Source organism: Pristiophorus japonicus, chromosome 13, assembly GCF_044704955.1.
Source record: "Pristiophorus japonicus isolate sPriJap1 chromosome 13, sPriJap1.hap1, whole genome shotgun sequence".
Lineage (NCBI taxonomy): Eukaryota > Metazoa > Chordata > Chondrichthyes > Pristiophoridae > Pristiophorus > Pristiophorus japonicus.
The window spans coordinates 49,277,400-49,421,578 of NC_091989.1; the positions used below are offsets into that span (position 1 = coordinate 49,277,400).

General features: G+C 42.9%; 1 protein-coding gene across 1 annotated transcript; it reads right to left on the reverse strand.

Moving 5' to 3' along the window:
• Positions 1-19,295: 19,295 nt before the first annotated feature.
• Positions 19,296-120,110, reverse strand: LOC139278551 (cAMP-dependent protein kinase type II-beta regulatory subunit-like). Its single transcript, XM_070897435.1, has 11 exons — positions 119,571-120,110; positions 92,569-92,604; positions 54,589-54,641; positions 52,669-52,752; positions 42,829-42,935; positions 38,226-38,379; positions 30,788-30,889; positions 30,307-30,381; positions 26,017-26,082; positions 24,141-24,273; positions 19,296-20,845 (listed from the first exon to the last, which is right to left on the reverse strand). The coding sequence occupies exons 1-11, from the start codon at positions 119,839-119,841 to the stop codon at positions 20,712-20,714; spliced, it is 1,215 nt and encodes a 404-aa protein (XP_070753536.1). The 5' UTR covers positions 119,842-120,110; the 3' UTR covers positions 19,296-20,711.
• Between the last annotated feature and the right edge of the window lie 24,069 nt (positions 120,111-144,179).

Sequence of the window (144,179 nt, forward strand, 5' to 3'; positions counted from 1 at the left end):
GTAGTAATCTCCAGATTACTCCCGGTGCCACGAGCTAGTGAGTACAGAAATAAGAGGATAGAGCAGATGGTGCAGGAGGGAGGGCTTTAGATTCCTGAGGCATTGGGACTGCTTCTGGGGGAGGTTTGACCTGTACAAGCCAGACGGATTGCACCTCAACAGACCAGAGACCAATATCCTCGTTGGGGGGGGGGGGGGGGGGGGATTTGCTAATGCTGTTGGGGAGGGTTTGGACTAGCTTGGCAGGGGAATGGGAACCCGAGAATAGATTCAGTAGGGAGGGGAGTAAAGCTGGAATTGGAAAGCAAAAACGTAGAAAGTGAATTTGAAGGACAGAGGAAACCAGGGCTAGAAAGTAATCAACAAGCAGGTCTGGCTGCACTAAATGGTATATACTTCAATGCAGGGAGTATAGTGAATCAGGCAGATGAGCTGAGAGTATGATATAGCTATTACAGAGACATGGCTAAAGGAGGGGCAGGTATGGAAGCTCAACATTCTGGGTTACAGGATCTTGAGATGGGATAGAGAGGGGGGGGGGGGGCTCATGGTATTGATTAAAGAAACTATTACAGCTGTGAGGAGGGTTGATATGTTAGAGGGATCATCAAACAAGGCCATATGGGTTGAATTGAAAAACAAAAAAGGGGTGATCACACTGCTGGGAATGTACTATGGAGCCTCCAAACAGTGAGAGGGAGATAGAAGAGCACACATGTTGGCAAATTTCTGAAGTGCAAAAACTATAGGGCAGTAATAGTAGGGGATTTCAACTATCCTAATATTAACTGGGACAAAATTAGTGTGAAGGGTATAGAGGGTGCGGAATTCCTAAAATGCATCCAAAAGAACTTTTTTTGCCAGTATGTGGCAAGCCCAACATGGGAGGGAGCGGATCTGGATTCATTTTTAGAGAATGAAGCTGGGCAGGTGGAAGGGGTATCAGTCGGAGAGCATTTAGGGACTAGTGACCATAATTCAGTCAGATTTAAGGTAGTTATGGAAAAGGACAAGGATAGACCAGGAATAAAAGTTCTAAATTGGGGAAAAGCCAACTTTGCTAAGCTGAGAAGTGATTTGACCATAGTGGACTGGAAACAACTCCTTGCAGTGGGAGGCGTTCAAGGAGGAGATCCATAGGGTTCAGGCCAAATATGTGCCCTTAACGAAAAAGGGAGGGACTAACAAATCTAGAACTCCCTGGATGTCGAGGGACATACAGGGTAGGATAAAGATAAAAAGGGAGGCTTATGACCGATAACCGAGGGCTAAATACTGCAGAATCTCTAGAGGAGTATAGAAAGTCGAAGGGTGAAATTAAAAAGATTAGGAAAGCAAAGAGAAAGCATAAAAAATTCTTGCCAAGTAAATCAAGAAAAACCCAAAGATGTTTTATAAATATATTAAGAGCAAGAGGATAACTAAAGAAAGGGTAGGGCCTATTAGAGACCACGAGGGTCATCATAGGCAGTCCCTCGGAATCAAGAAAGACTTGCTTCCACTCTAAAAATAAGTCCTTTGGTGGCTGAACAGTCCAATACAAGAACCACAGTCCCTGTCACAGGTGGGACAGACAGTCGTTGAGGGTAAGGGTGGGTGGGACAAGTTTGCCGCACGTTTTTCCGCTGCCTGCGCTTGATTTCTGCATGCTCTCGGTGATGAGACTAGAGGTGCTCAGCGCCCTCCCGGATGCACTTCCTCCACATAGGGCGGTCTTTGGCCAGGGACTCCCAGGTGTCAGTGGGGATGTCGCACTTTATCAGGGAGGCTTTGAGGGTGTCCGTGCAACGTTTCCCCTGCCTACCTTTGGCCCGTTTGCCGTGAAGAAGTTCCGAGTAGAGCGCTTGCTTTGGGAGTCTCGTGTCTGGCATGTGAAAAATGTGGCCTGCCCAGCGGAGCTGATCAAGTGTGGTCAGTGCTTCAATGCTGGGGATGTTGGCCTGGTCAAGAACGCCAACGTTGGTGCATCTGTCCTCCTAGGGGCTTTGTAGGATCTTGCGGAGACATCGTTGGTGGTATTTCCCCAGCGACTTGAGGTGTCTACTGTACGTGGTCCATGTCTCTGAGCCATACAGGAGGGCGGATATTACTACAGTCCTGTAGACCATGAGCTTGGTGGCAGGTTTGAGGGCCTGGTCTTCAAACACTCTTTTCCTCAGGCAGCCGAAGGCTGCACTGATGCACATGCGGTGGTCATTGCACACCGGCTATCACACGAGCTTAGCTGAGCAAGGTCTTGGTCCAGTGGCAAGGGGGTCCAAGATGACTGGAGACCAGGCACTCCTATATGGGCCGAGTTGCCTATGGCGAGATGTTGGCCGCAAGCTCAGCGCTGAGTAAGCGCCCTTGATAGTAGGTGGTCCGAGGCTTGGTTGGGGGCAGGCATTGGGTGGGACAGTGGGCCACTGGAGTTCAGAGTGGGAGGTCAGGGTGGTCACAGCCATGGTCAGACCATGAGGGTAATCTGTGTGTGGAGGCGGAAGATGTGGGTATAGTTCTTAATGAATACTTTGCGCCTGTTTTCACAAAAGAGAGGGGCGATGCAGACACTAATATCGAGGAGAAGTAGTGTGAAATATTAGATGAAATAAACATAGTGAGAGAAGAGATATTAAGGGGTTTAGCAGCTTAAGTGGCTAAATCCCCAGGCTGCTAAGTGAAGTAAAAAAGGAAATAGCATAGGCTTTGGCGATCATTTTCCAATCCTCTCTGGCTTCAGGTATGGAGCCAGAGGACTGCCAATGTGGCACCTTTTTTTAAAGAAGGGAGAAAGGGATAGACTGAGTAAATACAGGCCAGCCAGCCTAACCTCAGTGGTGGGAAAATTATTGGAAAAAATCTTGAAGGACAAGATAAATCTTCACTTAGAAAGACACGGATTAATCAAGGTCAGCACAGATTTGTTAAGGGAAGGTCGTGTCTGACTAACTTGATTTAATTTTTTGAGGAGGTAACCAGGAGGGTCGATGAAGGCAAAGCGTATGATGTAGTGTTTATGGATTTTAGCAAAGCTTTTGATAAGGTCCCACATGGCAGACTGGTCACAAAAGTAAAAGCCCATGGAAACCAGGGCAAAGAGGATAGTTGGATTCAAAATTAGCTTAGAGGCAGGAAGCAAAGGGTAATGGTTGATGGGTGTTTTTGTGACTGGAAGGATGTTTCCAGTGGGTTGCACAGAGCTCAGAACTAGGTCCCTTGCTTTTTGTGACGGACATCAATGATCTCGACTTGAATATAGGGGTATGATTAAGAAGTTTGCAAATGATACTAAAATCGGCTATGTGATAATGAAGAAGAAAGCAGAAAGCTGTGGACTGCAGGAAGATATCAATCAACTAATCAGGTGGGCAGAACAGTGGCAAATGGAATTGAATCCAGAGAAGTGTGAGGTAATGCATTTTGGGAGGGCTAACAAGGAAAGGGAATACACATTAAATGGCAGGATACTGAGAAGCGTAGAGGAACAAAGGGACCTTGGAGTGCATGTCCACAGATCCCTGAAAGTAGCAGGCCAAGTAGATAAGGTGGTTAAGAAGGCATACGGAATGCTTGCCTTTATTAGCCGAGGCATAGAATGTAAGAACAGGGCGGGTTATGCTTGAACTGTAGTTAGGCCACAGCTGGATTACTGCGTGCAGTTCTGGTAACTGCATTACAGGAATGATATGATTGCACTGGAGAGGGTACAGAGGAGATTTATGAGGATGTTGCTGGGAGTGGAGAATCTAAGGTATGAGGATGGATTAAATAGGCTGGATTTGTTTTCATTGGAACAGGAGGCTGAGGAGAGACCTCATTGAGGTGTATAAAATTATGAGGGGCCTAGATATAGTGGATAGAAAGAGCCTATTTCCCTGAGCAGAGGGGTCAACAACCAGGGGGCATAAATTTAAAGTAATTGGTAGAAGGTTTATAGGGGATTTGAGGGGAAATTTCTTCACACAGCAGGTTGTAGGGGTCTGGAACTCACTGCCTGAAAGGGTAGTAAAGGTAGGAACCCTCACCACGTTTAAAGAGTACTTGAATGTGCACCTGAAATGCCGTAACCTGCAGGGTTACGGACCGAGAGCTGGAAAATGGGATTAGGCTGGATAGCCTCTTGCTGGCTGGCATGGGCATAATGGGCCGAAAAGCCTTCCTTTCGTGCTGTAAACTTCGATGATACAGAAATTTTGATTTAATTTGAATTTGTGAAAGATGATGGAGGGGAGGTCAGTGGAGAGGTCATTTAAGAAGACAGAGGGGATTTTTGAGGGTTTTGGCAGCGGAGGTACAGAGGCAAGAGATGCAAATGATCAAAATTGAGCCAGACATCAAGGTTGGTCTCGTTGCAACAGGCAGCTCGGGAGTTTGATGGAAGCAGTGTCAGAAGCGTGTAGATGCCGAAAGGAACTGAAAGTGATTCAGTTTTATTAGTGAGCTGGAGGAAATTTTGACTTATCTAAGACATTCCCGAGATAGTACTTGAGTTAATGTTGGAGGCAGGGAGTTAGCATTGGGTTTCATCGACATTCATGTGACAGCTGTGTTTGTGGATGATGTTTCCAATGGATAAAATGTTGATGATTAATGGGGGCCTAAGGGTACAAGCCTGAGGCACACCACAATTAGCCCTGCTAACACAGAAGGAGCTACTGTTCAGAGAATATTTGCTACATTGAGGGAGATGGTACTGAATCAGGAGAGAAAGATCTGTAAATATCTGTAAAGAGAAGCAATGGATCTGAATGGGGCCTGGTGCATTATACAGCAGGAAGGGCAGAAAGTGAAAATAAGAATATGGAGGTAGGGAAACATACAACTAGGCCTGTGTCAGTCAGATACTGCCTTGAGACTTGCTTGTTCTGTGCCGATAAAACCTCAGTTCACTTTCTATGACATTTAAATAAATTTCCATCCAGGAAGGTGGAACCAGTGCAAATTTTACTGATGCACAAAACTGCCTGCCAGAACATATAACCTCCATCTTTAGAATGATTTTCATGACATTTTGGTGTTCATAATATCGGAGGTAGGTTAAGATTTTCCCTACTTACCTCATTTTTGCCACTCTCAGCAAGTTCTCTAGTTACAAAACTACACTAGGTATTTACATTTACCCTGTATAAAATGCTGTAACACTTAACAATTCAGCAAATCAATTTCACAGTAGGGTGCAGTGAATGGCAGACTGGACTTGTGGCAGTGGTGAGAAAATCAACACAAGGGAAAAACCTACTTGACCTTGTCCTCACCAATCTACTTGTCACAGTTGCATCTATCCATGACAGTACTGGTAGGAGTGACCACCGCACAGTCCTTGTGGAGACTAAGTCCCGTCTTCACACTGAGCATACCTCTCCATCGAGTTGTGTGGCACTACCACTACTAAATGGGATAGATTTAGAACAGATCGAAGCAGCTCAACTGAGCATCCATGAGGCTCTATGGGCCATTAGCAGCAGCACATTTGTATTTCACCACAACCTGTAACCTTGTGGCCCAGATATCCACCACTCCACCATTACCATCAAGCCAGGCAGCCAACCCTAGTTCATGGAGGAGTGTATAGGGCCGCACAAGGCATACCTGAAAATGAGGTGCTAATTTGGTGAAGCTACAACACAGGACTACATGCATGTTAAACAGCGGAAGCGACAGAGCTAAGCGATCTCAAAACCAACGGATCAGATCAAAGCTCTGCAGTCCTGCCGCATCCAGCAGTGAATGGTGGTGGACAATTAAACAACTAACAGGAAGAGGAGGCTCCATGAACATCTCCATCTTCATGCAAGTGCAAAAGACAAGGCTGAAGCATTCGCAACCATCTTCAGCCAGAAGAAGCAAGTGAGTGATCCATCTCTGCCTCCTTCTTAGGTCCCCACCTTCACAGATGCCAGTCTTCATCCAATTTGATTCACTTCAGGTAATCGAGAAACAGCTGAGCTATAAGAATATGGGCTTATGAGGGTATTTTGAGTGATTAGGCATTGCAAGAGTTAAATGACCCTAAGCTGTTATCTAAAACTACTGGTCTGCAAAAAGACACTGCTTTGGACTGACTTCTCATAGGTGCAGTATCACAAGTGGCCTTGATACTGCAAAAAATAATGATGATTGCTAGAAGAGAGGAAAAGAACAGGGTAAGCCGTAGAGCTGTCTACAGTCTTATCACTTTCTATGTCTGGAAATGTGCAATATTTTGTAAGTTGTTGGAATATAATCAAAGTAATTTGATTTTACTCTTTTTCACCATTGAGCTTTGCTGGAGTGCAGTTTAATATTGAGATTGTTAGTCTATAGGTTTGTTACTTGAGATTTATTTCTCATGTTAGAATTAGAGCAATGAATGTGACTCTAATCTAGGTTTTATTACAGTTAGAACTTGTGTTGTCCTCAAGTTCCTGAGTTGCATCATCAACCATGAAAACAAACAAAAAAAAGCTTGTGCTAAGGCTAAACAGCAGATGAGGGAAGGTCCAAGGCCTGTGCCTGAACACAGAACTTGCTGTGCCTATTATTAGATGGATTTCTCAGCAGTTCTGTTTTTTGGGGTATATCCTGTTGGGTTTGGTCCTTCTCGGTATAGAAGGGCCAGAATGGACAATAGACAGGTGTAGACAAGTAGAAAGCATGAGGAAAGGACAATAACCATTAATATAATTCTCAATTGTAATCTTCTGCTCAACTAAGGTGCATATTAAGTATCACTTATTCTTAAATAAAAATCATAACTGTTACCAATATAGAGTCAGCTTCGAACTATTGAACAGACCGTCCAAAGGGACATCAAAATTATTCACTGGCTGCAGCAGAGGCCCAGCTGTAGTACTGAAGACTTGTGCTCCAGAACTAGCCACATTTCTAGCCAAGCTGTTCCAGTATGTTGCAACACTGGCATCTAGCCGACAATGTGGAAGATTGCCCACGTACGTCCTGTTCACAAAAAGCAGCACAAATCCAATCCCATCAGTCCACTCGCAATCATCAGCATCGTGACAGAAGGTGTTGTCGACAGCACTATCAAGTGGCACTTACCAATAACCTGTTCGCCGATGCGCAATTTGGGTTCCACCAGGACTCAGCTCCAGACCTCATTACAGCCTTGGTCCAAATATGGACAAAATTTCAGAGGTGAGGTGAGTGACTGCCCTTGACATAAAGGTAGCATTTGACCAAGTGTGGCATCAAGGAGCCCTAGTAAAATTGAAGTCAGTGGGATCTGGGGGATAAACTTTCCACTGGCTGCAGTCTTACCTAGCACAAACATAGTTGTTGCTTTTAATGGCCAATCATCTCAACCCCATGACATCAATGCAGAAATTCCTCAGGGTGTCCTATGCCAAACCATCTTCAGCTGCTTCATCAATGACATTCCCACTATCATAAGGTCAGAAATGGGGATGTTCCTTTATAGATTGCATAGTGTTCAGTTCCATTCGCAATTCCTCAGATAATGAAGCAGTCCATGCCCACACACAGCAAGACCTGGGCAACATCCAGGCTTGGGCTGATTTGTGGCGTGAATTTTACTTGCCAGACAATGACCATCTCCAACAAGAAAGAGTCTAACCACCTCCCCTTGATATTCAACAGCATTACCATTGTCAAATCCCACACTATTAACATCCTGTGGGTTCACCATTGACCAGAAACTTAACTCGACTAGTCACATAATTACCATGACTGCAAGAGCAAGTCAGAGGCTGGGTATTCTGTGGTGAGCGACTCACCTGCCTCCCCAAAGCCTTTCCAACATCTACAAGGAACAGTGATGGAACACACTCCACTTGCCTGGATGAGTACTGCTCCAACAATACTCAAGCAGCTCGACACCATCCAGGACAAAGCAGCCCACTTGATTGGCACCCCATCCACCACCTTAAACTCCCTTCACCACCGGCGCACTGTGGCTGCAGTGTGCACCATCCACAAGATGCACTGCATCAACTTGCCAAGGCTGTTTTGACATCTCCCAAACCTACAACTTCTACCACCTAGAAGGGCAATGGCAGCAGGTGCATGGGAACATCACTAACTCAAGGCTCCCCCTCTAAGTCACATCCCATTCTGACTTAGAAATATATCGCTGTTCCTTCATCGCTGCTGATGCACGTCACGGACTGCAGCGGTTCAAAAGGGCAGCTCACCACCACCTTCTCAAGGGCAACTAAAAATGGGCAATTAATTGCCAGCGACGCTCACATGCTGTGAATGAATAAATTTAAAATAAATTTGAAAGCTGAAATCGGACAATGAAGCAATGAATTAGCTCTCAGCACTGTACAGGCTCACACTGAATGCTACCTACCAAGCAAAGTGATACAATAAAAATGAATAAATTGATAAATAAGGTTCATATTTACAGCACTGAAGTGTCCGCCTCAAATCCTGGAGTTGGACTTAAACCAAAACCATCTGATGGGGTATGAAAAAACTACCAACTACTCCAAGCTAACAATTAATCTGTTTTAAATAAATGGATTAATCCCTGCATTAAAATAGTTTGCAAGGGAATATTGTATGAATGCAATAAGCATTTGCTACTTCTACTATGAACAGTTAATTATAGGCTCAAAGTGTATATGTATGTGTAAGAAAGCTACTGCAAAATTTTATATGCGCCCTCCACATGTTAAGCTTAAGTATATTGCTTCATATGATTAGTAGATAATCATCATGATGCTTTCATCTGCATGCTCAGTTTTTGCTTTCTAAGACCATTTAAGTTTGTCTATTCTGCTACAGTAGAGATGGTAGAAGGACAAATTATTTTATTTTACAAAACAAGAGATCTCCCATGGCACAACCTATGACATGGATCAAGAGATGCAAGGGGACTCGGGGCATGCTTCAGGAAACATGAAGCGTATTTTTAACATAAGCTTGAACAGAGTGGCACTTCACTGAACACGGAGGTCATACTGGGTGTGGTTAAAACAACCGCTCTATTTTGTGACAAAGTTTCATGGACCACAGGCCAATGCAGCTAGCTGAAAGAGTAAAATTTAGAAAATTGAAATTTTCAAGGAACCCAAATTCATATATACATAAATGTACATTTCTGACCAATATTACATCATCAGCTAAAGCTTGTCACAGCTCCATGTTTTAACCAACTGTTTTAAACACTAATATTTTGTTTTACAATTGCCGTTTCCTGTCTGGTTGGAAGTATCAAATACAATGTTTTCAACAAAAATAATACAAATTATTCAGAGATTATTGACTACCCCATCTGTTTAGGCTTCCTTTTTTGTGAAAATGAAAAGTATAAAACATGAAAATTTGTCCCATCTTTCCAAAATATATTCATAACCATACTTGATGAATCTGCTTAAATGTGTTTAAAATCAGGACTTTATTAGCAACTTCCTTCCAAACTTGTACAGCAATTGTCACTCCTAAAACATACATTTTTTTTCTCGTTTGGAACACAAATGCAGCTGATTGAACCATGCCTAGACATTGGAAAATATATAAACAAACAGTAACGTTTCATTTGTCACATATTCTAAGAGGTTCAGAAGATTAGGAGGGAAGACCAACCTAAATAAAGCAAACTGCAAAAAACTTCCGACGTAGGCAAAACTTATATGAATTACCAAGAGGACATGGGTAATTTTATACAGATGTTTAATGATTTTATGAATTATGCATTTTTTCTGTTATAAAATTTGTTAGTACTATATTCCTCAGGTTACCAAAGATGGGAAAAGATTTGGACAAAGTATTTTAATCAATTTCATCTGTTGCCCTTTTTTATTGGTAAGCATGGTGACTACCAAATCATGATTGGTAGCTTTTGTTCTGCTTGTGACTTGATTATGTTCTGTACCCATTCAATAGTGATTTATGAAAATTATATTTAAGCCAGTCAATTGTTAGTGTAACATACACATTCGAATCTGTCACTGAGGTTTTGAATATGCAATGCTTTTAGGTATTACAGATGTACACTCGAAACATGTTTTTTCTCTTACGAGCAAATCTTCTATCACGTTGCTCATGAAGAATCCGAAATTTCACTGTTGCAATTTTGGCGGAGAGGAGGAAAAAGAAAATGCTGGGTTGTGGAAATAGGGGTGGGGGTGTATTCACATATCCAGTGAAAGAATTTGGAAATAAATTCCTATGACTTCTGCCGAGGAACAATATTGGATCCTGGAAAATAAGTTACTGGCCCGAAATCCCGGTTTCTTCTTCCCGCGGGCGTTCGACTAAAAATAGGAGAAAAGATGCGCACTTACCTTTTGGACGAACGCTTACCAGAGATTCCGGACTCGAGGCCTCCTCTTCTTATGCAACGGAGCGCGTTCACGTTGGGACGTCCATGGGAGTCACGTGGGCATGGACACCCAATCACGGTAAAGTATTTTCTCACTCATAGTCCGAAACTCCTATTACTATGAATGAGAAACACCCGCAACACTACATAATTTTTTTTTTTTAAAAACACTTCCCATAAATACATTATAGAAATTAAAGTTGATAGAAATGTTTTGAAAAAAAATTATTTGCTGATTTTTAAACAAGTTTTAATTATGGTTTAAAATAAAATTACCTGAGTGGGCAGGGAATTTTAAAACATAAATATGTATTTTAAAATGTTATTTTTATATATTTTTGATAAGTTTTAAAACTCTTACACTGGTAAAAGTAGGCTATGCGCCTGCTTTTACCAGGCGCAAGAGTTTTAAGGACATTCGCAAATAGCGCAATCTCTGCCTTGGGAATGTCCTTCTCTCTGAGATTCATGCGATCTGTCAAGCTAAAACTTGACAGATCGGAAAAGCCGGTTTTCGGCACATGCGCATTGTGTGCCCAAAACCAGCTTTTGCGATGCTGCCCTAGACCCGGGGACGGTGGAATTTCAGGGTCAATGTTTCCTCTTAAGAAATAAATAGCACATTCTTATGTAAAAATCAATGTTTTCACATTCATAGTATACATAAATTAAAGCCTAGGTACTGTATTCAACCCCTCAGTTAATCACCGAAAATTCATGCAGTAGCCTGTTTTGAAATTATTTGTAAAAACAAACTGTTATATTATTATAGCCGTAAGTTCGAAGCTACAAGCGTCTAGATGTTGAATTAAGAATCGCACATTTGAGATTTTTCAAATTGCGTTTAAGGTAGTTCAGATAGTGACATACTTGTAATTGCAGGCAGGTGTCATAAGAACATAAGAAATAGGAGTAGGCCATTTGGCCCCTCGAGCCTGCTCCGCCATTTAATAAGATCATGACTGATCTGATCATGGTCTCAGCTCCACTTCCCCGTCCGCTCCCCATAACCCTTTATTCCCTTATCGCTCAAAAATCAGTCGTATCTCTGCCTTAAATATATTCAATGACCCAGCCTCCACAGCTCTCTTGGGCAGAGAATTCCATAGATTTACAACCCTGAGGAGAAATTCCTCATCTCCGTTTTAAATGGGCGGCCCCTTATTCTGAGACTATGCCCCTCAGTTTGAGTTTCCCCCATAAGTGGAAATATCCTCTCTGCATCCATCTTGTCGAGACCCCTCATTATCTTATATGTTTTAATAAGATCACCTCTCATTCTTCTGAACTCCAATGAGTATAGGCCCAACCTATCTTCATAAGTCAACCCCCTCATCTCTGGAATCAACCTAGTGAATCTTCTCTGAACAGCCTCCAATGCAAGTATATCCTTCCTTAAATACGGAGACCAAACCTGTACGCAGTTCTCTTGATGTGGCCTTACCAATACCCTGCACAGTTGTAGCAGGACTTCTCTGCTTTTATACTCCACCCCCCCTTGCAATAAAGGCCAACATTCCATTTGCCTTCCTGATTACTTGTTGTACCTGCAAACTAACTTTTTGTGTTTCATGCACAAGGACACACAGTTCCCTCTGTGCTGCAGCACTTTGCAATTTTTCTCCATTTCAATTATAATTTGCTTTTCTATTATTTCTGCCAAAGTGGATAACCTCACATTTTCCCACATTCTACTCCATCTGCCAAATTTTTGCCCTCTCACTGAGCCAGTCTATATCCCTTTGCAGATTTCTTATGTCCTCCTCACAATTTGCTCTCCCACCCATCTTTGTATCATCAGCAAACTTGTCGACAGTACACTCGGTCCCTTCATCCAAATCAATATAGATTGTAAATAGTTGAGGCCCCAGCTCCGATTCGTGTCATTGGTAATTCCCTTCAGCCGACAGCTGTGACAAAAGCATCAACTCCAAGCCCAGATTTTTGAGACTGAAGTCTGTAAATAAAAAATATGAAAGCTACCCAGATGCAAAATACAATTTAATAGATAAAATTAATTATAGGCTGCAATTTTTCATTTATATTTTTATTATGTTAGAAATCTTATTTTGGATATGAGCTTGAGGAAAATAAATGGTAGATGAAAGGATTTTGAAAAGAATATTTTGATTGGTTCAGTTTGTGCTTTTCTTTATTGATAAATTTTATTATTCCCCAAATCATCGAGATTAGCTTTGTTGCAGCCAAAAGAATGTAAAACATTTTTTGATGTTCTGGTTTGTTTTTTTCGTAGGTTTTATTTGGTGCTCACGTTTGACTTGTTGGTGCTTTGCTCACTTTGGGTTTAAATATTCCATTACTTTTGGATTCAGATTTGAGCAACCAAAAAGTACGACATATAAAACACAAGATAGCAGACAGGACATCAGGAAAGACTTGATGGAGGTCTTTAAAATTATGAATAGGTAAGATCTGGAGTGAAAGTTTCCACTTGTGGGAGAATCCAAAACTAGGGGCCATAAATACAAGATAGTTACTCATAAATCCAACAATGAAATAAGGAGATATTTCTTTAGTCAGAGTGGTTAAAATGTGAAACTCATTACCACAAGCAGTGATTGAGGCAAATTGCTTAGATGCATTTAGAATGAAACTAGAAACGTACATGAGAAAAGGGAATAGAAAAATATGCTGAAAGCCAGAGATGAGACAGGTGGGAATGGGAGGAGACTTGTGTGGAGTATAAACACCAGCGGAGACAAGTTGGGCTGAATGGCCGGTTTCTGTGCTGTATGTTCTTCGTAATTGGATTGCCCCTGAATAGAAGATTGTACAATCTTGACCAGTGAAAGTGAGTATTTCACAATTGGTTTCCTGAAAAATAATTAGTGTTTCCCTTACTACAAACAAGTCTTTTGCAAGCCCAGGCTTTGGAGTGAGATAAAAGCCTCCAAAGGACACACAAACTTCATGTCCCAGTTTAACCACAATAGTGAAATAATTAGTGTTAAAAACCTTATTTTGAACCCTAATCATTGGAGCTTGAGGAACAATGTTGATGTAATATTTTGAACAATTTTTATTTTGTTTCTTTTATTAGTAGATTTTTAGCACTGCTTAACATAGCTTCAGACATCTAATTTGTTGTGGTTCAAAGGATTATGCATTTTTTGACCCAGGTAATTTAATTGGTTGTTTCTGCATTTTATTGGTAGAAGTTTGTGACTGGAGTTGATTTGACTCATGAATATGAAATTTAAGCTGGTCAAGAAACTTTCACACAAGTGTGACGCTGGAAGTATAATGAAATGACATGCTAATGTACCATTTCTAATGCATTACCAGCAGATCTTCCATACTTTTGCACATGGTGAGTTTGAGGTGTCATACCATTGTAATGCACAATGTACGCAGTTGGGGTGGTTCAGTCTTAGCCCAGTAATGTGGCAAAAGATACCCGATGGTCAGAAATGCAGTGGGACGGGCTTAGTCAGGACCAGGATACAGCAGTAAGGGCAAGCAACAAACACTTTTAAAACACAAGATTCTGAGGGGGATTGAAAGGGTAGATGCCGAGAGATTATTTCCCCTGGCTGGAGAGTTTAGAACGAGGGGGCAAAATCCCAGGCTAAGTGATCAGCCATTTAAGTGAGATGAGGAGGAATTTTTTCTGAGGGTTGGGGATCTTTGGAATTTCCTACCCCAAAGGGCTGTGGATAGAGTCGTTGAGTATATTTAAGGCTGAGATAGATAAGATTTTTGGACTCTTGGGGAATCAATGGATACAGCGATTGGACAGGAAAGTGGAGTAGAGGTCGAAGATCAGCCATTATTCTTCTACTCATATGTTTTAAACATCAGCCTCATGCCTTGGTAAAATTTATGATATGTTTGCAGTGTTTCTTAACCCAAGGTTTGTTGGAACAGCAAAGAACAGTTGACATCTTCTCAGGTCAGAGTTTAATTGGGCAGGGAACTGTAGAGTTCTAAACATGCCAGTTTCCAGGTTGCAGCTGATGAGCACATAGCATTAACATTACTACTACAGGCATCATAGGGTAACAACCAAAATGAATTTGCTTTTATACACATTTCTTGACCTCAGGACTTCCCAAAGTGCTTTACAGCCAATTAAATACTTGAATTATAGTAAACATGACAGCCAATTTGTTCACATCAAGGTCCCACAAAAGGCAATGAAAAATGACCAGGTTATCTGTTTGAGGGATAAATGCTGGCCAGGACACCCTGCTGCTCTTCGAATAATGCCATGGGATCTTTTATGTCCACCTGAGGTGGCAAATAGCGGCTCGGATTGTCACATCCAAAAGACGGCACCTCCAACAGTGCAGCATGCCCTTAGTACTGCACTAAAAAGATTATGTACTCACATCTCTGGAGTGGGACTTGAACCCACAACCTTCTGATTCAGGCAAGAGTGCTACCAGAAAATTAAATCCACACCACTTTTATACATTTTGTGGCTAGCAAGACAAGCAAAAGGAATAAAAAGTACCATTATAAGCTGCACAATTGGAGAAGTGTTTGTCTCAGAGTAGTACAATACCTCTCTCAACAGAATCTGGATGTGGGAGAGCGATTGTTGGATTGAAAATCCAAGTCACTTTTTCCTATTTCAATTAAAAATATTTTGGTTATGAAGCACAAGTGCTAAATATTATCCAGAATCCATTAATTATTAAAAACAAAATTTCAGCACTACCCCAGGAACCTTCTCAATGCATCACTAATTTTAACATTTGGATTTTCCAGTCAGACTTTCATGTACTTAATCTCGATCCCTCCAATATAAATGAAGGAATGTTATATACTGACTGCTTAAGGTATAAAGTCTGCATACCGACTAGTTTTCAACAGATCAAGGCCACTTCTTGAGTCATCAGCTTTTAGAAGCTGTGGGCCAATATTTACTCATTTTCTAATTTGGCATTATTGAGGTGTATATTATATATGGCACCCTCCCAACAAATATTGGGACAGAGTAAAAGTAGCTATTTTATGCTATACCAGGCCCAGAAAGGCTGAATACTGAGCAACAAAATTAAGTTTCTATTACCCAGCATAACTGCAATTGACCAAAGAATAAAATAAGCTTTTACACCTAACTGTAAAAGATATTAATTTTTATGTTAGCACACATGACAGTTACAAATGTAAAACAATCTTCAATTGGTCTCATCTCTGTATATATAGTGCCATGGGAGATTGCCTAAGTTGCCTAGTCTTCACAAAAGCTTTTGGCAAAGTCTGAAATTTAGAACCTGTTGCAATAGTCCTCTGACCTCAAGTTTATAAATAGCTATAATTACCTGGATCTACTTATTCAAAGCCGGTTAGCAGCTAAACATCAGATTACCCATGAGAGATCCATTATCTATCTCAATATAGATATCTATTTATACATTTGAAATTGCTCGAGGTCAAGCTGTCACTGAGTAAAGAGTGATCTTGGGAAAGGGCTCCATTGACTTTTATGCCTCCTAATAGCAGGAAGAGTGTTTTTCTTCCCCCCACCCCCGCCCCCAAAAAAAACTAACAATCCACTACTAGTTCATACCAGAGCAAGAATATAAAATGCCTTATAAGTGGCTATTGAAGCCAATTCCATTACAATTAGAGCTAAAAAGAAAATTAAGATTTAAGGAAAAATCAGGAAAATGGGACTAGTCACTAGCTTCAGCACATCAACACATAAACTTCAAAAATAGTAAAAACTACAAAGGATGTATAAATGATACATATTATTGAAGATCCATTTGGTCACTATTTTGCTTGAAACACAAAACTAAACATAATACAAAAAGATTAAGGTTGCTTATCCAATGGCATGTTGCATTAGAAATGTTTCTCTTTCATTGGAGGCCTGAGAGAAGCTTGATCTTTGAGTTTTTCCAACTTCCCATGCCCAGTCAGCTGAATAAACTCCAGGTTGCAGGCTACAGTTCCCAGCAATCCCATTTTTTTTTTTTAAAAAGTGATGGGGATACTGGGTACACATACAGGGCCAAGTTTCCACATGATTCGCGCCTGATTTTTTAGGAGCAACTGGTGGAGAACGGACTATTTTAGAAATCGCAATTCTCCACATTTTTTTTTCTGCAGTTCTAGTCAGGTAGAACAGTTCTAGTTTAGAACAGAATTTTTTCTTCAAAAGGGGGCTTGTCCGGCCACTGACGCCTGATTTGAAAGTTTCCACAGTGAAAATGTACTCTAAACTAAAGTAGAATGGAGCCAGTGAAGATTTTTGGAGAAATGAAAAAACCTGTTCTACACATTAAAAAATCAGGCGCAGGTTACAAATTAGGCGTCCAGAACGAGGTGGGGGGGAGGGGAGGGGAAGGGAACTCATTAAATTCGACAATAAATCCTTATTTATACTTCTACAAATATTATACAAATAAATCCAACCTGAATAAACATTTATAAGCCACGAAAAGATTAAATTAACCATCTTCCTACCTGTGTGAAAGTGCTTCAGCCAGGGAGAATTCTGCAGCCGTTCGTGCCGCTGAGCAGGAGGGGGTGGGGAGGGAGGGGGGGAGAGAGGGAGAGAGAGAGAGAGAGGAGGGAGGGGGAGAGAGAGGGGAGGGAGGGAGAGAGGGGAGGGAGGAGAGAGAGAGGAGAGAGGGAGGGAGGGAGGGAGAGGGGTGGGGCGTCGGGTCGGGGAACAGGAGCGCGGGTCGGGTCAGTGGGGTGGGGGGGGAGCGGGTGTCGGGTCGTTGCGGGGGGGGGGGTTGGTATCTGGTCGGAGGGGGGGGAGCGGGTGCCGGGTCTGGTCGGAAGGGGGGGGGGGGGGGGAGCGAGTTTCGGGTCTGGTCAGGCGGGGAGCAGGAGCTGGCCGTGGGAGGAGCCCCAGTGAGGCCATTGGGCCAGGGTGCTTCGGGCCCCTCCCACACAATTCGGCGCCTGGAGCTACTGCACTTGCGTGCCGACTGTAGCGCGCATGTGCAGAGGTCCCGGCACTGTTTTCAGCGCCGGGACCTGGCTCCGCCCCCCCACAGCTCGTGCTGACTGCGCCAAGGGCCAGAGGACCTGTAAGTAGGTGCAGACAACCGAGGATTTTTTTAGGCGCCGTTTTAGGCGCGAAAAACGGGCGCCCAGCTTGGAGGGGCGCCCGTTTTTTTTCTTGTGGAAACTTGGGGCCCATAGAATGCGAGGACTTGCTGTTTGTAAGCCTCATCCCCACCTGTGCATAAAGAATTACTGAGGACTATAAACACAAAAGGGAAAAAAAATAAGCAGTGACTTGCTTTTTTTTGTATAAAACATCAAGAAGGTAAAATAAAAACTCTTACTTTAAAAACAACTTTTTAAGCAAAAACTATATATAATCACAAGATGATCTGCAACTACAAGACGGTGGAGCATAAATACATCCAAGGAGAAAAGTCATTGAGCAAGGTTGGTTCAGAATGATTCAGAGCAGGTCTTGATATTTTGTATTGTAAACCAATGGTTACACCTGGCACATTTCTTTTATGTTTATCTCTGCCTTCAAAACCAAGAAAAGAAAAGGATAAATTTTGGAAAGTTCTGGAAGGACTACCATTATTCAAGTTTGGAGGAAGATTGTGAATCAAAGTCTTGCTTTAAACATGTTGAATTTTCTGGTGTTGTGAAGTATCATTAGAGATATTTGATGCAGAAGGATTGGGTACATTTAGATAGCAGCTACCAGTCTGAGACAGTTCAAGCATCCACCAGACAAGGCAGCACCTAGTTTACACAAACTTCAATTCTTTTATTTAGACGTGTTTATACACGTGCAGAATTCCACTCCCAGTAGTTAAATTAAACATGAAGCAGCTGCATCCACATTATGGGACAAACTGAAGACCTTCTCTCCAGGGGATTTCACAATGCTCCTCTCGAGTCAGGTGAGGGCTCAACACTGGATTTACACTCCCACTTTCGCGGTGTACCGATGCCAGCATTGTGTAAACACACACAAAGGTGTCACTCTGGTATTTTCTAAGAATGTCACATTTTCCAGTCATTGCTAATAAAAACTCAAGCCCCTAAAATATATGGGGTACAAACTTAGCAGTTACATTGGGATTGGATATGCTGCTGACCCTGCTGAAGCTCACTGGGTCAGGGGAGAAGTTTCCAGGAGCAAGACTTCAGTGCCAGTTGAAGGGGGGCGGGGGAAGCATCTGCAGAATCCCCACCCAAAAGATGCAAGAAGCATTGCTGGAAACTGACCAACCCAGGAGGGTAAGCCAAGCAAGTGCTGAGTCTTCCTGGAATACTGTGGACTTGCTGGTCCTGTGTCAGGGCTGCTTTGAGTTTTTTTTAAATTTCCCCCCACTCCTAGCAATCTTTTGAGGTCCAGGCCATGATCCCAACTTTGATACCCCTTCTCCCCAAGCAGGAAGCTGGTACATCGCATCTCACTTAACGTACTGGCCTTCAAACTCACACCAGGTCCCACAGATGCCAGGGACACAGGAACTCCCAACGTAGGAGGTTCCACCCCTGACAAGGCTACATGAAGCTCCATTCCAAGTCTGGGAGCAGGTGAATCCAGGCTCAGACTGAGTTTGCAGCAATTCCACCAGTCTCCCACTGGAGTTATGGCAGGAGTTAGCCAGAATGGCCTAGCAACTTGGGGTTCCCAGTTCCTAACCAGGTGGTCAGTGAAGTTAGAGCTGCATCCTGTATTAGAGAGGTTTATTCAAGAGTGATATCTGCTGAAATTGGTCATTCCAAACCTAAGACTACCTATGAACACCACCACAGGAATCTATAGTTTACCAAATTTTCTTTCCCTCAGTAACTCTCAATAGGGAAATGGATTGTGTTTGCAACCATACAATGACTTTAATGAAGTCTATATTGGTCACAAGACTTGGTAATGAACATTGAAATTATAAAAAGGATCAATTTAAAATTTACAATCAAAGGGGATTAACCATTATATGCTGTAATGTCTTTAGAATGGTAAATGCTTGTAACAGATAAACCCTTTTAATTAATATTTACTGATACTACACACTATCCACTGTTCAATAAACATCTACAAGAATTTCTTAAATAAGTCCATATTTTATTAGATGCATAAATGTCTTCTAAAAATGTTTAGTTGTACTCAATAAAACACAAGAGTGCCAAAGGTTTTTTAAAAAAAGACTATAATTCTGGTAGAGTACAACATTATTACATGTAACTTGATCGAATAATTAGCCCTAGTAAACAGTCTTCAGCATTCGGCTACTTTTTAAATGTGCAATTTTGTGATCAGTGTTAAATCTGACAAAATATTCTGAATAAATGGACTGCAATTAATTAATCTAAAGATAAAAGTAAAGGCCCATGTAGATGCTTTCTACAAACAGCTATTATAAAACATTACTTGTATTGTGATGAACTATATAATTACACTGAATTTGGTTTCTACTTTGGATTAGAATAAAAGAGTCACAATGTGCACAGCACAATGGCAAACGTTTTTAGAATTCCACCACTTCCCCTCCCATGCAGTGGCAAAGGCTGGCATTCAAACTCAAGGCCACAGATCAAATAGGTTAACAGTTCTGAATCAAGACAATTGGGTCAGCTGTACTGGTAATTACTTGCATGTTCCACAGCAGAAAGGAATCAAATTAATTATCACCTCAATGGGACTTCTACCACAAAATTAGATTCAAAGCACGTCACCTATTTACCTATCTTTCCAGCAAGTCCTGCATACAAAGGTGGGAGAACTTCAAAAAGCAGGGAAAAAGTAAATGAGTTAACAGACTTTTCTATAAAACTAAGTTTAGGAATAAATAGACATTTTTTTAAATTATATCTCACCATGCACATTTTTCTTTGGTGAAACATGTCCTCATTTTTCATTTTTGGAATTTTCATTGTGATGATTTATGACAAAATTCAAACAAAAACTATAAACAGTGTTCACAAAATAATCAAAATACTTTGGCATGAAAATTAAACTTAAAATGAAAAGATGCAGATTTTCATACCAAATACAATTAAATTCTCTCAATTCTGATATATATGTCCTGTATATTTATTGAGACATCTCAATGCAACCAGGACCCAATGTCAAATAAGGTTTAGTAACTAACTTACATTCTTAAGTTAGATGCACGGTGTGCAGGATCAACACCTTTAAAGTCAAACGTTCGTATCCTTTCTTGGTCACTGCAGACCCTTTGCTCAGCAATTATTTTGTTGAATAAACATTTTCAGATATTGACAATCACATTTAACAATTTTAGTCAAATATTTATCTATTATTTAGTTATGTGTGTTTCAGAAAATTGGTACATAAAGGCTACAATCTAGGTTATCACTATACTGCAATGGTGTTTCTTCTATTTTTGGTTAGAAAATACGTAAACAGGATAGCTACAAAAATGATTTGCTTCTATACAATTCAAATGCACTTTTCAGTGGGGAAACCACTGGTTCCACAGTGATGCATCATGATGACTTCCTTGATTTTTCTTGTTCATACACTTGGATCAGTGAGATCCATATTTGTTCCAAAAAGGTCCACGAGTTGCTCCTCATAATTTGCAATGTTTCGCTTCATAATATCCATACAAGGACCAAGCAGTCGCTCAAAGGCTTGCACATCCATAACTGCAAAAAGATGTAAAAGATAAATTGGCAAATACAAAAATGCAAGAATTTATTCTAAATTAAAAAGACGTCGGTGCTGACATTGTGTCTATTTGATCTTGTATGCAAACCAAAATGTGATACACTACTCATTCCATTTAGGTTTTAGACCACAGCCCAAATTAAAATAGTTACATTCCAGTCATTAGTATTTTAGAGAATGCATTAAAAACATACCTCCTGAAATTAGTACACACTAGTACACTTAACATGCTACACAACAGCATGTTAAAAAGTAGAATATCCCCTGTAATTTTCCACATTGTGATTGGATTATTAAGCTTTAAAAAGAGAAGTTACCAAAGGAGAAAGACCAAAATAAATGGGGGTAGAAAGAACACAAAAATTAATCTCCCACCATTTTTGTGCATCAGTTTGTGGCTGATTTTTTAAAAAAGTTATGTCCTTTGCACCCCTTCCCATCATTCCACCCCACAATTTGAGTATAAAACCCAGTATATGTACCTTAAAGGCAAGAAAATCATACATTTAAAAAAAAAGCATTGCATTTTTTTCTTTCCTCCTCAAAGAACTGTATATGGTTACATCGGTGCTGGCAGCTCTCCAATGTCTTGCCAAGTGGTCCTTCTCCAAATGAGCCCAGATAGTTGAGTCTTGGCAGGCTATTTTTCCAGAGAAGGCATCTCAACTGAACCCTAACCTATCTGCATCTGAAATCCATATGCATGCATGCTCCCTGGCTGATTATTTTCCTGTTCAACACAGGATTGCTGACATTGATTGCAGCCAAGAGGGAGCTTTTTCATTCTGACATTCAACACTTCAATCTGTATCCACTTCTCACTGGGGGGTGGGGGTGGTGAGAGACAGTAGAGGGGAAATATCATCTTTATTATCTCAACTGGAGGTTTTCATAACCAATTAGATCGATTAGCGTTAGGACTAGAGACCATAAGAAAGATATACTACATTATGCATCCATTTAGTTTTAAAACAGTTTTAAATTGAGTTAGTAGCATTTGCAAATTGCAGTTGTTGAAGTATTTGTTTAGGTTGCTCCCGCAGAAGCTTGTGTGGAGAATAAAACCAGCATGGACTTGTTGGGCTGAATGACCTTTTCAGTCTTGTAAACGCTATGCAAGCTGATTAAACACAGCTGTTAAAAATGTAATTTCCCCTCTATGGTCATGCCCAACTGCTATCCCAAATGACCAATTACTTTCTTCAAGACAAGTTAGCCACTTTGAGATAAATAGGGTGGTTCCCTGCTGTGACTGCAATAACTGCTTTTATTTAGACTTTTCTGACCATTGCAGTAGACCTTACGACTCCTCAAGTCTACTCCGCCATTCAATACCATGGCTGATCTTCTACCTCAACTCCACTTTCCTGCCCTATCCCCATGTCCCTAGATTCCCCTAGTGCCAAAAAAAATCTATCGATCTCCATCTTGAATATACTCAACAACTGAGCATCTACATTTCTCAGGGGTAGAGAATTTCCAAAGAATCCCAATGTTCTGAGTGAAGAAGTTTCTCATCTCAATTCGAAATGGCTGACCCCTTCTTTTGAGACGATGCCCCCCTAGTTCTAGACTCTTGCCGTCAAGCCCTCTTAAAAAAAAATGTTTCAATGGGATCACTTTTCATATTCTTCTAAACTCCGGAGAATATAGGCCCATTCTATTCAATCTCTCTTCATAGGACGGCCCTCTCCCAAGAATTGCAACGGGTTGGAAGCAAAATTGGAAGTGGGATTTGGGTGATAATGAGTTTCACTTAATCTACACTGAAATTCCCATCTGGGCAGATGGTGCCAAATTACATTCCATAATTTTACAATTTGTTTATAACACTCTTGGTAGAAGCCCCATTCTCATCATGCAGAAACCAGAGACAGTCTACACCATCTAGATCATAGCCATCAACATGTTTGGGGAAATGTGAGGAGTGAAATTCATGATCAGCAGGAATGGAATAAATTATAAACCCCAGACTGGAAATAGCCAGTCAGATCCAAAAATTTAGCTTCCAGAGCCAACTGCTTCAAACCACATCTTCATGCACTTTTTAAAACAACTGCCATATGCAATGATGATTTCCAGTAAAATTCATTTTGGCAGGATCGAGAGAGCAACATGTGTTTTGAGGTTTAAAAAGAGGGAATGTTTGAAGTGTACAGCATCCAACAATGGATTGATGTTTCAGTATACCCCATAGAAACATAGAAATTTACAGCGCAGAAGGAAGCCATTTCGGCCCATCGTGTCTGCGCCGGCTGACAAAGAGCCGCACGGAGACTTCGTCAGCAGCCCTAAAGGTTACATACAAACCCATGAACTGCTTCACACCAATGCTGGAGTTGTAGTAAAAGTGCATCCTCTTTGCAATTTAAGATACAATTTTTTTTTTTACATACAGGAAGACAGTAAAATATCTTATATTAGAACCAATGATTAAACCATGAAATTAGCAAAGCAAACTGCTCATGTCCTTATAGTCATAATCACCAAACCTATTGCCATTTGAGCAAAATACATAGAACTTACAACACAGAAACACACCTATGCCAATGCCAGTGTTTATACTCCACAAATGCCTCCACCCACCCCAATTCATCCAGGTTACATGTATTCTATGAACTTTCAAGTCTCATTGAAATTCTGTTAACAACATTCACTTAAACTAGAATTAATTTAATATAAATAGTATTTAAAGGAATTACATTTTCACCTCCCTTATCCAGCACCCTTGGGACCTGGCCTGTGCTGAATGAGGGATTTTGCCTGATGAGGAGAGGTCATCAGACGGTGGTGGCCCCCGAAGAGTCGGCACGGGCTAAAGAGCCAGGGGCCGCCCAAAGAGTCGGGGGGGGGGGGGGAAATAGTTGGTGCAGCCTGAGCATATCCAAGGACAGGACCCACCGGCCCGACCCCCCCACTCATCCCGAGGGAGCGCTGTGGGGAGGAGTGGCCGGCCAGAGGACTGTGGTTGCATGAGTTCCAGCAGGGCGACGAGGAGGAGGCAGCCGATAACCCCAACATTGGGGAGAAAGATTACATTGGTGAGTACCCTGTACGAATTCTTTTTTTACTATATGTTCCGAGACCAGGGAAGGAAGGATTTTGACCGGCAGCATTCTGCGCTTGCCTCACCCGGCGGCCGGGAATAGTGCCGTACCAAGGGTTGGTGCCGGATAAGGGAGTCCTGGATAAGAGAGGTTCAACTTGTACCAGGAAACCATGAGATTTTCCCAACCCATTTTTAAAATGCTCCTTAAACTGTGAAAGATTTACCGAGACATTTCACATTTCCTACAGCATATGCAGAAGCTGCACGTGGCTGATTTGCTACCAAAGCAAGTTCTCCAAAATATTGTCCTCTTGAACAGCGAGCTATTTCCACTCCACCATCTGCATCAGGTTTAGCCTATATTTAATGAAACCGAAAAGGAAATGATTTCTCAACGCATGAATTCCATATATAAATACATTTTAAGAAAACAAAAATAGAAAATGCTGGAAATACTCCAAGTCAGGCAGCATCTGTGGAGAGAACAGGGGAGTTAACATTTAGGTTGTGGAACCTTCAGGAGTTGAGTTTTGGCAAAAGGTCCATGCCCGAAACCTAAATGCCTCCGTTCTCGCCACAGATGCTGTCCAACTTGCTCAGTGTTTGCAACATTTTCTGTTTTAAAATTTCCACCATCTGCACTTTTTGCTTCGAAGAGCAATGAAGCTTGTTCAAAGCAGAATGGAGAAGATAAAAAAAAAATGACTTGCTGATATTAGCATACCCAATGCTTTGTTATAACATTCCTCCATCCACTATTTTAACAGACATCAATCAGTTTATTTTAAATGTCTCCATTAAAATTGCGCACAGAAACAGGTCATACCAATGCATTAAACATTTATCCGCTAATATCAGGAACAGTCATAAATCAATTCATTGTTTTTGTTGTAACTAATTTACTTTGAAATCTATCAAGCACTAATCCTGAAGTCTCAACTTTGCTGAATTGAAAAGTGTAGTACTTATACCAGTATCATAATCCAAGTGAATCTCAGAACTGTATCTGCAATTCCACCAATGTTAAGTCTAATTGATCCAGTTCTTGTTTTGTATTACATGCTTACTGAGCAACATATTAGGTCACTCACTATCATCTCAATTTTCATGGTTTTAAATACACCACACAAGTTAAAATAGGTTTTTAAATTATGTTAGCATTTTGTTTACAATTAAAAATCACATTTTTAAACTGCGGGTTTTCATTCGATGTTGTTTTTCAATGTTGCTTCTTGATCAGTTTTAGAAGTGTTTTGAGGTTATCGTGCCCGTTTTTTCACATTCGTCCTGAATCCCCAGACTACACACATTTTTTTTACTTTGCTTATAGAAAGGTCCTCTACCATTTATCCCACTTTAAAACATGTTCTGTAAATGTACAGCCCTGCATAGAAATGTTAAAATATCTTGTCACCAACTAAATTCAATTTAAAAACAGGTGATGCCAAAATTGGCCAACAGTGAGTGATCCTGTCAGTTGTTCTATAAACATCAGGAACAAACATCTTAATTGCATTTCTCAGATTTAAGACAGAGCGTTTAGTAATGGGATAATGAAGGTAGCTACATACATGGTATTGGATAGGCAGTGTGAATTACAAATATGCAACTGTTTTAGGATCAGCATGCTTAAGTGATGAAGTCTTCCGTGCACTATATGTTCCTTGATCATGTGTTAACTTACATTCAAAAATATTAGCAAGGGTTCTTTCATTAGTCAAGTCTGTGACAACTTAAAGTTTGTTTGGATGAAGCAACCTTTTATTTTTTTGAGGGGGGGGGGGGGGGGGAAGAACCCAGGCTGCAGAAGTGGTTCAAGTGGGAATGTTAACTGATTTGGGTTCAAAGATGGTTGCAAAGTGGAAAAATAAGAATGTAGGAACAGAAAGTGCTTCTCCATTTAACTCACCCAATCATCCAGGTTTCTGATAATTTTCATGTGAATAGGATTAACATTGGAATATAGTGCAGAGACGCTATGGTTTTCAATGAGGCATTACACATTAGTCTGTAATATATATTTTAATTATTCACATACACATTTATGTGCGATTAGTAATTTAATTTGTCTTTCTAAAAAGACTGAGTAATTGCATTTACCTTGCGCTTCATAGTTATCCGGACCTCTCCAGATTCTACAATATAAAAACAATCAGCTTTGTCTCCCTGAAGGATGAAAAATTACTAGTTAAATTTATGAATAATGATAGAAGAATTAAAAAATTTTTTTTTGATAAGTGTTCAAAATTAGATAGTACCAAGTTATCTGTCCACTGGAAACTTACCTCGACACCTTGATAGTATTAGTATAGAGCAATGATCTTTGGAATATTAACAAAAAAGATAGATTCAGAGTTTAACTCCAAAATAAATTATGCTTGGCTTTTCCCTTGGATGAAAGTCCATCAGTCTCACCTTTGTTCTGAGAAGCAGAAAAAAACTAGCAAGAAAGGAAAACCTCCCAATCTATTCAAACATCCTGGTAGCTGTACATGATCAGGTCTGTGAGCTGACTGTTCCATATACTGTGGATTCTATCAAGAATTTTTGTTGGGAGGGGGGGAAATGGTGGAAAAGAAATGAATTAGAGAAGCAGTTAGAAGACCTCAATTGATATCTCTGCACAGAAAGGTGACCAATGATGTGCTGGTAACTGCGCTAACTAACGCTGCAAAAGGGAAAGTGGACAAGACCCCTGAATTTCAAATATTGTTACTAGGCCGCACAGCATAGAAGGAAGCACAACTCTACTACTGCCTGCTATTCTCGGCTGCATATTATCTCTTTCCCCCAAAAAGGCCAGCAAGAGTTTGGCTGGCAGACAGCTGTTGGTAACGACCAGCTCCAAGCAAAACCATTTGTCTAAAGATAGCAGGATTACTTCTCAACATCACTGGGACCAATGACACCACCTTGGCCAAACTGCACGTTGAAGTTTCCCACAACAATTGATTTGTCTGCTATCAAATTATCCAGGTCACTGAAATGGTTCCTCTGCATCGTTGGCGGTTTGGCGCGTCTATTTCAGTGGTAGTCTCAGTTGTCAGAAGTTCTGCTGGTCCATGAAGTCAATATCAAATTCTATTTTTTTCTCTATTGCCAGTTTTATATCTGCAATGTAAAGGGTGTTCTATCAGCCACAGTTAGCTGCCCCTACAGCGGACAGACGGGTAGTGTTTAGAACACCTCGCCACATGGTTCTACTTAATTATCCAAAATGCTGCCAAACAATGCCAAGGTTCCAGATATTCCATATGCAATTTGGCAGCTGCAGCTCTGTTACCAGACCTGCTGCTCACTCATCGGCACAAGACATTGATCTCCTCCTCCTCCTCCAAGAAAAATACCTATGTGAGTGGATTTAAATCCAATTTTGTTAATTCTGTGCTATTTCTTCACTACCGTCACTAAATTCAGATTAAAAAAGCAAACCAAAGAAAGATGGGTGGTAAACAGATTGCTGAACATGATCAACAAAATAGCCAAACAATTTTTGCCCTCCACTGGACACTGCTGCAGTTATGGTCCGTGGGGGGAGGGGCCACCTCACCTAGCAGCTCGAAATGTCAGCCCCCTGTGCAGGAGATTTTTAATGTACAATACACTATTATTAATAATGAACAACAAATCTCCCATGGCATTGCACAGAGAGTAGAGACCAATTGGAGTCCTGGGGCATTGCTGGCACAGTATAGCTGTGCTGCCCTGCTAAACATTAGGAGGCTTAAAAAGTAATTTGTAGTGTCAAATTGTGTGAAGTTTCAGGGTGATAAGGCACTACAAGGCTCATTACACAATCCTGGAAAGAGAGCACGCCAGGATAGGTTGCATCAGCCCGACATCATGTGCATGGGAAATATGAATCGGAGTTCACCAGATTCTGCGAGGCCAGCTCATTGAACTAATAACTGTGTTCAATTTGCATTTTCAAAAGCACAGAGAGCACTATGAATGAAAAAGTGTTGGAGTCAAGAGAGTGACATATCTTAAATGGCTGCTGCTCTATTTTAAAACTGGTGTTTGATGTAACTGTGTGAACAGCTAGAATAGAAGATCAAGAGTTGGTGGGCAGAACTGGCCCCCTTTGATGATGAAACATTGGATGTTGCATGAAGAGAGATACAAGAGGACATTCATATATGGAACCATGGGGAACTCCCCATTGCAATTGTATTGATCCTGAATTCAGTGTTGGCATACTCTGAGTACGCTGTCATACCACCTTTGAAATTGACCGCGAGTTCAGGGCTTCCGCTGACTAAATTCCGACGATGCATCAGCTTCACTGCATGTTTCACCCACCCGTTGAAATTATCGTTCTGGTGAAAAGTGGGCTAATTGCCCACTTACTGCACATTAGTTACCCTGAGAATTTTACAGCTGGTGCAAACAGGCACAGGAGCTTGTTGCACAGTGCAAGGGGGGGGGGGGGGGGGGGGAAAGAGAATGAGAGAATTGTATTAATTTTGAGCTAGGTTTATGCTACAGCCCATAAAAAGCATTCTATTTGAGTTTCATGGTTCCTATCCAGAGGCCAGAAACATTAACTATCTGCTAAAGTGCACTGAAGTATTAGCTATGCATTTAGGTTAAATTGTGCATATCAAAATAGCTTAAATTTACTGTGTTAGGTAAAATTTCAGACTTGTTCATCTTACGAGATCTTTTATTTAAAATGAGATTGTTTTTTTTAAAAAGTCAGCAATTCAAAAGCCGAAGCCTGACATCAAATCGTTTAATATATCAAAACAAATACGAATCGAAGAAAAATGTTGAAGCACACATTTGGATAGTGTAGTGGGAATACTATGTTTCCTGATTGGCTAAGAGTCAGGAAGTGAAAGGAGCACTGCCCCACATGATCCTAGGTTTGCATACGCACAATGGTGCGTCCCTGGGATTCGTGAACTACGCTACACACAACTTAACAGCGTCTGAAAGCAACTTCACGAGGCAAGTGAGGATTTCGTTTGGATGTCAGCGGCGTACTCCTTAGCGACGCAGCCGTCCATGAATTGAGGGCTGTTGTCTCTTCCCACCCACAGTTGGAGACAAACATGAGAGAGGACAAGAAGAGGGGAAAAAAAGACAGCTGGAGGGGCAGGGGATGAGAATGCAGGAGGTGGTGGAGTAAGAGAGTAGTACAATGTGTATGAATTGCAGTCATGTACGCTAATGGCTTTATTACACAGAACCCAACATAAACTAAATTGACCTGAAATTGGGCCTGCACAGCTCAACTAGTAGTTTTAGCAGTGGGACACTAAATTACTGCATTCACTATCATGCTTAAATTATCGTGGAATCATAGAATGACACACGCAGAAGGAGGTCATTCAGCCATCGAGCCTGTGCCAGTTCTTTGATAGAGCTATCCAATTAATCCCATTCCCCTGCTCTTTTCCCATAGCCCTGTGTTTTTTTTCCCCCATCAAGTATTTTTCGAATTCTCTTTTGAATATTACTATTGAACCTAGTTCCACAATCTTTCAGACAGTGCATTCCAGATCACAACATAGAAAATAGGTGCAGGAGTAGGCCATTCGGCCCTTCGAGCCTGCACCACCATTCAATAAAATCATGGTTGATCATCACTTCAGTACCCCTTTCCTGCTTGCTGTGTAAACAAAAAAAAGTTACTTCATGTCCCTCTGGTTCTTTTGCCAATTATCTTAAATCTCTGTACTCTGTTTACCAACCCTTCTGCCATTGCAAACAGTTTCTCCTTATTTACTCCCATTCATGATTTTGAACACCTCTATCAAATCTCCTCTTAACCTTCTCTATTCTAAGGTACCATTTAGTAAATCTCTTCTGCACCCTCTCCAAGATCTTGACATCCTTCCTCAAGTGTGGTGCCCAGACTGGAACCAGCTGAGGTCTAACTAGTGTTGTATAAGGTTTAGCATAACTTCCTTGCTTTTGTACTCTCTTCCTCTGTTAATAAAGCAAGGGTCTCATAAGCTTTTTTTCTAAACAACCCCCACAACTTGTCCTGCCACCTTCAACGATGTGTACATACACTCCCAGGTCTCTGCTCTAGCACTCACCTTTAAAATTGTACCATTTAGTTCACATTACCTCTCCTCATTCTTCCTACGAAAATGCATCACTTCACACTTCTATTAAATTTAATCTGCCATGTTCTAGATTAGATATTTCATCATAAATGATACACAAATCTCAATCCTAGGTCAAAATGCTTTAACCACTGAAAATTCAATACTGTTAACCATAATTTAAGCAAATACATTTTATACAGTTAAAGCTTTTTTTTTATTTTACCATGCCGATGTTTGAGAGTTCTATTTGTTACACCCATTGCGGACATCTTTAAGAGTCAAACTAAATACAACAGAACGAGAAGGGAAAAAAATGAAGATTCTGCACCTGAGCAATTATGCGTTCTCCATCTTTGTATATTTTGGTTCCAAATACATCAACTACTTTCATTCTTTCTCCTAACTTGAGAAACAGAAACATTTGAAAATAATTTTCTGTTATCAGTTGCAGCACTCCACACAACTATGAATAAGGCTGGCCTATTGCCAGTCACATATTTGCAATAGATTTAAGTTATAACATCCTTGGAGTTTGTGCATAAATATTTTCTATATTACTCATTAAATCAGCTCCAGGTACTTGTCTACATCAAGAAATACAGAACAAAAATATAACGCTGGGGATTCCAGATTTCTTAACCGTAGCAATTTGCACACATTATAAATATGGTACATTTACACTGTTATACGTAGTTTTAAACATACAAGGACAGAACACAAATGTAGGTTCAATATAGTATCCAAACAAAGCTAATTATTTACACAACATTGAATCAGAATTTGCATAAACACAAATGCACCGTACTTACTTCTAGTGATTTTAGAAGTGGCAGTGACTTGACAAATTCTTCATACAATCTCCGTTTTCTGGCATTGTTTTTGACAATAATTCTACGAAAAGTTGCCCTATCCTAGAAAAATGGTAGCCAGTTATTAATTTATACAACCAACATTAAAATTACAGAACTGTTTTTTCAGTTTTATAAATTTGCAAATTCTACTTTTATAACATGATCAAATTTCAACAGAAAATAAAATTGTAAAATATAATTTACCAATACACCAGTTAGAAATATAAATAAATCGACTAAATACCTTGACTATTCAATTTTTTATCATTCCCCTTTCCAAGGTCTTTCCAAACATCTGTCTGCAATGCTCAAATTAGCCACAAGATGGTGCACAACAGTATCTCGGGGTAGCCTACTGCTTATTTCCCTCCAGGTGGAAAAAGTGTCTCGAGTCGCTAGGGTTTAAATTGAATATTGTATAGTTGCCACCCAGTTCGATAGTCACCTCTCCCAAAATTCTGTCTTTCAATCCCTGTAACCTGGTTAGCAACCTGCTCAAAGCATCAAGACAGCTCAATCAAAGTGACAACATGATTTCTCCTCAACTGCAACTTTGATTTCTTAAGTGTTTTTTGTTATGGTCGACTACTCCATCATTGTCCACCATTTCTCCTCTGTGGTTCTCTCCAGAAGACTGTTCATGTTTGATTACAGTCCAATGAAGGCAGAATATCTCCAGCGATGGTTTCTCCTCCCACCCAGTTATGCTCACCTACAAAGTTTCATCTTTGGGCTCTGATTTTTTGCTCATTTACATGTTGCAGGTATGGTAGGTAGTATTGTGGTTACGTTACCAAGCTAGTAATCCAGAGACCGGGACTAATAATCTGGAGACGAGAGTTCAAATCCCACCACAGCAGTTGGGTAATTTAAATTCAGTTAATTAAAAAGCCAGCATGGTGACCATGAAACTAGATTGTTGTAAAAATCCACCTGGATCTGCCCTCTGAAATGGCCACAAGCAAACCATTCGTCTCCAAAAAAACCTGCCACGATGGACTGCAGCAGTTCAAGGCAGCGGCTCACCACCATCTTCTCAAGGGCAATTTGGGATGGGCAATAAATGCTGGCCTTGCCAGCGATGCCCACATCCCGTGAATGAATAAATGTTGAAAAATGTTGCTCATGGAGATATCATCTGCATACACAATCATTTTTCATGTTTGTCAACATCCAGCTACATCTCTATCATCACTTCCAATTTCCCCTCCAAGTGGCCGGAGATAAAAGTAAGCCTGAGAGCTTGGAGAGAGCACGAGGGTCAGCGAGGTAAAAAAAAACTTGTCACGTCAGCCCAAGGGAAGGAGCTGATTGGCGAGTACCTGCTGATTGCTTTTTTTTTTTTAAAAGTCTTGATGTTATTTCTGTTAAGTTAGTTGACGCTCAATTTAATAGACGATGGCAGGGCACCTCAGTCCTGTGGAAGGCACATCATGTGCCATGTGGGAACTCCAGGATGTGGACAACCACATGTGCAGAATGTGTCATCAGCTGGAGGAGCTCGAGCTCTAGGTTTTGGAGCTTGAGCAGCAGCTGGCGTCACTGTGGTGCATCAGCGAGGCTGAAAGCTACATGGATAGTATGTTTCAGGAGGTGGTCACCCTGCAGCTTAAGAGGGCACAGGCAGAGAGGGAATGGATGAGTGCCAGACAGACAAGGAGAACCAGGCAGATAGTGCAGGAACCCCCTGCATGCATCTCGCTCTCCAACCAGTGTTCAGTACTGGTGAGGGTGATGGCTCATTGGAGGAGCAGAGCCAAGTCCATGGCATCACAGGTGGCTCAACTGTACAGGAGAAGGAGAAAGAGGAAGATCGGAAAAGCAATAGCGATAGGGGACTCGATAGTTACGGAAACAGACAGGCATTTCTGTGGCCGCAAACAGGATGTCAATGAGCAGCTGCAGGGCATTCTGAGGGGAGGGTGAACAGCTCGAGGTCACAGTCCATGTCGGTATCAACGACATAGGTAGAAAGAGGGATGAGGTCAAGCAAACAGATTTTAGGGAGTTAGGAAAGAGATCAATAAGCAGGTCCTCACAAGGTAGTAATCTCCAGATTGCTTCCGGTGCCATGAGCTAGTAAGTATAGAAATAGGAGGATAGAGCAGATGAATGCGTGGCTGGAGAGATTCTGCAGGGGTGGTGGGGGGGGGAGGCAGGAGAGAAAGGAGGGCTTTAGATTCCTGGGACATTGGGACAAGTTCTGGGGGAGGTAGGATGTCGAGGCCCGACGGGTTGTACCTCAGTACAGCTGGGACCAATCTCCTCGTTGGGGGGGGGGGGGGGGGGGGGGAGGAGGAGGGGAGGAGAGAGATTTGCTAGTGCTGTTGGGGAGGATTTAAACTAATTTGGCAAGAGAATGGGCACCAGGATGTAGCATTAGAAAGGGGAACAAGATGCACAAAGGACTGGGAGAAACAGATAGCACTAAAGTAAGTAATAGTACGGCATTAGGTAGGGTCAAACTAAGAAAGAATATAAGATGATCGAAGATAGGTTTACAGTGCATGTGTGTAAACGCACCAAGTGTGGTAAATAAGATTGCTGAGCTGCAGGCACAAATAACCACATGGGAATATGATGTTGTGGTGATAACGGAGACCTGGCTCAAAAAAAAGGCTGGATTGGATACTAAATATTCCTGGATATATGGTGTTCAGGAAAGATAGGGAAGGAAAGAAAGGAGATGGAATGGCAGTATTGGTTACGAAGAATGTTACAGTGCTGGAGAGAGAGGAGGTCCTGAAGAGGTCAAGGACAGAATCTATTTGGGAACATTTAGGGAACAGTGTTCATAGTATCATAAGCTATGGAAAAGAACAAGGAGGAATCTAGAGTAAAAACACTTAATTGGAGGGCGGCCAATTTCAGTGGGTTGAGAACCGATCTGGCCCAGGTAAAATTAGAATCAAAGATTGGCAGGCAAATTGAATTACGGGCTGCCTTTAAAGAGGAGATGGTTGGAGTACAGTTGAGGTACATTCCCACAAAGGGAAAAAGGTAGGGCAACCAAAGTCAGAACTCCCTGGATGATGAAAGAGAGAGCAAGCAAGATGAAGCAGAAAGGGGGAGGGAGGGGGGGAGGGAAGCGTATGACAGATGTCAGGTTGAGAATACAAGTGAGAATCAGGCTGAATATAGAAAGTTCAGAGGGAAGTGAAAAAGAAAATAAGAGTGGCAAAGAGAGAGTATGATAACAGATTGGCAGCTAACATAAAAGGGAATCCAAAAGTCTTCCATAGGCATATAAATAGTAAACTGGTAGCAAGAGGAGGGTTGGGGCCTATTAGGGACCAAAAAGGAGACATACGCAGGGAGGCAGAGGGTATGGCTGAGGTACTAAATGAGTACTTTGCATCTGGCTTAACCAAGGAAAAAGATGCTGCCAAAGTCACAGTGAAAGGAGGTAGTTGAGATATTGGATGGGCTAAAAATTGATAAAGATGAGGTACTAGAAAGGCTGCTGTACTTGAAGTAGATAAGTCACCAGGACCAGGATGGGATGCTGAGGGAAGTAAAGATGGAAATTACTGAGGATCCTCCAATCCTCCTTAGATACGGGGGTGGTGCCAGGAGGACTGAAAAATTGCAAATGTTACACCCTTGTTGAAAAAAGGGTGCAAGAATGTGGAAATATCAGAAAGGCTTAAGAAGCTAGTTCAGACCTGGGGTCTAAAAAAACTAATAAACTCTCTTGCACAAAAAACAAGCAGGCTTTAACCTCAGGGTCAATGAGATAAGAGATGAGGTAAGTTGTAAAACAGCTGGGAAACTACAGGATTATAAAGCCAAAATCAAAGGAGTACCCTGGGTAAGAGATAGTGTGTAAATATTGAATGCAAGATAATGTTCAAACACGGGAAGGGAGACTCCTAACTTGGTAATAATTTGGAGACGAGACACAAGTTGAGATAACAGCAGAATGTCTCTATATCTTGTAGAAACAAGCAGGCAATAAGTAGCAACACACATGGTTAACTGAGGGACATAAAAGGTATAAAGATAGACAAGCTCGGACAGTCCAGAGCGAGAACTCGGGAACAACACTCGACAGAAGCAGGGACCAGGGAGCGACCCTTGAAGGAACAGTGTCAGGACTGGATTGATCACCCGGGACGTATTGGATAACTAAGAGTGTGTTGAGTTAAACAGAGTATTTTGAGCGGAGAGGAACACCTTGTCTGCAGAGTTAAACAGAGTTGAACAGAGTGAGTATTTTGAGTGGAACGGAACACCCTTTGGAACGTCTTTCAGCAGAGTTAAGCAGAGTTAAATAGAGTATAAGTAGTGAGTCTTGTACTTTTCCTGTATCAAATGAACATTACCAATACTGTCATTTGTCTACTGTGTAATTTGGGATTTAACTCAGAAACCGTCACAGGCAACTACTAGTCCCACGACTAGCAAAATTGCCGCTTGTGCAACAAAGAATAAACCCAACAACAAGAGGCCAGTCAGTTTAACTTTGGTGGTGGGGAAACTATTAGAAACCATAATCCGTGACAAAATTAATAAAATTAAGAGTCACTTGGACAAGTATGGATTAATTGAGGAAAGCCAGCATGGATTTGTCAAAAGGCAAATTGTGTTGAACTAACTTGATTGAGTTTTTTGATGAGGTAACAGAGAGAGTTGAAGTGGGCAATGCGGTTGATGTGGTGTGCATGGATTTCCAAAAGGCGTTTGATAAAGTGCTACACAATAGGCTTGCCAGCAAAGTTGAAGCCCACAGAATAAAAGGGACAGTGGCAGCATAGATACGAAATTGGCTACGAGACAGGAAACAGAGTAGTGGTGAACGGTTGTATTTCGGACTGGAGGAAGGTAATACAGTGGTGTTTCCCAGGGGCCGGTACTGGGACCACTGCTTTTCTTGATATATATTAATGACATGGAATGTAATCTATGAATGCAATCCATCACAAGTCACCCTATTATAACTCATCATTACCTTGAAGATCTATCAAGTTGCCTTCAACCTTCTAAGCTCTTGTGAAAAAAGCCCTAACTTCTCAAGTCTCTGTTCCAACTGTAACCCTTATCCCTGTTGATATGCTGGTAAATTTACTCTGCATCTTTTCCATAGCTTTTATATATTTTTTGTATTGGAGAGCTTTAAACTGTAAACAGTACTCCAACTGTGGCCCAACTTGGATTTTGTACAAGTTCAACATGACCTCCAGATACAAAACCAAGGCTTCTGTTTGTCATTTACAGTTTTGGCCACTTGCACAGCTACATTCTTGTGCATCTACACCAAGGTCCATCAGTAGCTTAACTGCATTAAAGATGTTATAAATTAAGGTGTATTTTCTTTACCTATTCTTTGTTTCAAACACTCCTTTTTGGCATTTTTCTACTTGGAACTGCTACCAACATCTTGCTGGTGTGTGAATATATACGAGTGTGTATATGTGAGGGTACATGAGAGTATATGAGAGTATATATGATATGAGGATAAAAGAGCAATGCGGGCCCTGAAACATTGTGGGCCACCCCGACCTGCGAGAGGACACCACCGCAGTGCGGGAGGATAAAAGGGCAGCGCAGGCCCTGGACCGAATCTCAGCCACGATCTCGCACCAAACATTCGCTGAGCCTCCGCCACAATCACTTGCCGAATCTCAGCCACGATCTCTCATCGCTCCTCCGCCTCAATCACTCGATACATCTCCACCACGATCTCTTGCTGCTCATTCGCCCCGACCTTCCCGCTCCTCCGCTGTACCTGGGCCCTGCCGATGTTCCTGCCCACACTCCAAATGGTGACCTGGGTTTTGATGACGACATCCAGTCGCCTTGCTTGAAGTCGTCGCACACTTGTAGCAGCTCGCGCTGGAAGCTGCAATGGTATGCTCTTTTATCCTCTCAACCTGCGGTGGTATCCTCTCGCAGGTCGACCACGATATAGTGTTTTGTGGTGGAGGTACGACGAGAGATCGTGGCAGAGGTGCGACGAATGAGGATACGGGGCCCAGAAGTTATACGGGCCAGCCCACACTAAGATGTGTGTGCACTAGGTCCGTGCAGCAGAGCAGGTCTCCAGTTGTCCTGGTAAACCTTTGCCACTGGATAAAGGTCTAGCTCGGTCAAGCCCATGTGATGGCTGGTGTGCAATGATCACCACATGTTAAAAAAAATCCACGCACAGGCATCTTCAACCCCTGGAGTTCAGGACTGGAATATCGGGTCCTTCATTGAAATATCTGTGAACTCATCCCTTTTGGTGTGGAAGCAAGTCATCCTCGTTCAAGGGGCCGCCTATGATGATGATGATCGACTTGGGTGTAAAGGGCACGATTTCAAAATTTGCAGGTGACACAAAACTTGGAAGTACCTGTATAGTGAACAGCGAGGAGGATAGTGATAGACTTCAAGAGGACATAGACAGGTTGGTGGAATGGGCAGACACGTGTCTGATGAAATTTAATGCAGATAAGTGCAAAGTGACTCATTTTGGTAGGAAGAACAAGGAGAGGCAGTATAAACCAACAGGTACATGAACAGAGAGACCTGGGGGTATACGTGCACAAATCGTTGAAGGTGGTAGGGCAGGTCGAGAAAGAAGTTAAAAAAGCATACGGGATCCTGGGCTTCATAAATACAAGCATAGAGTACAAAATCAAGGAAGTTATGATGAACCTTTATAAAACACTGGTTTGGCCTCATCTGGAGTGTCGTGTCCAATTCTGGGCACTGCACTTTAGGAAGGATATGAAGGTCTTAGAGAGAGTGCAGAAAACATTTACAAGAATGGTTCCTTCCGTGCTATAACCATTCTATGATTCTAAGTCACACGCCACCTTGACTTGGACATATTGCCATTCCTTCATTGTCACTAGATCAAAATCCTGGCTTCCCTAGCCAACACCATTGTGGGAGCACCATCAGCACAAATATTTCCGTGGTTCAAGGAGAAGGCCCACCGCCACCTTTCCAGTGCAACCAGGGGTAGGGCAATAAATGTGACTTTGTCAGGGTCATCCACATCCTGAGAAAAAAAACTCTATTCCACAGCCACATCTGTATCATCAGATTACCCATTTGACAAAGTTGTGATTAAGCCAGAAATATGTGTACACAAGCTGTTAATGTATGGGAGACAGTTATACAATATATTACAAAAATACACATTATTAACAGCAGGGCCATTATTTAAGTATTACAGAACTATTTGTAAATACTAATCCTAACCCTGGTTTTAATTCAGCAAGTAAGTGCTTTCAGATAGGGGACAGTTAGGAATTATTAGGTCGTTAGTTACTTTCAGTTTTTCAACCATCAGAATAAAACCGCTCTCATATGATGATGCATTAATTAGCTACTCATATCAACTGTTCTGACTGGACAACACAAAAATGCATTATTTATAAAATCCAGATTTCTCAACACTTACCAGGCCCCATAGCGCTCCATTGGAGGTAGCAGTAATGGTCGCTGCTCTGGGAGTATTATACATTAATGCCAGCTCACCAAAGCTGCCACGATTATCATAGGCCCCAACACACCTTTGCATACCTTCTAAATTTACAAATATATCGTATGTTCCCCTGTGAAATATAAATATTGATCAGCTTTGGTTGAAGAAAAACATTCTCATAATTTAAGAGTAAATAACCCTGCAACATATATGCTAACACTCAATGTTTTAAATTAAGTCAACATTTCACAAGAAAAGTCACCTTCCCCGCAGCCTGATGAGGATTGGAGATTATCACAACCAGATCAGGTCACCTGGAGAGTGGGAACGAAGCCAGATCCATGAGATTGGAAGTGGTCAGGACGAGATCCGTTGGTAGGTGGGACTGAAGGCAGTCATGACCAATTATACCATAATTCTCCGAATGGTTTCACATTAACTTGAGGCAGAAACATTTTAAATTGGCTGCTGGTTTTCTGAGAGTCACAGTTACAAGTGTGCTCATCCCCCAAGAATTATAAACAACAAATAGGCTACATTTTCCTCAGTGAAACTTTCTGGGCCATGCTCAGCTTGTGTCTTTTTCCAAAAGGTTATTTTAAGACTGCTTGTAGCTGCTTTTTAAAGAAGGAAAGGAGGATGCTGCTTAGTGTGGATGATTCACTGGCTTTTGTCAAGCCAATTCGAAATTCAGCAGAGTTTGGAAATAAAATCAGAAGTAGGTTTGAAGTGGTGGTAAATTCAGGATTACAGTAGGTTCCAGATTGCTGAGAAATGCATCAAATCAGGTATCAAATAAACAAAAAGTTGTTCTTTTGAGAGGAGGGAATACCCTGCATCCTTAGGATAAAGCTTTAGTATTCACATCCCCCTTTAGCAATTTCTATTTTTGCTGCAGTGGTGGATTTAATCTGTCATAAATTCTGACAAGTGCATGTTCCTCTGTATTATCAGTCTAACTCCTTATCCTTATGTATTGCAACCTTATATATTCAGGCCTTTCCTTTTTTTGACCGTCAGCTTTTTGAAACATTTGCTAGTTCTCTATATTGGTATGTATGCTGTAAAGACAAAATATCTATAAAAACGCAAGGTTGGCGACATCTCCCCCAATTTTATTGAACCCCTGCAAAAGGGAAAGTTCATTTCGTAGAAGGGGTGCATATTGAAATGCTTTTCTAGGATAAGCTAATGGTAAAGACTGCAGAAACAGAAAGGTTTCACATTAAAATTGCATTTCATATTTTGAGGCAAATTACAATAGCACATCATTTTTGGTTGTTACAAACAAGAGATGCAATACCATTGAAATAAATAACCATTAATGGTAGTTACCAATTAATAAATTGGTTTAGGCTTGGAACAATACTCAAGATACTATGGTATTTATTTCAACCCACAAGGAAGAGTCATGAACAGTACGATGATTCTAACAGCTTTAGCAGCCACCATAACAGGAATCAATTCTAGGCTATTTAAGATGGGAACAGAAATACAAGTCAACTATGACCTTTGTCAATTGACAAGGAAGATATATATAATGACAGATCCCTGAAAGGGATTACAAGAAGGCAGCAACAGAAATCTGAGTAAGTTCCTGTTCTAAAGCTTGAACCATATACAAGTCATTTGTAGCCAAGGTTAGATTACGGCCACAAAAGTCACACCCTGTTAAAGAGGATTTATATTTAAAATAGGAATTTATGTTTATGGATTTAAAAAAAATAGTATTCACTACCGAAATAGATCCTAGGTTAATGCTACATATTAGTAGTAATGGGCCCAAGTTTCCACAAGAAAAAAAACGGGCGCCCCTCCGAGCTGGGCACCCGTTTTTCGCGGCTAAAAAAATCCTCGGTATTCTCCACCTACTTACAGGTCCTCTGGCTCTCGGCACAGCCAGCACGAGTTGTGGGGGGGGCGGAGCCAGGTCCCGGCGTTGAAAACAGTGCCGGGACCTCTGCACATGCGCGCTACAGTCGGCACGCAAGTGCAGTAGCTCCAGGCGCCGAACTGTGTGGGAGGGGCCCGAAGCACGCGGCCCGAAGCACGCGGCCCCTAGCCCTGGCTGAATGGCCTCACTGGGGCTGCGTGAATGAGGCTCCTCCTACGGCCAGCTCCTGCTCCCCGCTCCCAACAAGACCCGACACTCGCTTTCCGCCCCCCCGCGCCAACCAGACCCGACCCGACACCCGCTCCCCCCGCCGACCAGATACCCGCTCCCCCCCCACCGCCCCGAGACCCGACACCCGCTCCCCGCCGCCCCCGACTGGCCCGACCCGACCTCCTGTTCCCCGACCCGCTCCCCCCCACCACCCCCCGCGCTCTCTTCCCCCCGCTCCCCCCCCCCCCCCACTCTCTACCCCCCCACCCTCCTCTCTCCCTCTCCCTCTCCCAGCAGCACGAACAGCTGCAGAATTCTCCCTGGCTGAAGCACTTTCACACAGGTAGGAAGATGGTTTATTTAATCTTTTCTTGGCTTATAAATGTTTATTCAGGTTGGATTTATTTGTATAATATTTGTAGAAGTATAAATAAGGATTTATTGTCGAATTTAATGAGTTCCCTTCCCCCCCCTCCCCCCCACCTCGTTCTGGACGCCTAATTTGTAACCTGCGCCTGATTTTTTAATGTGCAGAACAGGTTTTTTCAGTTCTACAAAAATCTTCACTGGCTCCATTCTACTTTAGTTTGGAGTACGTTTTCACTGTGGAAACTTTCAAATCAGGCGTCAGTGGCCGGACACTCCCCCTTTTGAAGAAAAAATTCTGTTCTAAACTAGAACTGTTCTACCTGACTAGAACTGCAGAAAAAAAAATGTGGAGAATTGCGATTTCTAAAATAGTCCGTTCTCCACCAGTTGCTCCTAAAAATCAGGCGCGAATCATGTGGCCCAATGAGAGGACTGCAACCTCTGGGACTTTTACTTGTAGCCTGCGAGCTATTTAACTTGTTATTGGTACAAATTCATATCCAGCTTACAAGGAATCAACTCGATACACAAGCCATTCAGAATATTGATTAGAATATATCCTGTGTGGGATCGCAGCAGCAACAGCCAAGAAACTGTACTTTTGCACATTAAGAACACAAGAAATAGGAGCAGGAGTAGGCCATACAGCCCATCCAGCCTGCTCCGCATTCAGGGTCATGACTGAACTGCTTCATCAACTCTACTTTCCCTACCTATCTCAACATCCCTTGATTCCCTTCGTGCTCAAAATTCTATCGATCTCAATCTTGAATATACTCAACTGAGCATCCACAGCCCTCTCTGGTAGAGAATTCCAAACATTCACAACCCATCGAATGAAGACATTTTTCCTCACCTCAGTCCGAAATTGCCGATCCCTTATCCTGAGACTATGACTCCTAGGTCTAGGCTCTCCAGCCAAGAGAAACAGCCTCTCAGCAACTACCCAGTCATGCCCTCAAAGAATGTTATACTCTTCAATGAAATACGTCAGCTGAGAGATAATGGGAAGCCACTGAGCACATTCCACAGTAATGTACATCCTGGCATTAGAATTAATTACATTCATTTCACCCAGCAGGAGACTTGACTAAACTAGATACAGGTAGATCTGTATTTGAGCCCATGTATATTTGTATTCCTTCTGCAGATGTTCCCCTTCAAGTTACACACCATCCTGATTTGGAAATATATCACCATTCCTTCATCGTCGCTGGGTCAAAATCCTGGAATTCCCTCCCTAAAAGCACTGTGGGAGTACTTTCACCATAAGAACTGCAGCAATTCAAGATGGCGGCTAACCACCACCTTCTCAAGAGCAATTAGGGATGGGTAATAAATGCTGGTCTTGCCAGCGACACCCACATCCCAGGAATGAATAATTAAAAAAAAAAAGATATATGGCCATCGGTAGAGTCAGCCAGCAAAATGGACACAGGCCGAAGAATGGCCAAGTGAACCCATATCGACTTGTTGCTTAAAAACAGTTGTAGATAGGGTCCAGTTAGCTTGCAAATAAAGTCTGCCTAAATTAGTCACAGTCGCATCTTTATTATTTTTGTTATGAGGAGTGACAAGAAATAGAAGCATCTCACAGGAAATGTGTATTCTGCTCATTCAAATATTTCAGGAAAAATAAACCAGGATACAATTGTGCCTCATCTCAAGTACTTTTCCTTCTGTGAGTCCTACAGTCTGCCTTCTGTAAGACTATCGAAGACATTTGGCATAATACGAGAGATCATAGTATCCAGTACACATGCAAGGTCTCTGAGGATGCCCTGCTCGTGGTACAGTTTAGCTCGATATTAGGCAGAAAAGATTGTAGGAGACGATAGTTACTGCTGGCCAATTACAACAACTTGTATTTATATAGCTCGAGAAAATATCTATTGCAGACACTTGAAATTTCTAACAATGATCCACAATTATGAAATGATTACTGCGGAAACGCCGTCTTTATTTAGCTAAGAAAATTTGTAATATCCACATCTTTCTTTCGCCAATTTCCATGCCACATTGCCTCAGTTAGTAACCCAAAAATGTTACACATTCAACAAATCAACTGCATTCAGAATATAAAATGGAATTTAGAAAGATTCTTACCTTTCAATAACATAGAAGTTATCCCCATCATCTCCTTGATCAATGACATGTTCGCCAACTTTGACGAGCATTTCAAACATGGCATCCAGCAGCTGAAACATCTGTTCCTGTAAAAGGCAGAGATTCTCAGATACTGCAACCATGTGTAGTGACTGACATAGTATCCCATTTTTCCAAACGACTTACCAAATAAAGTAAAAACATAAATGTCAATAGTTTGTACCTCGACTGTCATACCAGGCAGCAGGTGGAGGCACCTCACAAATTTGAGTGTGTTTTCTGCAAAAACAAAACTGGTGCGAGATCTACACTGATGGTTCTGAGTTTTTCAAGTGAGTGAGAGCCTACAGGACTTAAAGGTTGCAGAATGGATCCTTGGGTCAGTACTGAATTAGCTGCTCTCAGATGAGACAAGTTAGCGGTACTATAATTGGTGTCAGTGCCCCTTTGAGAAGTGATCACTCAAGGTGCCTTGTCCTGATTGCATTCCAGCAACCTCTGCTGGAATGCCCTTGTATGAATAGGAGACCTACGATTTGGGTAATGCTCCCTCAGTCGAATAGCCTGCAGATGCTCACCATCAAGTTTCATATATGAATAAAGGACACTTTGCCGAGCATTTCAAACATGGCATCCAGCAGCTGAAACATCTGTTCCTGTAAAAGGCAGAGATTCTCAGATACTGCAACCACATGTAGTGACTGACATAGTACCTCATTTTTCCGAACGACTCACCAAATCAAAATAAAAACATAAATTTCAATAGTTTGTATAGTTTCAAAAGCAAGTGGAGGCACCTCACAAATTTGTGTGTGATGGTTTCTGTAAAAACAAAACTCTACACTGATGGCTCAGTGAGTTTTTCAAGTAAGAGCAGAGCACTCACCCACAGAACCATATTCTAGAATGGAGTTAATACTGTCGATAAAGGAGAAAAGCAAGGGAGAAAGATGAACCCTGGCTCTGCACGTGATGGTTTGATTTCTGCACGCAAGTGAAATTTGGCATTAGCGGTACCAGCGGGACAAGGTTCCTGCACTGACCCATAAGGAGGTAAAAGGCCTCTCTTCAGCCTTGTACCAAGGCTCCAGAAGTTATTAATTCAATAATATTCCGACAGGATACGATGTGAGAACCTAAACAAACATTGATAAGACCTTGCGAAGAGGCTCGAGGCAGACTCACGGGCACCAAGGAGAATCAACAAATTCTGACCTAATGAGTCGTTCGGAAAAATGAGGTACTGTGTCAGTCACTACATGTGGTTGCAGTATACTGCATCCAAGTGTCCTTTATTCATATATGAAACTTGATGGTGAGCATCTGCAGGCTATTCGACTGAGGGGGCATTACCCAAATCGTAGGTCTCCATTCATACAACGGCATTCAAGTCACGACCCAAGGTGGTCACGAGGGTCTTGGCCTGTCAATCCAAATGTTGAGGGGAGGGAGGGAAGGCTTCTTTTCCCACGAGCGGGACCACTGATAGAGGGTCGACGCTCGCCCCAGCCCACGTAGCAATTCTCGAAGTTAGCAGACAGAGATGGATGGCAATGTATAACGATCTTTATTACGAACGTCCGGGAACATCCCTCATCACAGCCGCCTGTGAGTGGAGATGCTCCCCGAACAGCACAATCATACAACTTTTATACATTTCAAAAACCCCTCTGTTCCCGGACAAGAGCTCCCTAGATTTCTAATTGGACTACCTTATCAGTACTACTCCGGATTGACAGGTCATGAGCTCTGACTGACAGGCCATGATCTTGTGACCATCTTAGACCGCTCCCAGAATGGTATCTCTCGGGTGGAATTTGTTATACATTTCCTTTGGTGCCATGAAGTCTATCTCGGGTCTCTTCTCATGTCCTTATCAGCGGTCTGTTTCGGTTCTCTCCTATTGACATTCCATGTTGGAATACTATCTGGTATCCCAACCCATAACAGTACCTTCTGGAGCCTTGGTGCTGGAATGTGCAAGGCGTGAGAAGAAAGGCCTTTACTTCCTTATGGGCCAGTGCAGGAACCAGCACTTGAACCCTTGTCCCGCTGGTACCCCTAATGCCAAATTTTCCTCTTACACAAAGTAGCACCGATAAGGTAGTCCAATTAGAGATCTAGGAAGTCTTGCCCGGGAACGGAGGGGTTTTTGAAATGTATAAAGGTTGTATGATTTTGCTGTTCGGGAAGCATCTCTACTCACAGGCGGCTGTGATGAGAGGTGTTCTCGGACGTTCGTAATAAAAGATCGTTTTACCTTGCCATTCGTCTGTCTGCTAACTCCGGGGGCTGTTACATGGGTTGGGGCAAGCGCCGACCCTCTATCAGGGGGCCCGCTCGTGGGAGGAGAAGCCTTCCCATTTTCCCCCGATACTGCACACAGGGTTGAATTGTAGGCAACAATTGATACAGAAATGTGCTGCAACTGCCTGCATCTTATGTCGGCCTGTACTTGTAAATGGCTGACAATCTGGGCACATCGCTTGCATGTGGTGGATGTTACTCTGGCATCCAATAGGTAGTTATATCCATTAGTCAGAATAGAAGCAACATACAAGCTTTTCACCGTCTTGCAATACAGGGCTATAAAATTCCATCCCCAGAGAGAGATACAAAAAGAATGAACTTGCATTTATACAGCACCGTTCACATCGGGATGTCCCAAAGCATTTTATAGCCAATAAAGTGCTTTTGAGGTGCAACCAATTTGATTACAGCAAGTTCCAGCACTGAGGTAAATGACCAGATAATCTACTTTTAGCGATATTGGTTGAAGGATAAATGTTGCCAGCACACAGGGATAACTCTCCTGCTCTTCGTCAAATAGTACCTTGGGATCTTTTATCACAGATGGAGCCGTGTTCAATGTTCCCTTCAAGCTGCGCGGGATGAGTTAGCTTTTAAATTGCAAAAGCTGTGCATGCACGGAATTTTGAAAGGGCCCCGGGCCCATTAAAAGAAACATGGACTGTGTTTTAACATCTCATCTAAAAGATGCACATCCAGTCGCGCAGTATTTCCTCAGTACTGCATTGAAGTGTCAATCTAGATTATGTGTTCAGGTCTTTGGAATGGAGATTGAACCCATGAGTTTAAGACTAAGAAGCAGGTGTACTCTCATCGAGTCAAAGCTGATGTCGAAACAGGCTGTAAAAATCATTGAAGGTGACAAATAGAAGCGAGTGTTCTTTAAAATTCCAGCTATGATTCCAATGTTATCTAGCCACTTGCATGCTTCCTTGCCCCAGCATTGCTCAGATGATTAAGTTACGTGGCTGAATATCGAATTGCAAAGGGTGGACTCCAATGAAGGTCAGCCAACAATCAGGCTCTACCTCAAGTTACCAACTTCAATTAAGATACAAGCGACTGCAACTCGTCACAATTTTTCAAAACCAAATGGTAACCGAAGTCAGTATTAGTGAACAAAGCATTTTTTGGGAAAAACATTGCTGTGATCTCCAAGGTAATGCTTCATGACCATGCCACCTCTTCAGATAGGGCCCAGATCAAGTTAAAGGGAAGTGTACACTATTGAGGTCTCTGGGCATTTATTTTGTACTTAATAGAAATCATGGAAAAGCTTTGCACACTGCACAGAAATTAGTACTGTAATTAATCACAGAACTAAAACAAGGTTCATGTACCAAAAAGTAACTTTTGTTCTTCATACAACTAAAAGGCATGAATTAATTAAAATTGGTAAATTGTGTTGCGAGCCAACTGACAAATGGCACAGCAAATCTAATTAAAATACCACAGCGTAGGCACAATGTAGTAAAACAGCATCTGGTGCAGAGTCCTATTCTGCCTTTCAGACATGCAATTATTAACATTTACACAGGTTTAATAAAGCTAAAAACAAAGGGACCAAATTTGGCCCTCTGGTTTTTTCGCCGCACCTCCGAGCCCCCCGCCGACATTTTACCTCAGAAGCAGCGCAAAAACAAATCCTTCTGATCATGGCCGATTCTCGGGCCATCTGTGGAGCTGGCGTGGCGCAGAAGAAAGATGGGGGGGGCGGAGCTAGGTCCTGGCGCTGAAAATAGTGCCAGGACCTCTGCACATGCGTGCTAGAGTCTGCACGCATATGCAGCAGCTCCTGGCAGGCCATTTCGGCAAACGTGCGCTGCAGGCTGTGTGGGAGGGGCCAAAGCACACCGTCTCTATCCCGAGCTGAGTGGCCTGCCGCACACTCTGCTATCAAAGGATCGCAGACCGGTGCGAGCATTGACTTGGTGCAGAGTCAGGATGGCAAGGAGAATTCACAGGACACCGAAGAGGAGAGCATTGACAGCCAAAAGTGCCCAGTGTGTGAGTTCGTCTTCCCGCTCAACCTGGAGGACTTGGATTTTGAGCAGCACGTTGTGAAGCACTTTGTTTACGAGTGTCCAGTGTGCCAAAGTACCTTTCCAGAGAACAGACAAGCTGCCTATGAAGACCATGTGCAGTCCCATTTTATGAAGGCCAACTGAGGGGGAAACAACAAACCAGTTTGAGTTCTACTTTATAAAGATGCCGAGCCCAGCCTTTCCTCTCCCTCCCTCACCGACGGCCTGCTGCGTTCCCGAAGGTAGGAGTTCTATTTTTTTTTCATGTGTTATTTACTGGTTGATTCTGGTGTTTTAGGTGCAGGGTTCCTTCTGTTTTGTTTGTTAATTAATTGCTTATTACTTTTTGTGCTTTGTTTGGTGCTTGGTGGTGCTTCAAATTTAGTCACTTGCGCCGATTCTTTAACTGTAAGTAAGGTCTTTCAGTGCGGACAAAAGTGGACACATACGCTGCCCTAAGTTAGTTTAGTACAACTTTTTTCTGGCCAAATTGGCATAAATGGTGTAAGTGGCTGGGAACGCCCCCTTTTGAAAAAAAAAAACTGACGTAACCAAAAACCTAACTAACTAACTCACTTACACTGGCGAAAATTAAATGGCCATATTTGCAACTAAAAAGATACACCAGAAAAATCAAGTTACACCCAAAAAAATGGTGCAACTCATGGGGAAATTTGGGCCCAAAATCTATAATCCTGCACTTAGAACTCCATCCCACTTGTCAAAGGTTGTTTCAAAAACTTATTACGTACGACAGTAACTCAGAGATCACAACCATCCTTTCTTACCAGCTAGATCCAAAATATGACAAGCACTAGGGAACCAAACGTAAATCAAACGAGAATACTCAAGGTCACGGAGGACGGCTTCTATTCTTGTGGTTGTAAAGCTTTTTCTGTTGCAATTCCATTCATTTGTCAAGGTAATCAATTTTATGCTCAGATTTCAACAGTCCATAAGCTCGATCCCTCATTTAACCAACAATTTTTGTTTTAGCAACCAACTTGGACTCTGTTCTAAATTAGTAGAATGTACCACTATCCTGAGGATTTTGACATCAGGTCTGAAGAAGTTCTTTTATTTTCATTAATATATGGATTTCTTTCTTTAAACCGCCTCAGGTGGATGCAAGAACTCCCAAAGTCCATTTTCAATAAAATTAGAAATCTCCTGAAGCTCACAAATGCTCCCACAGGATTCCACCCTCACGGAGGATTTAAATGATCAGCAATGCAGCGGTGTCATGGACCTCTTGTGCCATAAGCAGGAAGTTAGATGCTTTCTCAAAAAAGGAGTCAGGCGAGTAACCCAATACCACATTCTTGCAGAACTAGCAATGACCCATTCAAGACCTATGTTAACAGAGACCAATGTAGGCAGGAGAATGTTGTGCAACACATGGCAGGATGATGTGTGGTGTTGAGCCATTAAAAGTGAGATAATTTTTTTGTGAAAAAAAAGAATTTGAAGTAGGAAAATAAAAACATCTGTAACGATGAAACGTGATTATGGAGTCTGTCAGGGGATAGGAGAAAAGAGGAAAAGTGAAATTCCAAAAGAAGAAATGGGTACTGAAAGAAATGGTGGGGACAAATATGAACACATACTAGTGGTCGAAAGGGTGAAAAAAAAAATCTTGAATTTTGATCTGTCCCTTCACTTGCTTGTGTCACTCCAATAAGTACATCCAGTTCTTCCAGAATTTGGGTTCCATGCACAGCAACATTTATCGTTCCTCCAACATATTCTTCAGGTTATTCTAGGCCCCATTTCCCTCCCATGACATCATCAACAAAGACAGATCTGCACATTTTAAAGAAGGGTCACTTCAGTGTCCCTGCCATCTGTTCATTAGAGTAAATTAAAATCGAAGACTGCGGGAATAGAGCGTGAGATTGTCGGGCAAGTCCCCTGGGCAAAATTAATGACCGCCAAGTTCCCACAGACGGGCAAAGTCAAAATCACCCCTTAGGTATCCAAAGTAGAAAAATGTCCTATTCTCCACGCATATTTCTGATCTTTAAGACAAAGCAAGTCATCTAAAAATAAAATGTTAGCTCTCTTGCCATAAGTCAAAGATCATGCTTCAAAAATAGCCTTTGACATGCATCTGTAGTTTTCTTTCATGTGAAGTCTTAACATTAGTAGATGCGACAAATTTCTATTTAGTATTTCAAATCTGAAATCCCAACTATTGTAATAACAAGCATTTATTCAAAATAAACAGAAAATGCTGGAAATACTCAGCAGTTCAGGCAGCCTCTGAAGAGAGAAACAGAGCTAATGTTTTAGGTCGGTGAACTTTCATCAGAAGACTGCAGAAAGAGTGTGACATTATCGGGTAAGCAATATTAACTGCCCGTTCGGTTTCAACTGGCGGGCAGAGTAAAAATTGTCCCTTACATATCTATTCAAAATGGTGCAATTAAAAGTATCTTCAAGCATTCAGGGATAACTTATGATTTTAAAGGATTACTCGGTCAATATAATTCAAGAAAGCTTACATGGCTGATACAAGAAAGATCGTTGTGTGTTCTGAGCTATTAATAACTCATGTGCACACAAAGTTACAGGTCGTTAATCTGTCCTATTATACAATGTGTATTACGTACAAAACAGTGACTGTGTACACTTCTGAAAAACTTTGGCTTTGTTTCCATTTTTAGGTGGTACGCAATGGAAGTTATGATCAATTCCAACAGACACAATCACTAAACAGTTGTACTGGAAGGAAGGACAACTACCACATCAAATCACATTTTATAGCCGACCTGTTCCCCTTTTGTCCAAAAATGGCCTTTAATATTTACTTTTTACATTCAAATTTGTTTTCTGCTGCAGAGAGTTTAAGATGCCAACTTAATACATTAGATTTTTGTTACATATATTAAAACAAATTATTTTGTTTTCTCCTCTTCCCTTGCAGCACACCATCTCTCATTTGGCCTCCAGCCCATCCTATTATACACACTATAGATAAAAACATAGATAAGCACTCAAGTGGTGGTCTGTCACTGGACATCTGATTCTCCCCTGCTACCAATGCAGCAAGACCTGGCCTCCCTTTAACATTCATGGCAGCTTGGTTTATATCAGGAACTCACCATGTGGGGATCTCAGACACAGACCTATCCCTCACCAATCAGTGCTGTAGTACAATGCCACATTCTATAACCCACAGCAGTCAAAATTTAAAATCCTGGCTATAACCTTGAATGAAACACAAGAAATGGTTTGACTCTGCTAAGAACACAGGAATCTCTAATTGTGTGTTATCAATGATGCAAGTGTAACAAAGGGAGGAAAAGAATTTGGAAAGTTCTGGGAATTTCCATTTCAGCTTACATCAGGCCGGAGGGACTAAAGGGATAATCCGAGCATGTGTTGAGGAACTGTGCTCAATATTAATTTTAAGCAAACAAACCAGAGTTGTACAAATGTGAGTTATTGCATTTAAAAATGAAAGAATTTAAGAAAAACAATTATTCATTAAAGTATAATTTTGTATAATATAGATGAGAATTTTTATGCTGGGAAATTTAATATTCTCACTTTGGGCACTGTCAAACATTCCCAGGTCAGACAGTGCAAAAACAAAACAGTGTAAACCTACTTTGTCTCGAATACACCTTGACCCCCACTCAGAAGCAGTGAGCTACTGAAGCAGTTGAACATAACCAATCTCCCACAAAAAATTTAAAATCCCAGAGACAACTTAATGAAAGATTATCTACAGTTGTGTTATGGACTCTCTCAGTTACAACATGCATTTACACTGTCTTTAATGTACAATCATTTCAGAGTGCTTCACAGAGGCGTAATCAAATAAGAGTGCACACCAAGCCAAACGAGAAGCTATTAGGAGGGGTGTTCAAATACTTGGTCAAAGATTTGGGTTTTAAGAAGGATTTTAAAAGGAGATAGAAGTCGACAGCAATAGAAAGCAAATTCCAGAGTGTGGGACCGAGGGGCAATGTTCCCTTTAACTTTTTTTGGATGAACATCCTATTCAAATTCCCACGCACGCACGGTTTTTCCGATTGTAAAGCCGGCAAGCGGCTTGTACGGGAGCTCCACACAGCCGCGCGGCCTAAAGGGAACATTGCCTGGGGGACTGAAGGCACAACCAACAATGGTGTATGAAGGAAGGGGAAGTTGCACAAGAGGACAGAGTCTGAGGAAGGGAGAGTACTGGGGGTGGGGGAAAGTGGGCTGCAGCACTGGAGGAAGTTACCATGATAGGGAGGGGTAAGGCCATAAAAGTATTTAAATACTAAGATGAGAATTTAAAATTTGTTGAGGGGTCATGGTCGATAAAGGGGAACCAGTAGATGTCGTGTATTTGGATTTCCAGAAGGCATTCGATAAGGTACCACATACTACACAAGATAAGAGCTCACAGGGTTGAAAGTAATATATTAGCACGGATAGAGGATTGGCTAACTAACAGAAAAGAGAGTTGGGATAAACAGCTCATTTTCTGACAGGCCTGGAAAGGTTAGATGCAGGAAGAATGTTCCCGATGTTGGGGAAGTCCAGAACCAGGGGACATAGTCTAAGGATAAGGGGTAAGCCATTTAGGACTGAGATGAGGAGAAACTTCTTCACTCAGAGTTGTTAACCTGTGGAATTCCCTACCGCAGAGAGTTGTTGATGCCAGTTCATTGGATATATTCAAGAGGGAGTTAGATATGGCCCTTGCGGCTAAAGGGATCAAAGGGTATGGAGAGAAAGCAGGAATGGGGTACTGAGGTGAATGATCAGCCTTGATCTTATTGAATGGCCCACTCCTGCACCTATTTTCTATGTTTCTAAAAGCTCATGGGCTTCGCCACCAAGTTAAAACTGCTCAAATATACTTCACTTAGAGCCTGCGGAGAGACAGGAAAATCAGCAACTTAAGTTAGAAGTGAAGAACGTTGGGCTTTTAAAAAAAAATGTTGTTACTTGGGATATTGGCGACCCTGGCAAGGCTACATTTATCTCCCATTCCGAGTTTACTTTGGATAGAAGAGACTTTAAGTTGACTTAATTGAAGTTTTCAAAACAACAAAGGAAACTTAAAATTTATCCAGGCAAATTGTCCATTATGCTAAACATTCAGGAACCAGGGAACACAAGCTGGGAATAGGAAAGGAAGTTAGGGTAGCCTGTTCACCCAAAATGATGAGTTGTGGAACAAGTTCCCAGGAAGCAATTACATGAATGTTTGAAGAGAAGATGGAAACCAAGTTAAGTGGGGCTGATGACTGAAAAAGGGATGACTCATTGGGAATAATGCCCTTTTTTAGTTCCAAAATTCATCAGTCTGGGTTGCCTTTAGATCTTGGTTGCAGAGGTGAAAGAATAGTGTTTAAGCCAAATGCATACACAATGTTCTATTTTGCAATATAACAAGAGGCTAGGATATCTCTAATAGCTAGAACAGTTTAGATTTATTTATAATTATTTTGTTACTTTTGCTTATTTCTGTTACAGCCTAAAGCATTTAACATCAAGGTCATACCTGCTCTAAATTCTTAAAGAGAAGAATGTCTTTACAGGCATCTTGCAGTCGTCTTCTTTGCTCATCTGTTTTGGGATGAATAACCTAAAATACAGAGAGGATGCTGTATATAAATCTACACATTCATACTATTTTACACAGTCACTGTACTGGAGAACCCCAACAGGCAAGCTTTGTACTGAGGCAGCCCACACGACAAATCTAAGGTCACAACTACCAAGCAGGTGTGGGGAGCAAAGAAAAATACTGTCGACCGTCTCCTTTATGCGGAATTTAGGTTAGTATAATCAGAAGCCTGGAAGCAAGTATTTGCCAACTGTTCTCTCAGCAGAGGAAGGTATGACAAAAGTGAAGAGCATCAGACAGGGAATAATATTAAAATTTAAAAATAGTTGCCTGTATTAAAACGATAGACTTAACTTATATCATTATTTACATCTTAGAGTAGCCAAAGTTACTGTTCAGTAAATTGCAGGACAATATTCAATTTAGGATCAGAATAATTAAGCATATGATACAAAGTCCGTTTGCTTCTTTTCTTGTCAACATTGCACAGTACATCAAAGTTGGGACAACACAGCAACATGTTTCTCCAAAATACTTTCATAATTAGTCAATTCATTTTCGACTGTTATTGCCATCATTCTCATGTTATGTTCTTTTCATCTGTTGCTTTTCGGCTGAGCACAAAACACTTGAGTCTCCACGAGTCTTCCCAGCTCACATGACCAGTGATCCCTTCACTGCAGCCGGCTACTGCCCTCTGCTGTTCCTTCTCGTATTCATGAGGCAAGAACTTTCATTTGCCTTGATTTTACGGTGTGAATTTAGGGGCAGCCAAAAACATGATTACTGAGTGATATTACGAAAAGCTAATCCTCATTAAAAACCCAAATGTTTGCAATTTTAATCTACAATTTGGCCCTTTCCATTTGCACTTGTCCATTATTTGGTTTTAATTCTCAATTGTGCATTTGCACCTTTCCTATCTCAATAAATTATGAAGTCGAAATTGCCCTCCGCCACGTTTGGGGTAGATAATTGGAATTAGATGGATAATTACCGCCTGGATCCATGGGGCGGGGAATAGAGCGAAATTGCACCCCTTTCCCGGAAAAAATAATCGGGGCGATGTTGGGGGCGGTAGCGAGTCGGGAGTGGGGCGAAGGCGGGTTGTGTCGTCAGCATGACGCAGACGTGTCGCTGGCCTGGCTGAAGCCCTCACTGGTGGCCCAGTGGGCATTCATAGCAACGTCCTTCCCCTTCACTTAAAGGGTAGGGATGCTGCGAGGCCTACTTGGCGCCCACTGGGCCACCAGGGAGGGCTTCGGCCATGCCAGCGGCCCAACACTCGAGAGGGTGCTGGGTTGCCTGTTGCCAACCCAGCCGAACCGGTGGCCGCCTTTGTCCTTAAAATAAAATGGCGGCCACATGCCCTCCCCTTGAAGGGTGGATGCAGCGCTGACAGCTTCTTGCCGCTCGAAGTTGTCGGGGGCTCCGACCGGCAGTCAATCAACTATTTGAGGGCAATGTCGCTTTTGGGTCGGGGACCAGGCGGTGCGTACGATTATGATGTCATTATCGCTGTGCGCACAGGAGTGGGACGGTCACCTTCTCCGCCTCAAAAAATCACGAGGGCAATGTCCCGATCATCAGCGAGTCCTCCCAACTGGTTTACTTCAAAACCTCTGCTGCAATGTTCCTCTTTGCACTTCCTATTCCAAGTCTCCTGCTCACTCGACCAGCATGTAACTCTCTCCCAAACCAAATAGTGAGATTTTTTTTAAAAATTGATGTCAAGAGGCAAAGTGATTAAGAGAATGTGCGCATGCATGTCAGTCAGTGGAAAAGATGGAGGAAAAGTATTAATTAGGTTTCTTCCACATGCTGCATCATTCCATTGTACGTAACGTTGCTTACCCGAGGCTCTGTGTCCTCCTCTTCCTCATCAGGGTTGAAAGCTTCTGCACATACTAAAAGGAGACACTAACATTAATATCAATATAAAAAGGATTGGATGGCTGACTAATAATTCACACCAAAAAGTGCAATTCTAAACTTGTGACTGCCTCATTACTGATTTTTTAAACATGGTTAACATTTAATATACAATAAATCAAAGCTAATCTTTCATTAAAATTGAGTAGGATTACTTTCATTGCACATAATCAGACATGGGTTCAAAAAGAATTTCTGAACAGTCCGACAGCTTGCGGATACAGAAGCATTTCAAGTAAACAATCAGACTCAAGCTAAAAGGAACATCCTGACACTTAAACGTGGCAGAAAATCACAAACTATTTCGTCCATTTGAGTGGAGCGTTTTTCAGAAGCAATAAGTTTCAATATGGACAAGAAAATGTCGTCGAGCTACTTAAGTGCTGACAAGAACACTTTCAGTTAACCAATCACATGGCTGCATAATGGTTATGAAGCATCCCTTATTATATTCTTCTCTCACAACTGAAAATGAAAGCGAGAGGCTTTCACAGAAAAGGAAAGCATCTGAATTGCTATTGGTCTTGCGCTTCAGTGTGGAAAAAGGGCAGAAGGAATTGTACAATATTTCGGTGACGTGTACAGTATTTCAGACCCATTAGGTGCTGGCTGCAATGGATCATGTTAAATATTAGTTAACTTCCCAGAAATCACTTAGTGCCACTTGCATACTCAGTAATGGGATTAAAATAACGTTGGCAAAAGTCACAAGACCTTGGTATAATAGGGTTCCTGTCTTCAAGCATGTAATTAATCTTCCATGCACTGAGAATAATATCAACCTTCAACCAAAATCCCGCCCATCAAATGTCTCCATCAGATTTTTATTCTTCGAACATACATGAAAAATCATGTGATCTTCCCCAACCCATTGCTGTAAAATAAAGCCCTCGCCTCTACCCTCCCCTCCCCTCCCCCATCCCTCTCACTATGACCAATCGGCCCCAATATCTCATATGACTCAGTCAAATTTGTGTTTGACAACGCTCCAGTGAAGCACCTTGGGACTTGCTACTACCTTAAAGGCGTTACACCAAGTATGTGTTGTCGTTGTACTAATTGGGAAAAAAGGATAAACCACATTCAGAGAATCTTCTTCACCATCCCCCACCCCCAACATGTATATCAAAGTGGTGCTAAGGACTATAGTCGGTTAACTGATATTGATGCCGATATCAGTCTTAGAGAGAACCTTTAGAAGTTCAGAAAACAATATTCAGTAAGGACATGAAGGTTAGTGGCCACTTGACAAATAGAATCTAGTGTTACTGTTGACATTGGCAGGGGTGTGGGACTAATTACATAGGTCATTCATAGAGCCGGCACAGGTATGATGGGCCAAATGGCCTCCTTCTGAGCTGCAGGATTCTATGATTAACACCAGAGGTCATTAATATTTAGAGCTTTATCCATAGAGAGGATGGAAAGTAATATTGGTTTCTAAATAGATTATAAACAGGCACATCTCCAGTGTTTCAATAGAACTATTGAACATAAAGCAAAAATGTCAGTTTATGAGTGTGAAGTGATTGTCTTACCATAACACAAATAAATCTCTTTCCAGTTGGCAGCAGATGCCTTTAAAGTACAAGATTTTCTGAATGCCAAGAGTGTATCCATCATAAAATGTGAAAGACTCATTTTCAATCTGCTCCTTTCAAGACCTGAACCATCTGTGGAAGATCCTGAAAGAATCTGTACTAAGTGTAAAGGCTATAACACAGCACACAGAAAGAGCTATGGTTGAGAGTTGCATGGTTCTAATTGATCGATAAATTGAGTCCCTTTTTGAGGGTGTTGTTCCAAATGAAGATTTATATTTTTCCAAATCAGCCCAGCCTAGAACTGAATGCACCTCAGAAAGTAAAGGCTGCAGATGCAAGAAATTTGAACAAAAACAAGAATGCTGCAGAAGAAGAATGATGCTGCTAAAGGGCACATTCCAGAGGAAGACAATTACTGGGATTTTGTGTGAAGTAACTCTCGAAAACACTGGTTACTAGGACCTGGTTGATGAGGATGTGCTTTATAGGTGCCTAAATAACTATTTGATGTATAAACCTAATAATGATGTGCAAGTAGCTGACATCGATTTTCACAACTGTTGAGAGATGATACAGTACAATCAACTTTATTAATCCAAGCTTCTCCAGTCAGATGCATAAGTCCACAATTAGTCACGAATCGCTCATGTGAAGAATTATATCGGGAGCAAGATCTTTAACATTCCCAGCCGAAGGTACCATTTCTTGAATTGGCACAATAGTATAACGGCATTCAAAGATAGAAACAGTCTGCTCAAACAAGCAGACAGAAATAAATGCTTTTCAACTATGCTCTTTTTCATTCCTAATTTAAGAAGCTCATCTCCCTCTTACTGGAAAGTTAGTTACGACTTATTCCAATTTTAGTGTCTCAGTTATTGCTGAATTAAGTCAAGAGGATTAGGCTTCTTCCTATTCCCCCAACTTCTTCTGGATAATTTAGACCCAGGCATACACAGGCGATGCTTTTTTTTCCTTTTTCAATAGAAACTGGTTGATATTTGATTAGGAGGGGGAGGAGGAAAGTATAGGCTAAAGAAAAAACAACACTTCCTGTTCCTGATCACTACTCTGTTGGAACTGCATTTGGGGCCACGATCAGACTCATAACAACCCCAAGTCATTGCTACTCACTGTTAAGGATCATATGAATAGTGGGATACAGTAGCATAGTGTTTATGTTACTGGACTAGCAATTCAGAGCCCTGGACTAATATTCCGGAGACGCAAGTTCAAATTCCACCATGGCAGTTTGCGAATTTGAACTTTGTAAATTAAATAAATCTGGAATATAATCATGAAGGTTGTAAATGACATACTAATATCCTTTAGAGAAGGAAACCCGCTATCCTTACCCGATCTGGCTTATGTGTGACTCTGGACGCACAGCATTGCAGTTGTCTCAAATTAAATGGTTGAGCAGTTGTAATTTTTTGTAGCGGTTTGATAAAAGAACAAAAAAAAGGGACTGACAACTCAGTATCGACCTCGGCATCGGATTCTGACAAAGGCACACCCAGCCCAGTTGGCCTGCAAGACCTCTTCATGAACATCTGGGGACTTGTGTCAAACTTGGGAAAGCTGTACCAACATCTGGGCTTGGGCTGATAAGTGACAAGTAACATTTGCGCCACAGAAATATCAGACAATGACCATCTCCAACAAGTACCTAACCATCTACCCTTGACATTTAATGGCATTACCATCGCCAAATCCCCCACCATCAACATCCTGGGGTCATCATTGACCAGAAACTTAACTGTTGCAGCCATCTTAAATATTGCGGCTACAAGAGCACGTCAGAGGCTGGGTATTCTGCATAGAGTACTCACCTCCTGACCAACATACCCGGTAATTATTTGGGGGCTGCGTGGCTGCTTTAAGGGGCGACGTGACCCATTCAAATGTCCTCGTATGCAGTTTTTAATCCCCGAATTTAAAAGCTAGCTCACCGGCTGCATGGGATCCCTGGAATGCTGCATGGTCACGCAGCTTAAAGGGAACATTGATTCTGACACCCCAAAGCCGACCATCTACACTGCACAAATCAGGAGTGTGATGGAATACTCTCCACTTGCCTGGATGAGTGCAGCTCCAACAACACTAATGAAACTTGACACCATCCAGGGCAAAGCAGTCCACTTGATTGGCACCCCATCCACCACCTTAAACATTCACTCCCTCCACCACCGGCGTACCATGGCTGGAGTGTGTACCATGTATGAGATGCACTGCAGTAACTCGCCAAGGTTTCTTTGACAGCACCTTTGAAACCCGGGACTTCTACCACCTGGAAGGACATGGGTAGCAGGCACATGGGAACGCCATCACCTTCAAGTTCATCACCTAGTCACATATCTCCCCGACTTGGAAATATATCCGCGCTCCTTCATCGTCGGGTCAAAAATCAAGAAACTCGCTACCCAACACCACACGGACTGCAGTGGTTCAAGAAAACAACTCACCATCTTCCCGAGGACAATAAATGCTGACCTTGCCAGCAATGCCCAACTCCCATGTATGAATAAATTTAAAAAGTTACTTGGGTGAAGAATGGAGGGCTGCTGGTACCCATGACGTTGTACCCACATGCCAGAGGAGAGATAAGGTGAGGTAATAGAAACATAGAAAATAGTTGCAGGAGTCGGCCATTCGGCCCTTCGAGCCTGCGCCGCTATTCAATGAGTTCATGGCTGAACGTGCAACTTCAGTACCTCATTCCTGCATTCTCGCCATACCCCTTGATCCCCCGAGTACGAAGGACGACATCTAACTCCTTTTTGAATATATTTAGTGAAATGGCCTCAACAATTCCACAGGTTCACCACTCTCAGGGTGAAGAAGTTTCTCCTCATCTCGGTCCTAAATGGCTTACCCCTTATCCTTCGACTGTGACCCCTGGTTCTGGACTTACCCAATATTGGGAACATTCTTCCTGCATCTAACCTGTCTAAACCAGTCAGAATTTTAAACATTTCTATGAGATCCCCTCTCATTCTTCTGAACGCCAGTGAATACAAGCCCAGTTGATCCAGTCTTTCTTGAACTGTCAGTCCCGCCATCCCGGGAATCAGTCTGGTGAACCTTCGCTGCACTCCCTCAATAGCAAGAATGTCCTTCCTCAAGTTGGGGGATCAAAACTGTACACAATACTCCAGGTGTGGCCTCACCAAGGCCCTGTACAACTGTAGTAACACCTCCCTGCCCCTGTACTCAAATCCCCTCGCTATGAAGGCCAACATGCCATTTGCTTTCTTAACCGCCTGCTGTACCTGCATGCCAACCTTCAATGACTGATGTACCATGACACCCAGGTCTCGTTGCACTCCCCTTTTCCTAATCTGTCACCATTCAGATAATAGTGTGTCTCTCTGTTTTTACCACCAAAGTGAATAACCTCATTTATCCACATTATACTTCATCGGCCATGCATTTGCCCACTCACCTAACCTATCCAAGTCACTCTGCAGCCTCATAGCATCCTCCTCGCAGCTCACACTGCCATCCGACTTAGTGTCATCGGCAAATTTGGAGATGATACATTTAATCCCCTCGTCTAAATCATTAATGTACAATTTAAACAGCTGGGGCTCCAGCACAGAACCTTGCGGTACCCCACTAGTCACTGCCTGCCATTCTGAAAAGTATCCATTTACTCCTACTCTTCGCTTCCTGTCGGACAACCAGTTCTCAATCCACGTCAGCACACTATCCCCAATCCCATGTGCTTTAACTTTGCACATTAATCTCTTGTGTGGGACCTTGTCGAAAGCCTTCTGAAAGTCCAAATACACCACATCAACTGGTTCTCCCTTGACCACTCTACTGGAAACATCCTCAAAAAATTCCAGAAGATTGGTCAAGCATGATTTCCCTTTCACAAATCCATGCTGACTTGGACCTATCATGTCACCTCTTTCCAAATGCGCTGCTATGACATCCTTAATAATTGATTCCATCATTTTACCCACTACCGATGTAACGTAAGACATAAGAACATGTCAGGCTGACAGGTCTATAATTCCCAGTTTTCTCTCTCACTCCTTTTTAAAAAAGTGGGGTTACATTGGCTACCCTCCAATCCATAGGAACTGATCCAGAGTCTATGGAATGTTGGAAAATGACTGTCAATGCATCCACTATTTCCAAGGCCACCTCCTTCAGTACTCTGGGATGCAGTCCATCAGGCCCTGGGGATTTATCGGTCTTCAATCCCATCAATTTCCCCAACACAATTTCCCGACTAATAAGGATTTCCCTCAGTTCCTCCTTCTTACTGGACCCTCTGACCCCTTTTATATCCGGAAGGTTATTTGTGTCCTCCTTAGTGAATATCGAACCAAAGCACTTGTTCAATTGGTCTGCCATTTCTTTGTTCCCAGTTATGACTTCCCCTGATTCTGACTGCAGGGGACCTAAGTTTGTCTTTACTAACCTTTTTACCTTTACATATCTATCGAAGCTTTTGCAGTCCGTCTTAATGTTCCCTGCAAGCTTCCTCTCGTACTCTATTTTCCCTGCCCTAATCAAACCCTTTGTCCTCCTCTGCTGAGTTCTAAATTTCTCCCAGTCCCCGGGTTCACTGCTATTTCTGGACAATTTGTATGCCACTTCCTTGGCATCCCTGATTTCCCTTGATAGCCACGGTTGAGCCACCTTCCCTTTTTTATTTTTACGCCAGACAGGGATGTACAATTGTTCTAGTTCATCCATGCGGTCTCTAAATGTCTGCCATTGCCCATCCACTGTCAACCCCTTAAGTATCATTCGCCAATCTATCCTAGCCAATTCACGCCTCATACCTTCAAAGTTACCCTTCTTTAAGTTCTGGACCATGGTCTCTGAATTTACTGTTTCATTCTCCATCCTAATGTAGAATTCCACCATATTATGGTCACTCTTCCCCAAGGGGCCTCGCACAATGAGATTGCTAATTAATCCCCTCTCATTACACAACACCCAGTCAAAGATGGCCTCCCCCCCTAGTTGGTTCCTCGACATATTGGTCTAGAAAACTATCCCTTATGCACTCCAGGAAATCCTCCTCCACTGTATTGCTTCCAGTTTGGTCAGCCCAATCTATATGCATATTAAAGTCACCCATGATAACTGCTGCACCTTTATTGCATGCACCCCTAATTTCCCCAACATCACTACTACTGTTTGGAGGTCTGTACACAACTCCCACTAATGTTTTTTGCCCTTTGCCCTTCTTAACTATTGCATTAATCTCCTCTTTAACCAGCAATGCTACCCCACATCCTTTTCCTTTTATTCTATCCTTCCTGAATGTTGAATACCCTTGGATGTCGAGTTCCCAGCCCTGATTATCCTGGAGCCACGTCTCTGTAATCCCAATCACATCATATCTGTTAACATCTATTTGCACAGTTAATTCATCCACCTTATTGCGGATACTCCATGCATTAAGACACAAAGCCTTCAGGCTTGTTTTTTTAACACCCTTTGGCCTTTTAGAATTATGATGCAGTGTGGCCCTTTTTGTTTCTTGCCTTTGTTTACTCAGTCTTCCACTATTGCTTTTTACCTTTCTACCATCTGTTTCTAACTCCATATTACTTCGCTCTGTCTCGCTGCAGAGGTTCCCATCCCCCTGCCATATTAGTTTAAACACTCCCGAACTGCATTAGCAAATGTTACCCCCAGGACATCAGTTCCAGTCCTGCCCAAGTGCAAACCGTCCCTTTTGTACAGGTCCCACTTCCCCCAGAACTGGTTCCAATGTCCCAGGAATTTGAATCCCTCCCTCTTGCACCACTGCTCAAGCCACATATTTATTCTAACTATCCTGCTCCCTCTACTCTGATTAGCACGTGGCACTGGTAGCAATCCAGAGATTACTATCTTTGAGGTCCTACTTTTTAAATTTAACTCCTAGCTCCCTAAATTCAGCTTGTAGGACCTCTTCCCGCTTCTTACCTATATTGTTGGTATCTACATGTACCACGACAACTGGCTGTTCACCCTCCGTCTCCAGAATACTCTGCAGCCGCTAATAAAGAAAAAACATTACAGAAGCACGTGATATGATTTCTAAGGGGTTTCGTTGCCATTTCTTAAAACATTCGATCATTGATTTAAATTGTTCCCAAAATAACAAGTTTCACTCATAAGGGCACCAACTGGCAGCTCACTAAGATCATAAGACTTGATATCCACAACAAAACATGCCCAGGACGCCTTGAGCAGCTAAACGCATTCCCATCTCAACAGTATTTCTCTGAAGTAATTTGCAATCTGCATAATTCCATAATTGCTTGCTGTAGGCCATCCTGTCAAACACCATTTTTTTTGTTCAGATCCTCCCGCTGTTTCTCTCTCCATGTGTGGCATTTGCTGAGAACATACTCTCGGTAGAGGCAGTTGTCAGTCTGGTTGACAGGACTGCTGACAAATCACTGAATGGAGGTGGTGTCAAACACCTGAGGTCATAATTAACAAAGAAGGAAAAACAAGTATGTGGTCACGACAGGGGTTTGAATAACTGACCACGAGGAACAATCTTGAACTGGGAGGTGGAAGCAAAATTCAGGTAGTCAGATTTTGCAGTTAAAAAGGTGCCAAGTAAGAAATGTAATGCCAAAAGTACATAAGCAAGCCATTAAAGGGATTAGCACATGGTGATTCTTTCCTCCCGCCTCCCTTCCCCTACCCATCTGCCTGTTTTTTTGTGGACACAAGGGTAATAGAGTGAACCAAGTGGAATTTGCTTTGACTGTTACACTATGCATAAAGCACGTAATGTTTCGCATCTGACATCATCTCAAAGTGTTTCTCAGTCCGCTTTTGGAAAAATTGGAGCTGCACATGAAGGAATGAGCGAAAGGAACTATGGCCGGAATTTTTACCTTCACGAAGCGCCGACAGTGAGGGAGCCCTGGATCGCATTAAGAACCTGGAAGTTGCCATAACTGGCATGATGTCATAATGTCATGGCTATGTGTTCGTCCATTGAAAGGGTGGCTACCTGCATGGAGCATCAAACACTGTTTTCAAATGAGTACATGCTTGCTCTGACAAACAGCTTGCACACTCTGAATGCCACCTTAACTAGGATGGATAGAAAGCTAGACTTTGCTGCACATCAGTGGGGTGATGAACAGCCAAGTCCTCTCCAGCTCCTTGCGAGCAGGGAAGTGCAGGTGGGCCATGAGAGGGATGGTGGTGAAAGGGGACAAGGACAGGGGACTCTGCTCAAAGTATTCCCACTTATCTCCCATTGCCTCCCCTCAGTCAGAGCCACACATGCTGCCTTGTGTCCTGATGGCCAAGTCTGCCCCCGCACAGGTGCAGGTGGAGCAGTCTTTGGCAGGGCCCTCACGAGCTCCAAAACCCAGAGGATGCCAGCCAAAAGCATCGAAGCAGTCAGAGCAGGGAAGGGAGCAGTCTGCCTCTACCTCTGCTGAAGCCACAGGGGTTGCACAATGTCGGAAGAGGAAGAAGAAAGAATACTAGATGCACAAGGGCATGCACATGGGTGTATTAGGCAATGTTTCACCGTTAACTTTACATTAACTGAATGCACATCACATTATTTCTTTGCACCACTTTCCCATTTTTGCCTGCTGCCTGGCATTGTCAATTGGAATGAATAGTAAGACATGACTTAACTACGAGCAATGGGGGCATCTGTGTGACAGAGATGGTCTGGTCATTTTCGGACTGCCTTGTGGTGGGGAGAGTTGGTTCAGGATCTGGATGCCATATGGGTGTACAGGTCTAACCTAACTAAATTGTGCCATTCTGAGGCCATCCTGGGCAGCAATGTGTGCAGCTACTGGTGCCTTGTCCACATCAGATTCCTCCTCCGAAAAGGTTCTGCACCATACTCCTCCAGCAGCTCCAATCCTCGCTGCTGCTGAAGGAGCGGAGCAGAGCACACCATACCACGATCATTCTGCAGACCCTGGCTGGTGTGTAAAGGGCGCCTCCAAATCTGTCCAAGCAACTGAAGCGCATCTTCAGTATCTGGAATGCTTGCTCTGTTACACATCGACATCATTTGGCTTCGATTGTCGCGCTCTTCAGCTTCCTCAAGAGTGCCATTAGCTATTTCTTTTGTGGATACCCCTGATCTCCAAGCAGATAGCTTGTTAGTCTGGTCAGAGGTGTAAAGAGCTGAGGGAGGGGACAGGATGAATGAATCATGAGGGCTCCCTGGGAAACTGGCGCACACATGCCTGATGATCTTTTTGTGGTCGCAGACAAACTGTACAGGGATGGAATCGAAGGCCTTATGTTTCATGAACAATTCTGGGTGATCTGGGGGTGCCTTGATGGCCACATGTATGCAGACGATAACGCCCTGTACCTGTGGGAAATCAATCGCCTGCTCATTCTGACTGGCTTCATCAGTGGCAAAGAGTACATAAGTGCCTGCCCTGGCAAACAGAACATCGGTCACCTGGGTGATATAATTATGGGCGGCTGACTGCAAAATCCTGCAAATATCTCTTGCAGATCCCTGGAAGGAGCCAGGGATGAAGAAATTGAGGGCGGTGGTTACTTGGACTGCCACTGGTGATACGTGTCCACCACGTCCTCTGGACAGCAAGTCTTCTTCCAGTCGGCTACAAATGTCTACCACGACCTGATGCAATAAGCCCGAGCCTCCTGAGGCACTGGTGTTCAGTCATGTCCCGGAAGCTGATCCTCTACCTACATACTGTGTTGGGGGTATCGTCTCCTGCAAGGTGCACCCCTGCGCTCCTCCCCTCTCGCCTGTGGAGCGACAGGTTGGTGAGAATGCTACTACTGGTGGTGGTGCTGCTGGTGCTCATCTTGGTCCTCATCTGAGGTCCACGGTGAAACAGCATAAGCGGCAATCATGTTGATCGGATACGAGAGATGTAAAGTGGAGATCAGACACACAATCCTCCAATGTAGTGAGATCTCCAAAGTTGTAGAAATCACCTGCAAACTCCTGCAAGCAACTTTCAGATCAAGCGGTGTCAGCAAAAGCCTTTCCCTTAGGTAGGTGTGAGGTCTGAATATTTTCTGTTTTTTTTAAAATGTCATTTGTTCAGTTCTCTCAATTGCCAGGTTCAGCAAGCCTGGGAATCCTGTGGACACCCAGTAAATGCTCAAACCACTTTATATCCTCTTAACGAGCTCGTAATTGGTTTAAATAAGTAATCCACCTCTCCCGAAGGAGCCTCGTACTCGGTGCCTCACACACTCGAGTTAAAGGCGCAAGCCAGTGGGTTGAAGCCAGCTTCCTGAAACGCTGTCAATTTCAGTGCTTTTAACTACCAACCCGTTCACTCTTCAATGTGCAAGTTGAATTCTCTGAACAGGAGATCTAAGAGAGGAGTATTTGAGCCAGACAAACCAGTGTTGCTTTTTTCATAGCTTGAGACAATAGAGGGCATTCGGACCATCCCACGAGCGATGCAGACTCATAAATTCAGGATGGCCCTCTTCATTTTGAGAATAGCAAGAGATAATTTCTATGTCGAGCCACCCAGGAAGGCAGTCGCTGACTTAATTGGCAGCCTTATTGGCCAACGCCAGACAGGGAATGAGCCAAGCTGATGGTTTCTTGATAACCCAGGAAACAAAATGACAGAAGCACACAGTTGACAAGTGCACTCTAGAAGGTCTCGACGGAGAAAGTCGGAGCTTGGTAGAATCTAGGGAGGGAGCCAGACCTTGCAAGTGAAAAGTTTTTTTGCAACTCAATGTGTAACCAGTCAGGACCAGAGTAAAGGCGAACGAGGGGTTGAACGGCCTCCTAATGTTACTATGGAACAGGGACAATGTGGCGTACTTCATTATTTTCTTTATTATAAGGAGTGATACTAAAATTAAGTTGGAGCGATTTACTACAGATATTCTGCTCACTGAATTGTAAAATCAACGACCTGTAGATTGTTTAATTACATGAATCTGGCCTTGTTTCACTAAAAAGTGTCAAATCAGTTGGTCCTTCGGAAGATCGAAGAATTGCATGTCAAGGCACCTGAGATTACAGTATCCAGTTCATATAAAATCGGGTTTTTCATTGTTACGACCCCTTGGGCCATACTATGACTGGATATTGGAAAGTGAAGGTAAATTGCTGATTGCAAAGGAACATGGAATATGCTTACAGCAAAGTCCGGTGATAAACTTGAGAGAATACCTTCAACATACCCCAAGTTTCTAACACCACATTATACCAAACATGAATGACAAAATGTGCAAAGTATTTTATTCCTTAATACGAACAACCCCCATTTTGATCAGCAAAACAGTCACAGGAAATTTCTAAACAGGAAATTTCTCAACACAGAAAATACTACAAAATACACTTGCCTCATTATATTTTACTTAAAAATGCTACTGCAATTCTCAGTGTTAACAAAATATTTTTTTTATTAGCAATGGTGGAATCTATGCGACAGGAGTATTACTGTTAATTGTGTACTTTCCCCCATTACAGAGAACATAATGCAAGTAATTCAATAAATAATTTAGCAAATCTCAATTGAAGTATAAATTGTACATTACTAAAATAAAACAGTTTATTCACGGCGATAAGGAAAAAATATCTTAGTTGTTGATAATGGTGCTTAAGATTGCAGATATGATTTGTAAATTCTATACATTACTTCCATCAGTCATTTCCTAGTTATAGAAAACCTTGTGTCCAATTTCAACCATGTCAGATTTAAATCTATTTTGAGATACAAGTAGGAAATCCGACTCCGACCTTAAAGATCTTTGGTTATGAAATATGAATTTCAACGCAATGTGTCCTTTTTACTCAATGTCACTGCAGCTCCTAAAAAGTTTTCCTTTTACCTGCATTAAGTGACTGAAAGCTAAACATTTCATGGTATTATGGATGTCTTAACTTGAAAGAATGCTTTGCAATAAATCATCCAGACTTCAGTCAAGTTTAAGTAAATCATCCACATACAGGATTTACATGAGTACTAAACAATGAATTAATTCACCAATTTATGTGTGTCTCTCGATTGTGAACTAAAGTTTTAAATGTTATGTTATTCATTGATTCAGTAAATTGCAACTATGGGTAAAGGAAATAAAAAAATATTTGACATTTCTTCACCTTCCACCCCACCCCCCGCCATTAAATTACCTTTCATTGTCCCAACCAAGTGTTCATTCTTCTATACCACCTTCCAACCCTCTCCCCACACATCATCCCGTGCTGCCCCCCACCCCGCCTCACCCTCCCCACACACATCATTCCTGGGTTAATAAAACAGGCAGGCAATCTGCTTCAAGGTCACAACCAACATCACGCTACAAGACATGAGGTGACAGAAGTAAGTCACTGAGCAGCTCATTTGCCTTTTGTCCCTCCTTTTCTGTTGGAATGTACCTGGCCTCCTATTCAACATCTTCCCATAATGACATGATTGAGATCAGATATTTATTACGCCAAGAATATAACCCACACATCCTACCATTCACTCATTCATATTATTCACTCACCATAGTCTTGGTACTTATGGGAACTTCACCACTGGGCTAATTAAACAAACTTTTGCACAAGGCTTCGGTTTTATGGGACCCAGCCGAGAAACATCTACACAGGTTCATCAAGTCAATTAGAGGTTTACTTTACACTAGCAAAAACTTCCACTTATGTAGTGTCTTTAATGTTTAAAAAATTAATGCGCTTCACAGAGATGTAATCAAAAGAAACATGGATGCTGAGTCAAAGGAAGATGTGGGGGGCAGGATCAGGGGATGACCAAACACTTGATCAAAAAAGGTGAGTGTTATTAGGGGGGTGGTCTTAAAGGAGGAAAGTGAGGTGCAGAGGCAGAGGCGTTTAGGAAGGTAATTCCAGATGGGGACCTAGGCGAGTGAAAGCACAGCCACCAAGGTGGTGAAGCAAAGCGAAGGGAGAGCTTGAGAACAGAACAGCTGAGCTGCGGTACAGGTGGAGGCAGGCGATGTTATAGATGGGAGTAGGCAGTTTTTATGATGGAGAGGATATATGGTTAGGAACCGAGCTTGGGGCAAATAGGATTCCAGGATTGTCACAGGATTGAAAATGGCTGGAGAGGGAGCTGGATTTGGTGAAAATCACTGGGATATTAGCAGGACCCCAAAGACATTTCTCCCCATTTGTAAGTCAGCTGACAAGATGAAGGAAAAATACCCCTCTTGGGAATACCAAAATGTAGATATTAGTTAACACTCTAATTCCGAAAATGTCATCTGAGTTACACAGTACCAGCTCCATTCATTATGAGTCAAGCCATATGCATAATATGACTCAATAGCTTCCCATATTACCACTATATTTTCTTCTGACTGAAAAGGACAGACAGAATGGTGTGGTTATACAAGTGAAAAATGTTTGGCATTCGACCATGCTGCACTGTAATGGGCTTCGGTAAATAAACTAATGACTACTTCCAAGAAATTATTCCTGCCTAACCCAAAAATGCAATTTAATAGGATCCAAGTCAGGTCTCCTGATTTACTGTCGTCAAAGCTGATCACCAGATTTGATGTTTAAAATCTGATTTACATTTCAAGATTATATTTTACCTTAAAACTGATGCAGAAGGTTAATGGATTATAAAGAAAGCAACATTAGGTGAAACTTCACAAAATCCATGTGAAGGAACTAAGCTAGGATCGACCCAGTTTTACAGAACATTAGGCATATGCGCTATAACTCTGGATTTAGAGTTCAGTGAAGATTATTTAATTACTTTGCCATCTGGTTTTCATGACTTTCTTACTGTGTCTTCCTCGATCTCGAGGTACTGCCTATGATGACTGTGGACATGATTATGCACAAGTGCCAATAGGTATTCACTGAAGGACTTCCCACCACACAAATACTAAAAAATAAAGGAAAATTACAGAAAGGGAATTAGAAAGACAAACTGCTTGTAAGAGAAAATTAACAAAAGAAAGGTAGTAAGAGGATTCCTATAGGCGTACATGAAGTAAGAGAAATTCAAGGTAAGCACAAGACTGATAGATCAAAGAGGAAAGCTTGTAATGAAAAGTGCTGGACATTGGGATGGTAAAACCACCAGAAATAGGTATAGAACTGTTCATGGAGGTAATTATTCAAAGAGAAATGGTACTTAGAATTTTTCACATTGAAGGTAGACAAATCTCAAGGATCAGAATGTTCACGTCCCAGGATCCCGAGGGAGGAAATAATGGTTCAGCCTATAATTTACCAAAACTCTGTAGAAAGGAAAATTACGCGAGGGGACTGACAAATCTCACACCTTCTTCAAAATATGACAATAATGAAGCAGGAAATTTTCAGTCTTCATACTTTAATGACCTCTCAGAATTCTTTAAAGAAATAACAGACATGATAAAGGGAATGCAACAAAAATGCTTTGTGGATTTTCAAAAAGTGTTTGATAAAGCATTTAAAGCAAACATGGAATTTGATACAAAGATGGTTGGAGGGCAGAAAAAAATAAGGCGTACAAGGAGAAGTTAATTTCAAAGGCTGGAAAGATTATGGGCCCAAGTTTCGGGCCGCGCCTCAAACGACGCAGCCCTGACCTGGACGCCCATTTTTCGCACCACAAAGTGCGCCTAAATAAAAACTTACAGATTCTCCGGCTCCCTGCTGGTCCTCTGGAGTCTGGCGCGGCGCAGCACGAGCTGTCGGGGGCGGATCTAGGTCCCTGCGCTGAAAACAGTGCCGGGACCTCTGCACATGCACGCTACAGTGGGCGCACATGTGCAGTAGCTCCAGGCGCCATAAACTGTGTGGGAGGGGCCCGAAGCACGCAGCCCCTAGCCCTGGCCAAATGGCCTCAATGGGGCTGCGTGCATAAGGCTGCCTCCCACGCCCAGCTCCTGCTTCCTCCAGACAGACTCAACTCCCGCTTCTCCCCCCGCTGCCCCTCACCGGACCCGACACTGTCCCAACTCCCGCTTCCCCCCCGCCCCCGGACTGGACCCGACCCCCGCTCCCCCCCCCCCCGTACTCCCTTTCCCCCCCCCCTCCCTTCCCCCCCTCCCCCTCCCTCTCCCTTCCCCCCCATCCGAACCGAACCGACCTCCCTCCGCCCCCCTGCGCTCCCGATCCCAACCAAACGCCACCTACCTGTAAATCTGGTGCTGGGGACGGGCCCTGCCCGAAGTCTTGCCGGCCGGGCCCAGCCCGTTCAGCCTCCCTCCCCCCCACCCCTCTCCCTTCTCCTTCTCCCCTTCTCCTCCCTCACCTTCTCCCCCCTCCCTCCCCCTGCCAGAAACACAGACACTGACAGACAGAGAGTGAGAGACGCACACAGACAGACAGAGAGATAGAGACACTGACAGAGACACACTGGGGGGGGCATCCCAGCACGCTGTTGGAGGGCTCCCGGTGCTGCAGTCGGTAAGTAGAAATTGTTTTATTTATTGATTTAAAAAATTATTTCTTATTAATTTTTTTTGATTGATTTATTGGTTGATTTATTGATGTTTTTATCATTTATTATTGATGATGGCTGTTTATTTGTAAAACTGAAATGTTTAATGTTTGTAAACTTCCCTTTAAACCACCCCCCCCCATTCCCTACGCCTGATTTGTAACCTATGCCTGATTTTCTAAAGTGTAGACAAGGTTTTTTTCGAGCGTACAAAAATCTTCACTTTCTTCATTCTAAGTTCGTTTGGAGTAAGTTTTCACTGCCAAAACTTTGAAAACAGGCGTAAGTCGCCGGACACGCCCCCGTTTGAAAAAAAAATTCTGTTCCAAAGTGAAACTATTCTAACTGACGAGAACTGGAGCAAACTAAATGCCGAGAATTAGAATTTCTAAGATACTCCGTTCTACACCAGTTGCTCCAAAAAATCAGGAGCAACTGAGGCCGAAACTTGGGCCCATGGTGATGATTATTTCCCAGCAGTCTGCATTGAGGATGCTCTTATTTACCAGAAACATAAATGATCTGGACTTTAGGAACTGAGGGAATATTGGCTCCAATTTTCCCTAAAGACGAAAAATGGTGTTAACTTACCTGGACACCCTTTTTTTTTTAAGTCACCTCAGCACTGAATATAAAAATGCGTAGTTGCCTCACCATTTGTGCCACCCGATCCAACTCTGCAGAGCGGAGCCTCCAATGTGCGCTAAAACAGCACAGCGCATGAGAGAATTTTTTTTTAAAACCAACTGCAAGTATTAAAAAAAACAGCACGTGGGGACTGTGTTAATCACCATTGAGAATCCATTGGTGGCAGAGTTCGATTCACAGGTAGGAAATAGAGCTTAGTTCACGAGATGGCCGCAATGGAAGGGCGCAGAGAAGGCGAAAGTGCCAGGGATGGAGAAGGGGAAACCGTAGGGGTGAAGGGGTTTTGCACGGAAGAAACTGAGCGCCTGGTAGACTTAATTGAGAGTGGATGGGGAGTTGTTGAGAACAAGGGGAGCTTTGGAAAAAATAAGTTTAAACCGTCTGCACTCGCAGAAGTTTGGGACCAGGTCGCAGTCGAATTTAATGCAATGTCCATGACCCCGAGAACCGGTGCGCAGCTGAAAAAGAAGTGGCAGGACCTCGGACAAGTAGTGAAAAAGTAATACATTAAACTTACATTTATTTGGGCTTTAAAATATATGTATATTTATGTACTGCAATAACATCTGGAAATGTGACCCGTGGGTGCACGTGTTCAGAAGGACCCTCTTTTTAAAGAATTCCATTGCATCTTTGCAGAAGATGGTATCAAAGATCAACCGAGAATGGTCACAAACTGGAGGAGGTCTGCAAAGTAGGCTGCAACTAACAGCTATGGAGCAGAGGATAGCGTCAATGATTAAATGCCTCAGGAGGAGACCAACAATCAATGTGCAAGTTGGGCCCAGTTTTCCATTAGAGGGTAAGCCCTGCAAATTGCACAGTCTGGGTTGGCTAAATGTTACATCATGCGTGTGCTTCCTACGCTTCCTCTTCCTCAACGCTGCTAACCAAGCATCTATCTTTTATTTCACAGAGGTTGAGCATCAGGAGGTGCACCTCAAGTTGCAGGAGAGAATGTTCAAGAAAATGTCACGCCAAATATTTCAATTCAGAAGAATGATGGGCAGCATGAAGTTATAGACGACGAGATAGCTACCCTGGATTTGGAACTGCTGATCCCCTCGAGGATTCCAAGCCCTTTCATGAGTGAATCAAGCAAGAGGATTTTTCTAGGTGTGACATCGGAGGCTGCAGTTACAAGTGTTTTGCAGCAAGCCACACCTGCGAGAAGTCATAGGAGGGCGAACTCCATACCTGATCCAGAAACATTGGACTCAGAACACAGAACATCTTGTGGGGATGAGCAGGGAGAACATCCAACAATCGCGATTGCTCCTGGAAGCCTTTGTTGGGGTGAGGGCAGAGTTTGGGGTGGGGGGGGGGGTGGGGGAAGGACTGTCATTACAGGTTGAAAGACTTCTGGGACAGTTGAATGAGGTGGTAGCGGCAAAAGGAGGGGCTCACTCAGGTTGTCCTGAATGCGAGGCGAGCTTTTCACACTGCACCAAATTCAAGGGTTGATCCTGAGGATGAGGTTGACTACGAAGAGGAACCCGGGCATTTCACGAAAACACATTTTGGCTTTGTCCCTGTTGTCGCCCAGCATCAAGAAACGCCATGCCGGAAAAGAAACAGACGACATCTGGGGGTACGGGGAGCAAGGAAGCAGAAGTCTTCAACTACGGGCACGCGCAGGGGTAGCGGCATCGACTGGGGCAGGATTAGCACACAGCGCTAATGAAGAGGATAGATGTCTTGTTTGTTTTTTGGTTGCTTTAGATGATTGTTCTTGGTAAAGTTTGCCACAGTTCTGAATAAAGTTTTTAAAGTAAGGTTTAAACACAAGTAAAATCAAGTTAATTACAACTGTGCTGTACAAATGTTTAACAAACATTTTAATTTTGGACTTAAGCACTCCAAAACTTCATAAAAACCTAAAAGATTTGTGGTGGGATTATTTTTTTTTCCATGTAATGTTCCACTTTTAATAGAGATCACTGCTGCTTGCCTTTGAGCCTGGAGTGTCTTACACTGTCCTTTGTGTGCAGACCTTCAGCCTCGGTAAGCAGCCTGGGAGGAGGACCTTCGGCCCGGGGCAAGCTGGGGCTCCATTCAACGTCCAGGAAAGTGGAGAGAAGGTTGCATTGGATCCCAGAAAAAGAAGAGAATTGGTATGCTGATTCATTTTTGGAACTTTATGTTTTCCCTCAACTATTTGGAGTATTTTGGGCCATGAGGACATTGATGGAAAAAAGGTAAAATTTTTTTGATTTATTTATTTGCCATCATTCTTTTTTTCATCGCAGGAGCATTAATATGGGTAAGATTATATTTATTTTTTATTTTATACCTGCTTATAGTTAAAATTTAGTTTTTAAATAACCTTAGAGTTTAATTGTAAGCCAAATGGAAGTCCCTTCGGCCAGGGATAGCAGCAGGCCAGCGAGGATTCTCAAACTGCAGGTAAGGGTTTTCCTACGGTGTTTCTAGGGTCTTTGCTCCGGTTTAAAAGATTTTGTGGGTGGGAAAAGTTCCCTTATGTAAAGAAATGGCGCTGAATCTTTTACAGGTACACCAGTGCCAGAATGTTTGGCGCCAAACATTCTGGCGCTGGTAGTAGACGCTGGCGCCCCAACACTAGGAAAGGTTTGGACTGAGCTTTGGTGCCAAGAAATGGCGGCCAGTGATGGGCAAAATTGGGGCCATTGGTCCTGAAATTCCGGTCGGAGAGTTCCTTCAGATGAATGTCTCCGACTCGAAATTTCTCTATGAATGTAGCTGGTGGTCTCAGAGGCGCCTTCGATTCCGGTCAGAAGCCTTCTTTCCACGCGCATCGCAGTGTGTCCACATCTTCGAGAAACGAACCGAGAAGCTGGAATCACGTCGGCCTGGACAACCAATCACGTACAGTATTCTCATTGATAGTAATGGGAACTCCGATTTTGAAAGTTCCCATTACTATCAATGAGAATAACCCTCAAAAACGCCCAAACACAACATAATTAAAAAAGCACCTCAGATAATTAAAATTAATTGAAATTAAATGTTTTAGAAAAAAATGTATCTTTTTGGGATTTAAAAAAAAAACTGTTTTAATAGGGTTTAAAATAAACTTACCTTAATGGACTGGGTTTTTCACTATAAAAATGTGTTTAACTTCAATTTGTGTGTGTTTTAAAACTCTTCCGCTGGCAGGCTATGCGCATGCTTTTACCAGGCGTAAGAGTTTGAACGACATTCGCTGGGCAAACAGCCCAATCTCACCCATGTGAATGTCCTTCTCCTGGGGATGTGGATGATCTGTCAAGAGATATCTTGACAGATCGGAAAAGTCATTTTTCGGCGCATGCACATTGCTCACTGAAAACCAGCTTTTGCGAGGCCTCACCGGGTCCGTACGTATTCCGTACGGACCTGGCAAAGCCAAGATTTCAAGGCCTTTGAAATTTGCTAATTACACCAAATTTTGAGGCATGGCAAGTTAAGCAGCAGGACACAAGTAGACAAGGAGGTGCAAGTCAATGTTAAGAAATACAATGTAATAAATTGCAGGTGGGATCTACAATTTCAATGATAAAGATTAAATGTGGCAATACAAGTAGATAAGGAGGCCATAAAAAGCAAACAGAATCCTGTGTTTTTGTATCTTTAGACATGGAACACAAAAGCATGATAATGTTGAACTTGTACACAATCTTAATCAGGCTACAGTTGGACAAGTTTAGGCCACACCATTATAGGAATACAAAAGTAATGAATAGGTACCAATATACAGAATGTTACTAGTATGAGGGGCACCAGTTGTCAAGAGACAGAGAACACAAGAACATAAGAAACAGGAATGAGAGTAGGCCATACAGCCCCTCAAGCCTGCTCCGCCATTCAGTAAGATCATGGCTGATCTTCGACCACAACTTTACTTTCCTTCCCTATCGCCATATCCCAGATGTCCAAAAATCTAGTGATCTCGGGTCTTACACATACTCAATGATTGAGCAGCCACAGCCCTCTGGGGTCGATAGAGAATGCCAAAGATTCACAATCCTCTTAGTGAAATAATTCCTCCTCCACTCAGTCCTAAATGTCTGGCTCCTTATCCTCAGAATGGGGCCAAGTTTCGGCCTGAGTTGTTTCTGTTTTTTTGGAGCAACTGGTTTAGAATGGAGTATCTTCAAAATTGCAATTCTCGGCATTTAGTTTGCTCCAGTTCTCGTCAGTTAGAACAGTTTCAGTTTGGAACAGACTTTTTTTTTCAAAATGGGGGTGTGTCCGGCCACTTACGCCCGTTTTGAAAGTTTAGGCAGTGAAAACATACTCCAAACTAACTTAGAATGGAGTAAGTGTAGATATTTGTTCGCTCAGAAAAACCTTGTCTACACTTAGAAAATCAGGCGTAGGTTACAAATCAGGGGTAGGGAATGGGGGGGGGGGAGGGGGGGTTTTAAAAGGGAAGTTTACAAACATTAAACACTTCAGTTTTACAAATAAAGAGCCATCATCAATAATAAATGATAAATACATCAATAAATCAACCAATAAATCAATCAAAAAATATTAATAAAAATTTTTACCCATCTATATCCCTTCGCAGACTCTTTGCGTCCTCCTCACAACTTACTTTACCACTTAGCTTTGTATTGCCAGCAAACTTGGATAGATTACACTCGGTCCCCTCATCCAAGTCACTGATGTGGATTGTAAATAGCTGAGACCCAAGCACTGATCCTTGCGGCACCCCACTAGTTACATCCTGCCAACTCGAAAATGAACCATTTACTCCTACTCTCTGTGTTCTGTCCATTAACCAATCCTCAAGCCAAGCTAATATTACCCCAATCCATGAGCCCAAACTTTATGTAACAATCTCTTGTGCGCCTTTTGAAAATTCAAATATACTATATCCACTGGTTCGCCACTCCTCCCCCCCCCCCAACCCCGCCTTATCTACGCTGCTGTTCCAACCTCAATAAACTCAAAGATCAAAGATTAGTCCCAACACTATTTCCCTTTCATAAAAGTATTGACTCTACCGAATCATATTGGCTAAGAACTTGTGGTCCTGATGACGGCGAACTTGCAGCATTCATCATCATTTCGCCTTTGAAATTGACCGTGTCAGGATTTAGTGCACGCGCAGCCCAACATAGAAATCCTGAAGTTGATCGGTCATTCATTGCTCCCCCACAGCTGCACTGTTGGACTCCACCCGCCCGTCCCCAAGAGCTGACGATCAGAGAACTGATCTGACAAAAATTTCTTTTTTCGAACAAATATCGCCGTTAGAAACCCCATAACATAGAAAATAGGTGCAAGAGTAGGCCATTCGGCCCTTCGAGCATGCACCATCATTCAATAAGATCATGGCTGATCATTCACCTCAGTACCTCTTTCCTGCTTTCTCTCCATACCCCTTGATCCCTTTAGCAGTAAGGCCCATATCCAACTCCCTCTTGAATATATCCAATGAACTGGCATCAACAACTCTCTGCGGCAAGGAATTCCACAGGTTAACAGGTTCCACAGGTTCTCTGAGTGAAGTAGTTTCTCTTCATCTCAGTCCTAAATGGCTTATCCCTTATCCTTAGACTGTGTCCCCTGGTTCTGGACTTGCCCAACATCGGGAACATTTTTCCTGCGTCTAACCTGTCCAGTCCCATCAGAATTTTATATGTTTCTATGAGATCCCCTCTCATCCTTCTAAACTCCAGTGAATACAGGCCCAGTCGATCCAGTCTCTCCTCATATATCAGTCCTGCCATCCCGGGAATCAGTCTGGTGAACCTTCGCTGCACTCCCTCAATAGCAAGTACGTCCTTCCTCAGATTAGGAGACCAAAACTGAATACAATATTGCAGGTGAGGCCTCATCAAGGCCCTGTACAACTGCTCCTATACTCAAATCCCCTAGCTATGAAGGCCAACATACCATTTGCCTTCTTCACCGCCTGCTGTACCTGCATACCAACTTTCAATGACTGATGTACCATGACACCCAAGTCTCGTTGCACCTCCCCTTTTCCTAATCTGGTGCCATTCAGATAATATTCTGCCTTCGTGTTTTTGCCCCCAAAGTGGATAACCTCACATTTATCCACATTATACTGCATCTGCCATGCATTTGCCCACTCACCTAACCTGTCCAAGTCCCCCTGCAGCCTCTTAACGTCCCCCTCACAGCTCACACCGCCACCAAGCTTAGTGTCATTTGCAAACTTGGGAGATATTACACTCAATTCCTTCATCTAAATCATTAATGTGTATTGTAAATAGCTGGGTCCCAGCACTGAGCCCTGCGGCACCCTACTAGTCACTGCCTGCCATTCTGAAAAGGACCGGTTTATCCCGTCTCTCTGCTTCCTGTCTGCCAACCAGTTCTCTATCCACGTACATTACCCCCAACACCATGTGCTTTAATTTTGCACACTAATCTGTTGTGTGGGACCTTGTCAAAAGCCTTTTGAAAGTCCAAATACACGACATCCACTGGTTCTCCCTTGTCCACTCCACGAGTTACATCCTCAAAAAATTCCAGAAGATTTGTCAAGTATGATTTCCCTTTCATAAATCCATGCTGAATTGGACCGATCCTGTCACTGCTTTCTAAATACGCTGCTATTTCATCTTTAATAACTGATTCCAACATTTTCCCCACTACTGATGTCAGGCTAACCGGTCTATAATTACCTGTTTTCTCTCTCCCTCCTCTTTTTAAAAGTGGGGTTACATTAGCAACCCTCCAGTCCATAGGGACTGATCCAGAGTCGATAAGACTGTTGGAAAATGATCACCAATACATCCACTATTTCTAGGGCCACTTCCTTCAGTACTCTGGGATGCAGACTATCAGGCCCCGGGGATTTATTGGCCTTCAATCCCATCAATTTCCCTAACACAATTTCCCGCCTAATAAGGATTTCCTACAGTTCCTCCTTCTCACTAGACCCTCGGTCCCCTAGTATTTCCGGAAGGTTATTTGTGTTTTCCTTCGTGAAGACAGAACCAAAGTATTTGTTCAACTGGTCTGCCATTTCTTTTTTACCCATTATAAATTCACCTGCATCTGACTGCAAGGGACCTATGTTTGTCTTCATGAATCTTTTTCTCTTCACATATCTATCGAAGCTTTTGCAGTCAGTTTTTATGTTCCCGACAAGCTTCCTCTCATACTCGATTTTTCCTCCTCCGAAGTAAACCCTTTGTCCTCCTCTGCTGAATTCTAAATTTCTCCCAGTCCTCAGGTTTGCTGCTTTTTCGGGCCAATTTATATGCCTCTTCCTTGGATTTAACATTATCCTTAATTTCCCTCGTTAGCCACGGTTGAGCCACCTTCCCCATTTTATTTTTACTCCAGACAGGGATGTACAATTGTTGAAGTTCATCCATGTGATCTTTAAATGTTTGCCATTGCCTATCCACCATCAACCCTTTAAGTATCATTCGCCAGTCTATTCGAGCCAATTCACATCTCATACCGTCGAAGCTACCTTTCCTTAAGTTCAGGACCCTAGTCTCTGAATTAACTGTGTCACTCTCCATCTTAATAAAGAATTCTACCATATTATGGTCACTCTTCCTCAAGGGGCCTCGCACAACAAGATTGCTAATTAGTCCTTTCTCATTACACATCACCCAGTCTAGGATGGCCAGCCCTCTAGTTGGCTCCTCGACATATTGGTCTAGAAAACCACCCCTAATACACTCCAGGAAATCCTCCTCCATCGTATTGCTACCAGTTTGGTTAGCCCAATATGTATGAAGATTAAAGCCACCCATGATAACTGTTGTACCTTTATTGCACGCATCCCTAATTTCTTGTTTGATGCTGTCCCCAACCTCACTACTACTACTATTGTTTGGTGGTCTGTTAAACCTATTCAAATGAGGTGTAACTGGGTTTTTACCGGTGATCCATAAGAACATAAGAAATAGGAGCAAGAGTCGGCCATTTGGCCTTTCGAGCCTGCTCCGCCATTTAATAAGATCATGGCTGATCCGAGTAATAACTACTGATAAAGAACCATTCTGGCCCTGAAAAACAAATTTGATATTGGTGGAATGTCAAATTTCTCCAGTAAGTAAAAAATTATTAGATTTTAAAATGAATAAAAATTGCCAAAGAGCATGATCTCAGTGGGAAGCTTACTTCGGGGTGAACGGCAAATGCCTTTGCTTCGCCGCTGACCGCAAATTACGAGCCATTTTCTAAGTGCCCAGTTACCACATCCCTTATGTTAGATTCTAGCATTTCCCCTATTACTAAGGTCAAGCTAACTAGCCTATAGTATCCCATTTTCTCACTCACTCCTTTCTTGAATAGCAGGGTTACATTTGCTACCTTAAAATCCACATGGACTGTTGTAGAATCTCAGGAATCTGGAGATCGAAACCAACGCATCCACCTCTTTTAAAACTTTAAGATGTAGGCCATCAGGTCTAGGGAATTTGTCAGCTTTTATTCCCATTAATTTCTCCAGTATTTTCTTTATTAATATTAATGACTTTAAGTTCCTCATTCGACCCTTGATTCCCCACTAGATGTTATGGTTTTTCCAGCCCACTGGATCCAGAATGTCAAGGCTAACCTGACAGATGTCTTCAAGAGAAGGGAAAGAATGGCCTAGAAATTGCAATCGGAGGCTTTCTGTGAACAGACGCTTCCAACCAAAATTTTTTTTTTAATGCACATACCTGGTGGTCCCGGAAGAACGTATACATTGCGGTCTGAAGCCTCCATTCGCAGTTCAGCGTTTGGGCTCGGGTATTCCAGGAACGTATGTGCAGCTTGGGATCACATGGGCCGGACCAACCAATTAAAATGGAGTATCCCCATTCACAGTGATGGCGAATTCCATTTCTGTGAATGGGGATACCCCGAAAAATACAAACTTTTAAAATAAATAATAAAAACACTTCACATATTTAAAATTAATTGAAATTGAATTTAATTAAATGTTTTAGACAAAAAAAAATGTTTGTAATATGTTTTAATCGAGGTAAAAATTAACTTACCTTAATAGACAGGGTTTTTAATACAAAAATTATTAACTATTACGTTGGTAAAACCAGAGTTTGAAGGACATTCACTGGGCAGGAGTTCGGCAAACAGCCCAAATCTCTGCGTGCGAAGGCCTTTCTCCAGGGGATGCATGCGATCTGTCAAAATGCATTTTGTCAGTTGGCAAATGCCGGTTCTCATCGCATGCTGGGAACCGGCACTTGCGATGTCACTTTGGACACACATCGTATGCACCCGGAGAGGCCACAATTTACAGCCCAATGATAGAATATTTCCATTGGTCAGAAAGACACCAATACATCAAAAAGTTGAGATAAATCACGAAATAAAAATTAAAAGGGAGATTCAAAATAATTTCTTGGCCTAGATATTTAGAATTTGGAATATTTTTGCCACAAACCATTGTTGAAGCAGTGTCCAAAATTGCCATCAAAAAGCAAATTAAATAGTTGCTTGAAAATGAGGAACATTGAGTATAGGATTAGATTAGATGACAAATATAGAGAAATGCACCATTGCAGAATTGGGCTAAATAGCCTGTTGTCATGTAATATTCCATGATTGTCTCTGTGCAATATCACAGATTGTGTACTGAAAAAGTGCAAATTGTTGTGGTTGCCAAATAAAACTCTTGGGTTAATAAACTCAATTCAGAAGCAAATTTTAAACTTCACATTTTTCGACATGAAAACCCAGAGAGAATCTCCACTTTCAGAATGTCATAACAATTACATCTATCTAATTTAAAAATGACTAAACATCCACAGTGCCATTCAGTTCTGGGTAAATACTCATTGTATGGAACAGGCACAGGAAAATGGTGAGTGGGGGCAATTTTGGACTAAGCCCTAAAATATTCTGCCTTCGGCTTCATAAAGAAAGACTTGGATTTAAATAGCACCTTTCATGGCCATCGGATGTCCCAAAGCGCTTTACAGCCAATGAAGTAATTTTTGAAGTGTAGTCACTATTGTAATGTAGGAAACTCGCCAGCCAAGTTGCTTACAGCAAGCTCTCTCAAACAGCAGTGTGATAATGATCAGATAATCTGTTGTAGTGATGTTGATTGAGGAATAAAGTTTTATCCAGGACACCAGGGATAGCTCCCCTGCTCTTCTTCAAAATAATGCCATGAGATCTTTTACGTCCACCTGAGAGAGCAGACAGGGCCTCGGTTTAACATCTCATTCGAAAGACGGCACCTCCGACAGTGCAGCTCTCCCTCAGTACTGCACTGGAATGTGAGCTAGATATTGTGTTCAAGTCTCTGGAGTGGGACTTGAACTCTCAAACTTCTGATTCAGACTCAAGGGTGCTACCAACTGAGCCACAGCTGACACTAAAAGCACAGAATCATCCCAAAGAATGCATTACTAATTTCAAGGCCAGTTACAGGTCTGTAGTAACAAAGCATTCATTCAGTTTAACAAAATAATGGATATCAAAGCAAAGAAAACAAAAGGTTAAATTTGTAGAAGCATGGAAGTTCACAGCACAGGCCATTACCATTTGGCATATCGCATCTATGCCAACTCTTCGCGAGAACAATCGAAAACTAGTGCGACTAAGGCTCTCTCTGCCTTTATGACAATGTGCCATTTAGTTCTATAATTCTCTCTCTTGCTCTGCTTCAAACATTTATCCAACTTTCGCTTCAAAGATTCAATGATCTCTGCCTCAACCACTCCCTCTCGCAAAACATTCCATACTCCCAACGACTCTGCAGAAAAAATTGTCCTAACCTCTCCCTGCACTCAGTGAGAACTTTAAATTGATGACCCTTCATTGACTCTCCAAATGGCTCATTGCCGTTTGGTTGACTCTTTGACTCTTCATAACTTTAAAAATCTGTATTCTTCTCAGTTTCACCCATCCCTGGCATCATCCTAGTGAATCTATGACTTTCAAGACATCTCTACAATAAGGTGCCTAAAACTGACAGTACTTTAAATTATGGCCTGAAATTTTATTTTTTGATCTCAACCCTTCAATTCAGCTCTCATTGCTTTCTTGATACTACCAGCACTCGATAGAGAACAATATTTTTAAATCAAAAAGCTTGGAACAAAAAAGTTGCCAACTTTAAAAAAAAATTTGTATGATGAGGCTCGCTTTAAAGTACAATCCATTACCAGAAGCAAAATAATATCTTGGCTATATTTTAATAACTATACTTCATAAACATTTACGTGAAGATTTAGCCTTTTCTGGCAACCTCCCAGTCTGTTCCATATTCCCCACTATGCTTTGCCCCCAGGGTGCCATCCAAGACAGTGGGAATTCAACCATTCATGCCATTTATTGTTTGTTTAACATCAATCAGCAGTTTAATTCCCACTCTCAGTGGGTATCAGGTCCTCAACTATTCGAGAGAAGGTCACAAGTTAAAGAAATGTTACCAGGTTAGGAGACATCAAAGAATTTTTTGTAATCAAGTTACTTATTAAAAAGCTTTTTCTGAAATCTCACATTTTAATCCAAGGCAAGTTTAAATTAATGTTGAAATTAATGTAAAAGGTTGGGGCGTGGGAGAATTCTGTGGCTATAATTACTTACTGATCATGAAATGAAAAATCAATGGCTTGAACACATTAAATTTCTAGTTTCATTAATGTGAGGTAATAAAATGTCACTAAGACTCTTCATTTATGCACTTGACAATACACAGCTGCAGTTATAATTTTTTTTAAAGTCAGTTTCGACAATCCAAACCACTGCTAAAACATCAAAAACATTGTGTCCCAATTTTGCACAATGGCTAAATCCAGTTCAAAGGATCCCACTAAATATTCACCTTTCACTATCAGCAATCTTTGAATCATAGGGCACGTGTAACTTGGATCAACAACAAAACTAACAAGCAGATTACTTGTTTTTATTGAAGGGAAAAGATCATTGCCGTAAAATCATTTAGTCCTGATATGTAAAAGTAGTTTCTGCAAATTTTATGACTAAGCTGTAGGACAGTACTTTAAATATTCTGGTCAAAAGAAAATTAGGAACATTAACTATTTAAATGCAATTCTCAGCAAACTTGCAAATTCTGCAACATTTCCTCAGATCTTGAAACATTATTTTATAAAATTCTGCACACAAATTGTGACCAATTTTTCTGAAATGGTTTTGGCACACTGAAATCAGAATGCCTCCACCCTTCCGTCGTGGCTTTGGATAGCTTGGTGTTCTGATGCTTCGTGGATTGCAACTCCACATGCACATTTTAATTACTTACCCCAAGGAGCATTTTGTTTTGTATTTGTAGAGCTCCACTGTGGGAAACTCTTGAATTCTCAGCAATGAAAAAAAACAAAAAAACCTGCTCAACATTATAGTGATTGCTGTTTTTTTTCTCACTGCAATAGTTAACTCATGAATATAATCTTCAGACATCTTACTCCCCTCCCTTCATCGATGGCTTTCAAGTAGACTGCAGCCCTACCTACAACTGTGCTTCTGTTCATGGTCAGTTGAGTTGTGGGATGTCCTTGGGAACCTTCTTAAAAAGTGTGCCTACACTGCCGAGATAAAGAGAATTCACAATCTACTTCCAAGTACAGGCTGTGCAACAGTAATCAAAACAAGACCTATCCAATCAAATCTCCCTAACATTCCTAGGAGAGCACAAAACCACTCAATAAATACCCCAAACTCAACCAGTGAGCTCCAGCTGGTGGTAAAAAGCCTTCAATATGGGAAAGCTTCATCATCTGATGGTTACCCTGTTTGAGTTTTATCAGACTTCACTCCCGAAATTCATTGCCCTCCCACTGAAAGTCCTCCGCTACAGGAGGTTTAAGGAGACTCAAAAATGAGAGGGGTGGAAGGGTCGAGAGGGAATTCCAGAAAGTGGGATCCAGACTGCTGAATGCGCTTTCAGCTCCCAAAACAAGATGGGGTGGGAGAACTCAAGTCTCTCAAACTTTGTGCAATTCTTTGGGCAACTGTGATCATTGCCTGGTCCCTTGCTCTCCCAGCAAACGCATGGCTGGGAATGGAGACCAGAGCCTCCAGGCCAGCCTCCCTGTGGAACTCACCATTCCTGCACCCTGACAAAAGACCAAAAAGGAATCCAGAAGGACCCCAATGCAACCCTTTCAGCCTACAGAATGGTGGTTACCTTCCTGAAGATTCCATCAGATCTACTAACCTTCTCCCCAATCTTGGCAACAGGAGATCCCAGGGCCCATCTTAATGTAAAACTCTCCAACTCTCTCTCCTGCTTTGAAAATCTCGTTCAACCCACCTCTGACCAATTTTTTATTATCTTTCTCTCCCTGGCTTGGAATCAGTTTTCCTTACACCTCTGAAGCATCTTGCAATATTTTACGATGATAAAGGTGCTATATCAATTCAAGTTGTTGCAGTTGGCCAACTCAAGTTCCGACATCTCTCACACCTCAACCTACACAAGCGCCACAAATTTTATCCCTCCAGAATCAGAAAGCAGCCTCTGCCTGATACTGGTGAAATCGTCAGCAGTCCTGAAAGCTCCCTCAGCACAAAGTTCCCATCCTAGAAACCCACCCACTGAAATGTAAAACTCTCCATCTTTCTCCTGCTTTGAGAGAGCAACAATCTCAATTAACATGATCACAAGTATGCAGAACCTTCTCCTTTTCCCCTTCCCCCTCCTAGTTCCACAAATCAAACTAGTCCCCAAAAAACAAACAAAATGGCTCCTAGCACAGGTGCAGTCTTGATTAAAAACCCATGCACCTCCCACAGGCATCATGCAATCAAATTGTACAATGGCTTCATAAACTATATGGGCTCTATTTTCACCACTGGGCGCCGTTTTTTTGGCGTCTGCTGATTTTTTTTGAGCAATCATGATTTTGCAATTTTGCTCAAAGTTGGTACACCAGCGGCGACAGTCAGCAGCGGATTTTTGAATGCAAGATTTTTTGGCACAAGTCTGGTTGAAAACTGATTTCCGTGCCATTTTTGGCCCTTTAACCAATTTTGGCCGCCCAAAATTTTTTCAGCATGGCGCACACTGCCCAAAAGCCCCGCAAAAAAAAAAATGTACGTTAACTTAAAGAATCGGGGCGGCACACAAGGACAGGAGCGAGGCAATAAGAATACAAAATAAAATACCTTTTTTCCCCCCCCACAGGGAACTCATTTTGGAACAAGGGAAGATGATTTCTGGGCCGAAAGGACTGCTCCCCCCACTGCAATCACGGGCCGAAATTGGGGGGGGGGGGGGAGGAGGGGGAAAGCGAGAAAGAGTTCCTTTCGGCAGCAGTGGGGTATGTGTCCTTTTGGGGGGAGCGGGCTTCAGCATCTATGGTTGCCTTGGCAACTTCAGCTTTTCGCACATGCCCAGAGTGTTTTTAAGTGCAGACTTGAAGCTCTGCCCGCCCCCCCCACCCCACCAGCCCCCAGACTAACTTTGGAGAGCGCTGCACCAAATTCAATTATTTCTTTGGCGAAAGTCACGATTTGTTTTTCTGGCGCAAACATACACAAAAAAAATCGTGCGTTAACATGTGCAGGCGGCAAAAATCCAGCAAGTGGAAAATAGGGGCCTATGAATCTACATCTTTAAGAATTCAATTAAAAGAGATATGGATTTCCATATTCCTCAGCTTAAATGAAAGGGCTCGACAAAAGCAAACTATTTTATGCATACAAGAGATTTATGGAGGCCCTCCCAAGCCCCACAATGGTAAATTCACACTGGCAGAGAAACGGGGAACACCGGCCAGCTGCCAGCCTTTCTTTGCCAATGCTTTGCACCTTCCCGATCCAGAGAACAGTCTGGATACCCGTTCCCAAACCGCACCATTCAATAGCTCACTACTTCAAGCTGCGTTCATATGGCCCAGAGTGATTGGCTCTTTGATTTCTCCCTCCCAGTTCCTTTCTTAACCCCCATCACACAAGTGAGAGAGAAAGTGCCTCCATTCCGCAACTTCCTACAGCAGGATAGTTGGGATTTAATGTTTCATCACATGGGAAATCTTAAGGGCAACCCTATGTCCGATCACTTATGGCACAGCATACCAATGCATTAATGACAGCTGTCCAAAGGTAGATTCCACTTGGGTTTGTGATTTTCAACTAAAAGTTAGACTGCATCGTTTCTTAGTCTATAGTCTGGAGTCAGATCTGCAACATATACAATTTGCATTTAATATTACAGAAAGTTAAATGGACGCTGAATAGGACTGGTTTTGGCGCAGGATAGTATGTGCACAGCACAATTCAAGTTGAAGCTACGTGAGGATGGACCATATACCTTCATCACCAAGGAGCAGCTTGCAGACCACATGAATTAGACTTGCTGCCCTTGTTCAAAAGCCTCTCCAAAACCTCCCTTGGCTCAGAGTCAACTTTCTGTTCCAGCCTTGTCCCCATCTCCACTCTTTCAAGACAGCAGAGCACACAGCTGAGTGAATCTGGCACACAACTGGCTTAGCTATTCACCACCTGATTGATAGTCAAATTGTGTTGTCCTAAGCTCTGCTATCCTCTGCCAAAACCACCCATCTTTCTTTGTTGATCCTGGAGGGCAAAGATAATCCTAGACTCCATTTCTCTACTACTGACCTCTTCCCTAAATGCCCCCCATTCCCCAGCTCTCTACCCTAACCTTTTAAGATCCAAGCATAAAGAGCTGATGAATTTCTTAGTCATCAAGATCAAGACCATCTGTTCAGCTGCCTCAACTGCTCCTCCTCACTTTCCCTTGTCCCATCCCAAATCCCCATCTCTCTCTAAATTTTCCCCAATAACACCCCCCCCTCCATATGACCCACCTTCTGTTCCCCTAATCCAATTCCCATTAAACCCTATCCACCCAACTTAGTGTTTCTCCCAGTGGATAGTCAGCATGAATTTCAAAAGGGAAAGTTTTATTTGATTAATCTCAGATTTTTTTGCAGAGGCAACAGAATAGACAAGGGTAATGCTGTAGATGTAATTTATCTAGATTTTCAAAAAGGCCTTAGATAAGGTACCCCATAACAGACTGATGGACAAAGTCAGAGAATGCAGAGTCAGGGGACTAGTAGTAGAATGGATAGCTAGCTGGCTTCAAGACAGAAAGCAGAGGTAGCTATTCAATGGCAGAAGGTGGGTCGTGATGTTCCACAAGGATCAGTGTTGGGACCACTGTTCACAATTTAGAATTTGGAATCAAAAACAGATGGCACCAAATTTGGGGGTGGGGGGAAAGAGTGTCAATACTGAGGAGGACTGCAACAAAACAAATTACAAGACATTAATAATCTTGCAGAATGGGAATATAATTGGCAAATGAAATTCAACACCGATAAATGTGAGTTATTACATTTTGGAAGGAAGAATAGCGACGTCACTTATTACTTGAAGGGTGCAACTCTGGGTGGAGTAGAGGAGCACAGGGATCTGAGAGTACAAATACACAAATCACTAAAAGTTGAGACACAAGTTAACAAGGCCATAAAAAAGCAAACCAAGCACTATGATTTCTTTCCCAAGGGATAGAATTGAAAAGTGGTGAAGTTATGCTGGTTGGGCTGAATGGCTCATTTCTGTGTCATATATTCTATGTAATTCTATGTAAACGGGTCTCTTTCCTCAAGTCCTGTTCCCTTGCCTGTCAAAGCCACTTTACCTACTCCTCAAAAGAAATCTACTCTTTATCCAATGCCCTCACCATTACCCCATCTCTAACCTCACTTTTCTCTCCAAGGCTCTTGAATCTTACCCATCAGAACATCTCTACCAATAACTTCTCTTCCTACCCCAGCACCATCACATGGAGAGATGCTTCAGGTTCCATCTTTGGCCCCTTCCTCGACATGCCCCTCTTGGGAGGCATCATCAAGAAACACCGGGTCAGCTTCCAGGTACAACCACCGATACCCCTTTCTGCTTCTGTGCTGTCTGCTCGATATCTAGTCTTGGATGAATCTTAATTTATTTCAATTTAACACTGGTAAGACCAAAGCCATTATCTTCAGTCCCTCCACCCCCTCCCCCATAGACTGCAACCTTTCCCCAACCACACACACAGGCTGAACCAGACTGTTTCTAACCTCAAGGTCCTGTTCAACCCCAAGCTTAGTTTCCAACAGCCAGATCCTCTCCCATCAGGAAGACTGGCTATTTTCACCTAACATTCCTCAGCTCTGCTATCTCAACTCATCTGCCACTGAAACCCTTGTTCAAAATTCTGCTGCCTGCATCCTATCCTGCTCCTTGGGGACACCATCATCCCCTGGCAGGGCCTGGCACTGGGAGCAAGAGGTCACCTGCACCAGGGCCTTCTGACAGGAGAAGGAGTGGAAAGAGAAAAGCAACTTGTCCGATGTCAGCTGCCTGGAGCTCCATTAACTCTCCAGTCTGCAGAGGGTTTCAGTGCAAGCTCCATCACTAAATTTCTCAGGGCACAACGCAAGCTTAGGTGCTCAATGGCAGACGTTGAGGAAAGTATAATGAAAGGCTGGGAACATCCCCATCTACCTCTACCAGGAGCAGGCCCTACTCTACCCATTTCAGGAAGTCATGCAAGTCAATGTTCCACAGGCTCAATAAAAAGGAAAAAATATCTCCCCTCATATTTTAAGGAGGGTACACAAATTCTGCCAACTTGGCTGACTTCAGCCAAGGCCATAAAAAGGTACAGTACAACTGCCGGAAAGGGGGGGGGGGGGGGCTCCTCCACCTAATTGAAGTGCATACATAGGTGATGTTGGATTGATGATCTCAATATTGAATAGTCTGTTGACACTCACCATCTAGGTTAACACCTGAACAGCCACTTGGGCAACTACCAGAGAACTGCCAAGCTCTGTGGCACTGTACCTCAGCATGAGACAGCACACTGAAGCAAGAATGAAAGGAAATTAAATTGGCGAAAGCAAAAGGTCACAAGTTGATTGTGACGCAGTATCAGCAACGCAGATTCAATTTGTACCGTGCTCAGTTTCAAATGACTCGGGAAATGCAAAGCCAAGATTGCAACATCCGCCTGTGCAGTAGAAGTGGTGGTTTAAAAAAAAAGAAAATCACACGTCTTGCACTTCCTTTCAACTAGCTACAGAGGAACTAGTTGCAGTTTGAGAGCCTGCCAGTATTCTTAGAACCAGAGCGTGTCTATAGCAGTTGGACCAAACATGGGCAATCGTTTACACAGAACAAATTTCCATTAAAAAGATTATACTTGAGGCATTTTAGCAGTAATCCTGCATTTGATTTCATAGGCTAACAATTTAATAGACAAAGCAAATGTGAAGGGGGTCACAGCAATCTTCAAATTTAGTGTTACATTAGAAATGAGTTAATATGGTGTTAATTAAGTTACAGGAAGCCTGTCAGCTTTGTTTACTGCTGCAGAAATGTCAGCATGACTGCCCGATTCCAATTCTCGTGAGATAAGCTGATGTTTTAATAGGCTTTGTTAAAATAAAAATATCACCATAGTTTATTTTAGAAGTTGCTATGATGGCACAGACATTATCTCGCAATACAATAAACACGGCAAACAGGTTTGGATTTTTCTTAATGAAATTCTTCAAAAATGAAAGTGATTTTACTTACAACCCACTGAATTTTAATCAAGTAGCTAAATCAACCGAGTAAAATATATTCGACACTTAATATTCGAGAATGTTGGCAGATCTTACAATTTATATTAGTTTTACTAAAGGTACATGTGTGCCAATAAAAGCAGAATTAATTTTAAACATGAAAATGTTATTAAGAAAACCTGCAATGGATTGTGGTACTGCAAGACAGTTCGAATCCGATACCAAATATGGTTTTATTGTATTCAACCCCAAGTCCTGACACACACAATGGGCCGAAGTTTTGAGCCGCGCCGAGAACGGCGCAGTCCCGACCTGGATGCCCGTTTTTCGCGCCACAAAGTGCGCCTAAAAAAAACCTCCAGATTCTCCACCTCCCTGCAGGTCCTCTGGCCCTCGGCGCAGCGCAGCAGGAGCCGTCGGGGGCGGAGCCAGGTCCCTGCGCCGAAAACAGTGCCGGGACCTCTGCACATGCGCGCTACAGTGGGCGCGCAAGTGCAGTAGCTCCAGGCACCCGAAACTGTGGGAGGGGCCCGAAGCACGCAGCCCCTAGCCCTGGCCGAATGTCCTCACTGGGGCTGCATGAATAAGGCTCCTCCCACAGCCAGCTCCTGCTTCCTCCCGGCCCGACTCGACTCCCGCTTCCCGCCTCCAGACCGGACCCGACACCCGCTCCCCCCGACACCCGCACTCTCTCCCTCTTCCCCCCCCGTCCCCGGACCCGACACCCGCTCCTCCGCCTGCCCCCACCCCGGACCCGACACCCACTCCCCCCGGACCGGACCCGACACCCGCTCTCCCCGCCCCCGGACTGGACCAGACACCCGCTGCTCCCCCGCCCCGCCCGCGGACTGGACTCGACACCCGCCCTTCCCCCACCCCCCCGGACTGGATCCGACCTGACCTCCCTCTGCCCGACCTGACCTCCCTCTCCCTCCCTCCGCCCGACCTGACCTCCCTCCCTCCCTCCCCCACCCCCGACCTCCCTCCCACCACCCCCTCGACCCGACCCAACGCCACCTACCTGTAAATCTGGTGCTGGGGATGGGCCCTGCCCGAAGTCTCGGGCCCAGCCCGTTCAGCCTCCCTCCCCTTTCTCCTTCCCCACCGCCCCCCCTCCGCAATCTCCTTCCCCCCCCCCCACACAATCTCCTTCCCCCACCACCCCCCCAATCTCCTTTCCCCCCCAATCTCCTTTCTCCCCATCTCCCCCCTTCTCCCCCCCTCTCCATCCCTCCCCCCTTCCCTCGCTGTCAGAAACACAGACACTGACAGAGAATGGGAGACACACAGACAGAGAGATAGACACTGACAGAGACACACTGAGGGGGGCATCCCAGCACGCTGTTGGAGGGCTTCCTGTGCTGCAGTCGGTAAGTAGAAAATGTTTTATTTATTGATTTAAAAAAAATAATTATTTCTTATTAATTTTTTTTGATTGATTTATTGGTTGATTTATTGATGTATTTATCATTTATTATTGATGATGGCTCTTCATTTGTAAAACTGAAGTGTTTAATGTTCGTAAACTTCCCTTTAAACACCCCCCCACCACCATTCCCTACGCCTGATTTGTAACCTACGCCTGATTTTCTAAAGTGTCGACAAGGTTTTTTCGAGCGTACAAAAATCTTCACTTACTCCATTCGAAGTTAGTTTGGAGTAAGTTTTCACTCACGAAACTTTGAAATCAGGCGTAAGTGGCCGGACACGCCCCCTTTTGAAAAAAAAATTCTGTTCCAAAGTGAAACTGTTCTAACTGACTAGAACTGGAGCAAACTAAATGTGGAGAATTCCGATTTCTAAGATACTCCGTTCTACACCAGTTGCTCCTAAAAATCAGGAGCAAATCATGTGGCAACTTGGGGCCAATGTCTTTGAGCAATAGACATGTAAAAAAATAAACAATATTATAGTGTTCACCTGGGTAAACGAGAAACCTTCACCAATCCTGACTCTCGCCACAAACTATTAAGGAAAGTTTAAGATCTTCATAGGCCATCTCTCACAAATATGTCATTGCTGATTCATTGTAACACAGCAACTGTTATTGTGAACAAGACCTCAGAAATGAGACATTTCATTCAAAAACACCAGAGGTTAACTGTTGACCATTTAAGATCTAACAAATGACCCTGACGTCCCTTGTCCCATTTCCTATCTCAAGACTGCCTTGGCTATCTCGTTTCACAATGTGGCCACAAAAATAAGTCAATGGGCACAAATCACACATCCTGCACTTTCAGCAGAAGCTAAACAGCACAGTTAGCTAAATTGTACCGTGACATATTAAACCCTAAAGCATCTGGGAAGGGATAACTTCAACCATTTCATTATTTCTAGATACAGTAAAAATCTACACACTATCTATAAGTTTTTAAAAAAGCAAAAAGTTTAATCATATGATATTGAATGAAATCCTAATCCTACATATATATGTATACAAGAGTAGGTTATATTACAGTTCTGACAGTGTGCATAAAGGGGACAAGACATTTTAAGAGTCAAATCTGCTTACAGAATCGCTCACTGGTAATGACAAATCTGAAAAGTGATAACCGCCAGAGGCAAGTAGAAAACCTGTGCATATTTTATTTCCATGAGTTTTGCATTGTTGTCAACTATTAAATGCTGGTACTCTAGTTTGTATCACATTACTCCAGAGGGCAGTGAAATTATTGTCCAGTCTCATTCAGTGGAGCACAGAATTCAACAACTTTTTCAAGCATACCATGCTGTAACTAGACTTTAAGTATCAAAGCTTGAATTAAATTCTATAGCATTAATGTCATTGTTCCTCACAGTATCCATATTACTAAGGAGAATCATAAATACATAACGTGTTCCTACCAGACACTCGTCGAGTAAATCTGTTGATCACCGGAGCTGAAAAACAAAAAGGAAAAGTGCAGCATTTTAAAAACCGGAGAATATATAATTAGATACAAAAGCCCAATGTAAATGTCGATGCCGATATTGCAAAGCTTTACATTTAGTTATCCTGTAATTCATTTAAACACGCATGTCACTTAAAAGTTGTAAATATTCAAGAAAATACATTAACTGTGCACCATAATCAACATGAAATTGATAGTTAAACCTGATGACAAAGTTTGCCACACTTAAGAAATCCTTGAATGCTTCTACTGAAGATACTCTCTAATTTGAAGTCATTGTGATAACTAACTAGCAACAGTACCTGCCAACTGTGAAACCAGGAACTACCACCATTACAAGATCACGGTCATGCTGACTTGAAACAGGAGGTACAAGATTCACTATTCAATTAAAAAAGTTATTAAAACAAAAATAAAGCCAACAGCAAAATCTACTTGAAACTATAGGATCACAAATTACAGCACAGGAGGCTATTCTGCCCATCATGCTTGTGCTAGCTTTTAAATTGTAGCTATCTACTTTAATCCTATTCCCTAAATTTTGATTCCTTTTAGAAACACTTATCCAATTCACTTCTAAATATTGAGAGCATCTGCCTCAATAACTTCAAGATAAAATATTCCATGTTCTAATAACCCTGTGAGAAAAATATCTTGTAACTTCCTCTTTCATTCTTGGTGACCATCCAGAGTTTATCACTCTTGTTCTCAATCAGTGGAAACAATCTTCCTCTATTTATCCTCATATTCAAAATCATTCATAAGTGTTGAAAATGTCCACAATCCCCCTTCATTTTCTCTATTCCTGAAAAGAGCCCCAATCTTACAAGCATTCCTTTATACCATAACCTTTCATTCCGGTGAATCTTTCAACAATCGGCTGCTAAGAACGACAAACAGTACTTCAACTGTGACCAAACAAAACTGTACATACTTCACATTACTTCTTTCCTTTTGTATTCAATGCCACATATATAAAACTCAATCTCGACAAAAATGTCACCATTTCCTTTCATGTATTTCCCCCTACAAAATACACCACCATATTTATCTGCATTGAATTTCATCTGCCACATATCTACACACACTGTTCATCTGGTATGTCCTCCTGAATTCTTCCTCACTGTCAGCCATGTCCCCAATTTGCGACATCAGCAAACTTAAATATAATTATTCTATTCCTCATGTCAATGTCCAAATCATTTAATACAAATGGAAATGAGCAGTTTGAACATAGATCCCTGAGGCAGACTACTACTCATCCATCAATCTTTTAAATGTTAATTTACTCCTGTAGGGACAATTTTTTTTCAATTAATTCATGGGATGTGGGTGTCATTGGCAAGGCCAGCATTTATTGCCCATCCCCAATTGCCCTCGAGAAGGTGGTGGTGAGCCGCCTTATTAAACCACTGCAGTCTGTATGGTGAAGCTACTCCAACAGTGCTGTTAAGGATGGAGTTCCAGGATTTTGACGCAGCAACGAAGGAGGAACGGTGATATATTTCCAAGTCAGAATGATGTGAGACTTGGAGGTGATGGTGTTCCCATCCACCTGCTGCCCTTGTCCTTCTAGATGATAGAAGTTGCGGGTTTGGGAGGTGCTGTTGGAGAAGCCTTGGCGAATTGCTGCAGTGCATCTTGTAGATCGTACACACTGCAGACACGGTGCGCCGGTGTTGGAAGAGTGAATGTTTAAGGTGGTGGATGGGGTGCCAAACAAACAGGCTGCTTTGTCCTGGATGGTGTCCAGCTTCTTGAACATTGTTGGAGCTACACTCATCCAGGCAAGTGGAGAGTATTCCATCACAATCCTGACTTGTGCTTTGTAGATGGTGGAAAGGCTTTGAGGAGTCGGGAAGTGAGACACTCGCTGCAGAATACCCAGCCTCTGACCTGCTCTTGTTGCCAAAATATTTATGTGGATGGTCCAGTTAAGTTTCTGGTCAATGGTGACCCCCAGGATGTTGATGGTGGGGGATTCAGCGATGGTAATGCCATTGAATGTCATGGGGTGGTAGTTAGACTCTCACTTGTTGGAGATAGTCATTGCATGGCACTAGTGTGGAGCAAATGTTAGTTGCCACTTATCACCCCAAGCCTGAATGTTGTCCAGGTCTTGCTGCATGTGGGCATGGACTGTTTCATGATCTGAGGAGTTGCGAATGGCACTGAACACTTGGCAATCATCAGCAAACATCCCCACTTCTAACCTTATGTTGGAGAAATGGTCATTGATAAAGCAACTGAAGATGTTCGGACCTAGGAGACTACCAAAAGAACTCCTGCAGCGATGTCCTGGGGGCTGTGATGATTGACCTCCAACCACCACAACCATCTTCCTTTGTGCTGGGTAAGACTCCAAGCCAGTGGAGAGGTATCCCCCCCCCAATTCCCATTGACTTCAGTTTTACTGGGCTCCATGATGCCACACTCGGTCAACTGACGTCAAGAGCAGTCACTCTCACCTCAGCTCTGGAATTCAGCTCTTTTGTCCATGGACCAAGGCCGTAATGAAGTTTGGATCAGAATGGTCCTGGTGGATCCCAAACTGGGCATCAGTGAGCAGGTTATTGGTGAGTAAGTACCGCTTGATAGCACTTGATAACAAAATAATTTATTTGAATGATGAATTTTAAAATAGAGTATCAGCATGTATAGACCAAAAAAAGCTCCAACTTCAAAGTCACACAGTAGGCTTTTCTTTATAAAAAGAAAAAAAATCGAAAATCAGATAAAAAGAAACAAATCTAGATCAGAAAAATAAAAAAACTGCTGCAAAGGGAGACCTAAGTTTCATTACCTAAGGTTATTTAAGTAAACAAAACTACAATCGAGTGCTTTAAGCGATACATAACCCAATACCTCAAAAAACATCTCCAAAACCTTGGTAATTCCATTTGTGGTTCGTGTGGGTAACAAACTACAGTATAATGCATTGATAATACCGGTCTTCCCCACCATACTGTTAAATGACCTCTGTGTCCCCACTTTTTGTGGGTCTATTCTACCAGTGAGACATGTCATACCCAAGGATGATGATGCAGGATCTGTAACAGTGATTGACAGATTTGACGGAGTACAACTATATCAGACATAAAAGCAGAAATTGTTGGAAATACTCAGCAGGTCAGGCAGCATCTGTTGAGAAAGAAACAGTTATCTTTTCAGGTCGATGACCTTTCGTCAGAACTGGAAAAAGTTAGAGATGTAACAGATTTTATGCAAGTGCAGGAGCAGGGAAAGTGGGGAGGAGGAGGAAGAACAAAGGGGAAGGTCTGTGATAGGGTGGAAGGCAGGAGTGATTAAATGACAAAATGGTATGATAGTACAAAGCAAAAGGAGATGGTAATGGGACAAGTAAAGAAACAAAAGATAAGTCTGTAAGACAGAAGAGGTGTAAATGGGAATGGCAGAATCATCAACAGTTGCCATGTGAAATGAGAGAGGTTATGGTCTGAAATTGTTGATTTCGATGTTGAATCAAGAAAGTTGCAAAGTGCCTAATCTAAAGATGAGATGCTGTTCCTTGAGCTTACTTTGAGCTTCGTTGGAACAGTGCAAGTGGCCGAGGATAGAGAGGTTCGAGTGGGAGTGGAGCGGAGGATTAAAGTGACAGGCGACTGGGAAGCTCGGGGTCACGCTCATGAATGAAGGTGTTCTGCAAGTGGTCACCCGACCTGCATTTGGTCTACTCAATGTCAGAAGAGACCACATCGTGAGCAGCGAATACAGTATACTAAATTACAAGTCGTACAAGGGGAACCCGATCGTAGTTCTGGGAAGGAGGGGGAAGGGGTGAAAGCAGAAGTGCGGGGAATGGAACAGACACGGTCGAAGGCCATGTCAACCAAGATACAGGGGAATCCTCAGTTGAGGAAAAAAGACATATCGGAAGCATGAGTATGAAAGCAGGTATAGTCAGAACAGATGTGACGGAGCCAGAGAAATATCAGGCTGTTGCTTGACAAGTCTGTGGGAAAGATATCTGAATGAGCACAATGATATTAACGAGGAGTTTGCAGGATTGGGTTGGCTAGGATTGCCCAATTATTGTCTCAGTCCAATGCCTGGGTCATTGCTGGGAGTTATATCGAATAGTTCTCTTTGATTACAGTGAAACCTGTAAATTAGGGACACCCAAGGGACTTGCATCGGATCTCCTTTATTTTCAGGTGTTCTTACTTTCATAATGCTTATTGTAAAGTGAATAAGCCAAATATCCCAGGATTGGCTATATCTCCTGCAGTGTTGCTTCTTTTGTTTCCTTCAGCAGATTGGAAAATTGCAAATGTAACGCCCCTATTTAAAAAAAAAAGAGGCAGACAAAAAGCAGCAAACTATAGACCTGTTAGCCGAACATCTGTGGTTGGGAAAATGTTGGAGTCCATTATTAAAGAAGCAGTAGCAGGACATTTGGAAAAGCAAAATTCAGTCAGGCAGAGTCAGCATGGATTTACGAAGGGGAAGTCATGTTTGACAAATTTGCTGGAGTTCTTCGAGGATGTAACGAACAGGGTGGATAAAGGGGAACCAGTGGATGTGGTGTATTTAAACTTCCAGACGGCATTTGACACGGTGCCACATAAAAGATTAGTGCACAAGATGAAAGTTCACTGGGTTGGGGGTAATACATTATAGCATGGATAGAGGATTGGTTAACTAACAGAAAACAGAGAGTCAGGATAAATGGTTCATTCTCTGGGGTGCTGCAGGGATCAGTGCTGGGACCCCAACTATTTACAATCTATATTAACGACTTGGAGGATGGGACTGAGTGTAATGTAGCCAAGTTTGCCAACGATACAAGGATGGGAGGAAAAGCAATGTGTGAGGAGGACACACAAAATCTGCTAAAGGACATAGACAGGCTAAGTGAATGGACAAAAATTTGGCAGATGGAGTATAATGTTGGAAAGTGTGAGGTCACGCACTTTGGCATAAAAAAATCAAAGAGCAAGTTATTATTTAAATGGAGAAAGATTGCAAAGTGCTGCAGTACAGCGGGACCTGGGGGTACTTGTGCATGAAACACAAAAGGTTAGTATGCAAGTACAGCAAGTGATTAGGAAGGCCAATGGAATCGTGGCCTTAATTGCAAAGGGGATGGAGTATAAAAGCAGGGAAGTCTTGCTACAGTTATACAGGGTATTAGTGAGGCCACACCTGGAATACTGCGTGCAGTTTTGGTTTTCATATTTACAAAAGGATATACTTGCTTTGGAGGCAGTTCAGAGAAGGTTCACTCGGTTGATTCCAGAGATGAGGGGGTCGACTTATGAGGAAAGGTTGAATCGGTTAAGCCTCTACTCATTGTAATTAGAAGAATGAAAGGTGATCTTATCGAAACATAAGATTATGAGGGGGCTTGACAAGGTGGATGCAGAGAGGATGTTTCCACTGATGGGGGAGACTAGAACGAGAGGGCATAACCTTAGAATAAGGGGCTGCCCATTTAAAACAAATGAGGAGAAATTTCTTCTCTGAGGTTTGTAAATCTGTGGAATTCGCTGCCTCAGAGAGCTGTAGAAGCTGGGACATGGAATAAATTTAAGACAGAAATAGATAGTTTCTTAAACAATAAGGGGATAAAGGGTTATGGAGAGCAGGCAAGGAAGTGGACCCGAGTCCATGATCGGATCAGCCATGATCATGTTAAATGGCGGAGCAGGCTCGAGGGGTCATATGGCCAACTCCTATTTCTTATGTTCTTATGCTGCTGGCTTTTCCTTGCTACCACCTCTTGTGGCTACGATCACCCCTCCACCATGACTTGACCTTGAAGGTCAGTTCTCTTGAGGTAGACTGACCAAGGCCTCATCTGTCAGCAGATCTTACCAACTGGCCCCCAAAAATTGCTTCCTTGTTCTTTTCTTCCGTCGCTGGAAAGGAAATTGAGGGCTTAGCCTTCGGCCCCTTCCCTGTCCAGAGGTGTGACAGTCGGGCTGTCAATTAAGTCAGTCCACTACACTCTGGATGGAGGTCCTTGGCAACTTTCTACTGCTGCTTCCAAAATCAAGAGGGTTATCTTGATACAAGGGGTCTGGATGGACTCCACGTGTTTGATCTGAAGACAAGCAACATTCCACAGATCAGCCCATCCGGTTTGGTGCAAAAACACAATTCTTTCTGTCTTTCACACCTCCCCCAAAGCTCTGGTTGTGAAGTGGATTTTAAACCTTTGTGAACTCACTTCAAAATATGATCATAACCAGATCTTCTGTAGCAAAATGGTCACACATTCTGAAACAACACACTGTTCAAGGCAACTGCAGAAATTCAAATTGTAGCGATGTGTACATACATATTAAAAGTCTTGTGTATGTCCACACTCCCTGTATCACAATTTTGAGTAACTCTTTTTAGGTCAATATTTACAATGGAAACTGTCTATGTAAACATTTAGAATAGCAATGTGCTATGTAAACATTTACCCATCATGTTGTAGTTGCATGCTTCCCACCAAACCGCTGTGCTTCTTCTGGCTGCCCGCCTAACTTTTCCATCTAAGTTCTGTTATTTATTTCTGGCTGCTTGCAATCCAGCACTGCAGTTTGGCTGTCTTCACAACCCAGAGCTGTCGCCCCACTTGCATTCCTGGACCTGTGCTTGCAAATTTCTCAGCTTTTTCCCCCCTTGGACAGCATCCCAGCCCCAATTCCAGAATAAAATTATGCTTCCCTGTCGTCGTCCCTGCTCCCCCACGTGTAAAGCAAGTCCCACTCTTCACCCACACAGATTTCCTACTCCAAATAAAAAATGTTAACCCTCGCTGTCCCAAGCCCTGACTCTTTAAAAACTCGGCTTCTTCCTTTGACCCCTTCTTGAAAACTGCTGCCAGCTTGCAAAATGCTCCCAACCAGCTTCCGCATTCCCATCCCCAAGCCACGACCATTTAACAGTTTTCAGCCAACCCAACCAGCAGGTTCCCAGTCCCAGCCCCAATTCTTTAAACCTTTTTCATCCCCCAATCTTTCCTGGGTCTTTCAAAGTTTGGCCTCACGGCAGCTTCTCACCCAACTCCCTCAAGTTCCCAGCCCTGACCGTGTAAACATTTTTCTTTAATCACCAACTCCAAGCCTTGCAGCTGTTAAATGTTATTACCACCTGATCCCAGACTTCAGAGTTTTTATTTGCCCACTCTTTTTACCACCGTATCTTCCAATGAGTGTGCAATGCTAAAAGGCAAAAGGTTTTGTTTTTACATAAAGCTCGAGTCAATTACTGCATCAAATAACAGGCTATTCTTGAAAGTAAAAACAGGGCAATAGAAAATAGCACTTGACAAAGCGAACAACCCCTGTAATTCCTTCACCGCCCCCTCCCCAACTCAGTGCTGCAGATTTGACAAATTTTTGGAAGTAGGTTCTTCATCTAATTTTTATAAATCTATTTTACCAGGACAGAGAAAATGTGAGGGGTTTACGGAGATCTAACTATAGAAAATAAGAGAGTGTAACGTTCACAAAGTAACATGGAAATTAACGCCAACTTCATGTTCAATCTCTGCAGAATTCTAAGCAAATTTGCACTATACGTTTAAAAGAAAAGTTAAAAATAGACATGTTTTTCTCCAAGTACATGACAGTATGTAGAGAATAGAAAGATTTATTGAATCTGCAGGAAAGCCAGGATTTAAACTATAAACTGTCAGGTCTGTTGTGCACTTATTTTTGTCTCACTCAATAGTGACAGATGTTTTTGTTCCAAATCCCTTTCTCTTGACGTTGCATTAAAGCCTCTTCAAACAAAGGGTGATGTGCCAGCTTCTCAGCTAACTGTACTTCAATGTTACTCAAAGCTATTTTTTTTCCATTGTATTAGGAAATACTCACATTCATTACTTTAAGATCTACTTTCACACATTAACCCTGAAGTGCAAAATTAGCCACACTAGCCACTCAGCAATGCAAGGTTTAACATCACATGGTCAAATATTCATACTTTCGGAAGTAGGTTGTTCAAAGAATTTGAGTGTGTAGAAAAAGCTAAAGGGCTAAACCAGTCATGGACACAAATGCTACAGGAAATAAGAGCTGCTTAATGCAAGTTGGATGCTCATAGCTTTCCAGCTACAACCCATGCAATGGATTCCCACCAACTGCACTGGGTAGATCTGATATGAAACCTGATAGGGATAGGAACGCTAAATTGGATTACCCACAGTATAATAAAATTGCACTGAAAGGTTTGAATAATCCAGTTTTGTTAGACAACATACTTTTAAACAGAAAAAATAAGGTGCCTGCAGGGTTGTGTAGGTAACTGGACTAATATGCCACCATTGGGATCAAGAATTAATTGACAAATGGAAATAATGGGTTTACTGAGCAGATCAGATCTACAGCCCCGTAGAAGAGCTCTGAAATAAATGTTGGCTGGAAAGTATAACCAATGTGATCAGATTTGCTACAAAATAATGGGCCGGATTTTGCTGTCGAAATAATGGTGAGGCTAACAGTGCTCACCGTTATTAAAGTGCAAAACCAACAGCAACTTCCAGCGACTGCACATGCAGAGTTAAATGTGGAAATCTGGAAGTTCCTGTCCGATTTGCCCAGCTCTTCCAGAAACTGTGCTATGTTGGTATCTCAGAGTGTGTGAAGGGTGTGAAATTGCTGTACTTGTGTGATAGAAAGGTAAAAAGGTAAAAAGCAATAGTGGAAGGCCGAGTAAACAAAGGCAAGAAACAAAAAGGGTCACACTACATCAAAATTCTAAAAGGACAAAGGGTATTAAAAAAAACAAGCCTGAAGGCTTTGTGTCTTAATGCAAAGAGTATCCGTAATAAGGTGGATGAATTAACTGTGCAAATAGATGTTAACGGATATGATGTGATTGGGATTACAGAGACGTGGCTCCAGGATGATCAGGGCTGGGAACTCAACATCCATGGGTATTCAACATTCAGGAAGGATAGAATAAAAGGAAAAGGAGGTGGGGTAGCATTGCTGGTTAAAGAGGAGATTCATGCAATAGTTAGGAAGGACATTAGCTTGGATGATGTGGAATCTATACGGGTAGAGCTACAGGACACTAAAGGGCAAAAAATGTTAGTGGGAGTTGTGTACAGACCTCCAAACAGTAGTAGTGAGGTTCGGGAGGGCATCAAACATGAGATTAGGGGTGCATGCTGTCAGGTATCTTCCATTACTGCATATAACTGTATCTTACCTTGCTATACATGACTGTAACTGGATATGACCTGTAACAATAAGCATACGTTACCACCAGGGGTGCACTTGCAGGAGACACTCCATACCTGTCCCACTGTGGTATATAAAGGGAGGTCTCAGGCAAGTGCAGCACTGGAGAGTTGGAATTAGAGGTGCAGTTCCTGAGTGACCTTGACTTCAGCATGTGTCTCGTGTAAGTCAGTACATTATAGAGTCAGGACTTAACACATGCAATAAAGGTGCAGCAGTTATCATGGGTGACTTTAATATGCATATAGATTGGGCTAACCAAACTGGAAGCAATACAGTGGAGGAGGATTTCCTGGAGTGCATAAGGGATGGTTTTCTAGACCAATATGTCGAGGAACCAACTAGGGGGGAGGCCATCTTAGACTGGGTGTTGTGTAATGAGAGAGGATTAATTAGCAATCTCGTTGTGCAAGGCCCCTTGGGGAAGAGTGACCATAATATGGTGGAATTCTACATTAGAATGGAGAATGAAACAGTAAATTCAGAGACCATGGTCCAGAACTTAAAGAAGGGTAACTTTGAAGGTATGAGGTGTGAATTGGCTAGGATAGATTGGCGAATGATACTTAAGGGGTTGGCAGTGGATGGGCAATGGCAGACATTTAGAGACCGCATGGATGAATTACAACAATTGTACATCCCTGTCTGGCATAAAAATAAAAAAGGGAAGGTGGCTCAACCGTGGCTATCAAGGGAAATCAGGGATAGTATTAAAGCCAAGGAAGTGGCATACAAATTGGCCAGAAATTAGCAGCGAACCCAGGGACTGGGAGAAATTTAGAACTCAGCAGAGGAGGACAAAGGGTTTGATTAGGGCAGGGAAAATGGAGGACGAGAGGAAACTTCCAGGGAACATTAAGACGGACTGCAAAAGCTTCTATAGATATGTAAAGATAAAAAGGTTCGTAAAGACAAACGTAGGTCCCCTGCAGTCAGAATCAGGGGAAGTCATAACGGGGAACAAAGAAATGGCAGACCAATTGAACAAGTACTTTGGTTTGGTATTCACTAAGGAGGACACAAACAACTTTCCGGATATAAAAGGGGTCAGAAGGTCTAGTAAGAAGGAGGAACTGAGGGAAATCCTTATTAGTCGGGAAATTGTGTTGGGGAAATTGATGGGATTGAAGGCCGATAAATCCCCAGGGCCTGATGGACTGCATCCCAGAATACTTAAGGAGGTGGCCTTGGAAATAGCGGATGCATTGACAGTCATTTTCCAACATTCCATAGACTCTGGATCAATTCCTATGGAGTGGAGGGTAGCCAATGTAACCCCACTTTTTAAAAAAGGAGGGAGAGAGAAAACAGGGAATTATAGACCTGTCAGCCTGACATCGGAAGTGGGTAAAATGATGGAATCAATTATTAAGGATGTCATCGCAGCGCATTTGGAAAGAGGCGACATGATAGGTCCAAGTCAGCATGGATTTGTGAAAGGAAAATCATGCTTGACAAATCTTCTGGAATTTTTTGAGGATGTTTCCAGTAGAGTGGACAAGGGAGAACCAGTTGATGTGATGTATTTGGTCTTTCAGAAGGCTTTCAACAAGGTCCCACACAAGAGAGTAATGTGCAAAGTTAAAGCACATGGGATTGGGGATAGTGTGCTGATGTAGATTGAGAACTGGTTGGCAGACAGGAAGCAAAGAGTAAGAGTAAATGGGTACTTTTCAGAATGGCAGGCAGTGACTAGTGGGGTACTGAAAGGTCCTGTGCTGGGGCCCCAGCTGTTTACATTGTACATTAATGATTTAGACGAGGGGATTAAATGTATCATCTCCAAATTTGCGGATGACACTAAGTTGGGTGGCAGTATGAGCTGCGAGGAGGATGCTATGAGGCTGCAGAGTGATTTGGATAGGTTAGGTGAGTGGGCAAATGCATGGCAGATGAAGTATAATGTGGATAAATGTGAGGTTATCCACTTTGGTGGTTAAAAACAGAGAGACAGACTATTATCTGAATGGTGACAGATGAGGAAAAGGGGTGGGGCAACGAGACCTGGGCGTCATGCTACATCAGTCATTGAAGTTTGGCATGCAGGTACACCAGGCGGTTAAGAAAGCAAATGGCATGTTGGCCTTCATCGCGAGGGGATTTAAGTACAGGGGCAGGGAGGTGCTACTACAATTGTACAGGGCCTTGGTGAGGCTACACCTGGAGTATTGTGTACAGTTTTGGTCTCCTAACTTGAGGAAGGACATTCTTGCTATTGAGGGAGTGCAGCGAAGGTTCACCAGACTGATTCCCGGGATGGCGGGACTGATATATCAAGAAAGATTGGATCAACTGGGCTTGTATTCACTGGAGTTCAGAAGAATGAGAGGGGATCTCATAGAAACGTTTAAAATTCTGACAGGTTTAGACAGGTTAGATGCAGGAAGAATGTTCCCAATGTTGGGGAAGTCCAGAACCAGTGGTCACAGTCTAAGGATAAGGGGTAAGCCATTTAGGACCGAGATGAGGAGAAACTTCTTCACCCAGAGAGTGATGAACCTGTTGAATTTTCTACCACAGAAAGTTGTTGAGGCCAATTCACTAAATATATTCAAAAAGGAGTTAGATGTAGTCCTTACTACTAGGGAGATCAAGGGGTATGGCGAGAAAGCAGGAATGGGGTACTGAAGTTGCATGTTCAGCCATGAACTCATTGAATGGCGGTGCAGGCTCAAAGGGCCGAATGGCCTACTCCTGCACCTATTTTCTATGTTTCTATACATACCCTCTAAACTCACCAGAAAAAGCTAGGGCTTGTCCATTCCAGTACAAGTACATTTTTAATGGGGTGATAAGTCTTAATTACTGTCAATCAACCTCATTGGCTCTGAAAATGAGCTTTTGCAAGTGTGGAGTTTCATTCCTTCGGATTTTAATTATTTTTGGAGATTTTTTTTTTTTTTTTTTTAAGCGTAATTTTTTTAAAAAACTTTTTCTTTGTCTCTTATCTCTCTCTTAATCCCATCTTTCTTTACCTCTCTTTCTCCACCTGATTGACACTTCATGGTTCTTCAGACTCTGCACTGCTCATTAACAATTCTTCAATCGCATTGGTTAAGGAAATACATCGTTTTTTTGCGCTGTTTGCACAGGTCTCAGATCCCCTGTAGAGGGTACTGCACCAAAATGGCTTTCTAATTACAGTAAGTTCCAGTGCAAAAACCCTCAGCAAGTCTGTGGGCACGTGCAATGAATGGCTGCTGACTTTTGTTCACCAGAGAAAAATACGGCCCAATATGAATCATGAACATACATACTGCATGCAGTTTTGGTTTCTATATTTACAAAAGGATATACTTGCTTTGGAGGCAGTTCAGAGAAGGTTCACTTGGTTGATTCCAGGGATGAAGAGGTTGACTTATGAGGAAAGGTTGAGTAGGTTGGGCCTTTACTCATTGGAATTCAGAAGAATGAGAGGCGATCTTATTGAAACGTACAAGATTGAGGGGGCTTGACAAGGTGGATGCAGAGAGGATGTTTCCACTGATGGGGGAGACTAGAACTAGAGGGCATGATCTTAGAATAAGGGGCCACCCATTTAAAACAGAGATGAGGAGAAATTTCTTCTCTGAGGGTTGTAAATCTGTGGAATTCGCTGCCTCAGAAAGCTGTGGAAGCCGTGACACTGAATAAATTAAAGACAGAAATAGACAGTTTCTTAAACGATAAGGGATTATGGGGAGCGAGCGGGAAAGTGGAGCTGAGTCCATGATCAGATCAGCCATGATCTTATTGTATGGCGGAGCAGGCTCGAGGGGCCATATGGCCTACTCCTGTTCATATTTCTTATGTTCTTACATTCTTACAATATACTCCCCAAAATCTGGGTTCAAGAAGCATTTGATGGCCAAGACTATCAATTAGAAAATACATCAACTGGCATATTACACACCAATTACCTACACAGAATGGGTAGATGTTAAGAAATGTGTACAGCAAAATGTTATGATGTTAGACATGACTTGAGAGTACTGGGAAATAAGCAACACCCAAGCTAAAAATGAGGAACTTGGACTGTACTCTTGATAATCTCCACACGTGCATTCTGAAAGATAAAACAAGTATTTGCTTCTGACCTGAAGATGAAAATAACACTATATTGGCAGGTAGTCAGGATTACCTTGAAGAACCCGAAGACCTGAAGGTATGAACAGTGAAAAGTTAAATGATACTACAGAGTTTGAGTACAGGATGAATAAGTACATCTTTGGAAAAGGTCAAATGCATTCCTAAAAAGTGTGCAAAACGTAGAACAGAGACAATAGAAAATAACTGAAAAGTTAACAAGTCACTGGATGGAATTTCAGAAAGAGTGCAAACTTGAAATACCCAAGATCCTTAACCCATTTAAAATCTATTTCAATTAACAGTGATAATTAAAAGGGATTTAACCTTAAAATACTGTTTTCAGTATCTGCTGTGCTGAGAAGTCCCCACTTATTCAGCACAGCAAGAGTTCACAGCACTGCAGCACGCTCCTGGAGCTCTGCAGGTCGGCTTGTGGCACCTGCAGTCAGTGTTCCCGGGTCACAAGATGAAAAATGAATAGCTGTATCCCTGCCATACAAATTTCTCGTAAAAGTTATTTACATTTTGCAAAATCTTAATAATTAGCTCAACCTACTGGATTAGTTCCAATAACATTATTTTAACATACCGTTGAGCAAAAACAATATACTTGGGAATTCTGTAACACAGATTTTAGTACTGGCTGAGTGACAGATAATGTTTCCCACTAAGGAATATCAAAAAGGATTCTGCCCAGTTTTTTTATGCTTTAAGTTTATCATCCTTTTATGGAAATCTTTAAACTCCTGGTGGTTGCTATAATTCAGCAGTTGTATTTGAGCAGATTCCAAGACAGATATAAAAATGTCAAGACATGTCAAAAGAACTCCTCACAAAACTAAATTTGCTCACAACGAAAATGGAGAGAGTTCTAAATCAGTTAGGGTTCTGTAAATACAAATCCTGGACCAAAGAAACCATGAGGTTTCAGTCCTTACTATATTTTAACTGACAGCAAAGTGTATAGATGTAGCAGTGACATGAAGGCCATTTACATTTTCTCCCATCTTCTTTTCAGTCTTCTGTTACCTTGAGCAGAGTACGGTCACTCAACTAATCTCGCAATACATTTTCTGTAAATCTGCAAGAATTCGACAAGAACAAGGTGCTTGTATTGGGCATCAACTTGATAGCTGGCTTGGACAGTGTAATGCAAAGCTACGAGACTAACTGAGGGGCTCAAACAGCAAAGTATAAAAGCAAGTTTGGATGGTTTATAAAGTAATCGGAACCCCAGATTTACAAAATTCACAGATTATAAAACTCCATGCAGGTAAAATCAAACTAGCTGTTCCTAGTCATTAAATCATGTGGCACATCTGCAGAACTTGCTTTGTGTCACTTCACTATGTGCACCAGTCAATTGCGAGCAAACAAAATAAATTGCAAGAAATCACTATTTCTACATATTACACAAAACACCACACAAGTATTTTCCAATTAACATCCCTCCTGGTTGGGAAGACATAATGTGCTTGAGCTTCAGTCTTGTGGTGTCATCTATCATTTCATCCCTTCAAGAGTTTCCACTTTGACATATACTCCAATCCAGAAGATAACCTGTACAAAACAAACTATTCGAGTCATTTTGCTGTTGAGGCTGGTTTCTTTTCCTAAAGTATTGAACATTGATAGTTGGGTCACTGCTCCCAGTCAGATAGCATCATCTGACATGAAGAAAAGATGAAAAGCTTTACTTGCAATTTATTACTAAAACATCCTCTTTCATAGATCAAATGTTTCAATTACTGCTGGAAGCAATGCACTTCTGCATAGTCAACCTAATTTTTCCACTCGTGTATGTTTATGAAAACAAATAATTTCAACATTAAATTTAACAGCATGGAACCCAATCAAGCTATATGTATGGCTTTAGTAACGACATGCATGAATCTGCATTTATTGCCATTTTCACGATGGGTACAGACTTCAAAGACATATTTCCCCAACAACTTCACAGAAACTACTAATTAATATCAAATCATGAATCCCAAACATGAATTATTCGATGCACTGAACTGCAGAGACTGAATTGCTAATATATTGTATACAAAATAACCAAATTGTGTTCCCCTGCCTCTCACCCAGGTCATTTGAAATGAAAGGCATGCTGTTCAAATGTTAGAGAAATAGCCTGCTGAAAATAAAATATACTCAAGGACGGAATTTAAAAACAACTTTGCATGGACATTAAAAAGTGATGTTTATTCAACCGAATGCACTTTTAAAGGGGTCAAGTTTTGGGCTGCGCCTCGAACGGTGCAGCCCCGCGAGCCACGCCCGATTTCCACGCTCAAAACTGCGCCAAAAACTTACCTCGGTATTCTCCACTCCGTCAAGTCAATCCAGGCCCTCGGCGCAGCACAATCTGTGGGGGGCGAAGCCAGGTCGCTGCACTGAAAACAGTGCGGGGACCACTGCATATGCGCACTACAGTGGGCGCGCATGTGCAGTAGCTCCAGGCGCCCGAAACTGTGTGGGAGGCCCGAAGCACGCCGCACCTAGCCCTGGCCGAATGGGCTCACTGGGGCGGCGAAGATCAAGCTGCACCTCCCTCCTCTTCAGCTCCTGCTCTGGCTGTGGCTCCAGCTTCCTTCCCTGTTCAGCTCATGCTCCCTCTGGCTCTCACGGCCCGGCCCGGCGCGCCCACCCCCCCCCCCTCCAGCTCCCGCTCCGCTGCCCGCTCTCCCTCCCCACCGCCGCCCCCTGCTCCCGCTCTCCTCCCGCCCCACCCACCAGCTCCCACTCTGCTCTGCTCCCCTCCCCCCCCGCCCCACCCACTAGCTCCCGCTCCACTCCCCCGACCACCCCCATCCCCCCCACCAGCTCCCGCTCCGCTGCCCGCCCCCCATCCCCCCCAAGCTCCCGCGTCGGCTGCCTGCCCCCCCAAAAGCTGCCGCTCCGCTGCCTGCTCCCCCCGTCTCCTTCCTCCCTCTCCCCTTCACCCTTCACCCTCCTCTCACCCCGCCGCCTCCCCCGCCGCCCCCTCCCTCCCGCCTCCCCTCGTCGCCCCACCCCCCTTCCTCCATCGCCGCCTCCCCCTCCCCCCCATCCCTCGCCGCCTCCCCCCCTCCCTCACCACCCTCCCCTCCCTCACCACCCTCCCCTCCCTACCTCGCCGCCTCCCTCCCTCTCTCGCCGCCTCCCCCCTTCCCTCCATCTCGCCGCTTCCCCCCCTCCCTCGCCGCTTCCTCCCCCCCTTGCCGCCGCCTCCCTCGCCGCCGCCTCTCCTCCCTCGCCGCCTCCCCCACTCCCTCCCCCCTCGCTGCCTCCCCCCTCCCCTTCCCTTCCCCCCCCCTGCTCCCAGAAATACACAGACACAGAGAGAGACACACTGACAGACAGAGACACACTGGGGGGGGGGGGGGGGGCCCATCCCAGCATGCTGTTGGAAGGCTCCCAGTGCTGCAGTCGGTGAGTATCAACTTAATTTTTTATTTATTGATTTTTTAATTTTTTTATTTATTAATTATTTTTGATTGATTTATCATTTATTATTGATGGCTCTTTGTTTGTAAAAGTGATGTGTTTCATGTTTGTAAGCTTCCCTTTCTCTCCCCTCTCCCCATCTCTCTTCTCTATGCCTGATTTGTAACCTACGCCTGATTTTCTAAGTGTAGGCAAGGTTTTTCTGAGCGTACAAAAATCGACACTTACTCCATTCTAAGTTTGGAGTAAGTTTTCACTGCCTAAACTTGCAAAACAGCCTTACGTGGCCGGACACGCCCCCTTTTGAAAAAAAAATCTATTCCAAAATGAAACTGTTCGAACTGACAAGAACTGGAGCAAACTAAATGCCGAGAATTGTAATTTCTCAGATACTCCATTCTAAACCAGTTGCTCCAAAAAAATAGGAGCAACTCAGGCCGAAACTTGACCCCAATGTCTCTTTCTAAGCCCTTCCACTTTACTCCATCTCTATCTTCAAAACTTTTCAGTCACATCTTTGGCCACCTTCCCTAATTCTTTCATACAGTACCTTGTTTGGTGTCCTTTGCTAAACTTCCCATCCAGCAATCCACCGTGATACATTTTGCTACATTAAGAACTTGGATAGAGTTTCTACTTTTGGCACAAGCGAGAAATTGCACCCAAAATGCACTGGTTAGGTTATACTTAAAAGTTTCTGCTATAAATTATTTGCATTATCAAAAACAGAACATTTTCCATCAACCAACACAATCAGGCAGCATATTACAACATATTTTTTTCCTCTTTCCATTATAAAGTCATTCTTGATGTATTTAAATGTGGTAATCTAGTCCAGTTTTAGGGCCGCGCCGGGACCTGGACGCCAGTTTTTTGCGCCACAAAGTGCGCCTAAAACAAACTCATCTATTCTCCGGCTCCCTGCAGGCCATCTGGAGCTGGGCGCAGCGCAGCACGAGCTGTGGGGGGGGCGGAGCCAGGTCCCTGCGCTGAAAAGAGTGCCTGGACCTCTGCACATGCGCGCTTGTGGGGAGACTCTCCCTCCCCCCCCCACCCCTCTCCCTTTTCCCCTCCCTCCTCCCCTCCTCCCTCCCCCACCTCCCCTCCTCCCTCAATTGCAATTTCTAAGATACTCCATTCTAAACCATTTGCTCCAAAAAAAACAGGAGCAACTCAGGCCGAAACTTGGCCCCATTAATACAGCTGAAAACAGGTTTATCACCAAACATAAACATTTTTAATAAGGATGACCAGTATCCTTAAATCGTGAGTAACTGGATTTAAAATCACTGAAAATGACTTTATAAAAACTATACTGAACCATTTGTGTGTGTATATTAGTCAGTTTCTTAGTCAATGAAATATTTTTTCATATCAAAAATTATGCATTTAAAAAAAATTATTCATTCATGAGATGTGGGCTTCGCTGGCAAAGCCAACATTTATTGCCCATTTATTCCCCAATTACCCCAAGAAGTTGGTGGCGAGCCACGTTCTTGAATACAACTAAGTGGAAGAGTGTAGTTGAGAGTCAACCACATTGCTGTGGGTCTGGAGTCACATTTAGGGCAGAATGTGAAAGGACGGCAGATTTCCTTCCCGAAAGGACATCAGTGAACCAGATGGGATTTTACAACAAGTTTCATGGTCACCATTACTGATACTAAATTTTATTCCAGACTTATTTAATTAATTGAATTTAAATTCCTCAGCTGCTATGTTGGGATTTGAACTCATATCTCTGGATTAATCATTAGTCCTGGCCTCTGGATTACTAGTGCAGTAACATAACCACTATGCTACTGTACACCTTAGCCTCGTGTCTGTACACCCAAGAAAATTAGCATAATTTTAGTTGCCTTCCCGAACCAGTGCAATCGGCAAAATCTTGCAATTTCAAGCTGGTGGTGTGGCCAGATCTCCGGGCGGGGCCAGATTCAGTCAAATTGAATCCTGAACCAGCATAAAAGTTTGTGGAAAGCACGAACACAAGTGGTTTGGGGCATAACTCACTTATGTTTAATATTCCCAAATTTTTTGCGTTGCTTCCGCTGATTCTGCCGGGATTGTGTTGATATAACTAGCGGCAACTCCACCCCATTACACAAGTACAATATGAAGCTCCAATTGGCGTCTACTCTGCTTTTTTTCTCATACAACTTGGGCATAATCAAGAATACAATATATTCCAACAAAAGACTACAAAAGATTAAACATTATTCTGTAAATGGAGACCCGAGTTATAGATCACCTTTCCTTGCAATATGGTATTCTACAACATCATCAACATTATCTGCTTTTAAAAAAAAGCATGAGTTTATATGATGGAGTTATCATTTTCAAATGCTTTAGAAGTAATTTAATGATCTGGTACCTATTTGTTGCACTAAGTGTAATATGCAGTGGCACCTCACGAATAGGTAGGAGTAATAGCCATTGTGATACATGTGATGTTGCCATTTGTGTATGGAGGCTCCAGTGACCAGGCGCAAACTGATTATACGGATGTCATCTTGGTAGGCTCTTTAGTTTGTTCAGCAAGAACTTTAAAAGAATATTTGATGAAGGGCCCTCAAGAACACAGTTGAGATTGTCACATGGCAGAACACAATGCATCAACCAGTGCATTATTCGCTACGCAAGTTGTATAAATATTAATGTCGATAAGAGTCTGCCAATTTTGTTCATGCTACGTCATTAGCCTACAAAATCAAATGCATTCTTTGGTGTTTTTAAAGCTGGAATTCTACTCATTTTCCAATCACCATAATTTTTTCATTTAACACTTAGCATTCTGATGGCAATATAGATCAGAAAACAAGGCTAATTTTATGTGGAAAAGAAAAGTCTTGATGAAAACAGGCCCAAAAAAGGAGGTATTTTACAGTATGGCATGGAATTTGCTGCATCGGCTCCCTCGCTGTGGTAGTACGTGAAGATCTTCAGAAGCACATGAAAAGAGCAGATAATAGCAATAACAACTTGTATTCATATAGCACGTTTAATATAGTAAAATGTCCCAAGGCGCTTCACAGGAGCTTGTCAAAAATTTGATACCAAGCCACAGAAGAAGAAATTAGGATGATGACCAAAAGCTTGGTCAAAGAGGTAGGTTTTAAGGAGCACCTTAAAAGGAGGAAAGAGAGGGAGAGAGGGAGTTCCAGAGCTTAGGGTCTAGGCAGCTGAAGGTATGGCCACTGATGGTTGAGCGATTATAATCAGGGATGCTCAAGAGGGCAGAATTCAAGGAGCGCACATAACTCGGTTGGGGAGGCTAAAGGAGATTACAGAGATAAAGAGGGGCGAGGCCATGGAAGAATTTGTAAAACAAGAATGAGAATTTTGAAATCGATACATTGCTTAACCGGGAGCCAATGTAGGTCAGCGACCACAGGGGTGATGGGTCAACAGGACTTAGTGCGAGTTAAGACACGGGTAGCAGAGTTTTGGATGAACTTAAGTTTACGTAGGTTAAAATGTGGGAGGCCTACCAAGAGTGCGCTGAAGCAGTCAAGTCCAGAGGTAACAAAGACATGAAAAGGCCTTCGTGACACAGACTGAGAATTGCAGGTTTCCTATATCAAATTTAACAGTGAGGCTTAAAATTTGGTATGGCTCATTACAATGGCTCAGATAAGTTGAACTACTCTGCTACCTGAAGTTTGAGAGAACTGTTAAGTAGAGGAGAACACGTGGCAATATGAATGAGTCTAGTATGAAACTGGCAAAAGAAGAAGCACGTCCTTATATAACCAACATTTAATATAGTCCAGAGAAAAAACGTGAAGTTAGAAAAGTTGTTCGGAAAAAAGACCGCTGTTAAAGGTACTTAAGATTAAAAACTTTTGCAAGAGCAATTGCTACTACCAAAAAGCCAGAGTATTTAAATTTACGAACAGGAGTATGCTGTGTGCACATACCTGTACAATAGTGGGCCAGGCACCATTACCTCACCATCAGGAAGTAACTAGGTTCAAAGACACAGCAATATAATATGGAATCATCAAACTCCACAACAGTTAATAACATGGACTAAAGACAAATAAGCTTTAGCACATCTGAAAACAGCACCTTTGATCAGGAATAGGGAACTGCCTATGTTAGGGGTAACAACTAGCCACAAACAGTCCAACTTTACCTTTTGGATGATGTTAAACTTCTCTGATGGGCAGAAAAGATCCCACAGCACTGTTCAATGGGGAGCTCTCAGTGTCCTCAGCAACATTTATCCCTCAAATCAACTTCACGAAAGAGAGTTTAATTGGTCATTTACTTCATTACTGTTTGTGATACATTGCTGTGCACAAATTTCCTTACATTACAACAGTGACTACACTTCAAAAGCACTTCATTGGCTGGGAAGTACTGAAAAGCACTTTACAATTGCAAGCTCGAACCTTCTTTCTATGATAAAGGCATAGAATCATAGAAATTTACAGCACAGAAGGAGGCCATTTAGGCCCATTGTGTCTGCGCTGGCCAATCAAGAGTTATCCAGCCAAATCCCACTTTCCAGCTCTTGGTCCGTAACCCTGTAGGTTACAGCACTTTAATTGCACATCCAAGTGTTCTTTAAAAAAAAAAATGTGATGAGGGTTTCTACCTCTGCCACACGTTCAGGCAGAGTTCCAGACCCCCACTACTCTTTGGGTGAAGACATTTCCCCTCATAGCTCTTCTAATCCTCCCCCCAATTACTTTAAATCTATGTCCCCTGGTTGTTGATCCCTCTACCAAGAGAGACAGGTCCTTCCTATCCACTCTATCCAGGCTCCTCATAATTTTATACACCTCAAATCAGGTCTCCCCGAAGGGCCGAATAGCCAACTCCTGCACCTATTTTCTCCCCTCAGTTCCACAGAAAACAGACCCAGCATCTCCAATCTTTCTTCATAGCCAAAATTCTCTAGTCCAGGCAACATTCTTGTAAATCTCCTCTGCACCCTTTCCAGTGCAATCACATCTTTCCTGTAATGTGGAGACCAGAACTGCACACACTACTCCAGCTGCAGCCCAACCAGTGTTTTATCAGTTCAAGTATAACCTCCTTGCTCTTGTATTCCATGCCTTGACTAAGAAAGGCAAGTATTCCATAGGTTTTCTTAGCCACCTTATCTACCTGGCCTGCTACCTTTCGGGATCTGTGGACCTGCATTCCAAAGTCCCTTTGTTCCTCTACACTTTTCAGTGTCCTACCATTTAATGTGTAATTCCCTTGCCTTGTTCGACCTCCCCCAATGCATTACCTCACATTTATCTGGATTGAATTCCATTTGCCACTGTTCTGCCCACCTGACCAGTACATTAATATCCTCCTGCAATCAGCAGCTTTCTTCTGCATTATCAACCACACAGCCCATTTTAGTATCATCTGCAAACTTCTTAATCATACCCCCAATATTCAAGTCCAAGTCACTGATGTATACCACAAAAAGCAAGGGACCCAGCACTGAGCCCTGCGGAACCCCACTGGATACAGCCTTCCAGTCACAAAAACACCCATCAACTATTACCCTTTGCTTCCTGCCTCTGAGCCAATTTTGGATTCAACTTGCTACTTTGCCCTGGATCCCATGGGCTTTTACTTTCATGACTAGTCTACCATGTGGGACCTTATCAAATGCTTTGCTAAAATCCATATACACATCATACATACTGCCCTCATCGACCCTCCTGGTTACCGCCTCGAAAAATTCAAACAAGTTAGTCAGACACAACCTTCCCTTAATAAATCCATGCTGACTGTCCTTGATTAATTCATGTCTTTCCAAATGAAGATTTATCCTGTCCTTCAGGATTTTTTCCAATAATTTTCCCAGCACTGAGGTTAGGCTGAATGGCCTGTAATTACTCAGTCTCTCCCTTTCTAAACAAAGTTTTAAAGGCATTAAATACATTTTTATTTTATATATTGTTTTTTCTCTCAAAGTCAGAACTTGCTAACATTCCCTATTTTTGATTCTTTAACAGTAATTCTTGATTTTTTTTTTAATTGAAGATTGCACATGAAAAATTATCCTCCCGGGGTCATTGTAAAATACCATGCAAAAGGCTGAATAATTGGACACTTGATGGCTAACTAGGCTGAGGTGGTCAAAAGAATTATTGAATCCCAGAGCTTTTAGCATAGAGCTCTGTGCAAGCCAATAAGCTACACAATATTAAAACTGTTCACAGTAAACCAAGAGAACCAAGGTTCAGACCATGCAGTGTAGCAAACGTCTTGAGCAGTGGATTCATAAAGATTGAAATTGTAGAGAAACCACTAGATCTGCCTCAATGAAGATGACTTCCCAAATGAGTCTTCAAAGTTTCTGTGTATAGGATTCTACAAGAGTAAACAGTGCTCTACTGTGGACTAGATTTAGTTGTTCTATTCAGACAGTGGCAATGAGTTCCTTGGCACTAGCCCTGTTCAGTTAACACACCAATACCTTTTTTGTGGAGAAACCCAGGTAAAGGTCTGGAGCCCGTAGACCAGGATACAATCGAGGTTGAAAACAACAGGACAAAAAGGGGCAGGCTAAATCACAGTTTTAGAAAACAAAAATCTGGTTTTAGATTACAGGAAAATGAGTTCCACTGTTTTGAGTTACAGCTATACTGGGAAAGATGTGCTGAGGAACAAAAGAGAAGGCAAAAAAAGAGAGAAGATAAAGTTAGAGAGTGATTGCAAGAATGAGGCAATGTTACCAAGTGATTCATATTGATCTACTACACAGTGACTACTACAAATTTTACTTTTGTATTTCATGCTTATTGCAATATTTCATATTATGGTGAACAGCTAGAATTTGCTTTGCATACCAAAACAGGATTGAGAAGACACAGAAGCCTAGTCTTATTTTAATGGCAGCATTAATAGGTTAACATTAGCTTTACAATACTGTAAAAAAAAATACTGTAACCAAAATTAGAAAAACTAAACTAGTATGTCCAAATATTGTGCTAAGTGAAACAGATGGCAAAATAACATTTGGAATTACATAGGAGTGCACCGTGTGGCAATGGCTGATCTGACTGCAGAGAACTTTTAGGACATCTGTCGTTATTTTTTTAAATCAGGCTCAGCCACAAATCTAAAAAGAGCATTAAAATCATACCAACAAAGTGCATCCAATGCTCTACTGATCCCAGGTATGATGCAATTATAACACTGATTATGCCTTTCTACCTACTTCTCTTTTATAACCCTCCTTAAATCCCATCTCTTTGCAAAAGCTTTTGATCAACTCTTCTGCTAGCTCTTTCTTAACTTCCATTTTACTACCCCCTCCCACTATGCTGCTGTGAAGTGCCTTGGGATGTTTTTGTACAACAATGCAATGCATAAACACATTATGACTGCACGCATTTCCCGTCAATTTTCCATTATAAATTCCGATATCCACAATGACATTGGAAACTTCCTATGTAAACTTGCCATTCCGTAATTCCATTCTCCCTTCTTCTCATCTCTGGCAGTTCGTCATATCGAGGATGACTTGCTTCCACATCAAAAAGTTCACAGGTGTTACAATGAGGGACCTGATATTCCAGGTCCCGAACTACATGTTGAAGGGTGGAAGATGCCTGTGCATGGATTTTTCTTTAATAAACGTGTGGTGACCGTTGCACACCAGCCACCACACGGGCTTGACAGAGCCAAGTCTTGGTCCAGTGGCAAGGATTAACCAAGACGACTGGAGACCAGCTCTGCTGCACGGACCTAGTGCGCACACATATCGCAGTGTGGGATGGCCCCTGCTGCCCCTGGGCCCATGCCTCCATGCCAGACTTGACTGTAGAAGACGACAATTAGCGAGCTACATTTCCTCCTCTTGTCCTGGAGGCCATGGACTCTTGTTGGAATACAGTTCCACAGGCAATCTGTATCCTGCCCAAAGGGTCACTCTTCATGTGTGACCCTGGACTGAGTGTTCACTGTGACTGGCACCACTGCCACATAAAACGGCCTTCACCCAGTGCTCACACACTTTTTAGAAAGGATCAACAGATACTAATCGGCAGTGAGAACTGTCGGCTGATTTTTCTTCCTCTCTTTCAGATGAGACGTTAAACCGAGGCCCCGTCTGCCCTCTCAGGTGGACGTAAAAGATCCCACGACACTGGTTCGAAGAAGAAGAAGGGAGTTATACCGAGTATAAAAACAGAAAATGCTGGAAATCTCAGGTCAGGCAGCATCTGTGCATCACCACTGGTAGAAGACTGGACTAACAGTGTGGCAAGTTTACACAAGATAGAAGCACAGAAATTTACAGCACAGAAGGAGGCCATTTCGGCACATCGTGTCCACGCCGGCGGACAAAAAGCCGCACGGCCCTTGGTCAGCAGCCCTAAAGGTTACATATAAACCCATGAACAATGACAGAAAGGCAAAGAGCACCCAGACCAACCAGTCCGCCTCACACAACTGCAACACCCCTTATACTGAAAACATCGACACTCCACCCCAACTAGAGCCATGTGATCTCCTGGGAGACACAAAAAACAGATAAAAACCCGGGCCAATTTAGGGAGAAAAAATCTGGGAAAATTCCTCTCCGACCCATCCAGGCGATCGACACTCGTCCAGATCATCATCCTGGCCGTATTCTATTCCCTGCAGTACTTACCATTATATGTGCGCCATCCAACACAAGGTCATCCAGTCTAATCCCAATTACCAGCTCTAGGTGCGTAACCCTGCAGGTTACCACACTTTATCTTTCATTATAAATATGAAAAAGGAATTTGTAACATTAATATAAAAATAAATGCAGAATGTATGACTAAAATAAGGATGTGCTGATCCAATTATACCTGACTATCTAACTCCACTTCATCTGAAGTCGACACTTGGTCTCAACTGCCCATGTATATTGCTATGAGAGATCGGCTCATCTAATCAGTTTTGACATCTTGTTAGCTTCCTACTACACACAACTGATCGTAACATTAACTTGCTATTTCAGGTGCATTGTTTGAGGTCAGAGTGGTTTGTGATTTCCTGCTAAACCCCTAGTTGCAGATCAGTTAGTAACAAAGAGTTCTTATGTTACTGATTTAAGTCTCCTGGACACAAAGCTCCATCTGCAAGAAATGCATTTACCTCATCCTGAACTGGATCACTGTTAGTAATGTACATTTAATCTTTAAAAAGTCTCACCCATTAAGGATTATGTTGCCTCCACAACTTCTCCAATCCACAAATGAGAAACCTTAAGCACATCATTAGAGAGGGTTTTTTTGCTCGAGTTTACACTTTCTCAGGACATGGTTTGATAAACATTATAACACAGATTTCACAATACCTGCAGCTACATATATTAAGTCACAAATAGTTCTATACAATAGTAAGGGAAGTACAGTGATGGAATCAGGTTCTCTCAGGAGTCGGGAGTTGAGTTATTGACAGGGGGTTCATGGGGAGAAGAGGAGTGATACACTAATATCAAGCAAGATGCTGAGGTACAGTTACAACAAATATAATTACAAATTACAGTAATGCTTTATATAAAAGCAAAAAAAGCTAGTTAATAACTGTCTGTATAACAACGTTAACTCCAGTCTCTGCATTAAACATTCCACTACTGCGACCAAATTAACGAGCTTGCCCCATCTAAAGAGCATCAATGAACATGTATGTACAAAACCACCGCCCAGCACAGATCTGGCGCTTCTGTCCCCAAGCCCATCGTCTATTACCAATGAGTCGTGCATTTATCAACGCGGTGCCCCACTTACCCAGTACCCAAAACATTTTAAATGATAAAAATAGCAATACAATTCTAACCTTCGCTTGTCACGTCCAACACAGTCGTAATGTTTTCTTACTCCAAAAATAAAAAGCACCCCCCACCCTCGTTTTTTTTTTTAAAACAAATGCAAATCAAGAGAATGTGTCCTGTGTTACCCTGGGGCTCCGATGACGGAGGCCGACTGCACTCGAAGCCAACTCCAGCGAATTGAGAGAGACCGTCCATTCGGCCCAACTGGTCAATGGCAGCACCGCGCCAGCCACCTCCCGCCCTCCTTCATCTAACCCGAGCAACATACACGGTGGCCCCTTCTGTGTTGGATCGTTCGATTATTTTCTCCCTCATGCATTTATCGAGCTTCCCATTATTTAGATTACAATTATATACAAAAATCCCTTCACACACCCACACTCCTCCCAGAGTTAAAAGTAAATCCACTGCAACGGACACCATTTATTCCGATCGAACTATATATATATATTAAGTTTAAATTGAAAATCCACACGAGCGTACCTTCAAACTCTTCGTCCTCGTCCTCCTCCTCCTCCTCCTCGCCGTTCTCCGAGTCGGTCTGCATGGGCTCATCGGCGAAGTTGACCGCCCTGGCGGCTCGGCAAGCCCCGCTGCCGTCCCTCTCATGGCCGAAAGCCACCGTCTGGCTCGCCTGCAGTTTGCTGAAGTATTGCACGGCGAACTCGACCAGGTCGGCCGGCTGCTTCCTCAGCACCTCCACAGTGAAGCTTTGCAGCAAGTCCGTCAGCCCAGCTGGGATGTTAATGCTCATTCCTATGCTGTGATGCACAGGGAATTGCTCTCAAATACAGAATGTGTGAATAGAAAGCAACAGTAACTTATTTCGGAGACAGTCTCAAATGGTTACTACACATGGAAACTCTCGCAAAGACAAGTTTATCCGAATATCTACGTCTCCGGGGACGCCGCCTTGCTGAATTAAAGTGTCATGGTACTTTCCCTCGAATCCTTACCAGTTTTCAATGGCAGAGTGCAATTCGCAGCATCTTTCGCAGGAGCCACCCCGCTCACCAACTCCCAACTGCACGTGATCCCCGAAACCATGGGAACCGCCAGGGCCGAGAATTTACATCTGTGAAACAAAAATGACAACGCAGAGAGGACAACTGCTGCTTAAAGGGGCGATGCTCCGCGCTGCAGCGTGAACGGAAGATAGCACAGCCCGTGAGGGCTATGTTTCAGTGGTAAACAATAAGTTATACAAACAAACCCAACAGTGCAAAAGTTTCGCAATGCCAAACAACAACAACTTGTATTTATATAGCGACCTTAAACGGAGTAAAATATCCTAAGGCGCTTCACTGAAGCGTTGTGAAACGAAATTTGACACGGAGCAACATCTGGAGAAATTAGGGCAGATGATCAAAAGCTTGGTCAAAGAGGTAGGTTTTAAGGAGCGTCTTAAAGGAGGATAGAGAGGTTGAGGAAGGGCATTTCAGAGCTTCGGGCCTTTGCATTTGAAGGCATAGGTACCAATGGTGGAGCGATTGAAATTGGGTATGCGCCAGAGGCCAAAATTAAAGGAGCTCAGAGGGTTTTGGGTCTGGAGTGTCAACTGTGGCTCAGTTGGTAGCATTCTCGTCTGAGTCAGAAAATTGTGGGTTCAAGTCCCACTCCTGAGACTTGAGCACAAAAATCTAGGCTGCACTCCAGTGCAGTACTGAGGGAGGGCTGCACTATTGGACGTGCCGTCTTTCAGATGAGACAATAAACCAAACAGTCTGCTCTCTCAGGTGGACGCAAAAGATCCCAGGGTATTATTTTGAAGACGAGCAGGGGAGTTATCCCCACGGTCTTGGCTAATATTTATCCCTCAATCAACATCACTAAAACAGATTATCTGATCATTATCACAGTGCTGTTTGTGGGAGCTAGCTGTGCGCAACTTGGCTGCCGCGTTTCCAACAGTAACTACACTTCAAAAATGCATAATTGACTGTAAAGCGCTTTGAGATGTCGTGAGGTTGTGAAAGGCACTATATAAATGCAAATCTCTTTCTCTGTAGGTGATTACAGAGATAGGGAGGGGTGAGGCTATGGAGGGATTTGAAAACAAGGATGAGAATTTTAAAATTGAGCCGTTGTTTAACCAGGAGCCAAGTCAGTCAGCAAGCACAGGGGTGATGGGTGAACGGAACTTGGTGCGAGTTAGGATGTGAACATCAGAGTTTTGGATGACCTCAAGTTTACAGTACATATACATAGAGCACCAGATCAGCACAAAAAGGCAGACAGTTGGCTCTATGAAGAGGTTTGAAGGCGATCTAAGAACAGGAAAATATTTTAATAGGTGCTTTCAATCAACCCAATATAAACTGGGAAAACCCAAGTGACCTAAAGTCAGAATGTTAAGTGCCTCTTTTGTCTGGGCTGATAGAGTGAACAGAGTAGGAGCTCAATGCTGGGGTAGTTAACGCACGGGTCGACAGGGCTGTGCTTAGGGTCCCCAGCCAAATATGGAGCAGTCAGCATTGATTCAGAAAGGGCAGGTTCTACGAGGCCGACGTCCTCCTTTGGGGAAGTAACAATTGAATGGGCTATAGCAACTCGGACAATGTGATGTATCTAAACTTCCACAGGCATTTAACAAAGTTCCACATTAAAGGCTATTTTTAAACTTTGAGTTAGATAAACTCAAAGTTATGGGTATTCAGGATAAAACTTGGATATGGATAAGAAATTGACTGAAGAGTAGAAAACAACAGGCACTTTTTGGAGTTATGCTGACAGCAGGGTCTGGGGGAGGGTAAACTCGGGGGATTGGTGCTAAAACCACTATTACTTTTGACCTACATCAATGACTTGGACTCATACCCAATACAAATTTGCATATGGTACCAGACTAGGGGCAATGGAATTGGAGGAGATAGCTCAGAAATTACAGAATAAATTATACAAAATAGGCAATTAGGAAAAGCAATAGCAGATGTCGTTTAATGTGGACAAATGTAAAGTACTGTACGTACAATGGGAAAATGGCAAAACTTGTGCTTTATTAATGAAATAGCTAAGGATGAAGCTAATAAAGACGTTGAAGTATTACTAGATTCCATGCTTAACATGTCCAACCATTGCAGAGCTGCAAGCAACAAATGAACAACATGGCCAAAACAGTCAGAGAACATAATTATAAAACTGTGCAGTGCTTAGTCAGACTTCAATACTGTGTCCAAATCTGGGCATTGAGGCACAAGGGAAATATTCAAGCATAGGAGGCAGTGCAGAGAAGAGCCATAAGGTTGATCCCTAATATTGGAAGTCTGAGTTATGAAAAAAGACGAGAAAAATTTGGGCTTTGCAGCCTTAAAATGAGATATCAGAAAGGTGATCTTATTGAGATGTACGAGATTGCAAGTGCTATAGAAAAGGTAAATCCAGAAAATTACTTTAAATTAAACTGCAAGATTAGGACAAGGGTTTTCAGCTTCCAAGTAAAGGGAAATGTCAGACTGTAAACTGCCAAATATTTATTTACAGAGTGATCAATCCATGGAAAGAAGTCTCAGACAGAGTAGCAGAGTCAAAACTCTGGAACCATTTAAGCACCAATTGGATGATTCGATCGGGGAACTTGAGCGTCTTCTATGATGGAGGAAATAAAATGGGCCAGATGAGGCTCTTTCATGATTATCCTGTCATATGCTGCAGTGCAATCCTCTCTATGTTTTACAAAATAACAAATCCCAATGAGCTGTAACAGCCAGCACCCCTTGAGAAGAGCCAAGTTCTTATTTTTGTATTTGAATTTAGTTATCCCAATTCCATCCTGAGCTCACTGGACCTCGTTGCGCCAATTCTACAAGGGAAAATTTGCAGAACCTCTGGGAAATTGGACACCGACAAACTGGGCCTGCTCGTCTCAGGATTCTTTGGTGGCTGCTGAGACCTAAGCAGCGGCCGCCAACAAAAAGGCAAGTTTTCTTCTTGAAAAACATTTAAAAGTCATTCTTATGGAGCCAGGAGAGTACTCCTGATTGGGATCCCCTTGTTGCCACTCCATCCCCTGTACTGGGACTTGCCTTTGGGCTGCTGCCAGTGAGGCATACGGGACGATAATCACCTTAAAATGGGTGAGCAGTCTGTGGAGGCGTGACAGGCACCAGCAGCGTGCCCAAATAATATTAATGAGGCCGAGGTCCAATTTCAGGCTTGCCTTGGGTCTCTTTGTTGGGACACGCACATTTCAGTGCCAAAAACAGGCCGAAAGGAATTTCTACTCCCAAAAAGTCTAGTGTCAAATGACCATCTTAATGTTAATGCATCATAATTGCTAAAGACAGTAAAAGCCCACAATGAACATAGGCATCAGTGTCTCTCAGCTGGAAGAAAAACCAGTGCAAACATCCACAGGACGAAAGCCTCACAAGTAGTTCACATATTGCTTATGCCAAGGGCAAGTTCTGGAAAACTGTGGGAGAAAAGTAAGCATTTGTATTGAAAATTTTTATATCAAATAACATTCTATTATTGCCGATTGCATCACCAATAATTAACTTACGTGGTTTTTCCTTTTCCCCGGTTTAGTGTCTGAGACATGCTCAAACTGTGGCTAATTTTGCTGCAGGGGTTCAATTAATACTGACCTTAGCCAAATTGTACAAGGTATGTGAACCAGTGATAATTCCTGGGAGGGAGAAAAATGAAATGCTGCAGTCTTAATGTCAATTTGTATGTTTCTGGATTCATATTTCTCCTGTATCCACAGTTGTATTTGGACGTTTACTTAAAAACCAACCGCAAAGATACAAGGAAAACATGAGGGGGAGAATTATGGTGCACACAATAAGTTTGATCATAAAGTGTCGAAGTCCAATGCACCACATCAAGCTTTCCCTGCCCTCACCACCCCCAGTCAAACTGTTCCAATGCAGCCAAGACACTGGCATCGATATTCAAATTATAGAATGATACCACACATAAGGAGGCCATTCAGCCCATCGTGCCTGTGCCATTTCTTTGAAAGAGCTATCCAATTATCTCTTTCAAAGAGCAGAGAAAGTATCAGACGAACCAGCAGAAAACCGAGAAATCAAATCTCTCCAATTAGTATTCAAAGCTATCGTTCATAAACAAAGAATTGCCAGAAAACTGACCAATAAAATCTTGCAAAATTTTTTTTACACTGCAATGTCAATGACAGTTTCAGTGAGAAGCAGATATCCAGTGTGGAAAATAAAGATTAAAATATTTTATAATTACCTAAGTAACTAAGAAATAAGGAAGCTTTTAAAGTGGGAAGAATTAATAAATAAAATGGTTGCAGCTAAAGCAAATATTGCCAACAACTGGGGGATGTAGAATTAAAACATTTCTAAAATTTTTAGGACGGATGAACAAAGTTAAGTTGCATCTTCTGCAAATTTTATAAAGTGATAGTTAAGTCATATTGCAAACATATTTGGTGTCTGTAAGGTATGTCATATTTTTTCTTTGACACTGTCACGTGATATATTTCTTAAATACATTTTCTGATGCTATATATAGTGATGGGGAAAATGATGCTGCATTTATACTGCATTGGGTCCATGTTAAGCATCCAATTCCACACTCCTTTGGGTAGCAAATGGTATGGATTGTGCGCGCCTGTGGTCTAAGCCGACTCTGCACAGATGTTTTGCTAAATTTGCGGGTTCATTTTTTAGGTGCCTGGCCCTCATCCCGACACTGCCATGCAAGTTTCCTGCTTGATCCGGCACCCGCACCCTACACTCACGCCCCCACAATTAAAAATTGGAATGCATCATTTGCATGCCTCTCAGACTTTTTATCCAAAATTGTGGTAGTCAGGCAGCAAATTGCACATAATATAAGTGTAGATGTTCAGGGGATTTGTCAAAGTATATTATGTCATGTATGTAACCTCTATGTAACACCACTGCAATACTGTATATACTTAAGCAATGCACACCTTGACCACAGGGGGTGAACTTGTGAGAGACACTCCTTACCTGGTCATCCAGGTATATAAAGGGAGGTCCCACGCAGGGTCATCACTTCTTGGTCATGTGAATAAAGGTTCAGGTCATAGAGTGACCTTGTCCATAGAATGTGCCTCGTGTGGGTTTTGTGCCAGAGTAAGGACATTAAATTGGCGACGAGAAACGGGAATCAACGACCCACGAGAATGGCCACCGGTAGCACAGAGGAACGGCAGTGTGTTGGTGAGGACTGGGACGATTTCATTGAGAGACTCCAGCAAAGCTTTGTCACGAAAGAATGGCTGGGAGATGCAGCAGCCGACAAACGAAGGGCCCATCTACTGACCAGCTGCGGACCTAGGATTTATGCGCTCATGAAGGACCTTCTAGCACCCGAAAAGCCGGCGGACAAAACCTTTGAAGAGCTCAGCAAACGAATCGGTGAGCACCTCAAACCGGCGAGCAGCATACACATGGCCCGACACAGATTCTATACCCACCGATGCCGTGAAGGACAGATCACACTTCGTTGCAGACTTCCGGCGGTTGGCCAGCCTCTGTAAGTTCACAGACGCCTGCAGGGGGGAGATAGTAAGGGAATTCTTTATTGAGAGCATCGGTCATGCGGGGATTTTCCAAAAGTTAATCGAGACCAAGGTGTTGACTTTGGAAGCGGCGGCGTTGATGGCTCAGACTTTCATGGCGGGGGAGGAGGAAACCAAAACAATATACGCACGCAATTCTGCCTCCAACGCAGCGGGGGATCAGGGAGTCAATATCCTAAATGCGACTCAGAGCCCTGCAGGCAGGCAAGGGCAGTTCGACAAACCACAGGCAGCAATAGACCCCAAAGTAGGTTTTCAATAGAGACAATGGCGGGCTGAACGGACATTTACGCCATCTCAGTGGACAATGCGGTCCGGGATGGGACCATTGACACCCACTAACAGGGTACTCAAGGGCAGTCAAAGGAACAATCAGCGAGGAATGCCGGGTCATAGCTCCTTTGTTCACAACAATGGGAATCTCAGCTCATGCTGGAGGTGTGGGGGCAAACACTCTGCCAGGACTTGCAGGTTTCAACAATTTGTCTGCAGAAATTGAACCTCAGTGGCCATTTAGCTCGAATGTGCAGGAAGCCTGTAACCAGGCTAATTTATGAGGCGGATGGACCCGAAGACGGGTCTGTGATGCAGGATGACTCTTGGGGCAAATCAATGGACACTGAAGTTCAGCGGGTTCATGTGGCAAACATTCACAGCTCATATACCAAAACGCCACCAATGATGATGAAGCTTTTATTAAACAGCATCCCTGTACACATGGAGCTGGACACGGGGGCCAGCCAGTCACTCATGAGCACTCAACAATTCGAAAAGCTATGGCCACTCAAAGCCAGTGGACCCAAACTAGAACGCATTGAGACACAACTATGGACGTATACCAAAGAAATCATTCCAGTACTAGGCAGTGCAATGTTGGTGGTCACACACAATGGATCAGTGAACTGGCTGCCACTCTGGATTGTCCCGGGCAATGGTCCCGCACTGTTGGGAAGTAGCTGGTTAACTGAGATGAACTGGAAATGGGGGGGATGTGCACACAATGTCATCTGTGGAGCGAAGTTCGTGCTCACAAGTCCTTCAACAATTTGAATCACTATTCCAACCTGGCATCGGGACACTCAAAGGTTCCAAAGTAGTTGTACGCATCACCCCGGACGCCAGACCAGTGCACCACAAAGCCAGAGCGGTGCCGTATGTGATGCGGGAGAAAATTGAGAGTGAATTGGACCGTTTGCTGAGAGAGGGCATCATCTCGCCCGTTGAGTTCAGCGACTGGGTGAACCCCATCATTCCCGTCCTAAAAGCAGATGGTTCTGTCAGGATCTGTGGCGACTACAAGGCCACTATAAATCAGGTGTCCCTACAAGACCAATACCCGCTCCCGAAAGTGGATCTTTTCACCATGCTGGCAGGCGGTAAGCTGTTTATCAAGTTGGATCTCACTTCAGTCTACATGACCCAAGAACTGGCCGACGAATCTAAACTACTGACCGCCATCACTACGCACAAGGAACTGTTCGTTTACAACAGGTGCCCATTTGAAAAATCGCAGCCGCTGATCGAATGCCAAAGAAACATGGAAAGCCTGCTTAAATCCATTCCTGGAACAATCGTATTTCAGGACGACATCCTCATCACGGGTCGTGAAACCGATGAACATTTCCACAACCTGGAGGAGGTGCTACACCGACTGGACAGGGTAGGCCTGCAACTCAAGAAGTCTAACTGTGTGTTTTTGGCTCCTGAGGTCGAGTTCCTGGGCAGGAGGGTTGCTGCAGATGGGATTCGGCCCACCGAATCCAAAACAGAGGCGATTCGACGAGCGCCCAGGCCTGGCAACACATCGGAGTTGCGTTCATTTCTGGGACTCTAACTATTTCGGGAACTTTCTGCCAAACTTAAGCACGTTGTTGGAGCCGCTTCACGTGCTTCTGCGTAAGGGTTGTGATTGGTTTTGGGGGGACTGTCAAGAACGGGCTTTCAATTGGGCGCGGAACCTACTTTGTTCAAATAAGTTATTGACCCTGTACGATCCCTGTAAGAAATTGGTTCTGACATGTGATGCATCGTCCTATGGGGTTGGGTGCGTGTTGCAGCAGAGTAATGCTAAGGGCCAACTATAACCTGTGGCTTATGCTTCCAGGTCGCTCTCTCAAGCAGAACAGGGATATGGGATGGTTGAGAAGGAGGCACTCGCATGTGTCCATGGTGTAAAAAAAATGCATCAGTACCTTTTTGGCAGGAGGTTCGAATTAGAAACGGACCACAAACCGTTAACATCCCTGTTGTCAGACAGCAAGGCTGTCAATGCCAACGTGTCAGCCCGCATACAGCGATGGGCTCTCACGCTGGCTGCTTGTGACTACTCCATCCGGCACCGGCCTGGCACAGAAAATTGTGCTGACACGCTCAGCAGGCTTCCACTGGCCACCACTGAGGGGCAGCGGAGCAAAGCGCTGAGATGGTCATTGCCGTTGATGCCTTTGACAGCGCAAGCTCCCCCATCACAGCCCGCCAGATCAAAATCTGGACAGAGATCCCCTCCTATCTCCGATTAAGAAATGTGTCCTGACTGGGGATTGGGTGCCCGCACACGGACCATGCCCTGAGGTCAGACCGTTTCACAGGCGGATGGATGAGCTCTCCATCCAAGCTGACTGCCTACTGTGGGGCAGCCGGGTAGTCATGCCCCAGAGGGGCAGGGAAGCATTCATCAGGGAACTCCACAATGAGCATCCAGGCATCATTCTGATGAAGGCCATTGCCCGGTCACATGTTTGGTGGCCGGGAATTGATTCAGACCTGGGACAGTGTTCGCAGGTGCACGACGTGTGCCCAACTGGGTAATGCCCCCAGGGAGGCCCCGCTCAGCCCGTGGCCCTGGCCCACCATGCCATGGTCACGCATTCATGCAGACTACGCAGGCCCATTCATGGGAAAAATGTTTCTCATTGTGGTAGATGCGTACTCGAAATGGATCGAGTGCATCATTTTGAATTCGTGCACGACATCCACCACTGTGGAGAGTCTACGTGCGGTCTTTGCAACCGACGGCTTGCTGGATATCCTTGTTAGCAATAATGGCCCATGTTTCATGAGCTACTAATTCCGGGAGTTCATGTCGGGCAATGGCATCAACCATGTCAGGACAGCACCGTTCAAGCCGGCCTCCAATGGCCAGGCGGAATGTGCGGTCCAAATCATTGAACAAGGCATGCTCAGGATTCAAGGACCCTCCCTTCAATGCCGCCTATCGTGCCTCCTGCTGGCCTATAGGTCCCGACCGCACTCGCTCACGGGGGTCCCGCCCGCTGAGCTACTTATGAAACGAACACTCAAAAATAAGTTGTTCCTCATTCACACAGTCCTGACCGACATAGTTGAGGGCAAGCGCCAGTCCCAAAACGAGTACCATGACCGAAATTCAAGGGGGAGATGTATAGAAATAAATGACCCCGTATTCATCCTCAGTCACGCCGTGGGGCCTAAATGGCTTGAGGGTACTGTAATAGACAAAGAGGGGAATAGGGTCATCGTGGTTAAACTTAACAATGGGCAGATATGCCGTAAGCATCTGAACCAAGTAAAAAAAAAAGGTTCAGCAAAGACACTGAGGAACCCGAGGAAGAGCATGAGATGGTGCTCACACCACCGCCAGTGAACGAGCAACAAGAACATTCAGCAACATGCACAGTCCCAGCGGTCAGCCTGGACAGGCCGGAATCACCACAGGTGACAGACACTCACACCAAGGCTCAACAACCAGAGCCCCAACTGCGGCGCTCCACAAGGGAGCGTAGACCACCTGAAAGACTTAATCTATGATCCCAATAAGACTTGGGGGGGAGGGGTGGGGGAGATGATGTCATGTATGTAAGCTCTATATAACACCACTGCAGTACTGTCTATACTTAAGCAATGCACAACTTGACCACGGGGGTGAACTTGTGGGAGACACTCCTTACCTGGTCATCCAGGTATATAAAGGGAGGTCCCACGCAGGGTCTTCACTTCTTGGTCCTGTTAATAAAGGCTCAGGTCATAGAGTGAACTTGTCCATAGAATGTGCCTCGTGTGGGTTTTGTACCATTGAGTAAGGACATTATATATAGCATAAAAAAAAATGTAATGATGGGGAAAATGTTGCTGCATTTAGATTGCATTGGGACCATGTTAAGCATCCAATTCCACACTCCTTTGGGTAGCAAATGGTATGGATTGTGTGTGTCTGTGGGACGGTCTCAGCCGACTCTGCACAGATGTTTTGCTAAATTTGCGGGGTCATATATTTTTTTTTTTTTTAAAAAGTGCCTGGCCCTCATCCCGACACTGCCATGCAAGTTTCCTGCTTGATCCGGCACCCGCACCCCACAATTAAAATCGGGATGCATCATTTGCATGCCTCTCAGACTTTTTATCCAAAATTGTGGTAGTCAGGCAGCAAATTGCACATAATGGGCACAAGTTTCCACACGCGCCTAGAACGGCGCAGTCCCGATCTGGACGCCCGTTTTTCGCGCCACAAAGTGCGGCGAAAAAATTCCTCCGTATTCTCCACCTACCTGCAGGTCCTCTGGCCCTCGGCGCAGCCAGCACGAGCTGTGGGGGGGTGGAGCCAGGTCCCTGCGCTGAAAACAGTGCCGGGACCTCTGCACATGCGCGCTACAGTGGGCATGCAAGTGCAGTAGCTCCAGGCGCCCGAAGCACGCAGCCCCTAGCCGAATGGCCTCACTGGGGCTGCGTGAATAAGGCTCCTCCCCACAGCCAGCTCCTGCTCCCGCCCCCCCTCGACCAGACCCGACACCCGCTTCCCCCCCTGCCTCCGGCCGACACCCGCTCCCCTCTCCGGACCCGTCTCTCTCTCTCTCTCTCGACCCGACCTACCTGTAAATCTGGTGCTGGGGACGGGCCCTGCCCGAAGTCTCGGGCCGGCCCGTTCAGCCTTCGGTCCCTAAAGGCCTGCCTGAAGCACTTTCACACAGGTAGAAAGATGGTTTATTTCATCTTTTCTTTGCTTATAAATGTTTATTCAGGTTGGATTTATTTGTATAAGTATAAATAAGGATTTATTATAGAATTTAATGACTTCCCTTCCCCCCCAACCCACCTCGTTCTGGATGCCTAATTTGTAACCTGCACCTGATTTTTTAAATGTGTAGAACAGGTTTTTTCAGTTCTACAAAAATCTTCACTTGCTCCATTCTAAGTTAGTTTGGAGTACGTTTTCACTGTGGAAACTTTGAAATCAGGCGTCAGTGGCCGGACACACCCCCTTTTGAAGAAAAAATTCTGTTCCAAAGTGGAACTGTTCCACCTGACTAGAACTGCAGAAAAAAATGTGGATAATTGCGATTTCGAAGATAGTCCGTTCTCCACCAGTTGCTCCTAAAAATCAGGCGCAAATCATGTGGAAACTTGGGCCCAATAAGTGTCGATGTTCAGGGGATTTATCAAGGTATATTACATCTTGCTAATATGCTTGTCCTTACCTATATCCCCTTGAATTATATCATACAGCATTTAATTACCAAATACCATCAAAAATGGATGCCGTCCTAATTTGAGAATAATCAAAAAAAATTTAGAAATACAATATCCAAAAACCATACTAAACAATCTCGAAGCAATTTGCGTAGCATTTTGACAGGATATCTTAGCATGATTATGCCCATCTAAATGCTATAATAATTATAACTCTGAAAAAAGAAACAAACATTTAAAAAATAACTGAGCCTTTACACCAAATAAGATCTTTTATTCCAATAATATATACAAGGGCACTGTAGAGAGTCCCACATACTTTCTTCAGCAATCCCCGTTCCCCAGAGGGTATTTTTTTTTTTTTTTTTTTTAAGTATACAGGAATACATACTCCAGTATCTGATTTGTTGACTAGTCTCCAGGCTATCATGTCCATAACCCCCTTAAAGTCCCCCTTTCTGAGGCCCCGCACATACCATTGCTTGGTTCAGTACAAAGAAAGAAATCATTTAAGATAGTTTTTGTACACAAGTCATTAGCACACAAACAGATCCTACCCATCCCATTCAGGAAACATTCCAATGGCACCAGATTTATATTAGCAATAAGATGTGGTGCCTGGAAAATTTACTTGGATTTACTGTCTGAATAAATCCAAAAACAAAACAAACCTAACACAATAGAATTCTGCAAAAATCATTCATGAAAACCAAGACGGCAGTGTTACTTTCACATTCCAGTGCTTGTTGGGATGATAAAAGACAACAGATGATTTTCCAAGTTCAGGTGCTGGAGCCCTTACTGCAGTTAGCTAACATGCTCAATAGTCCCTCCCCCACACTGGAAAGTATCGTATTTTCCCAACAGTAGCAGCTTATTGGAAATTTAAGCTACCCAATCAGAGCTCAATTGCAAGAACCATAATTTAGCACTTTAACAAAGCAGGAAATGGCCCTCTTGATTCCTATATGGCACCACGTGGGTGGTAATCCAGCTGTGCTAATTTGAAAATTGCAACCTTATGGCACAGTTAGCTTGGTTTCTCGAATACATCTCCCACTGAACTGGTAGTGCTTTGTTCTCATAGTTCCAACCCTAACATCATCATCAAATCTGCTGATCTAAAATGTTGTTGCTGTATGGTGCAAGGACCTCCTATCAGGCTGAAGCCAAATGTCTGATGACTCTTCCTGTATCCCTTTGGACCATGACACTAATACAGAACATCAACCCATTATTTCACAGGCTGCTACCAATTTCATATCTTCTGTAAATCTCCTTCTACCCTCCCACCACATACACACACACTTGAAGCTCCACAAAGCCTATTTCATGGAATGTATACAAGATGGTATTCTAGATCAGTATGTTGAGGAACCAACTAGGGAACAGGCTATTCTAGATCTAGTATTGTGTAATGAGAGAGAGTTAATTAATAACCTTGCTGTAAAGGGGTCTTTAGGGAAGAGTGACCGTAATATGATAGAATTTTATATTGAATTTGAAAGTGATTTAGTTAAATCTGAAACTAGGGTCTTAAATCTAAACAAAGCAAACTACATAGGTATGAGGGGCGAGTTGGCTAAGGTCGATTAGAAAACTACATTAAAAAGTATGACGCTAAACAAGCAATGGCTAGCATTTAAAGAATTAATACATAATTTACAACAAACATACATTCCGTTCAGGCATAAAAACCCCACGGGACAAGTGGTCCAACTGTGGCTAACAAGAGAAGTTAAAAATAATATTAGATCAAAGGAAGAGGCTTATAAAGTTGCCAAAAAGACCAGTAAGCCTGAGGATATGGAGGATTTTAGAATTCAGCACAGGAGGACCAAGAAATTGAATATGAGAGTAAACTAGTGAGAGACATAAAAACAGAAGGAAAAGATTAGCGAAAGTAAATGTGGGTCGCTTACAGGCTGAGACAATAGAAAAATTAAAATGGGGAACAATGAAATGGCAGAGAAATTAAACAAATACTTTGTGTCTGTCTTCTTGGAAGAAGACACAAAAAACCTTGCAGAAATAGTGGAGAACCAAGGTCCAGCGAGAATAAGGAACTGAAAGAAATTAGTATTAGTAAAAAAAATAGGACCGGAGAAATTAATGGGATGAAAGCCAATAAATCCCCTGGACCTGACAGCCGACATCCTAGGGTTTTGAAAGAGGTGGCGATAGAGATAGTGGATACATTGGTTGTCATCTTCCAAAATTCCATAGATTCTAGAAAGGTTTGCACAGATTGGAAGGTAGCTAATGTAACCGCGACTTAAGAAAGGAGGCAGAGAAAAAAATGGGGAATTACAGACCAGTTAGCCTGACATCAGTAACAGGGAAAATACTAGAATCTATTATTAAGGATGTGGTAACAGGGCACTTAGAAAATAATAGGATTGGGCTGAATCAGCATGGATTTCTGAAAGGGAAATCATGTTTGACAAATCTGCGAGAGTTTTTTGAGGTTGCAACCAGCAGAATAGATAAAGGGGAACCAGTGGATGCGGTGTATTTAGATTTTCAGAAGACATTCGATAAGGTGCTGCACAAGAGGTTATTGAATAAAATTAGGGCTCATGGGATTGGGCGTATTATACAAGCATGGATTGGTTAACGAACAGAAAACAGGGAGTCGGAATAAATGGGTCATTTTCGGGTCAGCAGACTGTAACTAGTGGGGTGCCACAAGGATTGGTGCTTGGGCCCCATCTATTCACAATCTATATCAATGATTTAGATGAAGGACTAAGTGCAATATATCCAAGTTTGCTGATGATACAAAGCTAGGTAGAAATGTAATTCGTGAGGAGGATGCAAAGAGGCTTCAAGGGGATAAAAACATTCTAAGTGAATGGGTAAGAACATGGCAAATGGAAAATAATGTGGAGAAATGTGAAGTTATCAACTTTGGTAGGAAAAATAGAGTATTTTTTAAATGGTGAGAGATTGGGAAATGTTGGTGTTCAGAGGGACCTAGGTGTCCTTGTACACAAATGACTGAAAGTTAACATGCAGGTACAGCAAGCAATGAAGAAAGCAAATGGTATGTTGGCCTTTATTACAAGAGGATTCGAGTATAAGAATAAAGACATCTTATTGCAATTGTATAGGGTCCTAGTGAGACCACACCTGGAATATTGTGTACAGTTTTGGTCTCCTTACCCAAGGACTTGCCATGGAGGGAGTGCAATGAAGGTTCACAAGACTGATTGCTGGGATAGAGGGATTGTCCTCTGAGAAGAGATTGAGTATATTAGGCCTATATTCTCTAGAGTTTACAAGAATAAGAGGTGATCTCATTGAAACATACAAAATTCTTACAGGGCCTGACAGGATAGATGCAGGGAGGATGTTTCCTCTAATACAAAAGCAAAATACTGCAGATGCTGGAATCTGAAATAAAAACAGAAAATGCTGGAAATCTCAGCGGGTCAGACAGCATCTGTGGAGAGAAAAACAGAGTTAACATTTCAGGTTGATGACCCTTCGTCAGAACTAGCAAATGTTCAAAAAGAGCACACTCTTAAGAAGCACTGAAAGGGGGAGGGGAAGAAAGAACAAAAGGGAAGGTCCATAATAGGGTGGAAGGTAGGAGAGATTAGAGACAGAAGGGATGATGGGCTGAATTAAAATGATAATGGCCGGAGTTTAAAAAAGGTTAACCTAGATAGGGTGTGAATGGCAGAATAATGACCAGCTGCCATTGGAGATAAAAAAAAAGAGAAAAACATAAGCTTGAGGGGAGCAAGGGAGCCAAAGATGGGTCGAGGTTATTCTCTGAAATTGTTGAACTCGATGTTAAGTCCAGAAGACTGCAAAGTGCCTAAATGACAGATGAGGTGCTGTTCCTCGAACTTGCATTGAGCTTCATTGGAACAGTGTTGGAGTCCGAAGACGGAGATATCAGAGTGGGAGTGGAGTGGGGAATTAAAGTGACAGGCGACCGGAAGCTCAGGGTCACACTTACAGACTGGAGGTGTTCCGCAAAGTGATCACCCAATCGGTGCCTGGTCTCCCCAATGTAGAGAAGACCACATCGTGAGCAGTGAGTACTAAATTGAAAGAAGTACAAGTAAATCACTGTTTCATCTGGAAGGAGTATTTGGTGCCCAGATAGTGGGAAGGGCATGTGTTGTATCTCCTGCGCTTGCACGGGAAGGTGCCGTGGGATGCTGGGGGGTGAGTGCGGAATGGACCAGGGTGTCGCGGAGGGAGCGGTCCCTTTCGAATGCTGAGAGGGCAAGATGTGATTGGTGGTGGGATCACGCTGGAGGTGGTGGGAATGGCGAAGGATGATCCTTTGAACGTGGAGGCTGGTGGGGTGAAAGGTGAGGTCAAGGGGAACCCTATCATGGTTCTGAGAGGGAGGGGAAGGGGTGAGAGCAAAGGTGCGGGAAATAGAACAGACGTGGTCAAGGGTCATGTTAACCATGGCGGAGGGGAATCCTCTGTTGAGGAAAAAGGTAGACATGTCAGAGCCACTAACGTGAAAGATGGCATCGTCAGAGCAGATGCAATGGAGACAGAGAAACTGGGAGAATGGAATGGAGTCCTTAAAGGATGCGGGATGGGAAGCTGATCAGCTCGTCGTGATTAAGAGAAGGCAGTAAGTAGAGCAGCGACGGTGAAAATGGCAGATGAGCATTGCACACTCATTGATGTCACGATCTGCCTTATTTCCATTTCTGCAACGAGCGCGGGCAATGGGAATCCTGCCAACCTGCCCAAAATGGCGGCTGCCGCAGGCCAAAACGGACCTGAACAGCCGGGGCGAAACACCCAAATTTCTAGGCCCCTGATTTCAATTGAATTATTTGCAATGCAAAGCTGTTTGGCCCATCCTATCTGTACATATACATATTTACCCTCAAACTTTCATGATGAATCTGGGTAGGCGATTACCATGAAAAATATCAACTCTAAATGAGATTTAAAATCTTAAGTAAAATGAACACCTGATTTTATAATGGCTTACAGTCTGTTTTTAATAACGTCAGCATAGCATGGGCAGAGATAGTGCTCATTTCTGAAAAAAAACCAAACAGGTTTGTTTTGGAGTCACAGAAATAATCAATGAAATTAATTCTTGAAAAAGGATCCATCAAGGTCATAATTTCAATATAAATTTCAGCATGTTATTTATTCTTCACTTTTAGTTGGTCAAGTGTGGGACTTGTGCCAGCGTACTTAGCTAGTAGAAGCCATTTATCATTGCTGCCTTCATTTGCCACCTCAGGAAGAAAATTAAATCGACGCACTTTTTCTCTGTTTAGAAACTTGGGAATCCACCTAACACTTTTGATATGTGTGTAACCTTCCCATTCTCTCTCACAGGTAATCTGTCAGGGGACCACCAAAATTCCATTAAAATCGGAAATGTATAAAAAGCTATTTACTGTCATTTCCATTTGGATTAGTTAGGCTTCAGTAATACTACGGGCACTGTCAGACTGAAATCTGTAGAGTGTGTCCCTCAGCAAAGGAAGCCCAAGTTATATTGCCAGGAATACCTCTATGAGTTGGACTGAGGGCAGTGACAAAGTATACTTTTGCATACTTGAGTTCTTCTCCGTCAGCAGCTAATGAGAGAATGAGCAGGAATCTCTGCTTTTCTTCACATTAAGAAAATTAAAAAATAAGTTCATAAAGTTCCCAGACAGTTCAGTGGATCATCTGGGAATTGTAAAATTTTAATTTACACCAGGCTATGTTATGTTGCACCCAGTTCAATGTTAGTGATGTGAGACGTCCTCTCGGTGCAAGAGACCCGAGTGACAACACTGACTTGGTTGGCAACCTTCCACAATGCAGCTTGTACCTGTGCTTTTACTAGATGGTGATCCTTAGCCTAAAGGCAATCCTCCTTTGGTCCATCTCGTGCAGCAAGACCCCCCAACTCTCCGCAAAGGGAGCAGTGTTGCCCACGTGTATTAATTGTGAACAATTTCTCCACTTTCTGTCCTCATCACAACACTCCCTTTAACGGCTCATTGCAGCCTGTTAAGGACCGTTGCCTCCTCAGATTTTTTGCTCCCAAGCCAAGCATCTCAGAATAAAATCTCTGGGCAAGCTTTTGGTGTTCCCAAAACCTATTCAAACAACAGGAAGGGACTCCCATCACACTATTTAGCCAGATCTACCCACTTGATGACTTTACGCATTGAGCCAGCTCAACATTACTTTGCTCATCAGAAAATCAGGGTTACTATCTTTGTAGTTACCTTTTAAATCCTGATGTACAATGAAGCTGGCAAGCAACATATACTTGGTAGAAAGTCTGTCAGAGGTATGCTGTGACATGTGCTAGGGTTCAGGCCAGGAGGGATTGAGGGCTGTGCAAAGAAGGAAAAAGGTATTGAAGTTAAAAATATGTGGAAATCTATACGAACCAGGCAGCTGGAACTTTGCATATCTATATTAAAAACATTGTATCTGATGCACACTTCAAGTATCACCTGCTGACATCATAACTGTATTATGCAAATTCCTCTGCCATATTTAACAAATTAATCCCATTTCAATTCAACATTCTTGCACCTGTTTGGTTGAGATGCAAATTACTCAAAGTATTTTTTGAGAATTTTTCCATATATCACTTTTTCCCCTCAATCTCCTGACTGGAAGATTAAAATAAACTTTGTAATATAATAAAATAATGAAAACATTACATGATTACACCCGAGTCCCTTCATGATTATTTTTTTTACTTAGGCCCAGCCTCTTGCAAAAGCCTGAACTTGCAGGTAATATTTTCCCACAAAGACCACTGCAGCTCCCTGGACGTTGCAGTCAAAGCAGTGCAGAATGTCTCCATATGTATCAGGATGATTCATTAGGTGTGCAACTTGAAGTCTTTTTTCTCATGCTACAAAAGGATTTTTGAGTTCCTTTTGCATTTCCAAATGATCTAAAACCACCTGTAGGATAAATTTTAACACCTTTAATCAGGTAATGTTTTGCATTCAAATTATTCTCAAGTCCTTAATTCTTATCTGATGATAATCTGAACCATTAACTGTAGGATTTTTTAATCTAAGGTAAACATTTATGTGAGGAAAATGTAAATATTTTCATAATTGACAGAAATACTGTCCAGATTATGGTAGAAATAACATGCAGAATAATGTGTTCTTAAAGATTTCCAGGTAAAGTTTCAGATTTAAACTTTTATCAAATGCTTCAATATATTTGATCTCCATTATGTTTACCTTCACTAAAAATTCAAATGCAATCAACGTAATATCATGAATTTTGAGAGTCTAGTTTTAAACGAGGTGATAGTAGGACATATATCTATTTCATCTTGAATCTTAGTGTCATCTAGTGGTAACATTCCATCAGTCCGACTGGATATTTGCAGACAATATAAGTACAGGTTGTACCTCTCCAATCCGGCACTATGGGACCTGACCGGTGCCAGACCAGAGAATTTTCCGAACCACAGGAGGTCAACTAGTGACAACGCTGCTGACAACGACCCGGACGTGTTCTGCACATGCGCTGCACAGAAGCCTACTGTGCAGCATTCAGTCATCAAGAGAAGCACCAGAGTGGGGAGAGAAGCGGCACGACGGGGAGAGAAGCGGCGGGACGGGGAGAGAGAGCGGAGTTGCAGCCATCAAGCTGCTGACCGGGCCCAGAGCCTCCCACTGAGCCATGGCATCAGCAGGCAGCACGGGGAGACAGAGAGAGAGAGAGAGAGAGAGAGAGAGAGAGCGAGCCTGGGGTGGGGAAAGAGAGAGAGAGAGATCCTGGGGCCAGCCCCAGCTTTGGCGCCTCAGTCAACCACCTGCCCTGCTCTTTCCTTGCCCGGCCTGCTTACCTCAACAAACAGCGTGGGATGCCACCCATGGCGGATTTGATGCTGGATCAGATGCCGGATCAGGGACTAAAGAGTCCTGGACTGGAGAGGTACAACCTGTACTTCAATTTAGTTTTTTTTGCCCAAAACAAAGCTGTTAGAAAATATGTAGAGGTTTCTCATTTTTTTTTTTTATTGACAATATTGATGATTTGCTTTTGTGAAATCTATAACAGCTTATGTTCTTATTTTGTCGTCAAAAATTCCACTCATTAAGAAAAATAAATCAAGAGTCAAAATTGAAAAAGGTTATTTTTTTTACTTACTCCTTAAAACCTCTTTCACTTTCCAAAGATGTCGCCCAAATCAAAATAGATAAGCTTATTCAAATTGCAATACAATATCTTATATTGTAGTACAACATAAGACACAAGAATAATTAAACTAAATACTGAATGAAATGCTGGCTAATGAAATGTTTTGTAACATAAAAATGAAATTCCTCAACTTTATCAATTCTTTATTAACATAATGCCATTCATCCTGCATATTAAAGTAGCTTTCAGGACTATACAATTTTACAGAATTAAATTTGTTTTGAAAAACAATGGAATTAAATAGTTTTCATTTGGGTATACATAAAAGAAGTTTGTTATCATTATCATTGTTGATGTTTTCTTTTTCATGCAAGTCATTCCATTTCAATCCAAAGTTGCTATCTTGAATTCCAGCAGTGAAAGGCCACAGTCTTTCATCTCCCACACATTGCAATTCTGTCGCAGAAGTTCAAATGCAGAACTAATGACGTTGTGGTGAACCAGGCTTGCTGGAGAATGTATTAAACTATGGTAAATATGTAGCACTCCGATACTGTAAGTATTTTTGTGGTTCCAGCAAGCACTAAGTGTAACTTTGTAAGACATCAGTCCTTGCCATAGCTGCCTTTGTCTCAACCATCTTGTTATGCAATCTAATACGCCACAAATATGAACGATCTTGTGTGGTCTTACCCAGCAGTCTTGGCAGAATGCAAATACGACAAAACCAATATAAACCTCAACATTCCAAAGCTAAGAAATGACCCTGAAGAACAACATTGCATCTTAAGGATGTATGGATATTTAAAACAATTAGATTGGTTAAGATTATGATTCCCTTTTGTCACTGTCTTTCATTTGGTTGGACTAAACACTTCAAATGGTCTCAATCTGGAAGTCATGACACTGCCACTATTCACTTCATACCCTATAAACCCGTTAACAATCCATGACCCACACAATGTGGAGGTAGGGGGAGGTAAGGAACTTGTTGGGGGGACAAGGTCATGAACCCAGGGGGAGGAAGTTCGGCAGGGAGAGAAGCTCAGGAACATCGTGGTGAGGTGACATGGGCAGGGAGAGAAGGTCAGGAACTTAGGGTGGGTGGGGAGAAGGAGGTAAGAAACTTTGGAGGGGGGGGTGGGATGGTCAGGAACTCAGTGGTGGGGGGGGGGGGAGGTTGTCAGAAACCTTGGGGGGGGGAGGGGTGGGATGGGGGTCAGGAACTCAGTGGAGGGGAGCAGGGGGAGGAGATCAGAATCTTGGGAGGAGGTCAAGAACTTGGGCGGGGGGGCAGTGGAGGTCAGGAACTGGGGGGAGGTCAGGATCTTGGGCGGTGGGGGCAGGAGCTTGTTTAAAGGGGTGGGAGAAGGTCTTAACCTGCGAGGGTGAGCCCTGTCTGTTCCACAGTGATCTCTGTGTGTTCCAAGTGAGCTCTGTTCTATCTGGAGTAGGCAGTCAGAATAACGCAAATTGCACTTTGCAAAGTAATTGATTATGTAGGCAGGCAGGATCTAATTATACATTCCAGAGAAACTGCTGGGTGTGTCTTGAGCTCTAAGGGGACTCATAAGAAATGAGGTCTTGTCATCCAAGGGGACCAATCAGTTCTTTGGTTTTGCAAATACAGGGTACACACAACCCAAATTTTCTGCTAGTGGAGGTGCTACAGTAACATCATTGGAGGGAGGGTGTAATTGCAGCCTAAGACATTGCCATAATAAGCAATATTTTTCTTCAGATGTTTCAGATGGACATAGCCACACTGTATTGTTCACCTATTATTGTTTGCATCTTAAGGTCTGGTTCATCTGTATCCTCCCAAGTGGGACATCAAGCCTCAGCAGAAAATACAATTTAAAAAGTGCTATTTCTATTTTAATAAATGTGCTGTGAATATTGTTAATGTGATTGGCAAGTGTGTTTTCACTGTGTGTCAATTTCCATGTCATGTGACCCCTAATTTACTATTGCTGTTCTGTGATTCTTTAATGGAAGGACAGGTATGCTGGTCAGATGCAGGGTATCACTTGAAACATACAGGAGTTCTACTGTAATGACAGTTCTGTGGACTGTAGGCTCAGAGGACTTGCATGTGAAGCAACCATGTTGGCAACTGCTCTGCCTACCACTTTGTGGAGAAGAAGAAAAGATGCAAATTAGTTTAATGATTTATGGGCACTCCATAACAACCTGAATCTTAAATAAAAGCAAAATACTGCAGATGCTGGAATCTGGGATAAAAACAGAAAATGCTGGGAATCTCAACAGGTCAGGTAGCATTTGTGGAGAGGGATAACGTTTCGGGTCGATGACCCTTCGTCAGAACTGGAGAATGTTCGAAAAGAACAGATTCTTAACAAGCACTGAAAGGGGGAGGGGAAGAAAGAACAAAAGGGAAGGTCTGTGATAGGTTGGAAGACAGGAGATTGGAGAAACAAAAGGGATGATGGGCCAAATTGAAATAGTAATGCCAGGAGTTAGAAAAACATTAGTCAAGATAGGGTATGAATGATGGGATAATGACCAACTGGCATTAGAGACAAGGAGAAAAAAAGAAACAGACTCTGAGGGGGGCGGGGCCTATGGGGGGAAGGGAGTCAAAAATTGGCAGCGGTTATGATCTGAAAATTTTGAACTCGATGTTGAATCCAGAAGGCTGTAAAGTGCTTAAACAAAAGATGAGGTGCTGTTCCTCGAGCGTGCATCGAACTTCGTTGGAACGCCGCACAGCCCGCTTCTACCTTCTTCCCAAGATCCACAAATAGGACTGCCCTGGTAGACCCATTGTTTCAGCCTGTTCTTGCCCCACAGAACTTATTTCTTACTATCTCAATTCTATTTTTTCTCCTTGTCCATTCTCTTCCCACTTACATCCACGACTCATCCGACGCCCTCTGTCACTTTAATAGTTTTCAGTTTCCCGGCCCCAACCATCTCCTTTTCACCATGGATGTCCAACCCCTCTACACTTCCATCCCCCACCAGGATGGCCTGAGGGTGTTCCACTTCTTCCTCGAGCAGAGGCCCAACTAATCCCCATCCACCACCACCATCCTCTGCCTGGCTGAACTTGTTCTCACATTGAACAACTTCTCCTTTAACTCCACTCACTTCCTCCAAATTAAAAGGTGTTGCTATGGGAACCCGCATGTGTCCTAGCGATGCCTGCTTTTCATGGAATATGTGGAACATTCTTTGTTCCAGTCCTACTCGGGTCCCCTCCCTCACCTCTTATCGGTACATTGATGCCTGTATCGGTGCCGTTTCCTGCTCTCGCCCTGAACTTGAAAATTTAATTCACTTTGCATCCAATTTCCACCCTTCCCTCACCTTCACATGGTCCATCTCCAACTCTTCCCTTCCCTTCCTCGACTTCGCTGTCTCCATCTCTGGGGACAGGCTTTCGGCCAGTATCCACTATAAACCCACTGACTCCCACAGCTACCTGGACTGCACTTCCTTTCACCCTGCATCCTGTAAGGACTCCATTCCATTCTCCCAGTTTCTCCTTCTCCGTTGCATCTGCTCTGACGATGCCACCTTTCACACTAGTGCCTCTGACATGTCTTCTTTGTTCCTCAAAAGAGGATTCCCCTCTGCCGTGGTTAACATGGCCCTCGACTTTGTCTGTTCTATTTCCCACATCTCGACTCTCACCCCTTCCTCTCAGAAACATGACAGGGTTCCCCTTGTCCTCGCCTTTCACCCCACCAGCCTCCACGTTCAACAGATTATCCTCCGCCATTTCTGCCACCTCCAGCGTGATCCCACCACCAATCACATCTTCCCCTCCCCTCCCCTCCCAGCATTCCGACGGGACCGCTCCCTCTCGGCACCCTGGTCCATTCCGCAGTCACTCCGTGCAAGCGCATGAGATGCAACATCTGCCCTTTTACCTCCTCCCTTCCCACTATCCAGGGCCCCAAATACTCCTTCCAGGTGAAACAGCGATTTACTTGTACTTTTTTCAATTTAGTATACTGTATTCGCTGCTCACGATGTGGTCTCCTCTACATTGGGGAGACCAAGCGTAGATTGGCTGACCGCTCTGCGGAGCACCTGCATTCAGTCCGCAAGTGTGACCCTAAGCTTCCAGTCGCGTGTCACTTTAATTCGCCACTGCATTCCCATTCTGACGTCTCTGTCCTCGGTCTCGTACACTGTTCCAACAAAGCTCAACGCAAGCTCGAGGAACAGCACCTTATCTTTCGTTTAGGCACTTTACAGCCTTCTGGAACATAGAGTTCAAAAATTAGAGTGTAGCCGCTGCCAATCTTTGGTTCCATTTCAGCTCTCCCCCCATCAGAGCCCGTTTCTTTTTTTCTCCTTGTCTCAAATGACAGTTGGTCATCATCCCACCATTCACACCCTATCTTGACAAATGTTTTTCTAACTCCTGGCATTAGCATTTGAATTTGGCCCATCATCCCTTTTGTCTCTCTAATGTCTCCTGTGTTCCAACCCATCACAGACCTTCCCTTTTGTTCTTTCTTCCCCTTCCAGCTTGTTAAGAATCTGTTCTGTTCGAACACTCTCCAGTTCTGACGAAGGGTAATCGACCCGAAACGTTAACTCTGCCTCTTCTCCACAGATGCTGCCTGATCTGCTGAGATTCCCAGCATTTACTGTTTTAAATCCTAAACAATTGTGCAGGTGTGTTCATTTAGTATTGGAGTTAAAGATCTGTGACAGATGCAGATATTGATTTAAGTACGTAACTTTGTTATGTGAGGGAAATATTTATTTATTTCACTACCTGCAGTGATTAAAGAGAACACTTTGTCCTTGAAATGCTGCCAGAGGTGTGATGGAGCTGAACTCCCCAGCATTCATGGATATGGATGCAGAACCCTGTCCCAAATTGCAGACCCACATCTATAAGAAGCTCCAGATGCAACCCACCCTCCTCCCAACAGCCAGGAGGAAAATCAGGCCAGGGCAGAAGAGGAAAGAAACAACAACAACAACTTGTATTTATATTGCTCCTTTAACGTAGTAAA

Excerpts from the sequence above, each read along its gene's own strand:
- LOC139278551 (XM_070897435.1), bottom strand. The coding sequence starts at position 119,841 with ATGAGCATTAACATCCCAGCTGGGCTGACGGACTTGCTGCAAAGCTTC. Across the intron at positions 42,936-52,668 it reads TCTTTAAGAATTTAGAGCAG|GAACAGATGTTTCAGCTGCT; the intron begins GTATGACCTTGA and ends TGCCTTTTACAG. Across the intron at positions 30,890-38,225 it reads ATGGAGCGCTATGGGGCCTG|GATAGGGCAACTTTTCGTAG; the intron begins GTAAGTGTTGAG and ends CCATTTTTCTAG.